At 46.9% G+C, this 144,179-nt stretch overlaps 1 protein-coding gene across 1 annotated transcript; it reads right to left on the minus strand.

Annotated features, from left to right (window-relative positions):
- Nucleotides 1-5,421: 5,421 nt before the first annotated feature.
- LOC119395743 (dedicator of cytokinesis protein 3-like) lies at nt 5,422-99,798 on the minus strand. Its single transcript, XM_037662745.2, has 30 exons — nt 99,648-99,798; nt 95,723-95,809; nt 94,052-94,092; nt 93,322-93,377; nt 87,026-87,122; nt 85,072-85,466; nt 82,204-82,276; nt 80,538-80,595; nt 79,232-79,364; nt 76,300-76,385; nt 71,477-71,682; nt 69,885-70,239; nt 67,912-68,009; nt 64,000-64,092; nt 62,056-62,156; nt 61,069-61,318; nt 38,684-38,879; nt 28,116-28,330; nt 25,112-25,293; nt 22,755-22,962; nt 21,009-21,173; nt 19,708-19,793; nt 18,889-18,990; nt 18,678-18,738; nt 15,377-15,586; nt 13,262-13,351; nt 12,568-12,672; nt 11,507-11,648; nt 7,144-7,306; nt 5,422-5,668 (listed from the first exon to the last, which is right to left on the minus strand). Exons 1-29 carry the CDS (start codon nt 99,718-99,720, stop codon nt 7,218-7,220), a joined length of 4,053 nt encoding a protein of 1,350 aa, XP_037518673.2. The 5' UTR covers nt 99,721-99,798; the 3' UTR covers nt 5,422-5,668; nt 7,144-7,217.
- Between the last annotated feature and the right edge of the window lie 44,381 nt (nt 99,799-144,179).

Genomic DNA, 144,179 nt, shown 5'->3' on the forward strand with positions numbered 1-144,179 from the left:
CGCGGCAATTTTCTGCCTGTCAATGCCGAACTCGTCCAGATTAAGGCAAGGGAGCTTGCACGTGAGGCCGGCGTGCCCCGTGACACCTTTAAGGCCAGTCGCTCATGGGTGCAGAAGTTCATGCGTCGTGCGGGATTCTCGCTTTGCCAAAGGACTTCGATTTGCCAGAAGCTTCCGGCCGAGTACGAAGAGAAGCTAATTGAGTTTCAGCGGTATGTAATTAAGATGAGGAGGGAGAAGCAGTACCCCGTAGGCCAGATCGGAAACGCGGATGAGACGCCAATCTTTTTGGACATTCCGGCTGGCTACGTGATCGACGAACTCGGCACCAAGGAGGTACGTGTCCGCACAACCGGCAATGAGAAGACTCGGGTGACGGTGATGCTGGCGTGCATGGCGGACGGGCGCAAGCTGCCGCCTTTCTCATATTAAAAGAAAGACCTTCTCCAAAGAACGAGACATTCCCGCACCGGATGTACGTCAGGTGCAACGAGAAGGCTGGATGGACAGTACCATGATGAAAGAGTGGATCCGTGTTTGTGTGGGGAAGACGTCCGGGTGCGCTCCTCAACACTCCAGCTATGCTTGCGCTAGACGCATTTAGAGGCCACTTGACCGATGAGGAGTGGAGGAGTCCTAATGGCGAAACTAAAAATGAAATAGACTTCATAATGTGCGACCACCCGGCATTATACAGGATGTGGAAGTAGTTAACAAGATCGATGCAGTGACCATAGAATGGTAAGATCTAGAATTCAACTAGACGTGAGGAAGGAACGGCAGAAACTGATACGCAAGAAGCCGATTAATGAACTAGCACTGCGAGGGAAAGTACAGGATTCAGAGTTTCACTTCAGAATAGGTACGCGGCTTTAACCGAGGAAACCGACCTTAGCGTTGACGGCAATGAATGATAATCTGACTAGTATCATTAAGGGAGTGTGCAGTGGAAGTCGGGGGTACAGTCGTTAGACAGGACACTGGTAAGCTATCCCAAGAGACGAAAAACCTCATTAAGAAACGTCAAGCTATGAAAGCCTCAAATGCAACAGACAAAATAGAGCTGGCGGAGCTTTCGAAGTTGATCAATAGGTGTAAGGTAGCCGACATAAGAAAGTATAATATGGAGAGAATTGAGCATGCTCTAAAGAACGGAAGAAGCCTCAAAGCTACGAAGACAAAACTGTGCATAGGCAAAAATCAGATGTATGCGTTAAGGGACAAGGATGGCAAGGTCACAACCAATATGGATAGAATAGTTGAGATAGCGGAAGAGTTCTACAGAGATCTGTACAGCAGCCGAGACAGTCAGGATGATAACGTAGAAGCAGTAATATCCCAGAGGAATCTGACATCCCACCAGTATTAACAGGAGAAGTAAAGAAAGCCCTAAAGGGAATGCAAGAGGCAAAGCCGCTGGTGAGGATCAGGTACATCAGACCTGTGAAAGACGGTGGAGAGATTATGTTAGAGAAACTGGCCACCTGTATACGAAGTGTCTCTCGACAGGAGGGATACCAGAATCTTGGAAGAATGCAACATCATCTTGATCCATAAGAAAGGGGACGTCAAGGACCTGAAAAATTACAGGCCCATCAGCTTACTGTCCGTTGTCTACAAGCTATTCACAAAAGTAATTGCTAACAGAATTAATACGACATTGGAGTTCAATCAACCAAGGGACCAGGCAGGATTTCGTACAGGATTCTCAACAATAGACCATATTCATACTATCAATCAGGTGATAGAGAAATGCGCGGAATACAACCAACCCCTATACATAGCCTTCATAGATTACGAGAAGGCGTTTGATTCGGTGGAGACATCAGCAGTCATGCAAGCACTGCGGAATCAGGGCATCGACGAAGCCTATATAAACATAATGGAAGACATCTACAGCGCATCCACAGCCACTATAGTCCTTCATAAAGAAAGCGACAGAATCTCAATAAAGAAGGGCGTACGACAGGGAGACACGATCTCTCCAATGCTATTCACCGCGTGTTTACAGGAGGTTTTCAGAAGCCTAGAATGGGAACAGTTAGGGATAAGAGTTAATGGAGAATATCTCAGTAACCTGCGCTTCGCTGATGACATTGCATTGATGAGTAACGCGGGAGACGAATACAGCTCATGATTACTGAACTGGATACGGAAAGTAGAAGAGTAGGTCTGAAAATTAATATGCATAAAACTAAAGTAATGTGGAACAATCTTGGCAGAGAACAGCGCTTCGCGATAGGTGGCGAGACGCTGGAAGTTGTAAAGGAGTACGTCTACTTAGGACAGGTAGTAACCGCGGAGCCGAACCATGAGAGTGAAATAACTAGAAGAATAAGGATGGGATGGGGCTCATTCGGCAAGCATTATCAAATCATGAATGGTAGTCTACCACTATCCCTCAAGAGGAAGGTATATAACAGCTGCATCTTATTGGTACTTACCTACGGAGCAGAAACCTGGAGACTTACAAAGAGGGTTCAACTTAAATTGAGGACAACGCAGCGAGCGATGGAAAGGAAAATGATAGGTGTAACCTTAAGAGACAGGAAGAGAGCAGAGTGGGTCAGGGAACAAACGGGGGTTAAGGATATCATAGTTGAAATTAAGAAGAAGAAATGGATATGGGCCGGCCACGTAGCACGTCGGCAGGATAACCGGTGGTCATTAAGGGTAACTGACTGGATTCCAAGAGAGGGCAAACGCGTGGAGGGGAAGACAGAAATTAGGTGGGTAGATGAGATTAAGAAGTTTGCAGGTATAACGTGGCAACAGAAAGCACAGGACCGGGTTGATTGCGGAACATGGGAGAGGCCTTTGCCCTGCAGTGGGCGTAGACAGGCTGATGATGATGATGATGATGATGATGACCGATGAGGTCAAAGAAGCGCTCCGCAAGTCTAACACCGACCTTGTTGTCATTCCCGGAGGAATGACTTCGCAGCTCCAGCCACTGGATGTCTGCATAAACAAGCCCTTCAAGGATCTCGTACGATGGGATACGAGCAGTGGCTGGAGGCTAGCAATCACCCAACTGACTCCATCGAGTCGCATGAAGCGAGCGTCAGTGAGCGAGGTCGCTCGATGGATTCATATGCTTGGGAGGGCCCTGCCGTCGGCAATAGTGTCACGGGCATTCCTGAAGTGCTGCCTCTCGAACAGCCTGGACGGCACAGACGACGACGCGGTTTTTGCCGACAGCGACAAGGACTCGAGCAGCGAGGAAGAGTAATCAGGCGAGCTTGTGGTTCTAGCATTTCCGACGGATGTAAATGTAAATAAAGCCTTCACGTCGAAGCGAAATTACAGAAAAAGAAAGTTGAACAGTATTCCTAAGCATATTCTAAATTACATTCTAAAACATTATAGCTCCGCAATGGCGCAACCAGGCACCGCCATTTCGGCTTGTCGGAAACCACTTTTTGACTGCTGTTTACAGTTGCATCACTTCGCGTTATAATCGTAATAAACTTTTTTTTTTTTTTTCGTCCAGGCCGATAGTACCCCCTCGCGTTATATTCGCGGTCGCTTTATTTACGTGCAAATACGGTAACTTGCCGCCGGTCCTTGCCAGCGGCAAGTTATCTTTCCGTCCACTTCACTTTCTTCACATTTACGTAATAATTACTACAAATAACATCCCCTATACTTTCCTTGGCATTATTGTGTGTTACTTCTCATTAATATTGTGTATAACAAAGAAACACAAGCCCTTAAAAGTAGAGCTGTACGAATAGCAAAATTTCGAGTGCGAAGCGAACTCGAATCATAAGGTTTGAGTGCGAATCGAATCGAATAATTTTAGAATATTTTTAGAATATTTTTCTAACACGTCGAAGCGAAATTACAGAAAAAGAAAGTTGAACAGTATTCCTAAGCATATTCTAAATTACATTCTAAAAACATTATAGCTCCGCAATGGCCCAACCAGGCACCGCCATTTCGGGCTTGTTGGAAAGAGCATTTCTCAGTCTTCAAATTTCCTGCCTCAGCTAGGTCCTCCATTCAGAAACAAACGCACAAAAAGCAAATATTAAAGTTCGTTTGGAGGTCCCAAATTCGCTGTGTCCGCGATGTTGCACCAGCATGCCTCGCCATTGGTCCGGTGCTCGCTCCGGGAGAGCGACGTCTGTTGCTTGCGCGTCGCGACGTCACGGTTGTCGACAATCGCGCTACTTAGTACGCGTTCGCTCGTTCTGTGTTCACGAGTCGACAATCACTTAGAATATTAGTTTGGCAGCTGGCAAACGGAATGTCAATCATAAGATTACAATAGTGCACAGCACTCATCGCGAACATCGCAGACGCCTGTCTCGGGCTGACTCGTGGGGCTCGCGGTCAGAGGTTCTGCTTGTCAGCACTTCGGACCTAGTGACGAAGACCATCGCTGGACGACTCTTTGTACTCGCAATCGAGCATGACGCACTTTGAAACATCGGACACCGCGGCCACATGCACCGCGGACCGAGCTCACTGCTCAAAGTCGTGGCTAGGCCTAACTCGCGCTAGTTGCGGCTTTTTTCGCAAAAAGACTTCTTCATAGCGCACGTGTTGTGTCCTCCCTTCTCGTGCTTCTGTCATTTTGCGCTGAATTTTTTCCTAATGTCTTACCAACAAGGCCGAATTCTCCCTTGTTCAGTTTTCTGCGAAAGCGAAGAAGCTGCAATGTGCTTCGTCGCAAGCGACGATCGCATCGCCCACTGGCTTCTTGGAATCGTGGATGGCACTTGACGCCATCGACAGTGGACCCCCGGCCAAGCTGGTTGCGCAGCGACCGCTCAGAGCACTGGCGGAAGCGGCTAGCAGCTTCGCACATTGGCGCCACAAAACGCAAGACAAGCACGCTGCATGCCGATTTATCGCCGTTATATTTATTCTCCATTATTACAAACCGTTATATTTATTTTCTGGAGGTTCCGATAGTTCGAATAGTAATTCCGGTGCGAATCGAATCGATACCAAACACCATCCAAAAAATATCGAAAGTTCAAATATCACACACCCCTACTTAAAGTAATCTTTCTTCAACTTTCTTTAAATGGTTACGAATACAGTCACCAAGTAATTTTTCCAAGATCAAACAAGGCCAAAGAAATGGCCAAGTGCTCAAAAATTGCAAATAAGCAAAGTTCCATTTTGCTGTTTTTCCCAATTGCAAAGGCACTGCAAAACATTTGTTTATGGAGTTTACAAGTGTTATATGGGGTTTATATGGGCTGAGTATTGCAGAATTTAAAACTTAACATGTTTTACTGCTTATGGCTTGAACCCTACTACGACTCAAATCCTGCTACTATTCAAAAGTAAACTCCAGGCTAATTACCATTTACTTCAACTATGCCTCAAACCAAAAAAAAAGAAGTTATAATCGTGCAAGCTTAGCAAAGACCCACGAAGGACATGCCTGATGGTACTTTGCCAGGCCTCCGTTGACGGCTGCTTCAATGGCACCGGACAGGCGCATGCTCAGGGGTGCCAGGGGTCGATGGGGCTCGCGAGAGTGCAGCGCCACGAGACGGCGCAGCTCATTGCTCATGGCCTCGACCGCTTCGCATGCATTCACCAGCGGAGGCACCCAGTCCGCTTGCTGGCCCACTACCTCGGCCCAAGGCAGCAGCCCGGGCAGAGTAGACGCCGTCTCGAGAGTTGTCCGCTCTAGCCACAGGCCCTGCGTGAAGCACACATCTACATTGCAGATGTACCACAGCTGACTGTAGGGTGAGGAGATTGCGCTCACGCTTGTTTGGCAGATACTGCTTGGCTAAGCAGAAGACACATAATAATGGGTAATTGTTGGAGTTTTATGTCCCAAAACCACAATATGATCATGAGAGACGCCATAGCGGAGGGCTCTGGTAATTTTGACCATCTGGTGTTCTTTTAACGTGCACCTAAATCTAAGCACACGGGCCTCTAGCATATCACCTCCATCAAAATGCAGCCACCACAGCCGCAATTTAATCCACACCTTCGGGCAGGCAGTCAAGCACCATAACCACTGGACCACCGGGGCGTGTAACAAAGGACACAAGATAGATGAGATGTACCTTAACAACATTTTCTTATGAACTTTTAGTTGACAGAGTGAGACTTTTGTTTCAGTGAACACCTGCTTGTTAATAAGACTGGCTTGTGGTACATAGTGGACTTCTGCAGCGCACGCCACCTCAAGCACCTTCAGCACTCCCAAGCAAGCATATACACATGGTGTGCACCAGATGCCGAAAAGCCTTAACGAGTGGATTGAGCCTAAACCACACGAACAAGTTTCTGAAAATACTATACAGAATCAGCCAATGTTGTCAAAAACAATGCGACGCATGTTCGAAGCTGAAGCCTGCCCATGCCAGATCATGGCTGTGGTGCCCGGAATGTTAGCCATGCATGAAAAAACATGAAATCGGGCTGATGCAACATGTTGCCCGGCTGGTGCCAAAGCCAAAAACCACTGGAATCTTGTTCCATGTGTTTAGGCATCCGATGGGCGGCACTGTATGCTTTTTCACTTTGCTCAGTCTGTATGCATGTAAAAGAACTGTATGAATACTTTGGACATCTGTACAGCGCTTCCTGCACATTATTTATAGCAGTTTATGGCTCACATTACTTGCATGATACAATTGCAGCAACGTGTTAGCTAAATAAAAAAGCTTCAGCTTTAGCTTTCAATTTTGCTTTAAAAAGTGACTTAGCTGAAGAGTTGAGGCCAAGTCGCATCCATGTAGCATAAGTCCAGTTCTAAGTGCATGTTTCTAGAATTACATCCTCAAAAATGAGTGCTGAAAGTCGTAATCATTCTATTATTTACTAGAGAGAGAAAATGAGGGATTATAGCAGCATCAGTAAGCTGACACATTGTCCAAAGTTCAGTATAGCCCTGGTACGCAGAACTTGTCCATGTCTGATAGGCCTCTAGGTTCACCTTGATCCTTATAAACACTGTCTTTTGTTTCGTTTTTTCCTCAGTACAGAAGTACAGCTTTTGTGTAGTTTTGCAGTTTTTTGTGGTTTGCGTATTCTTAGCTCCTGCATGAAGAAAGACTTCTAGCATTCACAACTACAGTATGCTGCATGAAAAGAAAAAAAAAAAGAGCTTGCGCTTAACACACCACACGAGAAAAGAGAAGGCAGAGGGGAGTATACCTTGAACTCATTGTCCCTGTCCGGTGGCCCATCTCTGTAGACGGGACGGTCAAACTGGAACGAGTGGACCCGGTTCACCGGAAGTAGGCCCGCACGCACTCGGGACGTCCTTCCAGATCCGGACGTGGCTCTGCCAGGGGACGCACTCCACACACCTGTATGTCTGTACAATTGAGAAAAATCTATCAAAAGAGCAGCTTTCGAGCATAGCAGCCAAATTATATTTAGCAAACGAAATAAATGTAAAGTATAACCCATTCATTACAATATTCAAGTGCCATGAAAATTCCATTGTCATAACCATGTTCCATTGAAGATAAAAACAATCATGTGGGGGGGAGGGGGGGGGGAAAGATAAGCAGAGCTTCTAGAGCTTCTGTTATTACATATATTAGCAGGAGACAGGGGCACTAACTTGGGAATGCACAGCAGGCCAGAAAAGTGATCATTAAGTGATGAGGATGCAGTGAGAGTGCACATTTTTTTTTTTTATCCTGGCGGTCTGGACATTCCTGAGCAGACACAAAAGAGCCAGACTTAATCGCTGCAACCAAAAATGTGTCACGGGAACGTGACACTAAGCGGTTTCATTCATGACAGAAGAAATACAAAAGTTAGGCTTGCCCGAATATATCTTTTTCTGTTCAAAGCGAAGTTAAACCAAATTCGAATAGTAGTATGATGCAAGTTATAAGTGGTAAAATATGTCGCATCTTAAAGTTTGCCATACTCTGCTCATATAAAATTGTATAACCTGCTTTTAGACTTTAAAGAAACAATTTATCATTGTGCAGGCAATATGTTCACTAAACCATAAACTGTGGCTTTGCGGTAGAGCGATTTCCCCTGGATAGACTGTTTCACGGCATGGCGGCCCCATGCTGCAGTGAAACCAACTTTTCAAGTGGGTTACACGAGGTAAAATATATTTCGTCAAATGGGCGTCGATGCGAATCCGAGAATATTATGTGTTTGAATACTCGCACAGCCCTAACAAAAGTTCATGGTGCAGCAAATGTTAATTCTTATATCTGATATATTGTACAGTAAACTGGGATATTTCTCAGTAAATTCAGTAAACTGGCAAACTACAATTGTATGATACATTTCCCAGCCACTGTTCACATAAACAAGAAAATGCACAGGGCACATGTGATCGAACACAGTAGCTGTCTTCCACAGTAGCTGCCCTGCAGAACCTCGTTCATACATTTTCGAAAAAAAAAACATACAGAAATAGATGTAATATCCGGAAAAACGTACAATCCGAATCCAGTAAAAAATGAAGGCTGACAAGCCCATATTGAGGTGCAAGGGCAAAAAACATTTATTTCCTACAAAACTAGGCTTGTGCGAATATTCGAGCACTTCGAATATTCGAACGAATAATACAGTATTCGAATTCGCTTCAAGTCGAATTTAAATTATTGAAGATTTCGAAGTATTCGAAATGAACGAATAGGTGTCCGTTTGTAACCTCCTGTAAAGATAGTTTCACTGCAGTGGAGGGGTGCTGTACAGTGAATACACCTTTCCAGAAAAAATCCGCACTGCCGCGAAGCCCCACTTTAAGGTTAAATGAACATATTCCCTCACATCGATTCATCATTTTCTGAGTTTAAAAACTTGTTATACCGGCTTATATGCTCCAAGTAAAGTAAATTTTAAAACGTAATACATTATCATTTGCATTCTACCGAAAGCCAAATCCTGCTACTATTAAAAGTTGCTTCCACTTCCTTTGAACCAAAAAGAATGACATGTGCACATGCCTTGTTACAATTTTAAAAAAATGTGCAGGTTGGTTGGGTCATGATAAATATGCGCACTTTTCTTTATAATATGTGATATATACTATTCGAATTCGATTCGAAATTATTCGACCAAAATCACTATTCGCTTTGAATTCGCTTCGACCTAAAATTTACTATTCGCACAAGCCTATACAAAACACAATTATTTTCTGCTGGTGTGTCTCACTCTTCGCAGAAACAGCTCCTTCGCACACGTTGAAGATCCTTGTCCACATTTTGATTGTTTAGTCTCATGAAGTGAGCTTTCCAAATCTTTCAGTCCAGCAAGGGCTTTGGCGACGGTAGCCAGTCAGTGTAAGTCCTTGTTCTCACCACCGCCTTCAGATTCCTCAGTCGCCATTACCACCGCTACAATCTCTGCGACACTTTGTGGCTCGCAAAGTTAAGACACTGTTGTCTTTCGCAACGAGCTTGGCGAAAAGCATGTTGCCGCTGGTGGACAGGAATTCCTCGTCCATTTTTTCGTCGCAGTTTTATCGCTTTCCTTCAAAGAGGCTTTTTTTGTTAAAGCTGTTTGAAGATTTGTGACGTCCACCGTGGCCGGTTTACCTCCGGGTCGATGCGTGGTTGACAGACCTGAGGCGATGGCTGAGGGGGGCAATCGAGCAATTCGGAGAGGACACGGAGGGGACAATTGAGCAGAACAGAGAAGCCACAGAGTAGGAAATTAGGCACTACGAAGAAGCCGCAGTCGCTGCATGACGGTTGTCTGCTCCTTAGCACTACACAAGCACATGAAAGCGGCCTTTTCGCACCCCTGAAAGAGAACTTTTGCCTGCAAAACGTATCATACGACTGCAGTTTGCCACAATGCTGAACGCTGATGAATAATTGTATTTCAGGGAACCTATGAACCGGAACGTATAACACATTGCTCTATTGGGTTATTTTTAGTTTTGTGATATCGGCATGGGAGCTATGAAATCGTATTGAGCGGGAATGTATCAACCAGGTTCTCACGCCTACAGATGTGTAAAAACACTAGTGTGCACTTGCTTTTCCATTGCTAGATGTCACATTCAAACTCTCGCTGCAAATTTGAGCATGCGTGTTCACCAGGCTGTCCAACAGTGCATGAGGCATTTGGAAACGTGCTGCGTGCTTCTTAGTAAGTGGTAATCTAAACACACTGCTGTCTCCAGATGAGTATGCATTGCTTGCAGAAACAAGAGCAGCTGACAGTCACCACGCATTGGATTCGTAAGCAGCCGACATTCACTACACCTTGGATTGGTGAGCTATGAGCCTTTGAGCACTAGTACAGTTAAACCTGGATATAACGAAATCGACAGGTTCACGAAAAAATTGGTTACAAACAGGTTTTCGTCATATGCAGTTTCAGCAAGAAAACTCGGAAATGAAACGCACAAATTAAACGAAAGGGGTTTGAAAGGAGTGGGGAAGGCACGCCGACACATGCACCCGTGGCGGCAAAAACGCAGACTCGAGGGGCGCAGGCTGCCTGCCCGCCTCGTGCACACCCACGCGCACAAACGAGTGCTCGTTCTCGCCTCGCAGTCGCCGGGGCTTCAAGTGTGCAATCGAGGTGCTTAGGCACATAGATTTTTTTTTCTTGAAATCTGCCCAATTTTGGTGACGCACCATAGTTTAAATGCAGCAAGGCACAGAACATTTGCTCTGGAGAACTCATTTGTACTCACAACAGTGTAGATGGCAAGTGTTCAAAATCATATTGTGAACTCTGTGTTGTCTCCAGGTGTGCAACAGTGCTCTTTAGTCAGTAAGGAAACGTTTACCGCAAGTTACACCACCCACACGAGCCTTATTTAGTGCCATATATGACTACTTCAATGCTTAACTGTGACATTTTTTGAGTGCTTTCAAGAGCAAGTTTTTCTGGATAGCAAGTCTTTTGCTTAATTTTCTTTTTAATCATAGAAGCATGATTCTACAGCATTTACAAGTTCCAGAAGCGAGCATTCAAGGCATTGCATGCTCAGCTGCAACATGCTAAACTTGCCGATTATGCACAATAAAAAAACTCACAGGGACCCTTAAGCATCTGCCTCAGCCGACTCGAAAGTGAAAGCCATCTTCCTCTTGTTTTCCTTCTAAGTCAATGTAACGAAACTCCTACGTCCCCCTCCAAAAGCTTTCTGCAACTAACGTGGTTTTGCAATGCCGCTAGGATCGGAGGCATTGTAAACTTTCTGCACCTCACTTTGTTTTGCACTGCCTCTGGGATCGGCCCACCTTTGGCCAAGCTATGATATCATGTGATAACATCACCATGGGACGTCACGTACCCCGTGACATCGCATGGTGACTGTGTAAGGAAATATTTACTGCACGTCACACCACCCGTACGAGCCTCACAGTCACCATGTGACGCGTCGTCACATGGTGACTGTGATGTCACATTACGTGACGTCATAATGTGATGATGACTTCTTGCATGTTGATGCTACCGACACAGGATACCGATGCAGGATGCTGGTCAATTTTCATGTTTGATGAGGCACCTAAGGCTTTTGCCTTAATGTCAGCCAGAAGCTAAGAGCTCTGCACAACATGCACATGCCACATACACTGGTCAGTGGAAGCAAGCAGAGCAGCATCCAGGGGAGCATTGTGTGTCAGCAGCTGGGCCTCGGGAAACTGTCCCTGCAGTCGCTGGCCGAAGGCGCCCACTTTCTCATAGGCCAGGCCTCGGTACACAAACACCTTGTTCTGAAAGCAAGATCATATCGTTTGCCTGAACAGTGCACTTGGTAGCAGCAACAGCATTGCAATGGGGGCAATGAAAATGCACACTTTATGGCACCAAACAACAGATGGCGCTGCGGGCACATTCTTACCAGAGTTACTGTAAAGCATCTCTTTATGAGAGCTGCCCACATGCAAAAGGATGTTTCAACTGTGCAGAAAAGACTGCGGCCCCTTTCCTGTTCAGTATGTTTTCTCCCACACCACTTCTGTGCTCCTCTTTGGAGGGTACCAAGTGGCATGCTTCTGTTCATTCAGAAGAAATTGAGGTCATCGTCATCGTCATATTATTTTAAGTCCACTAGAGGACGAAGAGTCGCCCGATGATCAGTCTACCCTTTTTTTGCGCACCCCGATTCCATTTTATGACTGCATGTTTTCTAATTTCATCATCCCACCTAATGTTCCCATCCCTTGGTACCCACTCAGTCACTGTACGTATAACTGACCACCAGTTATCTTTCCTATGCTATCACAGCTTGCATGCAGGATTTTACAGTCAAGTGGTCCTCAATTTTTCTCATAAAGCAGCAAAACACAGAGCATCTCTAAGGTCAAATCGCAGTTGTTCGAGTGAAGACGAACTGCTTCCTGCAAGCATGGCGTGTGGCTTTCCCTCAAAACCCTGACTGGTTTTGTGTAAAAGATGGTTGACCCTTGCACACAACTCTGCTCCTATAGGAAGCATGTACACTTACAGTCATATATACAGCTTCTCTGCGTGTTTGCAGATGACATAGATTGTACAGTCGGTCACACACTTGTATGCAGCTGTTGAAGGAACTGAACTCTGCACTTTGTTCAATCGCTCACATACCACAAGAAGCTGCTTTGCATTTGGCAAAGGCCCCTAGAGAGCATCATTTTCAAGGGGAACACTTACTCGCAAGAAGGAGGGAAAGCCAAGGCCAAAGAACCCAACCCGGAAGTACTCAGGCTCGGGTCTCAGCTCCCTGAGAATGTGCTCCAGAAACTGGGCGTGCGTCCTCTGCATCAAGAGTATTTCCGCAACCCTCTGTATTTGATCAATTGTGTATGTATGTGCCACACCCTATGCTCACAGGTGCTACTATGTGATCACTGACAGAGAGAAACAAATAGAATGGCTTGAGGTAAGCACAACAAATGCACTTTACAAAATAAAGCCTTGCAGCTAAACTGCAAGGCTTTGATGAATGTAGCACATGTGATGCCACTATTCTATGACAGCAAAAATATAAAATTTACTCTTAGAAGCCTCGCTGTTCATATGAAGTGGAAGCTCACTGTGCAAGTGATAAAAAGATGATAACAGGTAAGTCGAACACTTCAGCTTAATGAAACAGTTTCTATCTTTATGACATAACTGATGCATGCGATGGCATTACAATTAAATACGACACACAGTTCATTTGCCCTTACCCCACATATACACTTCAATTAAAAACTAAAAATAATGCCCCTATGCTTTTCTTGGCTTCATTAGCTGTTGACTCAATACAATAGACATGTACGGCAAACAAAATCTTTTCAAGCAATGTGCTATTTTTTCTCTTGAAAACTATTTTCGGACTCTTCCAACCGACTTATCAGCTCACCAGGATGGTGCTCAGCTTCTCATAGTCGAACAGCACACCCTCGTAGACATTGGCAAGCTCCTTGCACAGCGGTAGGCCCTCCTCCCAGCACTGCAGCAGAATAGAGCTACATCATCGCATGCACATATCCCACATAATGAGCATAATATACATTAGCATAATATCATATATGCAATGTGCAATGAATATTATGCATTTGCACAATATTCATTGCCAAAGAGCAAACAGACTATTTTTGATAAGAATGCTTGTCTAGTAGTTGTCTCTAATTAAACTGAAATACCCTGTACTTGCATAAAATATGTGCCTTGCATTTCACTTTCCTTCTGAAGCTGCTAAAAAGCATTACTAGTAACCAAACTTAATAAATAAATGATAATACCAAAGCTACCCACATAGTAATCGCACCCCTGCATTCGGTCCCCAAAATTTGGTTTCGTTTTACCCCGCTTCATGACCACACCCCAAACTTATATCATCATGGCAAGAGCAGCGACAATGTGCACATGTTCACCATTCTGGAAAGTAGCCACCGTGCCTCGTTCTTAGACCTGGCTTTGTGCCATCTTGGCAGGAATGACATCTGCCAAGGCTACTAAGTATATGCACCAGCAAAGGGGTAACGTGGTTGCCTTGCACTCTCCCGCATCACTTCTATAATGGCAACACGAGATGCAACATGTCACAAACAAGGCATAGTCAGCAAGAACCCTTGGCTGCATGGAAAGCTATGCAAACGAGTGCCAGTGTATCATCTGTGCTCTCCTAGTTAAAATGACACCTGTGCAACATTCACGCAGTCACACGTAACACACAACTACACGACTTTGGACTCTACTGCCACTAGTTGTCGACACGGTATGGGAATGCACAATGCTTTCTACTTTCTTGGTCCAATAGATCACCGGCTCATTTGAGCCTTGCAAGAAATGCCTTCTCTCTATCGCATATGGTTATATAAAGGTTGCCCTCTGTTCACAGTTTTGATTTTGAGCAATTTAAAAGGAGCATCAATTCACCACTGTCCACAGTCATTACGTTATTCAACAATCAAAGAAAGTGCAGATCAAAGCACCCTACAGGTGAGCTGGTAGTGTTGTTGCGCAAATCACCACAGCAACACACACTCAGAGGTATACGTGCATCATAAATTTCATCAGGCATTTATGATTACTTTTTTCATTTTCCTAAATAGCCACTGTATGCAAGGAGGGTCGGAATGGAAAGGCGCAGCAAAGTTTCTGAATAATGTGAAGACAACGGCACTTGGAAGTAGGAAAGACGGGAGATGACCCTGTGCAGTTCAGTGTTATCGTGCAATTTTGGGCTCCTTTCTCGTTGACTGCGCTGACTACATTACTTTTTCAGGCGCAGTGCATTTTCAGCTAGATCATTTTGACACAGCATGGGTTAGGCATTGGAGATGTTGAAACAAGCGGTTTCCAGTAACTTTTTAAAGCAATTTTTGCGATTTAACGTTTAAGCACAGGGATTCATGTGGCACAATTCATACAGAGAATAATGAACAAGCGCATTTATTACAGAGGAAGGCTTTTTTTTTTTCAAACTGATCGCTCACTTATGGTCACCGCAGCCATCATAAGTAGGGGTGTTTGAATACTTGAGCTTTCGAATATGTTTCGAAAAGTGTTGATAAGAATATTACTATTCAAAGTATTCGAACTTCCAGAAAATAAATATAACTGTTTCATTCGCTTAAAATCAAATCACAGTGCTTCTAAATGATGTGCGCAATGTTTTATAAGAATTCCAACATGCAACATGTTTGAATTTTTGGTACTACAAAATTCTTCTCTTGAAAACTTCGCCCATGTAATGATCACACTCCCAAGTATGGATCCATCTTTTGAAAATATAAAAGTGGTATCATTATGCGAGTAAATGTGGAAATAATAAGAACAAGAAGAAGGATTTCCTTCTACTTTGACTTCTATGCCTTGCCTTACTAGACCAGATAGGTAATGCGTGCAAAAATGCAAGAGTTGAGCTTGAGACGACAACAGCACGGACTCCACGTGAGGCATGCAGACCACGTCCACATGAAACAGCATCTGTGCAGACTCCCGTACATGACAGCTATGCTGAAAAACTCACCTTCCCACGGTCGAAGTAGTGAAGCATGTTGAGGTAGAGCTGCTCCTTGAGCCGCCCCTGTTCCCCTTCCTCCCAGGGCAGCAAGTCGGCGTGCAGGCGCAGCGCGATTGCTGCTTCGGCAAAGTGCTCGGCCGGAACGTGCAGCTCGCACAGCTTGTGCACGTAACGCACAAACATCTCCTGGCGACCCACTTCCTCCCGGTAGAAACGCTGCAATTAGGCACATGCCCACCTCCATGTCACTGCCAAAGGATTCTACGCGGTGCCCTCTAGAGCTTAGAAGGACTGACAACTTGGCGAGTTGGTACGAATTCATACTACTGAAACGGCGCCACAAGGGAAGACGAATGCACACGAGAAAGAGGACACAAAACACAAGCGCTGACTCTCAACTGAACTTTTATCCACATGCCATTCCATTCCCTTGTAGCGCCGTTTTAGTCGTATGCCCTCTAGAGCAGTACTTAAAATCTGGTTCTATCAAAGGGATTCAAGAAAAGCAGATCAGGGCTGGACTGAGTCATGGCATCAAGGCATGGGTTCACCGTTTTCTTCAAACCTTTGTGTACAGCTACCGAATTTTTATTTTGCTTCGTCCCTGGTTTCAGATAACACAGCAATGATTCTTACTAAAAGACACAGTGAAAATTTTAAAACGTTGTAAAAAATAATGTTCCGAATAGTTCTACATGCAGTAGTGAGCAATAGTTCAATTATTTGTTTTATTCTTGAGTGTATGCATGAAATTCCCTATGTTTAAAAAAACCTTCGCTTGCTCGTTTGTCGATATGACCTTATACACACATTTCCCACAAAGGGTAAAATAATAGTAACTTGCATTTCATTTCTGTTATAAAGAATCTTGAATAGCTTCTTAGTGCCAACATACAGTAAAACCTCATTAATTCGAACTCGGTTATTTCGAAATCCCGCTTAATTCGAAGGGTTTCTGCAGTCCCGTATTTTGCAATGTAAATCTGAGTGGATAATTTGAAGCGGCGGTCAGCGCCAGCCCGGTTAATTCGAAAACTTTGGGTGCCATGTGCCAATTCCCGATCCCGATTTCGCCGCAAGTCCGCGGAAGCGACGGCCCTTAGGAGCCACAGGGCAATGCAGTGTAGCATTGAGTGACAGTTGAGTGACAGTTGAAGCGACCCAGCCTCGCTGCTGCTAGCGCAAAAAAAAAAAAGAAAAAGAAAACACGGTCTCGTGGTCAGCTAAAACGTGCGCCTGCGGAAAAGAAGACGTGCTTCACTGCAACACAGTGGTGACACGCGGGCAGCATGTCGCATGCTTCTGGCAACGTCAGCGCGTCATGATTTACCCATTCTTTTGGGGAAAAGAAAAGATAATAAAGGACGGTCTGACGGAATTCGTGATGTATGCGAACCTCCGATTATTGGTTGCTCCGGCAATTTGCGCACTTGCACTGTTGGCGGAGTTCTTGCCTGTAACGCCTACTTCGAAAACTCAGTTTGAAAACTTCAATGATCATGTTTTCCAGCCAGAACACATTGCCGATTCCGCCACACTGGCCATTATCATATCCTTTATTTTACCAGAAAGAATGGGCGAATGGTCGCATCATGACGCACTGAGGCTGCGAGGAGCAGGTGACATGCTGCCCGCGTGTCACCACTGTGCTGCAGTGAAGCACGCCTTCTTTTCCGCAGGCACGCACTTCAGCTGACCACCAGACTTTTTTATTTTTTTCGCTGACAGGAGCGAGGCCTGCCGTTTTCCTGGGTTTGCGGCAAAAATGGGACGGGGTATTGCTAGAAAACAACCCTTGGAGCCGCAAACTAGAAGGCCAAACGACCACTTCTGATTACTTTCAGTAATTCAATGTTCCTTGTATCCCGCTTTTTGTATGTTTCGTTAATTCGAAAACCCGCTTAATTCGAAAGTTTTTCACAGTCCCAGTGACTTTGAATTAACGAGGTTTTACTGTACAAGAACTGGTGAAGCAGCATAGCTCGATTCAAGAGCTGCACATAACACTGGTTAGAAGCGAGGCAACCAACAAGCTCTGGTCTCACGGTGTAACCATGTGGTAATTTTATGGAGCTGATGCAATGACATTAATTTTACATCCATGCTTCAATAATTTCATATGCTTTCCATAAACTATCACATTTACTTTTTGTAGCACAGGTACAGATTTCATGGAAGGGCCAAACGAATCGTACAGAAAATATATATAACTTGTTGGACTACATCAGAAGCAGCTCAGTAGGGCTGCATCTTAAAGGGACACTAAAGGCAAATATTAAGTCGACGTTGATTGTTGAAATAGCGGTCCAGAAATCTCGTAGCGCTGCTTTTGTGCCAAGGAAGTGCTTATTTTGAAATAAAATCACGTTTTTAGTGGTCCGCATCGCGTTAGCGCGCTTCAAATCTCCCGCTTGAAAATACGACTCTAATACGTCACTGCTGCCGTGCCCAACGTTGCCCGCTTTTACTGCGCGGCCGCCGACACTAGTAGCAGCCGAGCGGAAGTAGTGGGACCCACAGTAGCAACAACGGGCGCTGCGGCAAAGACTTGCTCGGATGGGCACATTCAAAGCCGTCACCAAGTTGCGGTTGGTCTCGTAATCCTCAGTACGAAGGTGCAGCGAGCACACACGCAGAGGTTTTGTCTGTTTAGCACACTGGCGCAATGGCATGACACTAAGCCACTTCGAGCGTAAGGGTTCATTCCGCGGCACCCAGTGAAAAGACACACCAGTTTCCTTGCTGCAGCACTGGCGTTGTGCACCATTCGGGCATCCGGCAATATCACACGCATGCGGCATTTTGTCGAACTTTCTGTCAGAGCGACTTTCACGAGCGCGCAAAACACGCACGGCAGTACGTGATCCCGAAACTACCACTGAGACGGGCGAGGCACAGTTCGGCGAAAACGGAACCTTTGAACCACGCGCGCCGTTCCCCATGGCAACGCCACGGAGGTTTTGTTTTCCATGAATCAAGCGGAAACGAACAAACAGCATTTTATTACGTCTTTTGATGCTCGGAATGTTCTTTTTTTACTGCTGCTAGTTTGATTACTAGTGATTTACTGTAGGCCGACTTCCCTACGTCATCGGGATCACTTCGAAAATGTCCCACTCGTGGCGCTCATCATGTGATACATTTAGCTTAATTTCTCGGTAAGTAGGGCACTGCTGTTGATAATATTGCCGTTTTAGAAGTTGTCATACATTGGGCTTTCACTCTGACATAAATTGTTATTTGCCTTTAGTGTCCCTTTAATGAGATGAACGTCATGTGAAAACAGTGCAGCATCGGGAAAACTCACCAGCAAATTGACCGTGCAGCTCATGCGTTTGTCCCGGTTTTCGGCTCCTTCCATGACACTCCTGCACAAAGTGTTAATGATTGAATAACTGCAAGTGTTTGATGGTGAAGTTCAACAGCTGTGCACCGACAAATCACTCAATGCTAGTTTGTTCAATCGACTGTTCTTCCATTACGATGTGGTGCTAGAACAAGACTAATTAAACACCCACCTGTAGTCGAGCAGTCGGTCAAGCTGGTGACCGACAGCCTCAATGAAGCGAAAGCCATTTTCATGCCAACAAGGGTTGCGCTTTCGCACCTCCTCCAGAAGGCTGAAAGAAACAATGTAGCCACTATGAACACAAACAAATCAGTCATCCAAGATACACCTCTTCATGCACCCCCCCTCTCTAACATCTTTCAAACTTCAGCACACAGAGCTACTGTACCACAAACACCGGGCATCCACCACATGACTATAGTTCAACCTCAAAATAGCAACTTTAAATATAACTAAATGTTCAATGTAATAAGGTATTTCTGTTTTTATAACTTCGTGTCCATAGAACACCATGTACTCTTGCTAAACGGAACATATTTCCTTGGTCCCTTCAAGTTCCGTTTAATGAAAGTCTACTGTATTTTTCATCTCAATGTAACGAAGCATGCTTATCTGTGATTTAAAATCCCAACTGCTACCACAGAAGAGGGCCAAGGCAATAAATTGAAACGTCCAGTGTGCCAGTTGTCATACAATTAACATGTATGCAGTTTTGTGAATGCATCTTCCAAATTGCATACCGCGCGACAGAGAGTTGCTGCCAAAGCGGAGCAGCTTGCATTCCCCAGCAGCGAATGCAGGGACAGGATGCATCTCAATGCTCTCCTCACCTTGCGGAGAGAAAGAGCAGAGAGGAGGATCATGCGACTGATGGTGGTATGCGGGGACCCTAGCTCATAGTTCAATAATGCGCACTACATTATTGAACATTTTCCATAAAGTACACTGCTGCAGTGGCAGTTCAAAATTGTTGTGCTTACACACTCACATGGAAGTAAATAGCTGCTGGTACTGCTCGTCACCACTGCCGGCAGTCACCAATTCGTCTAGCTGCTCCATGAGTTCAGACTCCACCTGGGCATCAAGACAATAATAGTTACACCTACACAAGAATGTCATCATCATCATTATTCTATTTTATGCCCTTTGCAGGAGAAAGGCTTCTCCCAGTGATGCAGTTAATTCAACTCAATTCACTTTCAGTTTATTTCGCCTTGCCTGAAGGAGACAGAGGCTTCATTCGCATGACGGTGGCCTCTGGCCCCCTTAGTTCACAACAAATGCAATACAAAAATGAAATCACAATAATAATGTTTGGAGCTATACATAATCATAAAATTATGCAAATTAATACGATAATCAGAATGATAAAAAATATGTACATTTCTTCAAAGGAAAAGGTTACTGAAAGAAAACTGCTTATTTTATCAGTAACAAAGAAGAGATATAATACACTTGATATTTCAGAAAAACAGTTTTAACAATAGCCCATAACAGTATCACCTAATGTATCACATTCAAGTAGCAGGAGTAATCATATGTGCAACTGATTCACAGTAACAAATTCAAAGTGTAACAGTAGTAATCCATACATTTTTCTAACTTAACAATAAGTACCCTGTTTTGCACGACTTCACTCGATCCCTAAAAATTTCTCAATTTCACCACCACCACACAGGACATTCACGGCTGCATTTCCCATCTCTTGGAATCCATTCCTGTTGCTCTTAGTGACCATTGCTTATTGTCCTATGCGTTACGTGGCTTGCACAGCTCCGTTTTTTTTTTTTTTTTCTCTCTCTCTCTCAGTGTCAACTAGAATAGCTCCTGCCCTTGTATGTCCTGTTGATCCATTCTGCTGTCTTCCAACATCTTAATGTTACGCCTATCATTTGCCATCCCATCGCATGCTGCATAGTGCTTAACTTATTCCTGAGTTTCTTACAGGCTTCTGCGGCATATGTTAATACTGGTACACTGCAATGGTCATTCACTTTTCACTTTTGGGACAGTGGTAAGTTGCTGGTCATGATTTGGGAATACCAGGCCATTCTTAATTCTCTGTTGAATTTCCTTTGCGTGTTTGGGCTCCTATGTTAGCAACTACACTGGGTATACATACTCTTGCACAGACTCGAGAATCTGGTTCTCTACCGTAAGCCCTGGCTTTCTTGCCAAACTACTAGTGATAACGGGCCTTGCCAATATAAGCAGTGCAATCCTAAACCTACCTCTCACGGAGTAATAAAGGACAGGTAATTTCCAACGTTAAGTGGACATGCGACGTACCTTGGGTAGGTCCTTGTCCATCAGGTCGTAGAAGAGGGGCAACATGGCCCTCCGAAGTTCGGCTTCCCGCACCAGTGTCATGCGCACCAGGGGCCCCACCAGGGACGAAACTAGCTCGCACCTGCCCCCTTCCTCCTCCCACAGGCGCCCCCACAAGGCCAGCACCTGCAGTGGTCAGGTGGGCTTGTGATCCATATGGCTACCATATGTGTGTCTACCTGGTTACTCTGATGAACATCAGCCATAAGAATTGTATGGTGCCCATGGATCGAAACGCAACAATTTAAAGCCAAGTAATGCATGCATTTTCGTTTCCACTATCTCCAGTTTGTGTTATATCGGCATAATTTCGACTAGAACACATACACCAGAGCCAACCCTACCTCAAGCAGCCAGATTCACAGCGACGTGAGGCGGTTATGTCGGGCAGTTGCGCATACCAGTCGTTATACTAAAGCTTCAATGCAGCGTTTCAATTACATGAGCACTGTCCTGTCAACTAATTGGCTATTGTTGGGATCCCAAGCATGCACAAAAGATAGGAACGTGCACATTACAATATCTACACAAGACTGTCTTTACAAAAGTATATTTAGACAGGTCTAGAAATGGGTTTAGACAGTACATAGACTGTCTAAATTGATTTTTGTAAGGGCGGTGTGAAATCAGGGCTGACATCTTGCATAACATTCACTTCTTTTTGCCTTTGCACAGCAAGGTGTTGCTGCATTGACAGTACGCTCTTGCAGAGGTGCCGCATAACACTATTTCAGAAATCAACACCAGATAGTACACCAGCACAGCCTTGTACAATCGGTGCTCATTACCACCAACCACTATAATACAGGAGGAAAGGTTCATTTATACCTAAATTCTTGTCTGCATCGCTGGGGCCACAAGGACCGCAACTGCTAACTTCGATCAAAATGGGCACAGTTGCATGCGCTATCTTGACGGACATCAGTAGATGGCTCTTGCTGTGCTCCAACTGCTTACTTCGCATTGAGGCAACAGACAGCACGAAAACCGCTTCACTCTCTGGAGTGGCCGTATTCCCTTACACCAGCATTTTGCAGACCTACACAACACTACATCCTAAAGGAGTTAGCTGCTAGCCTTACTATTGCCGCGAGTCTTATATTTCATGAGTGAAAGCTTCACCCACAAAGACTGTGGGCAATGCGCTGCGCAGGCCTTGCCGTGATGTGTAGGAAGCTTCGCGATTGTTTTGGAACAATCTGTTAAGTTTGCGCGCCGCACGAGAATGTTCCAGCTTTGTCGAGAGATAACGCCGCCACCAGCGATATCGCTGGAAAGTTCGATAGCACCTGTATAAAAACCGACGCACTTGACCGCCTGTCAGTTGATCGACGGACGACGCCCTGTTCGCCGCTATCATTGTACAGCGTGTATTGCTGTAGTTCTAGTTCTCATTTTCCCGGCCACAAGTTCGGCCAAATAAACAGTTTCATTCTGCAAACGCCGACTGCTGTCTTCGTCGACGTCACGACCACGTGACACTATGTATAACATTCTAATTCACTGCTATCACATTCAATGCTGCACCCTTGTGGCAAAAGTGCCACTCAACTTTTATCTTTAAACATATGGGCATATTTGATCTCGCCCCCACCAAAATGTAGCCACAATAGCTGGAAATCTAACCCAAGCCCCAGTAATTAGCAGTGTAACATCTTAACCTACCACCGCAAGTTGCCAGACGAGAAAACTATGACAGCGACACACCTGGAATCCTGCCAGGAGCCGCATGTCACCATAGCGCTCAGTGAGGCGTGCCCTCTGTGTGGGCGAGAGGTGCTCCAGCTGGAGAGATGGCTGAGCCAGGAAGTCCGAGGCAAGCCGCAAGTACTGCAGCCACAGAGGAACGTCCAGTGGTCGCAAGAAGCGTGATGCCAGCAGCTGTGCCAGCTCCTGCAGGGCCCCAAGGGCCACACTGTGACAAAAGGGAAATGGATCAATGGATGGGTTTCACACGCATGGCCTCTGAAGTGAGGTGATGAACACTGCCACCAACTCTCTATTTTAAATTATTCCGCAGCTTCAGTTCTTAGCCTCTAAATGTAGCTGCTACAGCACCCTTTAAAACGGTTATGAACCACCCCATGGGCTTGGTAAGAAAACACATCCTGCGGATAGCAGACACTGCTATGGACATCTCGACCAAATCTTGCAGTCGTCCATGGCAAGGTGAGTTTAAAAGCAGAGCGTGCAGTTGCTATTTTACCAGGCAGGCTCTTTTCATACAGAGGCCTGTGCTCACACTCTTCGGAGTTGCCAGCACCTGCTGTTTGACGTCAAACAGCAGATAGCATGCTATCTGATGTTGTTTATTTCAACCTAGCAGATAGATTGCCAATAGCTGGCGTAAATCAAGAGCGGTGCTTCGATCCGACGCAATTTTTGCCATGGGGTACCGCCACGTGCCAGCGCTGCGTTACATAGCCTGCTAACATTACACAGTGAGCCACACTTGTGCGCAGGAATCACAACAGGAGACAGCAACTGCGTTTCGTCACGCACGCTCAAGGTCATTATGCACGCTGATGTAATTTCTTTCCCCTGCGCCATCCCTCCCTGTGTAGCGTCCACCGCGCTCATCGTGATGAGAGAAGAGAGAAAGTGCTTAAAGCACGCGACAAGCCCCTGTAACTCCGCTTGTTCTTGAAGGATTTCAGAAATTTTCGCATCGATCGATTCATGAGGCACTAAACCCTGATACTTAGGTCATTCAATGATTACCTGAAAAAGTGTTTCAAGACCCCTTCAAGAGCGTGAAATCTGTCTCACAAATATCCTTTGCAGTCATGAGCCTTTTGCACTTCTCGGTCATTCAGATCAAGATCTGCTTTATGTTCTTCTGATGCCACACGGAGGAACAAGTCTGGAAACATGTGGCAATGATTTATCTCCTTTATTCCTAAGGCTCATTGACAGTGTCCAGCTGTAGCAATGTAAGTGACATGTCATTACTTTCCTTTTCAGCGTTTTTAATTTCATAAGCATTTCTACGATGACTCAACGAGAAAACGGTCCGTCCATCCATCTGTCTGCCACATAAGACAATCTCCGCTACAAAGAAATAGGTGAGTAAAATAAAACAAGTTTTCAATCCGGTGCTTGGGTTTGAAACTGGGCCCTCACGCTCCAAAGGCGAGTGTCTTAACCACTACACTATGCATCCATGCTTGCAAAGTATGAAGTTACGCAACCCTACAAGAATGTGTGTCTATGAAAGCTTCACTGAATTTCGTGGAAGTGAAATAAAAGCACTATGCAGGACAAGATGTAAAGCCGACAGGAAGAACTGTACATATCAGGAAAATTCAAAATTTGCAACATTTTGATGCCAAACATGCATTTCAGTGGGTGCAGGATGCCCGTGTCATGGGACAGCATTTGATATGCTGACGAATGCTAGAGAGAAGATGAAAGACGCCATGCCAATGCTGCTCGGAAATGGTGTTCCGGAGACGGCCGCTACCTACAATAAAATGCAATGCTTATGCATCACTTAGACGCAAACTCTGACAGCTAGGCAATGAAAGCTTTGAAGTAGTTCAAGAAACCTACCTACTTGTAATTATAATAGTACAGCACTGCAATGTTAAAACACACAACTTCAGTAAAACTGTTCTTGGGCCTAGTTGGTACATAGCATTTAAGAAGAGAAGTTCAGCGCAAATCAAGACGGACCTCAAAGAACAGAAGAGACCAGCACTGGCGCTTACTAACAACTGCTTTATTCTTCTCTCAGCATCGCATATATATGCCACAACCACAATCCTTGCGTGCGCACGCGTAGTCACGTATTACATACGTAAAAGCATAGTTATCTAACCAAGATCCGCTACAACCGCAATCCTATTCTTTGTCGTCCATCTTGATTTGCACTGAACTTCTCTTCTTAAATAAAACACACGAGAACCTGAAACAGGCACAAACTTGTAAGTGCTCATTTCAAGATTATGGTTTTGTTTTAGCTTCATAGCAATGCGTAATAATTACAAATGTATTACAATTCAAACTAGTCTAAACACAAGCCTTCAACCTTGAAGCACAATAATTATGGCACGTTCACTTACTGGTTGGCGAGAGCACGCATGACGGCCCAGTCGGCGGGGAATGTGGGGCCCAGCAGCAGCCGCCGAAGCACCGACAGAGCACAGGCCACACCCTCGCGGCCACCTTCACCGCCCCACAGCTGAGCGTAGTGGGACTCACCGAGAGCCCGCACCACACCCAACAGGCTCGCAGACAGGGGCCCCTACACAAGGTTGTAGGCACGTCTGGTTAATTGGTCGGCGTCCAAGGCATTCCAAAGCAATCAAGGTGCAATGAGAGACACTGCGACATTAACTACAAAGTTTGACATGACAAAATTACGACAATTATGAGGCATGCCACAGAGTCTCATATGCATATTACATTATTTCTGACTACCTGGGATTTTTAGACAGCCACATAAATCTAAGTAAGCATGTGCTGAACCTCATCAAAATATGGCCACCATGGCTGGAATGGAAGCCGCTTCCTCAAGCTAAGCTCTTAGTCAATAAGCTACCATGGTGAGTCAGGCATGCCACAGTCAAAAGCTACGATTACTACATTTACTAAATTAAAACGAATTGTACATTTGCCTTGAAAAAAAAATTCATATTTAAAAACCCTTCCATTTTCATGACGATAGCCCATACAGGATTAAATCTCAAATATTTATGCCAGCAGAAATATGAGTAGTACATTGCATGCCTTTCGAGTTTTGGGGACTAACATGCATGGTTGACTAATAATGGAATCAGTAGCTTGAGGCATGGGCCACGATCCTGTTTCATAATTATTGTAACACCTTGAGGAAATGCATCATTTCAAACACAGTGAACTGCATGAGTGACTGCACGTTGTGCCACTGCTATTACAAACTTTGCTTATCCGTGCCTTGGTGGCCGCTTCTCCCCACTGCATGGCTACGTTTGGAAGCATGTGGCCCCAAAACAGATGTGCAACTCCGGCTCCCCAAAAGAGGTGCCTATACAGTAACAATACAAAAACAGTGCCCGATACAGCAGCTGCACAGAGCTCACAAAAGCGTTATAGGAAACCGAGAATGAAGAAATGAAAGCAAGGTACATCGGAAGAGCACTTCGCACACAAAAAAACTGTATGTTGTAGAAAGAGTAGACTGCATGAGGTTAGCACACTGAAGGCAAATGGGTACACTTACATTTATTGACAGAGAAAAAAGATGAAGAGGCTGAGGGTCAGTCTTGAGCCCAAGCCGAGAGAGGGAAGGAGGAAGGCACCCAAAAAGGAAAGAAGAAAGAGGATTAGGAAAGGAAAGTCACAGAGAGATTACACAGATGCCCGACAAATCAGGTACAACAACAAACAAATGGTAAGGATACGAAGGCACCCATCAACATATACTGTTTTCGAGGACGTAGGTACATACATTTATGCTGCCAGGAAGCAGTACTACAATGATACCATCTAACAGTATAACATAATCAGCACACATGCAAAAAAACTTGAAATATGCTGTTGCAACAATGGTTAAATTGTCACAAGTGAAAGATATGGAAGTGTCCTTTTCATTATCCACAGATATTTCAGAGGCTCACATATATATTAACACACTCATTTTATGCCTCTTTTTGTAATATTCCCAGTACAAAGGTTTCTCAAACAACTAAGCGTTAATGTGCTTCTTTAGTCTTTCAAACTTGGGCATTATTTGCTGTTTTATATTATTTTCAATTGACATTCCAGATTTCTCAATTCTCTTAGGTTGGCTTGACTTGTGCCTTGTAATATTACCATGCTACCTGTTTAATAATGCTGAGGAGCACAAACACTGCCAAGCCTGAAAGATGAACTTAGATTTGAAAGATGTACTTGTACTTAGATTTGGGTGCACATTAAATAACCCCATGTGGTTGAAATTCCCGGAGCCCTCCACTACAGCATTCCTCATAACCATATTGTGGTTTTGCTGACCTTTCTGCCTTCCAATAAATTATCTCTCTCTCTCTTGGGACGTAAAACCCCAACAATTATTAAAGTGACACTTCCATACATCACAACTTTCTCATGATTCAGTGCACACTACACCATGTTCGTGTATGCTGAAGTCATCACAAGTTCTTTTTTGTTATACGCTTCCAAAGTGGGTCTGCCTATAATGCTGTAAAGAAAGGCTTGACCATGATTGCATTCAACTCAGCACCCCATTAGTCTAACCATTAAGCCATGACTGCATGTATCCTTCTCTTGTACCTAAGTCACTTCTTATTGTGCACTAACAGACAATAATGCCAAGGAAAGTATAGGGGACGTTATTAGTAGTAAATGCAATGTAATGTGAAGAAAGAAAAGTGGACGAAAAAGATAGCTTGCCGCGGGCAGGGACCGAACCTGCAACCTTGGAATAATGCGTCCGATGCTCTACCAACTGAGCTACCGCGGCTGCCATCGCCCCATCCACTTTATGGGGTATATATGTGTATTTAACGTGGGAGCGTCAGTCAGGGTCGCCAGTAGCCATGAGGGCGAGTGTGGAATACTCTTTTTCCGCCTGTTGGCGTCACATTGCACGTGAACTTATTACGAGCTGGTCAGCTCGTAATATTCGAAATTTCAAATATTCGCACACCCCTAATTATCGGCCTTCGAATCTTCAACTTGCCCGCTAAGAATCCCTACAACTTGCTACAATAGAGTATTTATAATTTCCCATTCTTGCCATCACTGACACCGTAAGCTGTAAACATGAACAGCTGCACGTCACGTGACACCCCATCCCCCCTTTCTTTACACTGTCTCTTCAGCACGTGTCTTTGCCCCCAGTGTGTGAATTACTTGTGAGTACTACTGTGCAGTTATATAGTAGTGTAATTTACAAAGCGCTTCATTTTGTTCAGTGTCGTAAAGCTTTCTGAGGAAAACATTAAACCTGACAAATGTTCCCCAGAGGAAACATCTCTTCCCTTTGTGTCTGAGTTTGTTGTACCCCATGCCTGCTTACGGCCTTCACCAAGGCAAATCAGTATTGTGAACAAATAAATGACAGGCACGTGGGGAACTCCTCACCAACAGGGGATCCCCATCTTCCAAGGCTTGCAGGGACTCCAGCAGTGGCGGAACCAGTGCCAGCAGTGCTGGAGCAGCGCCAACGTCAGCAGCGGTCACCAGCTGACCCAGCACCTTGGCACACAGGGCGGCCTCCTCTGGCCGACCCTGAGACAGCTGGGACCCAACTGCCGCTCCACACGCACATACGAGACGGAGCCGCCATTCGTCTGTCACTGCGATTGAAGAACACAGACACCAAGCAGTGCATTATGCCCTTGAGGAGGTTAACCCCTTAACTGAAGTGCTGGGCACTCAATAACGACCATGCCATGATGAGGTTCTTTTTCACCCAAATTTCACATTCCGCAAGAAAAATGTTATCTTTTAGAATACAAGACAAGGAACAAATAATTACAGCTACTTAAAATTTAAGTAGCTGTAAAATACATGAAATTTAAAATACATGAAAATTTTAAGTTGTATTGCATCCAATGAAAGGCCAAATTCTCAAGAGCCTAAAAAATGTACTTGTAAGGGTAAGCATGCCCTGAAAAATTATTTACATGTTTTTCAAATTTTTAAAAGTTAATTTCAGTTTCTACTGTATCCTGACATCACAATACGGTATGAGCTTCTTGTCATGTGCTCGCACAAAATATCATGACATTTTCACGACTGCTCCACTACCTCGCTGCTATGGCAACACACAATTTGCTATTTTGTAAGTTTTGGCATGTGATGTCACCACAACTAGCCACACTGGTGCATGAGGTTACCAGAATTGATACTGTAGCTTGACATCATGCTAGTGTTGATATGTAGGTGCAGAATGCGCAAATTGACTTTAATGTTAAAATATCTTATTGGCAATTCCTGAGCTTCAAACTAGCTCAGAGCCATCTCTGTATACAGATTTGTATGACAGAGTAAAGTCAGCATTGAATATTGGCATCGGTACCTTTAAAAATTCTGTTGTGATGTTTTTCACTTGAGACGTTCATTTTACAATAAAATATCTTGAAACACGGCACACACACACACACACCAAAATCACACTCATTCAGGGGAGTCAGTTACGGGGAGGCAAAGGGTTCGCTCCACCCTCCCCCCCTCCCGAACATGTAAATTAGGAGAGAGGAGGTGTCTGGACAGCACATCTTACCAGCCGAATTATCAGCTGCATTTTGTTTTAAATGCGCTGTATGCAGCCCAAATGAACCTAGAGTAAACATCAAAATTTTGATCACAATGATAGATTCAGGGAAATGGGCAACCTATGCCTCTGCACTTATGCCAGCAAAAAAATGGCGTTTATGTGTAGCGACTGGTGTAGTTCTGAACCCTGCACTAAATGCAGCTCCATTACTGTGAAACCTGAGGAAGTGCGTAGCACAAGCACCCAGCAATTCCCGTTCGTGGTGTTCCCACTGCTCCGTTTACGAAATTGCCATTGGCATCAATGTTTGAGGTAAGCATGTAGGGTTTCCCCGGCACGAGTGTAGTCTTGTTAGGCATATTCGCAAACATTATGTGCGAGATGTGCGCTACTTTTTGATGTACTTTATCAACTTTCTGCTTTTTACGACAGTTGAGATACTTGTCGTCTGCCGCGAGTTCCATCAGGTTGCTTCCCCCTTCAGATGTAACGCCATAGAAGAGCCAGTGGGAGGAACAATCGCTTGCTTAGCGAGGCAGTGGCACCCTCTCTTGCACGGTGCCGGCACCAGCTGCGTGTTTCCGAAACGTTTTTAGCGATTTTAAGTTAATTATTGCAATTACTTCTTGGTTATTTCTGTTAATTATATCATTTTAGACCTCGTTTGTTAATTTTAACCCAGTTTTGAGCATTGCCAGCGAGCTTTGTTTTAGGCCTGTATTTAGTGCTTGATTGCGAGCGTGATCACGCCATATGAGATTTATGGATGGACAAGCCAGGCCCCTAAAGTACTACACACTTAAAATTGTTCCTTTTTGTTCAATGTGTGATGTAAAACGATTTCGCTGCATGTCATACTTCTTTTCACCCCTTCTTGAATCCATGCTCCCAAGTTTGGCATAAATCTCACCAAACTGAAGAGGTCCGGCACCCAGACAATCATGCCTGTGTCAACATGCTCCTTGTCACATCCTCTTCACTTCGTTTTTCTACAACATTATCCAGTGCTAGCCTATGGTAGCCACTACAAGCAAAAATTAGCAGGCACAAACGAACACTAGCCAGCAGCTAGCCAACACTAGCAAATAGTCCACCGCCATTAGCCAACATTAGCAAGCTATAGTCAGCATTAGTAAGCACAAGCCACCATATAACCAACATTAGGCAGTAATAATCAACACAAGCAAGCATTAGTTAACACTAGCCAACAGCTAACCAACATCAGCCAGTGCTTGCCAAGATGACCGAGCAGTAGCAAACACTAATTGACACTTGGTGAATATTATCCAGTGTTCCTAACAGATAGTGAACACTAGCCGACAGTTAGCACACATTAGCTAGTACTCGCCAACAGTAGCCACCACAAGCAAAAGTTAGCAGGCACAAGCTAACGCTAGCCAACATTAGCAAATAGCCCACCACCATTAGCCAACATTAGCAAGCTACAGTCAGCATTAGCGAGCACAAGCCACGATTTAACCAACATTAGGAAGTAATAATCAACACAACCGCTTTAGCTAATACTAGCCAACAGCTGACCAACCCAAATGCTGACCCAAACAACCACAGATTAGAATAACCCCCTTACCAGCATCACTTACAAGCATAACCAACACCAAAAACTTCAAGATTGCACCTCAGAGTTTCATTGCAAATCAACGTGATTTGCAGTTTTTTGTACAACACCTGTCTTATTGCCTTAGTTTCAAGTTATGACTTCACTTATCCTTTCTTATCCTTTCTTTTTCCTTTTATTTATATAGCAAGCCTCATAAGTTATGTCATGTATATTTCTCTTATGCTTATCATGCTGTGGTTTTACAATTTGTTACTTTGCTTGCGTATTATGTTTGTCATATATCTCTGTTTGCAGTGTATTCAAGGAGCTATTTCTCTAACACTTCCAGAGCAATTAACTATATTTTATTGCTTTTATTATTCACTTAGCATGTTTTTGGCTTTGCCATTGACTGAAATTTGTTAAATGTGTTATTGTATTATTCTGTATTTGTTCATTTCGTATCTATAAGAAAGTTTTTTATATATATGTTATAACTTGTGCCCCTCTCCTCTTCAACGTACATTTGTACCATGAGGGTATGCTGAATAAATAAACATCAGCCAGTGTTTGCCACCATAACCCCATAGTAGCCAATACTAACTGACAGTTGGCAAACGTTATGCAGCGTTGCTAACAGTTAGTGAACACTAGCAAATGCTAACCAATTATAAACATTAGCCAGTTCTAACCAACACAAGCCACCACTAACCGACAGTTAGCCAACAATCAGCTAACAAGGAGTACTCAGAATTATTCCAGCATAAGCCAACCCTTAACCAACATTAGCCAGTGGTAATCAGCACCAGCCAACATTAGCGAGCCCTAGCCCACACCAACCAACATTTAGCCAACTAATGCAGTGCTTGCCAACATTAGTAACTAGTTAGCCACAACTACGTACTAGCTGAGATTAGCCATCACTTAAGTAATGTGGTTTAGTGTGCGAACTGGTATGGATTCATGGCGAGGCTTAGCGCGTAGAAAACTGGACGCAGAGAGGAAGACACAGGACAGAAGGTATGCCTGTCCCGTGTCTAATTTCGGTATAAGTTCAAAATAGTTTCGGTATGCAATATCTCGGTATTTTCGTATGCCGTATAATTTCGGTATGTGGCATCGGTGATATTAGCTTTGGTGACGACAACTTCCAATCCTGTTTTTTTATGGAAGTTAAAATTGTTTGTTTGATTTTGTTTCGTTCATGGATGCACACGTCATGTCATATCATAGATGATTTGTTGTGACGTTCTTACCAACTATAAGGAGCGGATTTCCTTTTCAATAAAACTTATTCAGTTATCAGTCAGCGCCTGTCTCATGTCTTCTTCTCTGTGTCCTGTTTTTCATGTGCTAAGCCTCCCCATGGATTAGCACTCACTAGCCAACAGTAAGTCACCACCAGCCAATATTAGCAAACACTCGCCAAGGAGCAATCAGGCAACATCGGCCACTGCTAGTGAACAGTTTGCCAACACTGGGCACAACAACACAACACTAGCCAAAATCAGACTACCAGTGGTGGTTTTGTATGAGTGAATACAAATCATGTCATGAAATGTGAATGCATATTATGTCACGTAATAGTATTTGTTGTGTCATGCATGTTGAGATATCATAACTAATTAAATTAATTACTGCAATGATACCTTGTAATTTATGCAATTCATGGTTGCCATTCATTACTGCATGTTTTTCATGCATGAATGCACATGCACATTCTGGTATATGCCATGTTAATGAAACAACCCGCGACAGGGGCGTAGCCAGAAATTTTTTTCGGGGGAGGTTTAACCATACTTTATGTATGTTAGTGCGTGTGTTTGTATGTGTGCATCAGGGGCGTAGCCAGGGGGGGGGGGCTTATGGGGCTTCAGCCCCCCCCGAAATTTTTCGTGCTCTCATACACCACCAACCAGCGGCGTCACCCGGGTGGTGGAATTTATTGGGCTTCAGCCTGATTATCATTTATTTAATTATTTATCGTTTTATGACCCTCAAAATGTTAGCAGAAGCAAGTTTGATATAGGGCTCTACACAGATGGCTCAAAAGTGGATGATGACACAAAACATCAACTGCTAACTTCTCCTTGGATTCCTCCGCCATGCTATATGTTTAAGTCTATGAACGATTTTAAGCAGAAACGAATGTTTACGTGGCTTGGCTGGACAGGTACCGATGGCTTAGCTTCTCAGTGCTTCAAGAGGGTGCGTTTTGCCGAGTGTGTGTCCTTTTTAGCAGAAGTGAGATTGGCAAGGGCCAACATGCGCGCACTAAGGCCCTCGTATCCAATCCATTTCAAAAGTGGAAGCACGCCCTCAAAGTCTTCGGTGCACATGAAGTCGCTAGATATCACACTGACGCTCATCTGGTAGCCGATAGTTTTCTTCAAACCTTCTCAGGATGTGTGCCCAGTGTTGTTGATCAGCTGGACCATGGCAGGCAAATTCAAATAAGAGAGATCCGAAGGAAGTTACAGCCTATTGTTGAGACAGTTCTCTTTTGCGGGTGGCAAGGTGTGGCTCTCCGTGGCCATAGAGACAGTGGTCCCATGGATTCAAGCACAGCCTCCTCTACAAATGCAGGCAACTTCAAAGAGCTGCTTCGCATGCGCGCGGATTGTGGCGACACAGATAAAAAAAAGCATTTGGAAAGTTGCCCAAATAAGGCCTCATATTTTAGTTTATATGTACAAAACCACATTATGGAAATCTCTGCTGCAATCATCAAGGAAAGCCTAGTCGCAAAAGTAAACGCTGCAGGCTGCTTCTCCGTACTTGCTGATGAAACGACGGATGTTGCGGGTATCGAGCAGCTTACTGTTTGTGCAAGGTACCTTAATAAGGATGCGAACGGAATCGAAGAAGTGTTCTTAGGCTTTGTGCCAATTCACGACCAAATGGCCGGGCCCTGGCCGACACCATCATAAGGCTCCTTATAGAAATGGGAATTAACATGCAGCATCTCCGTGGTCAAGGCTACGGTGGTGCAAGTTCGATGGCCGGCAAAACGAATGGTGTTCAAGCTGCTGTCCGTGAGAAATATCCAGCCGCACTCTATGTATTCACTGCGCGTGTCACTCCCTTTATCTAGTTGTGTGTGCAGCATGCTCCATCACAGACATTAGAAACTGTTTTGGGACTCTGAAGGCGACGTCAGCCTTTTTCCGTAAATCTTCTAGCCGCTCACACGTTTTGCGAAAAGTGATAAGTTTGAGCTGTCCTGAGCCTACAAGGCAGCGCCTTTTGGGACTATGCGAAACGCGCTGGGCCGAGAAGCACGATGCAGTGCTTTCATTTGTGAGCCTCTTCCAGCCGTTGATCGCAGCACTAGAGGAGACTAAGTTTAACGGAAATGGCGAAAGTCCAGTGCAGGCAAACAGTCTAATGTTGGCACTCTTTTCACCAGCGTTCCTTGTAAGCCTGCATGTGACGGAACACGTGTTAGCACTGACTTTGCCACTGTCAAAGAAGCTGCAGACGAGGAGTATCGACATGAGCGCTGCCATTGACAACATAGAAGTGATACAGCAGACAATTGAAAGTGACCGCAAGAACACGAATGTTTCTTTCTCAAAAACATTTGCACAAATGCAGGCATTGGCAGAAAAACTGAATGCGGAGATCACCAGCCGTCGAGCCGGTGTCCGGAAGCAAAACCTTGGGAGCAATGCATTCGAAAGTGCGGAAGAATATTTTCGCAGAACCCTGTTCATTCCGTTCATGAACCACGTACTAGCCCAGTTAAACCAACGGTTCGAACAGCACAGGACACTTCTAAAGGACTTTTCATTAATTGTATCATCCGCAATACCACCAATGCAAGATGATCGGGAGAAAGGAGCAGAAAATCTCCTGACCGTTTTTGCGCATGACGTCGAAACGAGGGCTGGTTTTGGAGAACTGCGACTATGGTGGACAAAGTGGGCGAACAAAGCAGCAAACCAGAGCCCCGGTACAGGAACCGATGCCCTCTCTCATTGCGACAGCAGGTTCTGTGCGAATGTGTACAAGCTACTCCGGATACTAGTCACCCTTCCAGTGACCACTGCCAGCGCAGAGGGAACGTTTTCAAGCATGAGGTTACTTAACAACTACTTACGCTCCACGATGTCTGAGGAACGCATGGTTGGCCAGGCACTTCTGTACGCCCACAGAAATGTCGACATCAGCGTGTCGGAAGTCATTGACCGCTTCGCTAAGCTTCCTCGCCGTGTCAACGTTTTCCTTTGATACCGAGCAGGACAAAAATCAGCGCAAACGAAAGGAAAAGACACTACTGTTCCAGAGTTCAGGTCAATGAGCCCGTAATTCTGACGCAATATTATTGTTCACCACCTTTTAAAGCCGTGAGGATTTTGTACCTTTTAGCAGTTAACACTGTGACCTAATATAAACATAAGAATACGGGCATCAGGTGGACATTACCAGCCAATCGATAGCTTCACCTTGTTCACTGAGAGGTCGGCATACGCGGCGTTACCAAGCAAATTCAACTATTGGGAAGCCGTACTAACAGCATTGTTTGTTACTTTCATTTGTCGTTATTGTTCTTCATTGCTTTTTGAACTAGAAGCGGCAACCTTCCTTTAAGTTGAGTGCACAATAGTGGTTCGCACTTTTAAAACAGTTTTGAAGTAGTTTCTTTCGTTATTTCTGCGCTCTTCCTTTATAGTTCTGTTTACATGGTGCGTCCGAGACAGCAGCTTGGCCCAAGGACATATCAGTTGGCCATTATGTATAGTGTTCATTGCTTAGTTCCGTTTATTGATTGCATATTTAAATGTACATTTGTGAAGTTTTGCGTAAGCATACTGCGCACTGTTGCCGGTGACTTATATTTTGCCCGTATTCGAGGTGTACTTTCCCATTCTTGCTTTTCCCTGGCCGCATCATTTGTGCAAAAAGATTAGCATTTTGCGTAAGCAATCTGCATTAAAATCCTGGTTATTTCGTGGACTTCATTTTTTTGTTATCAGGCACCTCTTCAGTTCAAAGCTGTGCAGTTCCGAAGTTTACGTGATATTTGCTGTACCTGTTACACACACACACAAACACAAATATTGAAAAGATTGAAGACAGTTATTCCTGGAAAGATTTTGCGGGCATGCCAACATAATATTTTTACGAAAAAACACATTTCTTACTCGTTCTTAACAGAGGGCAGCATTCAAGAAGTGATTTGCAGCATCTAATACAAATTGTCACTGGTAATACATATTAATGGTAATACCAGTGACAATGTATGTACATGGTAATACATGTACATACCCACGCCGCTTTTGGAAAATTATGAAACCGGACGACAAAGCCACAGTCTCTCTTTGTGACACTTCTGGATCCCCCGTTGCCGACTGCGACGTTCCATCCGTCAACTCTGCATTTTGTTCAGTCTTTACTAACGAACCTAACAACGAACTTCCTGATTTTCCGCATTTTGCTTTTCTGCCAATGCCAAAGATTACATTCAATTCAGAGGGAATTGTAAAAGTTATTAACCAATTAAAGAACTCTTCGTCATGCGGTATAGATGGCATAAACGCCAAAATTCTGAAAAATACTAAACATGTATGTAGTTCCATATTGTCAGTCATTTTTCAGCAGTCACCCGACACAGGTGAAGTCCCATTAGACTGGAGAGTTGGGAAGGTCTTTCCGTTCTTCAAGAAAGGTGACCGCTCATTTGCAGGTTACTACCGACCAATCTCGCTCACTAGTGTTTGTTCAAAGATCATGGAACACGTCATCTTTTCTCATGTTGCTACATTTTATCATCCGTAAACTTCTTTCACCCAAACCAACATGGCTTTCGTAAAGATCACTCATGCGAGACCCAACTAACATTATTCCTGCACGACATTCACCTTCATATGGACCGTAACATCCCAATTGACACACTGTTCTTAGATTTTGAAAAAGCCTTCGATAAGGTACCCCACACCCGTCTCCTTCAAAAAACCTCGCGTCTAAACCTTCATCGGCATGTTTTTAACTGGATTAAAGCATTCCTAACAAACCGTAAACAATTCGTGCATGTTAATGATCACTCCTCCGACCTCTCGCATGTCTTGTCCAGCGTGCCCCAGGGTATCGTCCTAGGGCCTCTTTTATTCCTAATATACATTAACGATATTCCGCTTTCCGTTGAATCTAACATCCGTCTTTTTGCTGATGATTGTGTCCTCTACCACCCTATAAATAACCCCACCGATGTCTCCTCTCTACAGCATGACCTCTCACGCATTCAGCAGTGGTGTACCACCTGGTTGATGTCCCTTAATGCGAAAAAAACATTACTAATTTCTTTCCATCGTCGCCGAAACCACACGCCGGCTACTTACACAATCAACAACTGTCATATAGCTGCTACTGACTCGATTAAATACCTGCGTGTCCATCTTTCGAGTAACCTATCTTGGGGCGACCATATAAATCACATAATTCACTCCGATAACCGCGCTCTCGGGTACACACGCCGTAACATTTCCATGACACCACCTTCCGTTAAACTACTCGCTTATAACACCATTGTCAGACCAAAACTTGAGTATGCAGCTGCTGTCTTTGACCCCCACCAAACTAATCATATCGAAATACTTGAGTCAGTACAGAACCGAGCAACCAGATTCATTGTTTCAGATTATTCCCGCTACTCGAGCGTCTCCGCCCTCAAATCCCAGTTAAATCTTTCTACCCTCGCTCTTCGTCGTCGTATTGCACGTCTCTGCCTTTTTCACAGATTCTTTTATTCAACCCCGCGTGACAACCACCTCATCCAGCCGGTCCATCGAGGTCATCGCACAAGTCATCCAAATGCTGTGATTCCGCCATGTGCCCACACCACCTCATTTCAGCAGCCCTTCTTTTTGCGCACCACCCGAGACTGGAATGACCTTCCGAACGAAGCAGCAGTCATCCGCGATTTTGCGCGCTTCAAAAATGCCATCCAAGAAGCAGACTCAACCACATCCTAACATACACCTTCATCGATACCGCCATTTTATGACGCCCACCCCTCATGTAAAGTCCCATATGGGACCTTTGAGGATATAATAAATAAATAAATAAATAAACAAATAAATAAATAAATAAATAAATAAATAAATGTTATTCATATACTTAGTCGTTCTAAAAATTCAATGAGGAGGTCGCGCTGCAACGTGAGCCCCCCCCGAACAAAATTCCTGGCTACGCCACTGGTGTGCATGTATATATACGCAAGCAAAACTGAAAAATTTCGGGGGGGGGGGTTGAACCCCCACCCCCCTAGCTACGCCCCTGGACCGCGATGTCTTTACGGTATATGCAATCATGATATTTGTGTCTTCTATGATGATACAAATGCCCTGCATGTCATGAACATTCAGGTTGTGATTTTTCATTCAAGTCTGCCACACATACGTGTCATGTGATAGATTTTCATATATAGCAAGTCGACCACCATGAAATTACAATGGCACCTTGCCATGTATTTAATGACCTACATATGACATGCATGTCATGTGGGTCATGACAAACATGATAGTCATTTCATTCACGTTTGTTGTACACTCATATCGTGCCACGCCAATCTTTGTGCACACAAAGTAATTGAAGTGACCCGGCACCAAGACATAGGCAGACAGACAGACCAACACACAGATATGCATGGTCAAAGGGCCTTTGGTTCACCAGGAAGTACTTTGCACTTTAAAAAAAATCTCTTTCATTGAGCTACGCACAACACCAACTAAGTAGAAGCCTCAAGGAACACGAGGCACACAATGGCCTGCCTATCTCAATTCGCATGGGCAGCCATCACTGATAAGCTGACTTGAGTGTTATTTCGTGCTGCACTGCAGATACAGTAGATAGGAGCCAGTCGGTGCTCACCAGCATGGTCGGTGGGATCACACAGGAGTGAACTGATGGTCTGCTCTATTGCATGTAGGCGAGCTTGGGCCAACAGAGGGTTCGGTCGGGCAGGCAGCCATGCAAGGCACCGCTCAGCCACTCGCACCACGGCAGACAAGGGAAGCACTTCTCGCAGGCGTGCCAGCAACCCTCCCAAGCTGTGCACCAAGGACACCTGCCAAAGAAAAAACAAAAGAAGAACCGTTATCTTATCAGTAACTCTCCAATAATATGACTCTAGGCTTTTCAGCATCCAGAACCTGACTTGCATATGGAAGACCTGTTCCAACACAGCTTCAGCGAAATTTATTTTGTTCCTCTCAAAAATATTGAAAAATCGGATCTGCTTTTCAAAGACACTGTTCCAGTGATTCTGCCAGCTTATTACCAAATCCTCAATGCCGTTCAAACATTGGCAATGCCCACATGTGGTTCAATGGTATGATACGACGGTTACGTTTAATCGCGTGAATCAACATAAAATGGGATCCCTGGAGCAGCATCAGTGAATATGAGTCCTTTTATATTCAAAAGTTGGTCTACCGACTCATGCACGTGGGCCGTGCGCCTCGAGATACCGGTTATGTCCAAAAAAAAAAAAAACCGGGGTGGCGCCACCGGAAGAGGGGGGGGGGGGGTCGCGTCGCCCCCTCCCCCTAAACCAATAAAAATAGTTTAAGCTCTATTTCCCTTTTATTTTTTAAACGCCATAAGGCTGACCTTACATAACCAGTTCCTTTTAAAGGGCACCCCTGTCCTGGACCTCTGCCATCGCAGGGGCCGATAGCGCCACCCCTAAAGGCCGCGGCGCCTTAATTTGCGTTTTGCCACGATTTTACGCGGGGGTACAGCCTTACAGGTCTTTTGTTAATACGCATCTAGCTAGGGCGAATACGAATCTCCGAACAGCGATCGCTTGACGTACGTTTACAGCTGTGCGCAGACCGCGCGTGCGTTGATCCCGTACATTGCGCTGGGTAGAAGCCAAGTGCGCCGCCACGACTCGCACAGTGGTTGCCGTCACGCCCCGCTGAAAAGCATTTCTCGCCTTTCGAGAAAGTGCCGAGATCGTAGAATCAATTACGCCGGTTGTTTCGGAACGCGGGCGGCGTTCGGGCGATGCTCCCGGCATGGCGCCGAATGCGCCGGTAGCCACGTGAGGATTTCGCACGAGCGCATTTACTTTTCAACTGACACGGCTATCGCCGCGGTTCTTGGCTACTGCGATTAACGTTGTTGTACGATTGTATCAACATCACGGCACGGTAGTCTTGAAGATGTACTGCACACTTTTAACCGGCGATAAAGAGATAAATCCGTGGCGCACGCTGTTCTGATAAGACCATGGTCGAACTCGGTCGGCAGTATACTTACGAACGAAACAACGAAAGCAACCTTGCAAGAGGGTCTGTCGAATTAGTTTCGGCAAAGTAGATGTCGCATTCATCCATTACACAAGAAGGGGCAATTTTCGGGCGTTTTACGTCCCAAAACCAGAATATGATAATGAGGGACGCCGTAGCAGAGGGCTCCCAATTTAGATCACCTGGGATTGTTTAACGTGCACTTAAATTTAAGTCAACGGGGCCTCTAGCTCGCCTCCATGCGAGGTATTTGTTGGCACAGAGGCAAGCACGCACGTTCACAGCGATATCATATCAAAGGTGGCCCCATGAAACTGATGGCGCGCGCTGACAACCCTTTGTCATCAACGCTCTGCTCCTCGCAGCCATCTCGGACTGTTATCGCGGCTATTCTGTTCTCACCAAACGACTAAATACATGGCATTGCAGCCGATTCGTGCAGATGTGCTTCATAACGTTTTCGCGAACGTGTTCAGTGTGTATTGACGGTTTTTTAAGTTAATATCACTGCGAATGCACCAAATGGAATTTAAAATTGCTAGTATATAACCTTTCGTGATGCAGCTCAATATCCCTTGAAATGATTACCTCCCAACTAACTGAGACCAGTTCAAGTGGTTTACGGTCAAATTCCCAGTGGGTATACGTGGGACCCAGCTACTGGTCCCCGCTGGGAACTTGACCATAAACCACTTGAACTGGTCTCAGTTGTTTGCAGTTGCAATATTTTCACCTGGGTATTTTCGGTAAAACACCCCCTCAATCAAAATTTCGACACGACCCCCCCCCCCCCCCCGACTAAGGGCGTGGCCAAAGGCTACATATATCGTGCTGCGCGCGCAAAACGATACACCTAATTTCCGCTTATCTTTCAGTCTCTTTATAATTCACCCCCCCCCCCCTCCCAAGAATTCGTCGCGCTCGCTTAGGGGTTGCAGAAATACTAAGCATCTTTCATTATCACCCCGTCATCCACTGTCATCATTCTTGATAGTGGTTCCAGGCAAGGAAAGACTTATTTCTCCAACCCATAAGGGAGCACAGTTGAAGGTGAGTAGAACAGGCTATTTCTGCAGTTCAAAAGCACAGACTGATGGGATAGTTGGTACAGGGGCGTAGCCAGCAATTTTTTTCGGGGGGGGGGGGGGGGTTAAATCATACTTTGTGTATGTTCGTGCGTGCGTTTGTATGTGCGCGTGTATATATACGCAAGCAAAACTGAAAAATTTCGGGGGGGGGGGTTGAACCCCCCCACCCCCTCCCCCCTGGCTATGCCCCTGAGTTGGCAGTGCATAATCAGAACAGTAGAGCAAAGAATCGCACCTCGTTTCGTCTTTACCTGTCGCCGTACGTGTGATTCTTTGAGCTACTGTTCTGAACTATTTCTGCAGTCCTATCTGGTACAACTTGTTGTTAAGCTAGTTGATATGCTTACTGAAATACAAAAAAAGACGCGTACCATCGAGGAAGAATTTAGCGAATACCGGCGGGAGCACGGCTTAGCGTGCTGCACGCGCCCCAGAGAAACCTTGCATCATTCTGCTGCGTCACGCAACCGACGCAACGACACGTGTCGATGTTCTCTGGCGCCACTACGGAGACGCCCGCGCACAAACGTGACGTCACAAATCACATCACGCACAAGTTTCCGGGTTAGCACGCGGTTTGATCTTTGATTTGACTTTTACGCCTCCCGTCAGAAGCCGCGCTTGAGTGGCAATTGTGCTTTTTCGTTGCCGTTGCTAGTGCTCCGGTCCACAGGCCTGGTTTCTGCTCCGTGACTGCAAGCCTTGAGCAACTGCTTTGCAGCGCTATTTTATATATATTTACGAGCGTAGTTATATCCGTCCAAGTACGTATTTTCTGCATATATCGCCTGATTTTGGTGGACTTGTTCACGACCGCTTTGTTCATCCGTACAAACGTTCTTCGCATTTGTGGCGTGCACAATCAGTTTGTGGCTGGCAAGTAGCAAATGCGCCTATCTCGACACCGCGGGCGTGCCGATATCCGAGTATCGCGAGGGCTCGAAAACCTTTTTTGATGACTGAAATGGTGTGACCCGACGAGAGAGAGAGAGAGAGAGATAACACTCTGCCCACCAGTCTTGCGAGTTTGGGTAGGAGAGGAATGCCCGGCCGGCGGACGCAGACATACGATGAAAAGGCACAATTAAATTGCTATGGGAGTAGAGACGATCGAATCCGCACGGAGGAAAATGAGCGTAGTTTGTAGCTTTCCCAAGGGACTTGAACGCTTTTATCTCCTGCAGGGTGAAGTTCGAAGAGTAGACGAGGTAGTTGACGATGAATTGACACACGCGTGCGTCAATGCAGAGCACTGACGTCCGTCGAAGTGTCGGCGTCCGGTCGCAGCGTGTGAGGGAAACAACGTCGCGCATTCGACCCGATTAAATGAGCGTTATAGCGGGCGCGGCATTGGGCCCAGAAAGTCACGAAAACAAAGAAGAGAACGAATGTGCGAAAGGCGCTGCACAGAACAAAGCAAAACGTGGCAACAGGTGGTCCCCTAATATGGCCGCCGCTTCGATGGAGGGATGGTCGTGTCATCAGATGCAAGCCATAACAGCTGTGTTTATAACTTATACCCGCGATTAGATCAATTCGTAGCTTGTAATTCTTTTTCAGCGTTGTAATGTTGGCAACATGACGCACGTTTTTGTCACTGCCGATTCGGTGTGAAATATGTGGGCCAGTATCAATTTTTCCCAGGGCGTCGTGGCGCCGCGAACCGATTGCTGACAAGCTGTTTTGATGTCCTTGTGCATCGTACGCACAAACAGCGCAGCTGACATTGTCGGCGTCATTGCCTTTTCCTGCCATTCTTCTTTGGGGGCAGAATCAATACCGCCCCGGCCTAACCTAGTTCTGTGGCCTAAAAGTGTTTGGAAGCGAGCTTGTTGGTGTGAATCCGTCTAAAACACAGCGCTAATTTACACACGGACAGGGGACAGCGCCCATCCTCGTGTGTTCTTCCTCTGCCTGTATGTAAATTAGCGCTGTTTTTTTTTTTAATAGTTATGTGGTCTGTGCCATTCGAATGATAACTACAGGAAGATTGATCTTGTCCTGATGCAGTTTTGCCACAAGATTGGCTTCACCTCCCTAGATGGCTTGGTAGACAACTGATCCAGATGCCCAAGAAGCGATAGTATCCACCCCAGCCACTTCGCCAACAGGGTGCTGGTAGATTTCCTGCCTCAAGAGGCCTCCACCCCATCCATTTATCGAGAGGAGACGCATCCAGCAGTCCTACAGGCAGTCCCAAGCACTAACATGGTGTGGGTGACTGAGCTCAGCAGGAGAGCGTACCCACCACCTCGGAGGCCAATTTTCCTGCACTGGGTTTGCATACTGTTCTTTCTTCTCAAGTAGCAAATGGACATTCCACTGCAACAGTTCCTGTCTGGAAAACCAGCACTTCAACCTTCCATGCAGACCCACTACACCAACCAACTTGCCAAAACCCTTTATACTCGTGTGCTTCAAGGGAAGCGGAGCTTAGTGGACCTAGGACAGCCTGCCTTCCCCAATTTTTCCATGGCACAAGAGTACAAAGTAGGGCGAAACACCAAGAAGAGGCCTGCCTGTTGAGCCGATGATCCCTGGTCGAGGTGCAAGAACCACTTTTGACAGGAGAATATGGACGGTCTCACAGGAGCATGAGGATGCTCTCATTGCGTGCTCTTTTGTGGGGGAAAGAGAGGCAAACATTGAGGAAGCGTGCCACGGGCTGTCCGTCAGCGTGAATACAGTGATCGTGTGCAATCAAGGAAGAGGCAACTGAAGGCTGCGGCACTGCGTCACCAATAGTGAAGCTGTGAACTGGGTGCAGAGAAGGAAGGCAAAGTCCTTGCGATTCACTTCACCCCTGACGGCAACTGTAAGGCAGAAACAAAGTCTTCTTCTTCTACTGTTTGCGGTAGAAAGCTTCAAGGACAAGCCGGTGCCTCTCATAATGTCGCTTATGACAGTTTTGGAAAGCTCCAGCATGGGGCTAGCAAGAAGCAGTTGAAAGACTGCTTGGCAGGTGCCACAGCTGACTGCATGAAGCTGTCAGGAATGACAATGTGAATTAGGTTTCTGTCTGCAAAAGCCTTCGACCTGAAACAACTCAAGATGGCAGGTGGATCAAGGGTGATCCTGGCAAAGAGGCTTGTGGCCCTTAAAAAGAAAGGTGCACTGCATCTGTACAGCACAGGTGCTGTAAGCTGCTCTAACATCCAGCTTCAGGCCTACCAGCCCTGATGCCCAGTATTTTTGTATAGAAGCTGGTGCCAACCCAACTATGCTTACTAACAATGGAAATGTACTGCATGGCAGTGCAACAAAGTTTATTTCAATGCTTCATTTGATAATATTCCTCCTTTAACCAAAGCTTTGATGAATGGTGCAGGAAGAGTAAGTGAGTAGTTGCAATGAATAAGCCTAACAGAAGTTCATTTAGACCACAGTCTTAAGACTGAGTATATTATGATTACACGCAGTTGCATTCATGGCCGTACCATAAAATCGAGGCAACGGAGAGTGAACGAAGTGAGGATACAATGATAGGGGCTGTGAAATGGCATATCAGTACGTCTGTACCAAATGCATACCCTGCACAACAAAATAACCAAGCCACAAACTAAGTATCCTAATCACCGAACAGAATATTACGACTTGTATCCTCAACAGAGGCTCCTGAACAACATGGACAAGGCAGACTTCTTTGATTTTGCCAAACGTAATGGTATCGGCCCAAAGGATTTTAAAAGCTTGGTTGAACAGAAAACAGGCAAGAGGTAAACTACAAAGGATATTAGCAATTACAAGCAAAGATTTTCTATTCCTATTTGCAATGGGCAGGCTCATTGGCAAATGGTTTAAGATAGATAGATACCTTGTTAGAAAATAATTCAAATGGGGTTATTCACTGTGAAGAGAATGAAATAATAAATTGCAATTCATACTACTTCAGACAACACACATGCATGAGATACTGGTAAATTGTCCGGAGATTGCTTATTGACAGAACATACGAAGTAAACGTTGAATACTATATTCTTTACAATATTTTAGTTCAAGATGGTCATGAGATACTTTTGTGTTATGCCTTCTTACGAAATGAGACAAATGAAATCGTGTATGCTATACTCAAAAAGTTTGCACATTTTAACAGATTTGTTGTATCAGCTTCCAGAGCAGTAATAATTAAAGATTAGAATGAGCTGCACATTTTAATCTGCATACTTCCAAATTCTTACATATTGTTGAGTATATGCTATGTATTACACTGTTTCCAGAAGAAAGTGAATGAGAAAGCTAGATTGAAATGTAATCAGTTACTACCTCTCAAAAAAGCTTAGTTCATTCCTACACTGTGCAAGACTACATCGACAGACCTGTTAACCTCAAAGCAATGGCTTCTGCAGATTTCGGTTATCACATGCAAAACTAATGCTCGCATAAAGAAATGTGGGTACATGCATGTAGGCGAAATCTTCCTATGTTTAGTAATAACATGATTGATGAATAATCACACTGAGCATCACGATCAAAAGCTTAAAAATCATCTCATTTCAAGCATGCTTTGGGTTCAACCCATGTAAGCATTGGTAAAGTAAGCTGATAATGAAGACTTATCTCTAAAATTCTCTAAACTGGAGGAAGAGAACGTGAACCTAAACAAAAATGACGTCAATGAGCCATTTCAGCTAGACATGTTCTGTAAATGTACGTCTGAAGCCACAAGTTATGTACATTAACCATATGAGAAGTTTAATGTCAATAAATTCAATTGAAATTGAAAAGTTCATAGTATGTTATCAGGTCACTTTTGCTAATTCTTATGCAGTGGCTTCAACAAATTCCAAGCATAGTATTCCATTATGCTTTACATGTTGCACAGGTGCTTTTTGTAACCGGCACACACTACTTTGAGCATATATTTTAGCAGCTCGCGACTTAAGTGAGACCGTTTTCACAACACATGCGTACCGCACAGGTGGTGCAAGGTCATTTTCTGAGCTACAGCTACTAGTAGTGCCACACCAGCGGCAACAAGTAGCGTTCAGCCACCACCCTCTATGAAGCTCGACACTACACATAAGTGCCCTTACACATGGTGACAAGAGTCACCATGAAATGTCCAAGACTGTGGCTGGCTGACGTATTATCGAACTGTGATGTGAAGAAGCTAATAGAAAAACTTGTTCATAATAAAAAGGTTGATGCGTGCAAACATGGACAAAAGAGTTGTAAGTTGTGTTGTCTTGTTTGTTTTTTTTTCTTTTGTGTCTGTGCGCGCCTTACCTTCTTTTATGATGAACAATTACCAACTAGCACAGCTTCCTGTCGTTCTGAAAAAAGACTTGCATCTTGTGAGGTATTCTTCAGAAACTTAACCACATTTCCTAGTAATCAAACTACAGTAGGCCTACGCACAGTTACAAGCATTCTGACAGAACAGAGGTTGTGGTGCCTTTGGTTTAATCGCAGCAAGAAGGCAAGGCGGCAGAAAGTCATAACCATAAAGTGCAAGTTTTTACCATATTAAATAAACAAGGTAAGCCTCATGACGGTCAAAGCAGACATGCTGAATGTCTACAAGTGGAACTCTCTTTCAAATGCCAATTTAAATGTTCTCGTATAAGGGCGCCTCCATATTAGACAGTGTTATCAACATAGAAAAATATTTAATTAATAAGCGATATCCTACTAGGGACGACTTTCAAGACTTGCTGCTTGGCCAACATTAGCAGGTCTCTCAAATAAAACGCTCTTTCAATCAAATTTTTCATGTTCGAAACCCTGATCATTGGCTTAGAGTAATGAATGTTGAAGCTGATGAAAGCAGAGTCTTCATATACGATTCAATTGACTAATGCCCCTTCTGATGATGTGTGACATGCTAAAAGCTATAGTTGCTGGCACTAACTACATGCACTAAGAAGGCACAAGACCTGTGCAACACGCTTGACTGTGGCTTATTTGAAATGTCAAACCTGTATTACGTAGCATCAGGCAGGAGACCAGCAACTTTGAACCTTATGCACAGTACACTCCACAGACTTTTGTTGCTACGCATACAAAAAAGTACCATGGAAGATTTTCTATACTTGTAAGCTCCCTCAGCAATTGCATGCAGCTGAGAGATAATATTTACAGGTTTCATTGTGTCTGCAGGCAATGGCTATTTGGTAGAGTAGCGAGGACATTTCTTGTGCAGGTTGGTGCAAGAGGCTTCAGAGAGCATGTCCTGGCTGTTTGGCAAGCAACTTCGTAGATGAGAAAGTATTTGTGTTCTGAATGGTGGCTGCCAGGGAAAAGATTCCCTCTCTTGGTGCATAGCATTTCATCCTTGCGCATTTTTGCAGAACATATACCAATACTAAACCACTCTTTGCCTCTCCTCCTTCGACATTTCCTTTCCCTGCAGAGTTTTCCTCTTTTTTAAATGCGAAGTGTTTCTTAGTGAACTTCTGCGACTTTGACCGTATCTATCTATCTAGCCACCTACAACTTTGTGCTCTCCTGGTCATTTCATTAGTAGGATGTATACCAAACTTGGCATGGCATGACATGACTATATGACGAGCATAAAAGAGAGGTCATAACATGAAAATTATGACATGCATGTCATGAACGGCATGATTTACATGCCACCATTTTGGTGCTCTCGCAGTCACTTCGTTAACTTGGTATATACCACCATTGGCATGGCATGACAAGAGTGCATGGCGAACATAAGTGACAGGTTCTAACATGCAAATCATCACACGCATGTCATGTACAGCATGATTTACATGACATGGTCTTGGGGCGCTTGCCGCCATTTAATTTATCAATATGTACCAAAATAGGTATGACGAGCCATTTCTGTATCACAAACATGAATAAGAGGTGGTAGCATGAAAATCTTGACATGCATGTCATGTACAACATGACATACTTGCCATGCTCATGGTGCATTCGCGGCCTGTTTGCTAGCTTGATATACACCAAGATTGATATTGCGTGACGCATCTATATTGGCATCTGTATTGTCACGTGGTTGTGACAAAGGCAGCAGTCGGCGTGTTAGACTAAACTTTTTATTTGGGCGAACTTGTGCCTGGAAAACGAAAAGTCGCACTACAAGCAATACACTCTGTAAACTGATAGCAGTGAACAGAGCGTGGGCCATCGATAAACTAATCATCGCTGGGATGCACAGTCTTTTATACATCATGTATCGAACTTTCCAGCCTTATCACTGGTGGTCGTTCAAGCTCTGGAATAATCTTGACTATTCACGTCCAATGCACAATCTTAACTATCTACTACAATCATGAAGCTTCTCAAACACTGTCACGGTCTGCATCGAACGTTGCTAACTGTCTATGCGGGTCAAACCCAAATACATCAAAAATAGACACTTGTGGCAATATGACAAACATAAACGACAGGTGGTAACATGAAAATCATGACAGCACATCATGTTCGACATGACTTACTTATTGTGCTCATGGTAGGTTCGCGGCCATTTCGCTAGCTTTATAAAGAAAAACATTGATATTACACGACATGACTGAATGACGAACATATATGACAGGTGCTAACATGAAAATCTTGACATGCATGTCATACATGGCATGACTTGCATGTCACGCTCGTGGTGCGCTCGCAGCCGGTTGGCTAGGTTGATGCACACCAAAATTGGTATTGCGAGACGTGACTGCATGACGAACATAAATGACAAGTCCTAACACGAAAATCGTGACATGCATGTCATGTATGGCATGATTTACATTACACTGCCTTTCTGCCCTTCTGGCCAATTTGTTACCTGGATATGTACCAAGGTTGATCTGGCAGACATGAGTGTTTGTCGAACATAAATGACAGGTTATGAATTGTGTATACCAGAATATATGTTTCATGGTAATGCTAAAGGGAGAGTTGGGCTAGTTGGTTTGCGTTCATATTGAAACAGTGCAAAAGATGTAGGACACAGAAAAACTTGACAATACGACAACTTGACAAACTTGACAGCGCTCGTGTTGTCAAGTTTTTCTGTGTCCTACATCTTTGGACTGTTTCAATATGAACGCAAACCAACTAGTTCAACTCTCTCTTTTGCTGAAGACGATGTATGCAGCTCTTTGCTGGCTGCTTTGCATTACATCGATTCCCACAGTGTGTGGGATCTGCTGGATCTTTTTGCTTTTTTTTCTCTAAGGACTCTGACTTGAGTTTCCCTTCGCTGTGCGCCAGCTTATTCTCCATATTCCCCATTGATGGTGCACATAAAAATACTGCCAAGGGCAGCAGATGCTGTGCTGAATAAAAGTTTGATAGCATATTTCCTCCAGCAACACTCTTTGTTCGATAAAGCCTTATTGTTTCAAGCCTCAGTATCCCTCTTCTACTTTCTATGAATGGCCTTGTTTAAAAAAAGGAAAACTGTCCCCACAGGCTAAATTATACTGCAAAAACAATCGCTGAAGTATGTTATGCTAGGTGAGTTTAGGTTTAACGAATTTATTGATGTACTGAAATATGTTTAGTGCATACGCCTATCTGTTATAACTAGATAGGTTTGACTGTATTTACGAGAAGCTGTAAAAACCAGCGCAACCTAGTGATGCGGCACTTTTTCCTGGTGATGAGACTTTTTCTCTAGTTTTTTTAAATATTTATGGCTATAGTATTTGCTAACGTGTTTATTTATTGCCATCTGATGTCGTTTGCTCAGAAGATTGAGGATGCTTTGCTAAAATTGTCTGAACTTTTATACAGCTACTACTACTATTTACTGTGCTGCTTTCATTTTGTGTTTTTTGTAATATTGCTGGTTCAGATTGTCATTTTTGAATACAGCTGTACAGTAAAAGCTCGTTAATTCGACTCTCGTTAATTCGGAAAATCGGTTAATTCGGACACGTCATCTGGTCCCTGTAAATATACGCATCACTCTATGAGACTGGGCGCTCGTTATTTCGGACAGATTTGACCGCAAATCGGATAATTCGGCGACTTTCGGGCCGCTGGCGAGGCTCGAAAACGAAAAAAGAAAAATTCGGAACAAAAGTGAAGCTCAAACGCAGCATCGCCATGGACATCAATTAACGACTTGGCTTGGATTGAGACTGGTTGAACGCCTTTTTTTCGCGTGTAGGTTTTGTTGCTTTGTTCCCGTTGGTGTGCTGCATCGTTGATCGCCGATTTATCGAGGAAAGTTTCAGTACGGCTCCTTTAGCTTGATCGTTGCTGGTGCTTTTGTGCCGACTTCTCGTGCGACCGCACTCTCCGCCGATGGCAACGCCGGCGAAGCGGCCCAAGTACGAGGCCAAGGACTTCACCACCAAAGTAGAAATTTTGCGTGCTCTGAATAACGGGCTCTCCCGACAAGAAGTGATGAAGAGTGATGAAAGGGGATCCTTCAATCGGCGGCAAGAAGCAAGGAACGAGTAACCGTACTTTTATCCCCCAACGTGACAGGAACAGAGCGCTTGCCACTTCTCGTTATCGGAAAGGTTCAAAAGCCACGCTGCTTTAAGAACAACAATCTTGCCGTGGATTACCGTGCCAACCGAAAAGCGTGGATGACGGGTGAAACTTTTGCGGTATGCAGACATCATGCGAGCTGCTGAGCACCTTGAAGGGCTCAGAAAAATTGTGTCCGCGCGAATTTCTGCTCGAAAACACAAGCATCCCCGATTACTTTGTTAAGTAAAGGTATGTTGAAAAAACTCGTGCATTTATTGTGTTTATTTCGACCATTCGATAATTCGGACATTCGGTTAATTCGGACATTTTTTCCGGTCCCTAGAAATCCGAATTAACGAGCTTTTACTGTATTATATATTGGCTTCTTTTGTGCTCTCAGATATTTCCTTTTTTGTATTACTTTTTATTCTTGCACGTTTTCTCTTGTATTGATCATTCATGGTTTATTCTTGTGTAGATTTTTATGTATACATGATCGATTAATGTTCCTCTCCCCGCCTACCTTGTCTTCAGCCACCAAAGTATTTTATGAATCAATAAAAAAACTGAGCAATGCACTAAAACAGTTTAATTCATACTTAGGGAAGTCCTTCTTGGTTGCCTACAACACTCAGAATGGTACTGTGAGCGAAAAATTCTTGCATCACTTTCATGTCGATGATGACAAACTCTATACTGTCATCATCATTGTCGCTCACTATGTAGCAGGTCGAACTTTCCTGAAGTAGCTGAAAATCTCTGCCAAGGTAGACTTCTTGTTCTATAGATGTTCCTTACATTCTACACATGCCTCCTCCACGTAAAACACATCGTCAATGTGCTCCATACACAAACTTGCCCCAGCTCCATCAAGCTCCAGCAAACCAGCTTGCAATGGCACCAAACTTGATGTTGTCACGCACAGCCCAGCCACACCAACCACTGAAGAAACAGCCAGGAGTGCCACCAAAGTCAGGATTTTCAGCGACATAGTGTTCTGGTTCCAAGTGTGTCGCTTTTTCGCTGCGCACTCCATGTGCTTACAGTAATACCTCTAGCTCAAACTCGTATATCTCTAAATTTTCTGCGGTACCGAACAATTTCCCATAGGTGCAACGTATTTATTGCCCTTTATCTCGAAGTATTTCCGTGCCCACTTTCAGTTATCTCGAAATCTCAACTGAGAGTGGAACAAAAACTTCGCCGCCGAACCATTTCACAAAATACTAGTGGCAAAATGTCATACGTTTCACAAGGCTGCCGTGGTTACAACGAAGTGGACACAATGAAATTCACTATGATGAATCACAGATGGGCATCGACAGCAGTGAAGAGCCCCTCACGCACGGGTGAGCACTGCAAACGCTGTGGTTGTACCCCTGATTTTCAACGTACACAGTTCCTCAAGAAAGCGAAAGATAAAACTGAGTGCGAACTCATGGAAGCCTTTTTCATAAATAAGGCAGGTGACAACTGCGTTAGCAGGCCTTCAATCGTTTTGTCCGACGCTGAGATTGATTATCTCAAAGGTTTTATTTAAGCGTGGTTCTCACTTGCGCTTCCCTTTTGTTGTCATGTAATCTTTCATCGTTTTATGCTTTTACACGTGAAGCGTCCGCCAGTTGTTATTTTACTCTGTTGTTGTTTTTGTTTTTTTCTTCCACGCATGCGCCATGTGGAATTCCTCTGATATAGCGAGACAAATTGTTAAGATTGCTGTTTATCGCTGCTTGTTAGTTCTGGGAAAACGTGGCTGTCACAACGAGCGACTATGGCACATATAAATGCACTGGAAAAGGCAATGAAGTTCAGTTGTAAGTCAGCGCCCGTGGCGTCTACTATATGTCTTCGTCCGTGTGTTCCTTAGCGCTGCCCCAAACAAGTTCGAAGTGGACACTGTTCCCCAAAAGTGAAGTCGAAACCTAGCGGCATAATAACTTTGTCAAGCAACCCTGTGTCACGTCATGTGACACAACAGACGTGCAGAGGCAGGCCTTGCAAAATAGCTCGTGTTGTACACGTCGTTTTGTTTACAGTCAGAGACAGAGTAACATAGCAAGCGTTCAGAGATGCAATTTCAGCATTTTATTTACACAAGGCACGTCGCGCGGATTTTTTTTGTCGGCCGTGCAATGTGGTGAGAATAACGCTGCCAAAGCAAAGCAAGTCACTAATGCTGCAAAGAAAGGTAGCCCTAATCGAAGAAGCGAATTCGAGGCTCGACGTTTTCGGACGTCAAAACGGCGCTGATTGTGTGGTTGCATCGTGCGTAAGGAGCCCCTTCTAGTCACAACATTGACAGAGAAGGCCAATTTTCTGGACTTAGCGGTGGACTACACTGATCTCGCCTGCAACATCGGCTGGTTTGACCATTTTCTTAAGTGAAACAACGTGGCGTAACGCACGGTGATCGTGGCAGTGCCGACGCAGCTACTCAAGGGCTAACAACATCAGCCGAAACAAGCAACATGCTTCGCTTGATGCGAAATAAAGTTGAGTGCAGCGGCGCGGATGATCGGCACATATGATGTGTTAAGCAATTCGAGAAAGCTTTTCTAGGTGCTAGTGTCACTGAGAGGCAGACCAGCCTTAGTCGGCCTTTCTGCACTAAATAAAAAGGCAGTGCAGAAAAACACAGCTGGTTGACAGCTCTGGTATGTCATTATTTTTCTTTAAAACCTTTACAAAGAGCCAGTTAGGTGCTCCTGTTGAGAAAATGGTCAGTAGTGATAACGTTTCTAGATAGAATTGGACTTCTCAATGGAATGTGCGAAAATTTCCTTATCTCGAAAATCTGCTTATCTCGAACTTTTTTCTGGTTTTTACTACTTCGAGTTAACTAGGTATTACTGTACTTCCAAACAGGCATTGCAAGCCATCGAAACATGTGAAACAATGTAAATTCTGCAACACAGGTTGACTGAACAATAATTAATGCAAGTAAACTCGCGGCATTACTTGCAACAACGAGTAAAAGGTCGAGATGACAAAGGAAGCAAAACTGCACGCCTAGGACAGCAGGGAGCGTGCACGTCTAGGACAGAGGGGAGAGAAATAGCAAATGCCACAAACCATGAGGCTTGGCAACACCAGGGAGACCAGGAGAGGAGGTGTGCATCATGGCCAATCAGAGGGCTGTACATTGCTGCAGTGCAGCGAAGCACACGCTATGCCCAATTAGTGCCCTCCTCGCGACCTGTCAAAAGGCACTGATTGCGTTGCCTGCATCAGGCATACAATGGTTTGAAACACATCAAATTCAAATGCAGGCAAGCAGCTTTGTAACAAGACCAAGACGGAGCCGATCGGTTGTCTTTGCTTAGAGTTACAGGGGCTTAAAATCAGTGTTGTATGCGTTACCGAAAATTAACTAAATACCATTACTCATTACACTAAAGAAAAAAGTCAGTTTCACCACAAAAAAGGCAAAGCAATGAATGCGATAGCAACAAAGTGGAATGCAACGCGAAGAATGGAAAGCAGCTCGAAATTTCCGGCACGTCGCTCAAGCGCAAAGGATGCACGAAAAGAACACACACAGGACGAGTGCGAACTATTACGTGTCACAGCTAGACACTTAAAGCACGCTGCTCAAACATAAAGGACGCATGAAACGAACGCACAGGTATACACAGGACGAGCGCAAACTAACAACTGCCACAGTTGTTACTTATTTCTGTTGGAACAATGCGATCGCTTCACAAACGCGGCCACTGCAGCGAGCAAAGGGACCTTCGTACGCTCTGTAACTTCAGCGCGAACATCACGGTGAAAGCATGAGACATACAAACAGACCCTCCCCCCCCCCACGCTCACTCCACGAGAAAAGCGCGCGTGCAGGCGGCCATTCCCTGTAGGGCCAAGTGCACAGAGGCGTGAGCGCATCACTACGAGCGGGGCGACAACTTTTACAGCCCGCCCCTCGCACACTTCGCGCCATCTCGCTGGTGAGCGAGAAAGCACGCTGAAGTAAATGGTATATATGAATAGCTCGCCGTAAGCATGCTGAAAGACTGTACTCTTCGTGGCCTAGCCGTCTAACGTCGCGCACTGCGGAGCGAGAGGTCGCGTGTTCGATTCTTCGCATCGGAACGTATTTCTGAATTATTTTTCTTTGTAGCTTTTGTATATATATATATATATATATATATATATACACACACATACATACATATACGGGCCCGGATGGCGACGCCGACGGCAAAAACGAGCTGAGAGTGTCCATATTACTGCTATTGCAATAAAAGGAACACATTACCGCGCTACATTACCCATTAAAAAAGTTAACGTGTTACTGTTACCGAAATAAAAGTAACGGACAATACTTGTTCCGTTACTTCACGGTCAGAAATCTTAATCAGTGGATCTTTGCAGTGGGAACCTACAATAGCAACTTTATAAAGCTCATATTTATATTTCACATGAAAGCTCTAGCCCAAACAACAATTTTACCCGAAGTACAGACTTAACGAGAATAATTTACACAAATGCACTGTACCTTGGCAGTACTGTAGCGGCCTAAAGTTGCCTGTATAATTACATATGATGACTTCTGAATCTGTGGCACATGGGGAAGCCATTTACCGCAGTGGGACATAAAAGAAAACGTGATCGATTTCATCATCAACACTCTCCACAAAGAAAACATCGCTGAATAAATATGCACTGATTATGACTGCGTGCTTTTACTTACAAAATAAATGCGCAAATTTTGTAGCAATAAAGAAATAGCTAAATTGTATAAATCTGGGGAAAAGGTATTTGCACACATGAACAATTTTTTTTTTTCAATTTAACCTGTATAACTACCGCAAATATTGCGACTGTGTAAAACTAATTTTGAATACTAAGTTTATAAACAGTGCTAAAGTATTGGACGGACAACTTCCTATTGTAACTACAAATTGCTGAATGTAAGCAACAGCTGCATTTCAAAGCTTTCATCAGACAGTTTGACTCTCTTCTTAGCGAATACGTCTGCACCTACGCTAAATAGGAGCTCGAGGGATGTGCTATGTGGTACTCGTGTATTCCCTTTCAGGAAGAGCTGGTGAATGCGTGTAATGTTTTCATTGAGCCTGCTCATCGCAATGTCATGCGGTACCAAAAGTACCGAGACAGTCACTCATCTTCGGTAGGCGATGATGTCGAGAAGGCATTTCCAAAGAAGTCATCCTCCGTTGTGCTAGAGCTACGGTGTGGTTGGAGCTCACACCGAGTCTCGGTGTCCACAAGCAATGCCTCCTCTAGAAAGATGCCTGCCGCGTGAGCCAAAAACCTCCTGCCCTACCCTTTCCCTCCTTCACAGTTTCTAATGAGGGCAGTAGCTGGCGATCCTTGCGGTCGCTAAAGTCCCTGAAACTTCGTAAAGTAGCGACATACGTGCATAAAAGCGCGCCTCCTCTCTTTTCTCCCTCCCCTGCCCTCTCCGAGGCTGACGCCGTGTCGGCATTGGCCAAGTGCCGTCACGTGGGACCGCTCGGAGCGTTCGTTTGTTTACAGTCGCTCGTGATTGCCATCTTTGCTCTCGAAGTGCGGGCTCGCTGGTTCTCAGCGCATGTGCTTTATGGATACGCACTTTCTATTCCGCGTGCGTTGTGCTTTGAGATACCTTGCACACAAGACTGACGTCACGGTTGGTTGCCATGGGCTTCTGCTGCGCTTTTGGATGCCGAAACAAATCAAGTGAAGGCAAATAGCCGCCCGGGAAGCACACAGAGTTTAGAAGGAAGGCTTGGTTACACCGAATCGGAAGATAGAACTTTCAGCCGACGTTTTCGACGCGACTATGCGAGGTAACTTGCTGTACTCCCACTATAAGTACTCGTCGAGGTTCGCGCAAATCGCTGTGTGCTATAACGCCGTAGACACATCTCAGTTAATTGTGCAGTACGTCCCTATTCCTCACACGTTTTATTGCTGCTTCTGCGGGGTTTGTACTAAGTGTTTTTTTTTTTTTTTTTTCAGGAATATGTGGTTATGTTTTCTGCTTGACGTGATGCGCCTATTGGTTTGAGTTTGCGGTATTGGTTTGTGCGCCTAGCATGGCACGCCGACTGACGATCGATTATGTGATTGCAAAACTTCAGAGATTCGGCGCAATTCTTTTGAAGAAACAAAGCTGTAGTGCGAAAGCTCACATTATGAGTGGTACTCACTGTTTGCTTTTGTTGCGTGCTGGGTTTTTTTCCTGGAGCAAATAGCTTTCTCTAACTCTTTTACGTCGACAGATCCGCCGGTGGACTTGCGATAGAAGGTAGGTAGGCAAAGCGTGCGTGCCCAACCGAGTCGCAGGATGCATTCATCACTTAGGAACCTCACGTACACGTGTTATTTAGCGCGAAGGTTTACGTGCCATTTAGTGTGGAGGTTCATATCCGCGAGTGGCTTTCCACCGCGGTGGAGCGGAGGTTATGGTGCTTGGCTGCTGACGCGAAGGTCGCGACCGACCGCGGCAGTCACATTTCGATGGAGGCGAATAGCTTGAGGCCAGTGCGCCGTGCGATGTCAATGCTCGTTAAATAACATCTGATGGTCAAAATTTCCAGAGCCCTCCACTACGGCGTCTCTCATACTCATATCGTGGTATTGGGACGTTAAAAAAACACCAGATGATATTATTATCCGCGAGTGGAGCTCTCGCGAAGGAAACGTTTACGGTGGCAGGCTAGTTTATTCGTTCGGTTGCTCGTTCATTGAGCAGCGAGTATAGTTCGTATGTCAAGTACGTCTACGAGGTGCACTTTCACACTATGGTTGGTTCGTCTAATCTCTTAACGAATCAACCAACGCTGTCTGAATGTATCGACTGGAAATGATGTACGCCTTCTGGCGCATTCTTCTTTCAATGAAGCTCCGAGCTGCTGCTTGCACTGACAGTCATTTTCTAAATAAACAATACAGTCGATCCCGCATATATCGAACTCGGATATATCGAATTATTGGCTATATCGAACAGTTGAGAAATCCCCTTGAATTTCCCATTCAAAAGTATGGGGTTGGTGTGCATGTATATCGAACTCCCGCACAGCGAAACATCCACTATATCGAACGCTGCCCCGCGCCGAAGCCCAGAAAGTGCATTTTTTCTAACAACTATTGATCATTTTTCGGCCGCGTTCTTGTAAGTTCCAATCCCTCGTCGCGCGCAGGTGACGAAATTGCGTTGCTCTAGTTCGGTGCGCAGCGCCTGTCAATTCACCGGTATATTTGACGCGCGGTCCGCAGGTTTTAACGCATGGGCTAGTGTTTTCCAAATTGGCTGATTGCCGAGGGCACCAAAATGAGAATTCGAAGTGACTTGGCAGCCTTGTTGTAACGTTTGCATTCCCTTCCTTGTCTCTTCGCGCACAATGGCATGCAGGCCCGCAAAGCATGGCCTTCGAGATCCGCAACCTCGTGACGTATTTTTAGTGTTTTCGGTTTTAAAATGCTGATCTCAGAGGCTACGTTTTTTTTTTCGCATTTCTCGCCAAAGTAGCCGTTGCCGTCTGCAAAGCCACAAGTGCCACCGGTATCGCCAACACGTCGACGGTGGAGAAATGTTTCTTCGTGCAGCGTTGTTGGCGTTGTCTCTTGCAGAATGTGTACTTCGCGCTTTGTTCTTGATAAATCGTAATTCGGGAGTCAAACTAAGCATTGTCCCGCTCGTAGCGATAAAAACGATGACCGGTGCTTGGAACGACGTCAAGTAAAGCACCATCGCGCACTGTTTCCTTACGGGCCTTGGTGCCAGGTGACGACTTCGGGCGCGTCATGATCGCCGACTACGGCGTACGGTGCGTCAGTGAATTTTGCGACTTAGCGTTTCCGGGCGGCATATTGGACGGGAGCACAGCGAGTGACTTCATCGGTGCAGATAACGACGTAGCTGTTTCTTACTGCATCGATGCCGAGATCATAGCTGACGTTGCCGGTGCTGCGGAAATGGACCCTTGCGGTTTGAAGATGCCAGCCGCCGTTGCCACCGCTAAACCCTTTACCGCGCTACAGAGCTCGCATCAGCGTTCGCATCACCGCTGTTGTGGCGCATCACCGCTGTTGTGGTGGAAGGGGCTGAATTTACTTATTTGGAAAGCTTCAATAATATTGACGATGACTTGATGAATTCACGGCGCGCAAGAAGCAAGACAAGTTGACGGACTTTTTTCATGCGAAATAAAGTGCGCTAACTTGCAAAAGAAGTTCTCGCCTTGTTCTTTAGCATATGTGAGCGAATCGTCATGTTCGCGCTTTTTACGATTTCAGAAAAGTGTGTCGATGCCTGCAGTGCTTTAATTAAAGCCTTACATACGCGTATTTCGAATTATCGATATATCGAACTATTTTGCGGTCCCCTTCGAGTTCGATATATCCGGGATCGACTGTAGTCGCCACTCTTTAACTAGCATAATACCGCCAACACCCATTGTCCATGTGTGCACTCTAAAAACTGTCCGCACCCTTTGTGGAGTCTTCTTGCCCCTCAACATTAACCGTCCTCTGGCTAGTTTGCGCTTCCTTTCTTGAAAACTCGGCGCTCGCCACTTTCCTATCAAGGATGCTTTTTAATAATACGCACACCATTCGGGACCTGGAAGTACTGCGCGCCCGGCGATAATGCAGGGAAAGACACGCGAGATTGATGGTTATTGTTTCGGGACAGAAATACACCCCATAGCACGCCCTTTTTGTGAGGTTGCTAAACAGTTAACAGGAAATAGCGAGCGCAGAGATTTGGTGAAAAAGAAAACAAGTGAGCTAGATGCTGGATATTGTTTTGCGGGAAAGAGATGCCTCAAATACACCCTTTTGTATTGCAGTGTACAGTGCTACATAATACAGGCACGTATAGCGGCGTTAACTATATTTACCCAACCGATACTTCGGAACGGCTACCTCTAGTGCGTACTGGCAGCCTCAGTGTGTTATTGGCATGCGCGGCAAATTCGCCTCGCGAGGACGACGTGTACAATGTGTAGGTTTCAGAAGGCTTCATGTAGAGCGGGACATTAACATTCAACATCACACATGTCCTTTACAAACGTGTCCTAAGATCTCGTAAACAACATATAATTTTAAAAAATGATACCAAGAGCTAGACATCTAGTGCGAATGCTTAAAGCGCGCGCTCTCTTTGCGAAGCGTCGTCTGCTACGCAAGAGCAAGGTAGGTGGCGCCATGCTCGAAAAGAGAGTGCGAAGGAGAGGATAACGAGGAGGAACGCGAGCGGAGGAGGAAAGTGTCGCTACTTTACGAAGTTTCAGGGGCTTTAGCGGTGGCCGCTTGCAACACACATTTCCGCATGCGCACATTACCCCCCTCGACATCACACCACGCCAGCCCCATTGAAAACAATAGGGCAGTACGTGGCGACATCTCTCGACAAGTGACCACAACTCAAGACAGGACTGCTACAATGGGATAGCCAGCAACGCCGCAGGCATGTTTCTAGAGGAGGCGTTGCCACAAGCCAAGCAAACCTCGACAGCTTGCTTTTGACGGTTACGAGGACTGCATGTCACTTCATTTCATCGACAATCAATGACAACTTGAACCTCGATAGCAAGGTAGCCGAAAATATAGCAGATCCATTCCAGAAATTTCAGGAATTTGCTCCCCATTGCAATTTCCCCCGCACAACAAAGGACCCCGTGCAGGGCCACTCTGTCAACGTTTAGTGGGCAAACAGCAGTCCACTGCTGTGACATGTACAATAATGTCAGGGTGAGCTTTGGAAAAGTGGCTCCTACAAGGTGAATTAGTTTAGTGTAAAACTCCCAGGATAACTGGAGTAAAAAGTAAGGAGTAACGCGACACCTCACGTTACCGAAAAATGGTAACGTAAGTATGTTACCCGTTACAGTTCCAAAATAGTAACGAGTGTGTTACTAAGTTACTCAAGAAAGTAACACGTTACCGGTATTGCCATTACTTGTAATGTGTTACTACCAACACTGCTTAAAATCAAGCCAAATTTCAGAATTTGGGCATTAATTCTCTTATATCCACACTATTAGATTACTATTCATTAGCACTTGACACAATTAGGTGATAATATTTTGTCAGACCATATTTTGGGCAATAAAGACATCAAAATCCTGATTCGTGAAAAAAATTTTTTAAGGATTTTCGCTGTATTGAGACCACAGTCCCCCCTTCAGCACCAACACATGCATCTGCTGCAGAGGTACATAATTTCCACTGTTACAATAACATTACAGACACAAAAATAAGGATTTTTCAGTACCACAATATTTCAAATTAGTGAATTAAATCTGGCAGTCCCGTCAAGTTCATTGTAACAAGACTCTACTGTACTGAGATCACAAATGCATGGTGTGCTATTAAAAAGTTAAGTACTTTGTTACATCAAGTTTCCACTGTACCTCCAGATGACTGTCGATACAGTGGACTGTCTATGCAAAAGACCTTCGTGTCATTTATGAAGGCAAATGGTGCAAGCCAGACACCAGACATCGACTTCTCAGAAGCGAATGCTTCGACCCTGGGTCACAACTCAGTGTGCTATCAAGCAGTGGGCACTCACCTGTGCCAGGGTGGGAGGGCCCGAGGCCCCCACGGTCAGCATGCGCTCGCACGCTGCCAGCATGGGCTGCAGGTCGGCCCAGAAGCCTTCACTTGGGTCGGTACCCGTCGCACGGCTGAGGAGGAGGCGCGATTGCACCACAAACTGCATGACTGCCTCGAGCGACGCAAAGCAGTGCTCCACCGAGGGAGCCTCGTCTCCAGCATCGCCGGCCAGCTCCGCACAATGCGCCACACATCGCAGCAGGCCCCTGCAAAGCACATTGCACGTTGTGAAGCAAGACACACAGGTGCACCAACTACACAACATGCTTGTGTGTAATAAGGTGTGTGGGAGGGAAATCTGATGCGATCAGGGCTTGCATTGTCGATCATCAGGGTTTTCCCCACAGTGGGCGGTGGTGGAAAGGCCACCCACTGCTCCGATTGACCCCTTCAAAATGCACACCTGAGGAATCAGTAAAAAGCAACCGTACGCATGCAATGCCAGCGAACCATGACTCTCGCCACCTGGCTATGTAAAAACGAGTCTGAAGAGGTGGCGTTCCAGTTTCAAAGATAGCCAACTCCAGTGCCAGCGCTAGAACACAAGTTCCCTTGCTCCCGTTTTCTATGTGTGTCATAGATGTCGAAAGTGCGTGACCAGATATGGACTGTGTGTGTGTCGAAAACAGGAAGTTTGAAAACTTGAAATTCATAAACTTAATATCCCGCACCCCCCCTCCCCCCCTTGCTCTCAAAATGTCCAATGTTCCACCCTGAAAAATTGATTAACTCTTGGAACCACTGCATTAGATGTATTCTTTCTAAATGGCCGTATCCTACCTGCAACTAAAGATATTGGTGTGATTGCAAACTGTGCCTCACTGTCAAAATCCTCATCATGCAGTATCACCCTTTGCAGCATTGTGCTATGTAGATGGGCGACTGAACAGCGAAGACTGAATGATTGTAAGCAAAACCAAAAAGTGCAGGTAGGCAGGCTCACTTGTAGACGAGGGCTGCTGCAAAGTGTCCCTTGATGTAAGCATCCAAGACCGGCTTGAAGTGCTCAAACTTGGGACTCTCTAGCAGACTGAGTATGTACACCTGCACAAAAGAAACAGGAACACTCAGCATGCACATGCATTCTTTGTGTACGTGTGTGCGTACAGCTGGCGGAGTACACTTGCACTCAAACACACACGGCTAATCTTCACTTTGTTCGAAATGCAATGATTTGAAAACCCCAGTTTCTATCTGTATAAGGGATGAACAGTTGACATAATGAACAGTTGACATAATGGCCTAGAAGGTAAAAGCCATCGTCTATTCCTTCTCATTCAATTGCATTTATAACCCCACCCCCAAAAGCATTCTGCACCTAGCGTGGCTTCGCCCTACCTCCGAGATTGGAGGCATCACAAGCTTTCTCTACATCACGTGCTTCTAGGATCAGCCCGCCTATGACCAAGCGATATGTCATGCGATGACGTCACCATGTGACGGCACGTTATACATTGTGACAGTAATGTCACTATGGCGTCACAAATTTTGATGATATGTGATGTCGTAATGACATTGTAATGTGACTTCGTCACATGATAACTTTTAGCATCACTCGTGTTCATGTCAATGCTGACGGTCACTTTTCAAGTTTGATGAGACATCTAAGGCTTTCACCTTAAAAAAACAATTTTGTTGAACACGAGCTCCGGCGATGCTGCACTGGCAAAGTCTTCTCCACAGTGCCCATATGTCATGCATAAAGCAGCAGGAAATACAAATCCAATGCACTGTGGTAATATGGCTTAAGTTAAACTATCGTGCCTATTCTGCCTCTGTAACATGTCACCAAAACCTCAGGTTTTGCCTAAAGTGGTGCAGTGCCAATGCTATAATGTTCACCAAACCAAACCACTAGCACCCCACTCAGTCCGATGAATGCCAACATTGAAAACCGTCGCATGACGCAAAAACAAAAGAGCTGTTGTCTAAAATCGCAACAAAGCAAGGCAACAACCTGAATAATGGCATCTCCGTGCCACATTTTCTGTTTCGCAACATTGCAAGCTAAATTAAAATTGAGCAAGACCCATCACAGCATAGCTAGTTTCTGTCGCTGCTATGCAATGGGGTTAAAAAAAATTGCCTTGGAAGTTGGTTTTATCACAGAACATCCACATAATTTTATAGAGCTGATAGCAGTGAGGCTCATAACTAATAATAATAACTGTCGAAGTTTTACGTCCCCAAACCATGATACGATTATGGGGGATGCTGTAGAGAAGGGTTCTGGAAATTTGGACCACCTGGAGTTCTTTGACATGCACCTAAATCTAAGGACACAGGTCTCTAGCCTTTCGCCTTCATCGAAATGCAGCTGCTGTGGCTGGGATTCGATCCCACGACCTTCGGGTTGGCAGCTGAGCACCATAACTGCAAGACCATGAAGCTGTAAAAAGTGCAATACTTCATTATAGTGACAATTTAATTATATTGAAGTTCGTTATATTGAGGTTTAGCTGTATTATAGACTGTTTATCACTCGGCTCCTGTCTTTTAGGAACATTCATAATGAACAGTTGTTTTCTTCACGCTTGTCCGCAACGCAGCTCACTATGTCAGCAGCCAAGCTCCACGCACACAAATTACCAGCATCCTTCTACGTTGGTGATGCAAAATGCTAAAAGCGCAGGCATGATTAAGGTTCATGCAAAACGAGGGTTAGGGTAAAAGTTGCTTGACAACTTCTCCAAAGTACTTCCCACTGCCAACTCCTCCTATGCCTGACCTTTGCATGTATGGTCATGAGCCTGTGTTATGCAGACTGACTATAACAGGACAGACAGCCTCATAGATCTCTAAGTGCATTGAAATACAGGCGAGTTGTCACTAACATCCACCTTATGTTCAGTGTCAGCATTACATAACAAACAAGCGTGGGCCTCACCAATGTCTTGAAGACCAGGCCTGAGTAGGGTGTTGAGTTGCCGTCAGCTGTTGAGAACATGGAGAACAGTGCATCCAGGATGTCTTGCAGGAACTGCACAAGACAAGAAGACATCAAGGTAACCCTCCATATAACAAAGTGAGTAAAATTGGCAGTTTACTTTGTTAAGCAGAAACTTTGTTATAATGAAATTCGGCCTTCTGTATGCAAAGTATTGTTGCCGACTGGTTCTCTTTTTTACATGGAGGGTGTGGCAAGAAACATCCAAGTAATCGGGCAGCAGAAAATACAAATTTCATTAACAATAAAAATTCTGCTATGGTGAATATGAGAGCCACAGGCGTAGTTACAGTTTGATGCTGTGTTGACAAAGTTCTCATTATGCATACTCATGGATCGTGCAAAACCAAAGAAAATGTGGGTCCAACATAGTGGTAATCAGTAGGGATGAGCGAATATTCGGGCGTTTCGAATATTCAAACGAATATATGTATACATTTGACCGCACATAACCCCCTGTACAGGTGGTTTCACTGCAGCGTCTAGTTGCTGTGTTGTGAAGCGACCCATCCAGGAAAAATCTGCACTGCCGCGAAGCCACACTTCAAGGCTAAATGTACGTATCTTTTTTTAAGTTTAAAATCATGTTATAGGGCTTATATGCGCAAAGTATAGTAATTTTTAAACTGTAACGTCCACTTATGACCTATGCCCTATTCAAATCTTGATACTATTCAAGGCTGCTTACACTACATTTCAAACCAAAAAAGTGACATTCACTCATACCTAGTTCCAATCCTTAAAAATATTGTGCAAGGGTCATGACAGAAATGCTCATTTTTCGTAATAATATGCGGTAATTACTATTAAAACTATTCGATTCGAAATTATTCGACCAGATCACTATTCACTTCGGATTCGCTTCGAACCTCAAATTCACTATTCGCCCATCTCTAGTAATCAGTGTGAAAGAACTATTGCACACATTCTGCCACTGTAGTAAAGTGTGGGATTGGGCTAGTTGGTATTCCATTATTAAACTGCTCAGCGCAGAAAATTTTACACGGTACACATACAAACGGCGAGGACGAGCGCAGACTCATCAACTGCATCATAATCGCAATCAAACAGAATCAAGTAATCATCGACAAAGCGGAAGCACTTACTAACGTTCATCCCAGCCAACCGTTCATGAAGCTTTCTATCCAAATGAGCTAGATACAAATCGCTTAACACCGGGGCGATGCACAAGCCTATGCACACTCCTGCCACTGTAGTTTGCCATCAAAGCTTTAGGTATTGTTTAGGATGGTAAGCCACTGCTCCCCATTCAGTTTGATACAGTCAAATACCGCTACAATAAAATTTCCGCCACAACGAATAATTTTCAATTCCCCGTCAGTCGCCCCTAGAAAACAATGCGAAAAATGTCTCATCACATCGAATACTTTTTCTGGGTATGTATTTCCGCTTGAAAGAAGTTTTCGCGAGTGCCACCACATAAGGAAAAGGAGCTTGCCTAGGAATGCCGCGAAATTCCACTAGAAACTCGACCATTTCTCGTTGCCAGAGCCGTGCGGCCGCATCACAAGACCCGTGTCTTCATCAGAGACATGCTTTGTGCCACCACACGCACCTTCCGGTAAATTTTTCGCCGTTGAGATGCTCGGCGACAGATCGTCCATCTGCAATGAAGCTGCTGGCGGGTTTGATGCGTGTGCGGGCCGCGGAAGAATCGTTCTTCAAGAACTCCCGCCACTGTTTTGACGTAGCACTCAAAACAAAACTACTGCTCGTCGTCACAATCCTGCGATTGTGAATGACATCCACGGCGTTTTGAAGGCACACGCACGGCCAGCGCGCACCTAGTCCAAGCGTAACTACATTCTGCCGCAACCGCTGCGAACACAAATGCGGTCGTGTCGACCCGATGATGGACGACCATTAAAGTATGCGCACATCCAACGTACGCGCATTGGCTCAAAGCAATGCTGCGGTCAAAACCGCAGTAGACACGATGACAGATAGAAACGACGTAGTTCTGAAGGCACGCACACGGCCAGCGCGCACAGACTGAAAACGGAACTACCGTTTGCCGCAACCGCTGTGCAGAAAACCACGGTCGCTATCTTCGCGATCATCGAAAGGGAATACGCTCAAGTACGCAGCTAACACATCAGAAGAAAGATTAAGGGCAAGGAAGTCGTAAAACGGCATGAAGCGTTTCGGCTTTCATTTTGCTTGCTTATGACTGTGGTAGTGCGGAGCTTCCGCACTTCGTTTTCAGTTAGCCTCCAGCGAACTTTGGCACGCTCCTTTGTGGCGCTACGTGCTCGGCATGCTTCGAGGGTAGCCTGCATATTGTATTTGCTTGTGTATAACCCATGTGCATAACTCGCGTACTGACGTAAAGCCGCCTTCCTTGCATTGCCGTGAAGCAAATTTGCGCACCAAAATTCGCGTATAACCCGCATTCCGAGTTTAGTGCTAAATTTTTTGTATATTCTGTGTGTGTTATACGCGAGAACATACATTCACGCGGTGTGCGGCCAAGTACGTCCGAGTTGGCAAGAATTCAATGCAAAAGACAGTGCATGTGCTTGCCGGGACCAAAGAACAAGTTGTAATAATCAGATCTTCCTAACGTTTGTGGTCTATAGATGAAATTTCGCTGCAACGAAATTCCGCGAGAACAAACTTTTCGCGTGTCCCGTCAATTTCGTTGTAGCGGAATTTGACTGTAAAGGCATCACGTCGAAACCCGTTGCAAGCCTGACACAAAAGCAAAAGAGCTTCGGTTCGAAATGTCATGAAAGCAAGGTGACAACCTGAATTATCACACCCTTGTTTGCAGCGACTGCGTCTTGTACTTTTGCGACATTGCTCGTGCACATTGTGTCTGAAAAATTACACAAAAACCAGTACGGTGTTACAAATTTCTATCACCGATATGCACTGGTTGGACAAAATGTTTTAAGCCCATCCTCTTACCGAACACCCACCTAATTTTTATGGAGTTGGTAGTGGTGTTGTGAATAACTGCAAGCAAAATCAAAAATTGGTTGCCTACATAAAAACTAGTGGTCACAGTGCACTCACCAAAAGAAACAGAGTGGGAGAGGCATTGACCCTATTTACTCGCATAATGATCACACTTGCGTAATGATCGCACCCTCGAATTTTTTGTCGTCAAAAATTCCACTTTTTTTCTTTTTCCTGTGTAATGATCGCACCCCGAACTTGACACGCATGACATTTTCACATTCTCGTGATTGGAAGCATGGCCTCCGAGATCTGTATTTCCAATCCAGAATGGTACCTATGACGTAGCTTAAAAATTTATTTTGGCGCACGGAGTAAGGAAAGTAAATCCTTTGAGATCTGTGTTTCTTGTCCAGAGCTGTCGCATTGGCTTAGGCTCATCATCATTGGAGGAGAGGTGCTTACTTGCGGCTCCCCACAGACTGCTGCTGATCACGCTGCCTTTGTGTTTCTTGTGTTTGCGAGTCATTGAGCAAATGTGCAGTGAATGTTTAGTACTGTTGGTGCAGTCTTATCTGTCAGCAGTTTTGTCAGCCGACGAGATCTTGGCCGAATGCGCCGCTGTGTGCAGTTTAGAAGGAGGTGAAGTAAAAGCCGCATTTTCTGGCGACCACTTTGGGAATTTACTTTTGTGAGGCATTCGGCTATCTATGTACCACGGCAGTCTCGCACTGTGCCCCCATAGGAACATTATCACTCGGCAACGCCAACATGTCCGGCCACAATCTTGTGAAAATACTTACAAAAGTGATTGCATGCCGTGTGTGGGAGGCAACATGCTCATCTACCAGAGCCACTACATCCTTCTATGCAAAAAGACCCCATGGTAAAAAAAGGCTCGAAAACCCAAAAGCACCGAACACTGCCCACCTTGACTATTTCCTCGCCATCTAGCTTGGTCAGGCCGAGAAGTGCTTGTGGCACATCGTCGGGCTGCTCTTTCCAGCGTAGCAATGCCAGCAGGTCCCCTGCAAAGGCACACACACACACGTTGTTATTGCCACATCCAGCAAAATCTCGATAATTCCAGATCTCTTCATTCTGAATTAACTAATAACTGCTTGATTCTTCAGACACAATATGTTAGCTGTTGCATAACAGAAATGCCATAATTCAGATTGTTGCCCTGCTTTCATGCGATTTTAGAATGAAGCTCTTTGCATTGTTTGCTGCAACTTTTTATGTTGTGCATTCATGGGAAGGGGGAGCAAATGGTAATGATGTTGCACCAGTCTAGGCAACACTCCCAAGGTTTTGATGGCCAGCCGCAGCAGCAGAATAGGCACGATAACTTTGCTTTTTACTAGGGATGGGCGAATATTCGGACGTTTCGAATATTCGAACCAATATTAAAGTATTCGAATTCGCTTCGATACGAATTTATATTATTCGAAATTTCGAAGTATTCAAAATGAACGAATATATATATGTTTGACCGCACATAACGCCCTGTAAAGGTGGTTTCACTGCAGCGTTGGGTTGCTGTACGGTGAAACCATCCTTCCAGGGGAAATCTGCACTGCCGTGAAGCGACACTTCAAAGTTAAGAGTACATATTTTTTAAAATTTAACAGCGTGTTATATGGGCTTATATGCGCTAAGTATAGTAATTTTTTTACTTGTAACATATTGTACCACTACTCACACCCTACTGCTACTCAAATTTTGATACCATTCAAGGTTTCTTCCACTTCATTTCAAACCAAAGAAGTGACATTTACTCATACCTAGTTCCAATTCTTAAAAATACTGTGCAAGGGTCATGAAGAAAATGCTCAATTTTTTTTAATAATATGTGGTGAGTACTATTCGAACTATTCGATTCGAAATTAATCGACCAAATCACTATTTGCTTCGGATTCGCTTCGAACCTCAAATTTACTATTCGCCCATCCCTACTTTTTACCACAGTTTGTAACATGTGACGTACGGCTACTGTGAGGCATCAAGTTGTGGTGACCAAAACCCATACTCATCAAAACTGACATTTTAAGTGCTACTGAAATTAGTTTTTTTACATACTGCCCTGCTATTCGAACTTTCTTGCAGCACTCCCACGCAAAAAAAAAAGAATCGGTCAGCGACAATTTACTTATCATAAGAGGTTCAATTTCAACACAGCAAAGTTTCCACTGAAGTACTAAATTGGCAATTTGACGCACTTGATTATACTGACATTTAATAGTGCTCAAAATGGCTGCAAAAAATAACCCCTGTTTTTTGTTGTTGCCATTTTATCAAGAGGCACTGGGCATGGGATGCCGAATCGGCGATGCCTGCACTGTGTGGTATGTCTCCTTTAAAAGATGCTGAAACTGCTAAGTCAGGGGTCTCAGGCTCACCAAAGCTAGCAGTCCGCAGCCAAGAAATTCAGTCCCACAAGGGCCGGGACAGTGAAGAATGTTGAAGAAGAGGGGGGGGAGGCATTTAAAAAAGACCTTTTCCATATCTCATTTCTGAAAGAAGTTTGGCGTCAGTATTCAAGAAACATATCGATACCGAGTTTCACGACTCCAATCTGGATACTGACCGCCGTCACCAGGTAGAGTCCCTTCTCGCAGTGAGCGACATGGCCTTCGGCAACCATGGGTCTCTAAGAAGTCACCTCTTGAGCCAAAAACATTCGAAGAGAAACCTCTCAAGTCCCTGTCCTGTGCGGACAGCTGTCCATTGCGGGCTGAAGGCTCACGAACATACTTATTAACAAAATGAAAAAAAATATGGGACAGTCATGTGCAGATGGGCCTACTAGTAAAAGGTCTACAGGTCGTGTGTTTGAGACCCGTGTGCTAAGTGGACTAGAATGCTAGAATATGTTTTTTAACTTTTTTCTTCCACTCAACTGTTTTGGGTGAGCTTGGTGGAAATGAGCAGGGTGGTGAGGTGCAGGGCCTCGTGGCGTGCCTGGGCTCCTCCCGGCGGGTCAGCTCGCAGGACAGGCAGCTCGTGGGGGCCATTGGGCAGCACGGTGCCTCGCTGCAGCAGAGGCAGCAGGGCACAAGCGAGTAGCCGGGGCTCACGTCCGCTGCGCGCCGAACAGTGGCGCAGCTCCACGCGCACGTGCGCCCCTTCCAGAGGCTCCAGGGGCAGCCGCACGTGCACGGCCTCCCCCCACCGAGGGGTGCACGTGCGGCACAACACCAGAGAGCGCCACTCGCATGACGGTTCCAGCTGGCCCACCCCACCACTCAGGCAGTCCTGCAAATGTGGAGGAAAGGGCTTCAGTCAGGGTGCCCACTTGTCAAAATGGAAAGCTGGGCAAGTTGGTATGGAATGAAAATATTGAACAGCGCAAATGACGAGGGACAGGTTGACGTGTCCCGTTTTCTTTTCAACCTGTCCCTTGTCATTTGCGCTGTTCAAAATTGTCAATCTCCACTTGTCTGTGACTTCCAACCAACATTCGGGATTTCTATTGTGCATGTAATCTTCAAAACGTAGCACCCTTCGCTAAAACCTGACCCAAAAGCTTTGTACTAGCGAACATGTCACCACAGACTGAAGCGATGGATTGTGCATCTCAATTTTTTAACAGGGCTTGTTGCTAAGCTAGTTGGTTCATTACTTGAGATAAATAGGTATGGTGCAAAAAGGACGGGGACAAAGTGAAGACATGAACTGACAACAGACACGAAATGGTGCCCTTGTTTGTCAGTTCGTAACCTCACTTTGTCGCCGTCCTTTTTGCGCCGCACCTATTCATCTCAAATAATTTTCTAGTGACTCGTAGCATCCTAAGCAATGACATACAGTGTTGGCAGTCACTTTTTTTTTGCAACTTGGGTAAATCACAAAAAATAAACGATAAACTACACCTGTGTCTGAGGTGCATTAAAGTTGCAAGAAACAGCTCATTTTTTTAGTACTCGTATTGATATATTATGCAACGTTTTCATGCATTTGTGAGAAATAAGGAGGACAGCAGGACTTGTCCAGAATTGGGACTCAATTTCTTGCACCAGACTCCCTTCATCTGAATCGCAACACTCGTGTGTTCCCCAACGATATCACCATAGATTCAACATATCCAACCCCAACTGACACGTTTCGGTTGTGCACAATGATTGTGCTGCCCACTGCCAACATCAATCATATGCTTCTCTGAACACTGCTGTCACTCTATGCAGAGATTACTGCAGCAGCTTTTCTGACGTCTATGATTTCTGTCTCAGTGCTCCAGTTTCAAATGTCATAGTTTTGGAGCTGACTCTTTTGATATTTATATACTGATATTTCTGTACAGCTTTAGATGTTCAGCTGAAACAAGTGAACAAATAAATACAGAAGATAAACAAATCAAACACACAGAAGTGCCTGCCTGTGCACCCTATGTACACGCCAACCATCTCTCACACTCTGAAGTCGTGTCACACGAGCAAGGATGAGCATCGGCTTTAGTTCCAAACTTCAGAATGTTCAATGGCTGATCACCAACCTGAAGGATGCGTCCATCTGCGGCTACCAGCATAAGGCGAGCTTCTATGTTCTTGGCGGGACCAGCAAGGTCAGCCCGGTCAAGGGTCAGGTAGAGGTCGTTGCGCACATCCCCCGGCATGATGACCTCGGGAAAACCCCGCATGCGCACCACGGGCAGACCCTCTTCCTCCGGATCAGACACTGGCCGCAGGCACACGCTCAGTCCTGAGTGCAAGCAGACGGGTGGGACTTCCATAACCCAGTCCGTTATGCGTCAAACACTTTGTTCTAAGGAACTATTATGCAATCATGCCTCTCAACCTGTTGATAAAAAATAAAACTACAAGTGTGGTGTATGGCCTTGCAGCTAACAATTACCTATTTCACTGTTAATCTTTCACGCCTTACAAGTTTTCAACACAAGGATACAATCACTTCTTTCAGTCACCCGTACAAAATGCGTTTGGCAACAGGCAGCTGTCTCGTGTTGGTTGCCCTTTGTGGAACACTCTTCCTGTTTAGGTACATTAGACAAAGTACAAAAGCCTTTCTTGCTAAGTTGAGACATGGTTAGACAAGCCTTAATTGAACACTAGATGAACAGCTCAGGACACTGTGAGCACGCATCAGTAAAACTCATTATAAAGCTCACTGCTCCTTTCTACAGCATATTCATGACCTGTATTCACAAATTAACCCTACCCTTATCGCTCAATTTCCTTGCTGTTGTGCCATTAAAATGCTTCATAAACAAACTGGGTTAGGTAGTATTCACAAACCAACCATATACAGTTGAACCCCTATTATAACGATCCCAGATATAATGATCTATCGGTTATAACGACCACATTTCAGTGCATTTACAATTTTCCTATGCTACCCATTGAAACTGTGTCCACATATAGCGAACATTTTTCAAAGCCTCCTACTTTTACAACAAACATTTCAGACACGGACGCGGTAAAAATATGGCACATATGATATGAAAAAAAAAATGTTAGAACAGGCCTTCTAAAGTATGACAGGCGCGTGCTCACGCATGGCCCGCTCCAATTTTCTCGCGACTAAGACATCCTAGATCGGCGAGCACCACACGCAGATTTCGGACGCTGCGATCAAGGTCGCTCACTTTTCAGATGTTTTTTCAGTGGTGGAATGGCAGCAAAGAAAAAAGAAAGAAAAGGCAGCATCAAGCCTTGCAATCAAACTTTCACGTGGCAACCTTTTCATTAGGCGGTTTTCTAATAGCGTACGCAAAGCTTTGCGCTAGCGTTTGTCGCCACTGCACATGTGTCATACGTTAACTTCTTGTGGGCCTCCTTTAAGTGATGGAAATAGCGGGCGACCGCTACAGTAAAAGCTCGTTAATTCGACACCCGTTAATTCAGAAATTCGGATAATTCGGACGGCTCTATTGGTCCCGGCCAAAGTGCATGTTAATCTATGCGACCAAACCTTCGTTAATTCGTCAGAATTGGGCTCCGCACTGCTTAATTCGGACAAATGCTGACGGCTGCCGCTACACAAAAGTGTGGTAAAGCATCGCTGGCACCACTGGAGCGAAACCGAAACCTGAGTGACATCGCCATCGTCATCAACTAGTGGGGGCGATTGCAGCGTCACCGAACGTCGGCGTCTTCTTGCGTCTCCGACGCCATTTTCCCTTGTGTTGTGTAGTTATGCTAGGGTAGGGTGGCTAGCTAGGGTAGTTATGCTCTTCTCGCGGAGTTCTCCTATTACAGCGAAAGCTGTTATGAGATCATTTCACTGGCCGTTTTTGGCGCCGTAGTTGTCCGCCGCCGCCGCCGGTGTCCGTAACCAGTATCGCTTGAAATAAGAAAAAAAAACGAAATAAGAAAAAAATTCCAGGATGGAACGAGGTTCGAACCTGGGCCCTCTGCGTGGGAGCCCAGTATTCAACCTCTGAGCCATGCCGGTGCTTGAAACTGCTTTGCAAAAAGGTCCTATACAGGCTTCATGTCGGGAAGGAACCACATTAGCATACGCAATATAGCGTGGTAGAAGAGTAAAATAAGCACCGAGCGTCGCACAACGCGAATTCTGTAACCAGGCGTCACACAATACGAATTGCGCAACGAGTAGGTTGTTGAATGCTTCCAACCCATTACAAAGGACTCTGCCATAATTCTTCATCGTCATCAGGCACAGCATCAACAAAGTGTGCATAATGCCTTACATGGCTTTAGCAGGTACCAACGCTCTCCGTAGAATGACGAAAAATGGCACAGTGCCTGCTGCCCTACTTCTCAAAAATTACAATTATTTATAGCGTAGTGGGTTCCTCACAAGTGCACTTGTATTGGTTGCCAAGGAAGACCATAAGCGCATGATCCATTTCCTCGGGGTCTCAGTAAAGTTCTCATGTGAGGCCCGAGCATGCGGCAGTAGCTGACGACGGCATCGACGACTTATCAGCCGAGTCCACCGACGATGACTGTCCGACCTTCGATGCTGTCCTTCCCACATATATGACCCTTCAGGACTACATCGCGATTGACGATTGTGTCGCCACGACTGGTCTCCTGCCCGATCAAGAAATTATTAATGATGTCGTGACCTCATCGTCGCACCTCACGGGAAGTCTCGGAGGCGCTTTCGATATTAGAGGACGTTTGCCTGAGCACTTGCAACAGTTTGCGTGCTGTTGGCCATTTGGAAGAGTTAAGAAAAATTGTAATGTGCTGTTGGCCGTTTGGAAGAGTTAAGAAAAATTGTAATGTCAGCCGGAATCAGCGCGAAAACGCAGACGACCATTACAAAATACTTCAGCAAATAAAGGTATGCCTCTGCAACTTGATTTTAATGTTGTTTTTCCTGTTTATTCGTTAATTCGGCATTCGGTTAATTCGGACATTTTTTCCGGTCCCGTGAAATCCGAATTAACGAGCTTTTACTGTATTTCCCAGCTAGCGACAGTCCGTGAGGTGGCACAAGGAGTTCAAGGAGGGCCAGCAGGAGGTCGCCAATGAACCCCGTTCTGGATGTTCAATAACGGCCAGAACAGATGAAGACATGTATTGTGTGTGAGAAATGTTATGTCCCAATCGTCGACTGAGCATCCAGCAAATTTCTGACACCCTACACAGGTCCAGGTTTGTGGTACATGGGATAGTGACAGAGATCTGCAAATGCGCAAGGTCTGCGCGAAGCTTGTGTCGAAACTGTTGACTGAAGATCAAAAGGAACTTCGGGTTTTGTGCTCTTAAGAATTGTTGGATTTGATTCAAAATGAGCTGAACTTTCTTAACTCTCTCGTAACCGGAGACAATGTTCAAGTACGACTCAGAATTAAAAAGGCAGAGCAGCGAGTGGCACACAATATCATGCCCTGCCCCAAGAAAGCGCGAATGAGCAAGTCTTGCATCAAAAAGATGCTCATTGTCTTCTTTGACAGCCCAGGAATCGTCTATCTTGAGTTTGTACTGCAGGGAGAAGCTGTCAACTCAACCTTTTATCTAGAGGTGCTTAAGAGATTGAAACGCCAGGTTGCGCGCGTGAGGGCCAACATCAAAGACACGATCAAGCTCCACCATGACAATGCCCTCAGCTACACGTCCTGCATTGTTACCAACTTCCAGGCCCGGAGCAACACCCCGGTAGCCCCCCATCCCCCTTACAGTCCTGACTTGGCTCCGTGCGACTTTTATTTTGTTTCCCTGACTGAAGAGAGAGCTGGAAGGAAAGCATTAAGAGACTGTGGAAAACATCCAAAAGCATGTTACAATGTTCCTGAAAGACATTCCTGTCGAGAACATTCAGGGTGCCTTCAAGGCGTGGCACACACCTCTCCGCAAGTGTAATGATGCAGGGGTAGAGTATTTCGAAGAATTTCAACCATTTGTACAGGTCTGATCAATAAATCTATTTTTTTTCCAGAAAATGTGCATTACTTTTATAATAGACCCTGTATAACAAACGACAATTATAACAAATTGATTTCTGCTCTCCCTTCCACTTCATTACAATAAGGTTAGTTATCTCTTGTCCTGCTTACCACCTGCATGCTCTTAATGTGCATTAAAGGCACAAAAGTTATCAGGAAAACAAGACATGAGACTAAGGTTGGTTTGTGCATACAGGGCTCGGTCTGCACGCACTCATTTAAAGAGCCCCAGTAGAAGGCTTTGAAGCATTTCAAGATTGGCTTTCTGAGGTTTTTGTGGCACACCATTAAGAATGGGCGAATATTCAGGCGTTTCGAATATTCGAATGAATATTACAGTATTCGAATTCGCTTCGATACGAATTCAGATTATTTGAAATTTCGAAGTATTCGAAATGAACGAATATATGTATACATTTGACTGCACATAACCACCTGTAAAGGTGGTTTCACTGCAGCGTCTGGTTGCTGTGCCGTAAAACAACCCATCCAGGGGGGAATCTGCACTGCCGCGAAGCCACACTTCAAGGTTAAATGTACATATTTTTTTTAAGTTTAAAAGCATGTTATATGGGCGTATATGTGCTAAGTATAGTAATTTTTAAATTGTATTGCACCACTTATAACTTGCACCCTACTGCTATTCAAATCTTGATAATATTCAAGGCTGCTTCTACTTCATTTCAAACCAAAAAAGTGACATTCACTCATACCTAGTTCCAATCCTTAAAAACATTGTGCAAGGGTCTTGACAAAAATGCTAATTTTTCTTTATAATATGCGGTAAATGCTATTCGAACTATTCTATTCGAAATTATTCGACCAAATCACTATTCGCTTCGGATTCGCTTCGAACCTCAAAACCACTATTCGCCCATCCCTACACACCATTTAAAGCTACTCCTGGCATCACAACACAAATTCTCCCGTGCACTCACCCAGACTGGGCTGCAGGGGCGCCATCTTGTGGCCCATCTTGCGGACAATCAATTCGTGCAGCTGGTGGAAGTCTGCCTCATTGCATCTGCACACAACATACAGGGCTGTGCTGTAGCAACGGCAGTTGTTTCAGTTCCCCGGCAGTATCGGTATTCTTGCCTGCACGGTACTGTAGCAGCTTCTTATTTACAAACTCCATTCTGTCATGATGTCAGACATATATCTAATATCATCTACCGATTCCCTCGTGCAAAGCCCTAACCACAAAAAATTGTGCATCAGCACTGCCTACGAACTTGTCACGTATAGCGCCCTATAACAAAAAAATATGACCATGACCAGAAAGGCCAAAGCATAGCACAAGGCTGCACTTAAAAAACCTGCAGCCGGAAGAAAATGACACCATTCTTCAGTGATACAGATACAGACGCGCAGTCAGAATTTTCCTGTGCAGAGTGAGAACAGTCATGGCCATGGCGCCAGGCGGATTAGCACTCTTCCAGAAAAGGAAAAGCTCCAGTGCAACTGCATCGCACGCCATTACGGATTCCCATTTAAGGTGCAGCAATGGATCCAAGCTGACACTTTTCACCTCATGTAGGACAGCCCAGGGCTCTTGAGAAAGTGATAATAAAGCATTCGGAAGCATCCCACGTTGCCACTTCCAGCAAATTTCCAGCAATGAATAAGGCCGAACTGCTAGCCAGAAGACAGAAAAAGCGTCTTGGGCTCTTCTGGACTGCTGAAAAGAGGTAGAGCTGCTGACCTACATTTTAATAACACAACCTCCATAGAACCCCGTATGCCCCGGGATGGTTACATCAGTCTACCCATGTCAACGAAACTAAACATTTTTACCACCGCTATTACCACCACCATCAGCCTAATTTGAATCCATTGTAGAATGAAGGCCTCTTCAAAGGATATCCAGTTACAGCTCAGACCACTTATAACGTAACCGCTTACAGTGCAGTACCGGCTATAATGCGGTTTTTTCTGACTCCCGTTTACTCTCCCATAGAACTCCATGTATACGCATACCACTTATTGTGCAGACCCCCGAGATGAAAGACCGGTTATAATGCGGCTGCCGGAACATTCTCAGAGATGCGAGGGTGCGAGCGTGCTTCTCAGCGGAGATGCGCCGGCGGGGGAGAGAGCGGCGACGGCATTACAAAGGAGGAGGGGACGCGGAACAAACGAACAAGGAGCGGGGGGAGAAAAAAAAGGGTTGGCTGTGGGGAACAGCAGCCCGGCGCAGGTGCGTGGTGTGAGGAGGGGGAGCGGTTGCGCGGCCGACGGAGAAGCCTTTGCCCCCTTCGGCCGCTTGACATGCGCGCTTCGTCGTTGCATCGTCGTAGAGCGCAGATATCGCGCGTGCAACCTCGATTCCCCCGCAAGTAACAATGCTTTGAGACACGATTGAGCTTTCGCCTTTGCCACCAACAGGCGGACTTACAAGCTTGAAAGACTTTTTCAGGACAAGCTTGAAAGACTTTTTCAGGATAGTTGCTGCGGCTGTTTTCCCGATCGCGAACCGAAACTTCGTTTCACGCGTGATGCCCTCGGTTTAGCTCGCGAGTGCGATCTCTTCTACTCCCGATCTCCGTGTTGCCTAGGGCAAGCTTCTCGCGGTTGCATGCCAAGTTGCAACGCGCACGCTAGGCCTAACGAGCGCTAGCTGCCATGTCGGCGGCCGCGGACTACAGAAGTTGCGGTTTGGTGCCGAGTCAATGAAACATTTTGCAATTGTTGCATTTAGAAGGGGTGACTTAATCTTTTACGAAAACGCGGGCGTGCGTGTGAAACACGCGAGTGGTGGTTTGTGGTCGCCACCGTTTTCGACATCGCGGACGCGCAGTGTGTTACCGCGGCGACTTCCCGTGACGGCGCATTTTTTCCGCGTTCATTATGTCGGCACCGCAGGTCCGCGTACGCTAACAGTTCAACATTTTCAAATGTGAGCAGATGCAAACTTACGCCCCAGTCGCATGCCGCGATAGTCGGAATCGCACGCCTGCCTGTTGGTCATGTTTTGTACACGTGCAACCTTTCAAAAATGTTGTTTTGGTTATAGTGCGGTATCGCTTATAGTGCGGATATTCGCGACTCCGGCAACTTACGTTATAAGCGGTCTGATTTAAACAAGGGGACCTCAGCCTAAAGCTTGAAATTTCTTCATTTCATCACATTACATGGTTGAATGTCTACCAAGGTTGCAGGAGGGCATGGGTTCAGATCAATGCTGCCGATTGATTATCTACTGGCTACTTCAGTGGGTGCAGCCACCAGGCCCAACAGTAGGCTTTCTTTAGGCATGAAATGTCCAGGAAAATGAGCCTGCATCATTCAAATTCCATCAGACCTTGTGAACACAACAGAACCCTGAAAAATGGGATCCAGGCTGCTAACATGGCAGCAATTTCACATCTGACATCATAAGGCACGTGTTTAGGTGAGAACATCCCCAGAATGGGCACACACACCCCTATTGAAGCAGTTGCGTCTTATAATGGTTGGACATATGAACAGAGCATGCCAGTGCCTACTCTACCAATAGGTATCTAGCAGCACCTTTAGCCTAGCTCTTAAAGCCACTGCCAATTCTGTACAATGAGGCAGTCTATGGATAGACAAGGGGTGCTCAGAGACCAGACCTAGAAATCTGTAGGGCACATCAGGCACACAAAGACAACTTCGTACATTGTCGATCATAAGTAAAAGTCAAGGCAGAAGGTTCTTCTTGCACCAGAATGGCCATGCCATCAGGTGGTGCCAGTTCGGGAACACTGCTGCCACCTCTCACCAAAGTGCACAACTACACTGTCCATGATCACACGCACACGTCCCTGTTAGGCGTTTATGCACACAAACCATTCACCTCAGGACAAACTTCCTGAGAACTAGCTTCATTTGAAAGAAGGCTCTCACGTGACTAGTCGAACGGCGTGCTCTGTCTCGCCACCCACATCCCATGGCAAGGTTGTCAGATCAATGACACCGCAGGCTAATGGCCGCCGGTAGCTCTCGTGGTCGCCAGATCCCTTGTCACCCAGCAGTCGACCTGCAACATCAGATGCTCAGATTCAATGTTTTCCGAATAATGTAGCTATTTAACCAACAAAACTTCTTGTAAGTTACAGTGTAGGGAGCCTACCAGTGAAAGAAAAATAACCAAAACAAAAGGGGCTACATCGTATGGCTTAATGAACTGTTGGTTGAGCAACCTTTAACAAGAAACTTACAAGCTACACGAGAACCTCAGTGATATGACTTTTGTAGGGCCATATAGTGTCCGTATCACCTTAAATTCATATAATCAAAACTTAGGAAACAAAGAAACAGTGACCTTATTTGTGGGTGAAAAAATTTCAAAGTGTTTGCAGACTACGTATACTGGCTACTCCAGGCACAAGGCAACATGAAGTCGCGAATGAGCTTGACCAACCATACCTGACCATACCTGACGTACCTCCAAATGTTCCAATAAAGCAACCTCCAACACTAGGCGCATGGGAAGAATGTACAAAGCATGCAACCAGCCATCTTGCCCAGCCTTTGACCCTGCTACAGATTACGTCCAAGACGGGGGTGCATGGGTGGCCTACGTGCACAGTTGTGCAGAGAGCCAGTTCAGATGAAAAAGCTGGGTGCCCGGCCTGAGAACATTGCATCGGTTGTGTGGCAACCTGTCTTTTGGCATCACATGATTCTAGTTGCTTCATGAACCACTTTGCCATGGCAGTGGAGAAAGGTGTATTTGAGGAAAGGCACTCTCGGTTTCTCTAAGGTGGCTATGTATGGCATGTGCATTTAGGCACCTCAGGGGAAGCTGTCAGGTTGCGACAGAACGTGCGGGCAAAGCAACAGCATCATGGCTGGGCAAGAGGAAAATGCAGGTTTCATTGCAGCACGACAGATGGCGCGTCTGACATTTTCCCACCAATCACACGCTCTTCTACAAACACTATGCACGATATATATTGCAAGTTTTCCCAGGTATCACTCGGTTAACGTCAAAAAACAGAAGTAACATTACGGTGGTTGGGGAACAGTACGAATTCATATTGTCGAACGTTTTGTACCAGCAATGAGGTTTTACTGTAAATCAATAAGTAAATAAATTATTTCTGTCCCATTAACAATTGCAGTCCTTTTCACTGAGTTTATACGAACACATGAAACAACAAAAATGCAAGAAACTGTAAAAAAAAGAAGGGAGCAAAGAGTAAACAACCTGTCCGGATGACACGCACGACCAGATGGAGTTGCTGCCCTTCTGGCCGGTAGACATCCTGTGCAAGAACAGTGAAAACATCGTGTCTTCAATTAATACACCTAGCACAGAGTGATGCACCTAGAGTGACCAGCAATATTCAACATTTTTTTTTATTATTGTACAGGGCTCATGGACTAAAACGCTACAATTAAGGCGAAGTAATGCATGTACCATCATTTCCAGTCTTCACTTCGTGCCATATCGGCGTAATTTTAGACCAAAAAGGCCTGTCCAAATTTTCAATGATTAACTATATTTGCCTTCATACTACTAGAAGTGGCTAGTGTTAGCTTACTAGTGGCTACGTTGGCTATCCACTGTCATAACATCGTCTTAATTCAATCTCACTTTATTAAACTAATTATTAAACTGTCTACAATATCTTATTTTCTTCTATCTTTCTTCTTTACCAACACATTTCAGTTATTAAGGTTTTTCGTTATGTGGATGATTACCAGATTTTTTGTAGTGGTGAGCACTTTGAAACCGTGGTAACCTCAGTGAGCGAAAAATTTGAATTAAATGGAGGAGGGCTGAACTTTACTAAAGAGGTGCCTCAGATTAATGGAATACATTTTCTAGACATTTCCTTAACGTTTCAGAAGAACCACGTGTGCTGGCAATATTCTCCTAGATCTTCAAAACCGCTGTTAAATTTTTCATCATAGCACTCGAAGGTTGTAAGACACTATATCACCATGTCTTGCTTTAAGCCAGCCCTCACCAAGTCGTGTGAGCACAAAATGAGAGCTAGCTTTAACGCACAGGTTACGCATCTTTTAGATGTAGGGTATCCTCGTGATGCAGTGGCCACGGTCGCTGAACGTTTTTAAGTCCGGGCATGGTTGCAGAAAGCGATAGGAAGAAACATGTCGTAGGTATACCGTACATTCGTTGCATCTCACAGGCTAAAGAAAGTAGGAAGTAGATACGGCGTTAATGTTGTTTTCACGGCTGCCAATAAGCTAGATAAGATTTGTGCCGCTGTGCAGAGGAAGAATGAGCGAGTAAAAGACAAGAAGCGGACCGATAATTGTTTCGTAAAACACACCAACAAATTCACTGATTGCCGTACGAGTGTGGTGTACAAGGTCCCTTTCAGCTGCGGCCGCTTCTACGTAGGACAGACGGGCAGATGCATTAACCAGAGATTGTTGGAACATAAGAGATCGCTAACAGGAGGCTCACCTTCTAATTTATCTTTACATTGTCGAGATTGTAAGTGCACGCCAAAATTCGATGAATGCGCAGTGTTGTACCGGCATAGAAATGAAGAAACGCGCCTGATGATTGAAGCATGGCATATCGAGAATAGTGGTAGCGCATGCGTGAGCCAACCGTCGATTAACTTGCATAAAGATGAAATCAAATGCCTTAACAGTTATCTTCCACGCAGACCCCCACGCGTGCCGGATTGATAGGTTCGCCTATTGCATGGGCATGCGCAGATAAGTTTCCGTGCCTTCTTTCTTTTCCGCCGTTGTGCGTCTCTTCAGTTGTTAGTCGGCGTTTGTGGTGTCCCGACTTCTTTCTTGTGTCCGTGTTTGCACGCCCTGTCGTTTTAGAATGAATACTAACCAACTAGCTCAGCTCTCTGTTTTTCTAAAGATCAAGGTTGGCTTACCATGAATACAGCTGCATGGCTGGCCAGGAAGCTCGACTGGCCACACTTGGTACTCTTCACCAGAAAGTTTTCACTGTGAGAGAGGAGAAAACCTGCACTGCTGTGGCGTCCTTCACATCGCAGGCCCAGCATTTCTGAATATACTGTTAAAGGTATCCTCCAAACCATCAAACATAACTGTATCTAAGTGAAACTTATGTTTGACTGTCTCCCCACCTCTCCCCACAGTCAAGCCTGCCTAATGCCTAAACCAGCTTCACATGTCAAGTTGCTCTTCACAGACCGATGGGCCACTTTCCATTTGAACTTATCTCTGAGTGCAGCACCAAACATTAATACAGTAGAACCCCGCTGTTACGTTCCTCACTGCTGCGTTTTCCCGGCTGTTACGTCGTTTTCCGCCGGTCCCGGCATAGCTCCCATAGGATACAATGTATTGGGAACCCCGCTGTTACGTCGTAACTGTCGGACCGTTCCCGTATGATACGTCGCGAAGTGCGCTCGGAGCCGACCGAGTGACTACCAAAGAGAGCGGCCATGGTGCATTTTCACGCAGTTTGGCCTCGTTTGACCGTAATATTAGCCGCATGAGAGGCGCAAGCAACAGAATCTTTCAATTGATGCAAACAAAAGCATGGCCTTCGAGATTCAAATTGCAAAGATGGCGTCTATGACGTAACTGCTCGCGAAAGCAAGGCCTTCGAGATTGGCATTTACTATTGACAAAAGCATAGCCTCTGAGATTTGTATTGCACAAACATGGCGTGTATGACGTAATTGCTTGCGAAAGCAAGGCCTTCGAGATTGGCATTCACTTCTGCCATCGCGTTGGCGTAGACTCATCATCATCGTTATTTGTCGGAGAACGGGAGGAGTTCGAGCTGGTTGGAGCTCGCGTGGTCGTGCGTGCGGTTCGCGGTCGGACTCGCCGCGCCGGTCGTGATTGCGTGTGCTTAGTTCTTTCATGCCTACAGCTGTTGGTGTTAAAAAAATCACATACGTTGATTACATTTCTGTGGATGAGGCCGTCCTAAGCTCCGCGTTTCTATCCATCGACTAGATCGCGGCTGAGCGCGCCAATTTTCGTGCTGCTCGTAAGAATTGAAATAAAATTCTGTACCACTAAATATTTTGCCGTTTTTCCTGTTTTTCGGCTCTTACGTTTCCCGTCTCTTACGTTTATTTCCTACGGTCCCTTCAAAAACGTATCAGCGGGGTTCTACTGTACTATTAACGTAACGACCACTCTTGAAGCAAGTCCCTTCTGCCGTGACCAGTGTGTGTGCAATTTTGCTCATCACTGCCAGAAACATTCTTGCAAGGAAAGGTATATGGAATGAAGGAACTACGTACCAGCGCGATCTTGCTTCTTTCACTTTATTGCAGTGCTTTTGTGGACATATGCAATGCATGAGTATGTTAATAAAGCAGCACAACAACAAAGAGCTTGTGCATGTTGCAGGAAATGAAACGTTATCAAGAGCTACTGCAACAGGTAAATAAAAAATTGCTGCATTGTATCACTGAAGTTAAACGGTGCTCACACACCACAGAAAAAAAATGTGCACAGCTTGCACTAGTGGCGCAATGCTGGAACCAATAGCGGTGGAGCTAGTGTTCAACCTAGCTGCTAAGTTTTTGCTAGAAGTACTGAGTATGGCTAGGCTTGGCTATTCTCTGGTTTCGGTCAGTTCCCCACACTACGCACATGTTATGAGGCTCTGGTGGTAACATGCCACATTATACTAGCTGTTACGTGGTTTTGACGCGAACATATCACGTGACTAGGTGCTACGTGATGTTATGTGCTTTTAGTCACGTGACTAGTAGTTGTGTGATTTTATTCAAATGACTAGATGTAACATGCTGTTTCGTGATTTTAGTCACGTGACACTGTTACATGGTTTTTGGAGGGAACATGTCACGTGACCACCTGTTATGTGATGTTACGTGATTTTAGTCATGTGACTAGTTCCGTGGTACGTGACTTTTAGTAATGTGACTAGTTACATGTTACAGTAATTTTAGTCCCGTGACTAGTTGTTATATGATGTTACGTGATTTTTACTCACATGACTAGATCTTATGTGATGTTATGTGATTTTTAGTCGCGTGACTAGTTGTTACGTGATTTAGTCCCGTGACTAGTTGCTAGGTGATGTTACATAATGTTTAGTCATGTAACAGACTGTCAGAAGTTAACGATATTGGGCCAGTTGGTGTTAGATACAAAAGGGAAAAACAGTGCTTATGCGATGAGGACAGGGAAGGAACGACACACGATGCACTGTGTACACAGCATTGTTTGTCGTTCCTTCCCTGTTTTCGTCGTGTAAGTGCTGTTTTATCCTTTCCCTAACAGACTCGCCCCCCATCAGGGTTATTGCATTCCACGGTGGACAAATGGATGCATGTGTTGTAGGAGCGAAGCAGAAGATGAAAAAGAGGACAAAGCGAGCGTTTTCTGGTTCATCATGATGATAATTTGATGATGATAATTTCGTTGCACTACCTGGCACAACGAAAAGCTTAAACAGTTCCACTGTTAAAACTATAACCAGAAAAATAAGGATTTCAATGATTGAATGATCGATTCATTAATTTAATTTATTTAATGCTTCAATGTGATTCAGTGCCTTTGAGAAGTCCCATAATATGAGGTCTATGCATTAATTTGGATGATTTCGAGTTTATGACAACAAATACCTTGGACCATTCTTGCAATCTGCCCCAGTCAAAATAAAGCCACAGCAGCTTGGAACCAAATCTGTGGCCTGGTGCTTAGCCAGAGAACATGACAGTCACTGAGTCAAAGGGACACGTCGATTGCGGCAGTTTACAACGACATATGAACCATGATCTGCCTACCTGAAGAACTGTCCTGCTTGGGCATCGTACAGAGCGAAATGGAGTTCCAGGCTGCTAGCGCTCGCGTGGCGCAAAGACAGTCGCAGGTGTGGACCCGCGTGAGTCGGCTGCTGTTGCAGTGGTCGCAACTCCGCTTCCGCCGCGGCGCTCGACACGTGCACCCGATACAGCTCGACGGGCCCCAGCCGATCGGGATCGGCCACGGCACCTCCCTCGGTTCGGGGCACCAGGGACAGGCCCAGGAGTCGGTTGCCCCAGTCAATGCGTGCTGCCGCCCTTAGGCACAAGGACCGCTCCTGGTCCTGGGTCAGCGCAGCCGACAGCAGCTGCCTCCGCCACTCGACCAGGTCGGACATGGCCTGTCGCAGAGCCGTGAACCGTTCCACGTCCCGCTCCTGCGTTATGCACAGCACCACAATAGTAAACAGCCCTGCTGTTCGCAAAGACATTCACGAAGACTCACGACGATCACTGAGATGACCAACTTCTCGGACGTCGGTAGAGTGGCACGCAGGCTACGAGCAATAGGCAACAGTAACTGGAGGTACTCGAAAAGTGCCACTTCTGAAAACAAAGTTACGCAAAACTAAATGGCTTTGATCTATATAGATGCAGTTAACCTACACTGTCAAAAGACATGCTGATCAGAAAAATCGTAACTAATGAGTGTCAGAGGCCCAAACATATGACTAAATTCCCACAAACACTGCTACACTACAGCTATAGTTAACCAGAAGTGCTGATAATCTATTTGACCTCACGTACACAACGGAAACAGGTGCCTTCAATGGAGACACAGAAAAGGAAGTATGCTGGCTTCATTTCGCAAGGATCCTTGAAGGGCTCTTTCTTGGGAGAATTTTTTGTTCTTTGAACTGTTCATTAAATGACACTATCAGTAGAAACTTGCAATTGCACGTCTCAACTTGACGATATTTTAGGTAGCTCTTTTCACAGTGTACAGTGAAAAACTGTCAGGGTACATCACCAGTGACCTACATGATGACAGCAATGAAGTATCCTAAAAGACACAAGAAAATCTTTTAAAAATACAATGGATACCAAAGAAAAAAGAACTAATTATGGCAAGCAAACTACATACCATACAGTACTTGCAATCCTAAATAAGATAGATCATTTTGATTGCAATACAACTAGAAATGCATTCAAAATCTGTTTGTAGAGCAGCTTGTGTAAGTATGCCCAGTTCACACATACCACCATACAGCTGATCATTCGCATTTAGTCTGCTGTGAGCTTATTAACCTTGGGTGAGGAGTTTCAGTACCGAGGAACTTCTTCAGCAAGCTAGTGCTTCCCACAGCTGCAGTGAATACTGCATGAATTGCACCAAAAGCCCTAGTTAATATGCTTGTGACACAGCACCCAAGTTAACTTGTGACCACATGCAAGTTTGCCATCGAGTTTGTGCACTAATAAGTCTCACATGTTGGTACGGTTTGAGCTGGTGCAGTGCAACAGCACAGATACATTATGTGCAAGAAAAACACAATGAACAACTGACTCTGTACTGAAGGTTCTCTTTGATGGGAAAAGTATGTGTAAAAGTGTTTCATAAGAGCAACAACATAGCGAACAAAAAGTCAGGATTCGAAAAGAACAGATGCTTAGAAGTGGATGGTACGTGTGCTCAACCAATAACGAAATTTGATTCCCATAAATACGACAGATGACATACCGACGCACCTGCCTTCCATTCTTTAAGTGTGGAAGGATTTAAGCTGGGTGTTCCAATGTCTTGTGATCTTTGCCAAGAGGCTGTTTTGTCATCGCATTCTCATGAGGAACGCTAAACATACCGCTTTTCGTTTTTTCAGACAAATCCTTTTTAGTGAGTGCGGCGCTGTGTTTCGATGCATAGGGTCGTATGTCTCAGCCATTTTGGAGAGCCCAACAGTTAGGAGTAAGCATATTTGTTTTTTCTATCTCTCACCAAGTAAAGCTTCTTCCAGAGTGGGTGCCATTCACGCAGCACACTGGCCACTTCACGTGCTGTGGCTCCTTCCGCTGGCTCCACCGTCTCGTATGGACTGCAAGTGGCATCCAGTAACACATTATGGACTTCCAAAAATTTGTCACATATAGCACCTTACTAGTATATACTCAAACCTCGTTATAACGAAAACAGATATAACGAAGTAAATGAAGAACACCCTTGTTAATAGTTACAGTGGTTCGATTGTACGCTTATAATGAATTTCCAGATATAGTGAAGTTATTTTCGCGTCAAATGTGACTGTTATAACGAGCTTTCAGTGTAACCGCAAACTTTTGTTCATGACAATCACCAACACCGCACTGTTTATCCACCCAGGGTCATGGCCCTTTTACATTATTATTTATGTCTAAGCATAAGGAGGGGCAAATTAATGCAAAATCCCGTGAGAGTTTGTGCGAAGCCATACATGTTTGCTCATGGAATACCAACACTGTTTGGTAATACTGGCTAACTGTTGGCTATCACAGTTACCAAAGGTAATTAGAAGCAATTAAAGGCAGTGCAAATGAAGCTATCCCACGTTTTTCGCTAGATCACAACTGACTCTTTATAACGCAATAGCATTAAAGAGCCCGTTTCGCAGAAATTTCGGTGTCGGTGGTGGCGTCGTTGTGAGTTGTGAGAGAAAAATCAGCGTTGTCTGTAAGCGAAAATTCGAGGTAGATGCAAAGAAATAAATAATAAAAAATCGTTCTTCAGCAACCATAGCGCAACAAAGAACACGGGACAAGGAAGTGACGAGGACGAGCGCTCACTATCAACAAATGTTTTTATTGCAGAAACAGAGCAAACGGAGCATCAGACAGTTGTTCTGTATCGGCACCGTGACAAAACGACCAGAGAAATCGTAGAGGCCTCAGAGATAGCCAGGGCAGGTAACAGATGTGTCAGTATTCCGTCTGTCCTTTTATCTGTGAAAAAGCATGAATTCTTGGCATAGACACGTGTCTATCCCCTTCTTTCATTTCATTATTGCAGCTTCAAAAGGTGCTTCATATATGCTCTGTTTCTGCAATAAAACCTTTTGTTGATAGTGAGCGCTTGTCCTGGTCTCTTTCTTGTCCCATGTTCTTTACTGCGCTATGGTTGCTGAAGAACGATGAACAACCAACACGCCCAAACCCGTTCTCCCTTCTGAAATAAAAAATCTTCGGTCCGAGTGAGATTCGAACCCAGGCCTTCTGTGTGACAAGCAGGTGTTCCACCACAGAGCCACGCCAGTGCTTCTAACTGCCTCATACAAAAACACTATAAGAATGTGAAGTAGTGGGAGGAGCCTCCTTAACGCTTGTAACATTGCATGGCAGAATAGGTGGATAGCAAAATGACGTCTTCCGGTTCGATGCCCAGCTCTTCGCTGTTTCAAGGTGTGTGCCGTTGTGGGGTTGCACACGCAACTCAGTGTCTTCAACGCGGCGGCACCTCGGCTTCGCGCTACGTTTGTACGCGCAGTGGCGAGAGGGGTTGCGTGGGAGAGGGCATTGTGCCGCTCCCGCAGCCTTTCGCGCCCTGCTCCCTGACGAAGTCGAGATGCCCCGTTTTCCCTCCTTGCCCTTTTCTGGAGAGACTCCTCTCCAGACCCCGGGAAAGCGCGCCGCTTTCTTGGGGGCCCCGTGTCTTCGGTCTTGGGCGGTGTGACTGACCACATCGGACCCAAGCCGTGAGCACCACCGCCGCCATCAACCCCTGCAGCGCTCCGGCCATGGAGTGCGAACTACCGCCCCGGACCGGAGTGCAAAAGCAGCCACGCGAGGTGAGATGAGCCTTTATCATTCCCTCGACGTGTGCTTGCTATTTTGTTGTTGTTTCCCCCAGTAGTGCGGAACACTCCGCCTCTGAGGCGTTAAATTGATGTGCTATATTCTATTGTTGCAATTGGCATCTGAGGTGAATAAACACCTTCAGTTGAAAGACTTGTCTCTGTCCCCACTGGCCTGAAACCCGCCGTGGTCGCAACTCAATGCGAACCGCGGGATAGGGGGTCACAGCTCTGACTGTTAGGGCTGCTGCGTAGCACTAGTAGCGAGTAACTACACTCCTCTAGTGCGCGGTGTGATCCAAACGAGGGACAGGTTCGCACGCACGGCTTGCTGTGTTCATGCTTGTTGCACAAAGCAAAAGGAGAACCCCTATATTTGGCGCCCAACGTGGGGCCAGTGGTACGACAAAGCGAGTCAGTTTGTGTGAGTGACTGCCACTACACGAACAACCATGGCAGCAGACAGGGCTGACTTACAGCCGTTGCAATTGCTGTCACGGATGCTGCCAATAAGCAACAGTTCGAAGATGCGGTAACGGCTACTGCACCCTTCGATTCCTGCGGCGAACTTTAGCCAAAGGAAGCAGAAGTAGCACAGAGCAGGGGTATGAGCGGCTGGCTGGCGCGATGGGCACCCCTCCTGCAGCGATACGACTTACTGTTCGCTGCAGAGGGAGAACGAACAGCGTGTAGCGGACGCACTTACGCGTACGCTCGTTGTCTGTGAAAAGAGTAACATTACTACTCAACTCACCTTGCCCGACGCCGAGCCTGAGAGCGACGTAACTGCTGCGACGCTCAATGTTATCAGGAGGGGTAACATTACTACTCATTCTGATAATTTGAAACTCAGCCTGAGAGCAGAGTAACTGCTACAATGCTCGACGGCGACGGTCCGAAACGAAGGGCGGACGACCCACCTTCGCAGGACGAGAACGCTAACCACTATGACTGCGTCAGTTTAGTGGGAAGCTTGCTTAGCCGAAGGGAGTTGTCAGAGGCACAGTGGCAGGATATCTTTTGTAAATACTTTTGTAAGTCTTTGATGGGCTCCGGGAGCCCGGCGGCGCGGCCGCGGCGCACGTTGACGCAGCTGGTATTGCTGTTAGTGCGCGGCGCTCTGAAGCAGCTAGTAACGCTGCGAGCGCGTTTCCTCCTACTTTCGATCCCTGCCCGCTGAGAACTGACCACTCCTTGCTAAGATAAATCCCCGCGGAGAAGGATACACATGAGTCCTTCAAAGCGGTGATTTCCCGCACGTTGGCACGCACACTCGTGCCTAAGCTCATCGAGGTGTTCACGTGATTCGAATATCCAAAGCAGTTGATAACGGACAATTCGTCCTGATTATCTGTCGAAATCGTCGTGCACTCCTGCGTAGCCTTCGGCATTGACCACGTAATGTGCCCAGGCAAATCTCATTGAATGTGGCAACCGCAACATCAAGCACATGCTCGTTGAAATTGCGGGGACGCACAATTGCTCTCAGGGCTACTGTGAACACGCTCGACTGGCTTTACCGCCGCCACCCTCAATCTTTGAAGGGAGCTGCCTAATGCCGTAGAACATACTCTACAGGAATGCAGCATGGCACTGGTTGCTTACTCGGCACGCGCTGATTATGCAGCTGGGCTGCGCGCGAAGGTGACGAAGGCTTTGTGCAAAGCGCGATGGAACCTGAGCACTGCTCGTGCGGAGCAGAAAGCGCAGTATGACCGCTCTCATCAGGACGTCAGTAAAAAGTGGGCGACCTGGTGTTGAAGCGCAATCATGTCCTAAGCGATGCCAGCAAGAAATTCTCAGCTTCTCTGGCACCGCAGTGGATAGGACCGTATACTGGGTAGGAGAGACTGTCTCTTCTCTCGTGTACAAGCTGGCGGACTTAACGCTAAGACCGATCGGCGGACCGGTGCATGTCTGTGATCTCAAACCCTACTATCACAGAGGGAACGAGTGGCCCGAGGGAAACGCTTCCCCGCGCCCGCAGGCAGTGGCATCCGAAGGCACGGCTCGACATACGAGCTCAGTGCGACGTTAGAACTTGCGATCTCGGCAGAACTAACTCTGTCCGGTTCGTAGGGGCTTTATTGTGCGTGATATCGGACGGAACGCTCCTCTGATATCTAGCATGCATCCTTCGAGAGCGAGCACGCGCTTGCTTTTTCGGAGAGTAAGAGAGGGGCTAACTTATTGTTCGAGTCGCAGATCACCCATCGGCAGCATTTCAACAACAGCCAAGCCGAAACGACCGTTTTCGCCAGCAGATGCCCCATATCCTGGCACTTCATCAAGCCGTCAACGCAAGCGTCTTACAGCAGAGAGCGGCGACACCAAAGCCTGCAGCAACAGCCAAGTTCCAGGCGAAAGAAAAACAGCAAAACAGCTTCCGGTCCCGAATGGCCTCGGTGGACCCAGAGAAGAATTCGCGGAACCACTGCACAGCCCGGCGAAGAGCTGCAGACCCGGCGACCGAACTACGGAGTGCACCCGCGGTACGAGCGTGGTATCCCGCTGCGCAGAACGGGGGTTGCAGCCGGCCAGACGCAAGCGTCGGGAGAATTTCGACTCCAAACGAGGACGAGGCCGCAGGAGCAGAGCGGACCCCTGCTGAGCAACAAGTGGCGAGCAGTTGAGGATGGGTCGGCGCCTTCTTTGCTGCTTTGCGTGCCGATAGTCCCATAGCAGCGGAGGCGCGCGACACGGAGAAATCATCTTCAAAAAGGAAAAGAAAGAACCATTCCACCACAAGCGAAGATCTAACATCGGGACGGCCACCAGAATCGAGCCCAAAGCCAGGTGCCCCCCCTTTCAAAGGAACGGCCCGCGAAGTCCGAGCCAGCGATCGACGCCAGAGGCAAGCAAAAGCGTGCACGGTCCGAGCTGCCTCGTTTCCTGTCGCGCCCCCATCGGCTGTCATGTCTCCCCAGTGCCATCACTCAGCGATAATGGTGCTGTGATCTGCGTCTCCGTGCGGCTCCCTCATCGACACGGACGTCGCCGTGTTTCTGGTGGAGTCGCTAGCCCCCCTCTTAGAAAGCCCCTGGTGATGGCGGTCCTCTCTTTTTGGCTAAAGGGTTTAATTAAGGAGGGGGGGATGTGGGGTTGCACACGCAACTCAGTGTCTTCAACGCGGCGGCACCTCGGCTTCGCGCTACGTTTGTACGCGCAGTGGCGAGAGGGGTTGCGTGGGAGAGGGCATTGTGCCACTCCCGCAGCCTTTCGCGCCCTGCTCCCTGGCCGAAGTCGAGATGCCCCGTTTTCCCTCCTTGCCCTTTTCTGGAGAGATTCCTCTCCAGACCCCGGGAAAGCGCGCCGCTTTCTTGGGGGCCCCGTGTCTTCGGTCTTGGGCGGTGTGACTGACCACATCGGACCCAAGCCGTGAGCACCACCGCCGCCATCAACCCCTGCAGCGCTCCGGCCATGGAGTGCGAACTACCGCCCCGGACCGGAGTGCAAAAGCAGCCACGCGAGGTGAGATGAGCCTTTATCATTCCCTCGACGTGTGCTTGCTATTTTGTTGTTGTTTCCCCCAGTAGTGCGGAACACTCCGCCTCTGAGGCGTTAAATTGATGTGCTATATTCTATTGTTGCAATTGGCATCTGAGGTGAATAAACACCTTCAGTTGAAAGACTTGTCTCTGTCCCCACTGGCCTGAAACCCGCCGTGGTCGCAACTCAATGCGAACCGCGGGATAGGGGGTCACAGCTCTGACTGTTAGGGCTGCTGCGTAGCACTAGTAGCGAGTAACTACACTCCTCTAGTGCGCGGTGTGATCCAAACGAGGGACAGGTTCGCACGCGCGGCTTGTTGTGTTCATGCTTGTTGCACAAAGCAAAAGGAGAACCCCTATACCGTTCAGTGTAATCGGGGAGAAAACACGTACTTTCTGCGACGCAATTGTTACCAGTTATCTTGCCTCCTCTCCGATTACACTGAACCGCACACAACTTGAAGCAGCAAAGAGCTGAGCCTTGAAGGTTCCGTGAACCGGAAGTGCTGCAGCAGACGACACGCCGTTTTGCTATCCACCTATTGTAGAATCGCACCAGGCGTCAAAACATGTGAAGTGCGCAACGAGTGGGTGGTTTCAAGCAGCCCAACCATTACAAAGCATTCAGCTGTGCCAATTTGCAAAAGGAAGAAAAGGAAGAATTATGGCATAGTGGGCACTTCGCATCTGTTCTTACAGTAGGCATTCGAGGACAGTTTGAAATGGCCAATGTTATGCACACAAACATTCCTTTCCTTGCCGCACGGTTGAAGGCAATGCATGCGGGGCCCAATTACGCTCTCGCATTCTACTCTTCAAGGCGAAGCTCAAGCGTCCTCAGAGTATTTATGTGTCACATTCTGAAACATTACACATCGACAGTTGTTTTCATGTAATGCCTGTAGGCCTTCAAGGATAAAATAAAAACAGCTACATGGTTGTCGCAGAAACCTTACAAATAAAGTTTGCCAAACACTCACCCTTGGTTAGTGACATGGCAGGCTTTGAGGGCTATGTGGGATGCCGGGAAGATTCCCTGCAGAGAAGAACAATTGAAGAGCTTGCTATTCGAATACAGAAGAAAGATGTGTAACGTAATGTGCCCATCTTGTTTGAAAACAAATGGCAGTATCAGACTGCAGTGAGAGATGGACCATGAGACTTGAATGCAGCTTTCAAGTTTGTATGCAATGCAATTTCTCTCATGTTTCCGTGTCATTATTGATGACATCTTTCACTATAAGCTATACTAATATGAAAGAATGTTTTACTGCTCAAATAAAGAACGCTTTAGAGAATGAACTTTCTGTGATCCAAGGCAGAAGGTCTTACCTAAGTGCAGAGTACTATTCCATGAACAGCAGACAGCTGAATTGTTTTTTCTTGCCTCGTGTGGTCACCTTTAACTTGCCCTTCTGTCCTGACAATATTTAAATACCACGCACACAGGTCGACACAAGCCACTTGTTTTTGTTGAGGATTTCATGCATATTTTCTTCGCTAAACAAACAACACACAAGGGCTCCCCCATGTACGTCCCACCTGTAGGAAAGCTTCTAAATGTAAAGCAAAATACCATTGAGGATGCTTCTTTTTCAAAACAAGGCCACACAAAGGGAAATTACAAGCATGCTCATCCGAAGGCACTGCAAATGAGACAGCAAAGCTGGCATAAACCAAAGGGCCAATGGGTGCTGTTGATAAACTTACCTTCTGTACCTTGTCACCAATGCGGTGGCCCCTGTACCAGCCTGCAAGAGGAATTACTCCAATTACATTTGCATGACAAGAGGAAGAAATGATGATGGACCTTCAGTACCTCATCCTTCCCAACTAGAGGCATTTACTGGGCCTACAGTGTTACTTTTGTGTTGAGAGTTTCTAGTATTTCCTTTCTATGCTTGATGTTTTTTGCATCATGAGCTACTACACAATATTTTTTCTTCTTCAACTATAGTGCCTCTACTTGTTACTTTCCAGCTGTTTTGCTAGTTATGCACTCCCTTTTGGACTGCATCATCTTTGTATCTCAGCACATTTCTCTGTATCTTGAGTTCTCCACCCCTACCCTACTGTAATGCATTGGGGCAAATGTAGGTAATGAAATAAGTAAGTTAATAAAAAGCATACATAGTTTCACTTCACATAAGAGAAAGTAAAACAGATAAAAAAAACTAATGTAACATGCAAAATGAATGCGTTCAGCATAAACATATTGCACTGAATGATTTCAATACTAATAAGTTGAACTCAAAAAAAGAGGAAAAACATTATGTGCTGAACTGATGTTATGAGGCCTAACAATCAGGTTTGGAACACACCTTAGAAAATATGTCATAAACCTTAATGACAAATACTTCTGTAATTCACTTCAATGTAATGTCTTGGGAAGCCAGCATAATACATGCCAACCAACACATATGTGTTGGTTGTCATCGACACTGGCGTTACAAAAACTATTTAGTTCTTGTAACGCTGGCGTGATGTACTACAACACAAGCCAATGTAAGCTAAGACATCGCCTTGTGTCTCTGTTCTTTGGGATAACACAGGCTGCAACATTAGGTATGTGGAGACACAGAATACTTGCAAGGTATGGTGTACAGCCAACAGCAAAAGTTTACAAGACGATGGCGCCACAATAAGTGTGAATTCCTGCTTTATTCATGCATATCACTTCTGACCTAACTTGTGACTGCATAGGCTGCAATAGCAACTACGGCTCCAACATTTATTCTGATGTTACGTTCTCAGACAAAGCGAGAATACTATACCTTTCTTGAGCATTTCACGTCCCGCAAACTTTTGCTGTTAGGTGCACATGTCACCCTTCACGACGACTTCCGTGCAGCGCAAGAGCTTACCCACTCTCGGCCATGTTGACTAGAGGAGGATATTCACACCTCACCTTCTACCTGCCCTCCCCTACCTGCTTGGGCATGCCCACTGTCTCCCTCAACCAGTGTAGCACACTCTACTTCTTCTAGACAATTCCAGATGTGTTCCATTACACAAACTTGATTGCACAGCTGTCAACTTAGAGTAGCCTAAAGGCCAGCCACAATTTGAGCACACCCTTATATCCATTTAACATGGAGAGACAGCATTTCATAATGTACTGCAGGTTGCAGTAATAACCACAGGTGGCCACGGATACACTTTGCTGAAACATTATTATGAGGAATCCACATTGGTTCCAAGGCACAGCTTCTGCGAGAGTAGCAAATGCCAATCTCGGAAGTCAATGCTTTCCTGTACTCGAGCCTCCAGAAGCTATGTCAGGGCCAGAAACATGTCAGAAACATGCCAGGGCCATTGTGTTTTGAACACTACTTATAAAGGCCTGAAAAGCATTATCCAATGCTTAGGCGCAACACTCACCGCCACATTGCTCCCAGATGTGCACTGGCTGACCGAGTGAGAGTGGCAGGCCATGCTTTGTGGTGTCACCAGCAAACGGAACTACCACTGCGTATACAAGAAAAAGGCAGTCCAGTTTCACGGACTAGTACCAAGCTAGCCACACAGTTATGCATACAGAGTGGCTCAGTTTGATGCAGCACAAGATTAATCCAGAAGACACCAAGAAAAAATGGGCAAAGTAGTGGCACACTGTTCCCAAGTGTAGTCACCTAAGCGACATGCACCCAAGAAATGCCGATTGATAGAGCTCAAACCTAGCCCTGTGTTTAAACAACAAACATGTGTCTCCAGCTTCATTCTCAAGCACTGAAACCAGCAACTGGCCTCTACAAGAAAACCTAGGGGGTCTTTTGGCCTTGCATTAACAGTTTGAACAGCGGTGTCTACCTTTTGAACACCTCTTTGCCCTATGCACCGGCAGCACATGAGCCAGGAATGGAGCAAGCCAAGAAGTGTGTTGTTTCTGTGATTTTGCAGCATACTAAATCCAAACGTGACACTCAGCAGAGGTAAATCCTAATTGACACTTCATGTACAGTCATTTGGCAATTAACTGTCAGTGTGTTACCATTTCAGAGTTGAGGAAATAACGTTTTGTGCATAGTTTTGCCAAGGAGTGTGAACACTTCAAAAAACTCGCACAGCTATAACCATTCACATAAATTGAAATCATCTCAGCGTTACAGAATGCTTCGCAGACTGTCATAAAATGAGATGCTGGTTCACCTACCAGAGCTTGTTTAGTGCAAAAACATGCAATCGTAAATAGAGTGTTTATTACATAAATACAGCCCCATTTCATTTTTTTTTTTCAATCTAGTCTACAAATCTCACCAGCGGTAGCGAAATGGCGTGAGTGATTTTCAATGCTGTTGCTTACACAGAAGCATTTCTAACTGAAGTTTGAGTGTCTTTCTCTAGACAAAAAGTTCACACTGTAAGAGGTTAATTACTGTCAGACAGGCACAAAGAATTGACAGAACAAAAGAAAAGCGATGGACAAGAGACAAGCGTTTACATCCTCCTATATTTTTTTTTTATGTTGCGTCTATAGTTTCGTGTTGACTAAGTCAAGTATTCAATTAGGCCCTACAGCAAGTCATTTTAAGTCATTTGATAGTGATCCATGTGCTATTAAATGACAAACCTTCTGCAATAATGTGAAGGCCAGATGTAATAAAGCCAAAGAAAGCATTGTTTTTTCAATTGAGATGTTTTACAATAGTGTGCCTGTTGTAAACCACTCCTTTTTTGTTCTGAACTTCATGTAACTCCTGTAAAATAAGATGCTATGTCAGTACTGCTTAGGTGTCCACTCCTGTATGAGCCTTTAATGGCTTGCTATGTTCATAAGTACTAACTCAAATGAATGAAAAATTACAGGGTGAAAGGATATGAAAGCAAGCAAGGAATGACTGTGCTAAGGTGGGAGCTGAATCTACATGGCTTGCCTGCAATAATCGATCAATGAGCTGCCGAGCTGGCTGTACTACAGTATTTACATATGGGGGCTACATTTAGCACTCAAAGTGATAGCCAATGTTGTCATGCAAGAATCCTATCAACTGATCGTATCACATATAGAAGCCTTCAGTGTTTACAAACACACTGCTGCATTCTCGCCTATTGGTTGACCATAGGAAACTGCCGGCTACAGCAACATCCGCACTCTGGCATGCTGCATTTTCAGCACATACTGTGGGAGTCCCAGCCATAGCAATTGCATTTTTGACATGTTTTTATTATATTCTCTATAATTTTCTTTCTTGCTTCCTAGATGCATGGAAAAATGTTCAGCAAATGTTTTAAGTGTTCAATGTCAAGACATGGCGGTGATGTGGTCAGAAAGTCTTGTTTAAATGCTCAGAGCTGCCCTACGCGCTTGACATTGAGGTGCAGCGTTTCAGTTTTTCATCTGCTTGAAGGAACATCTCACCAGTAGCAAGCAGGTATTCTGCCGATATTCTTGTTTGCCTCCTCATGGGAGCTTAATTTACACTTGGAATTATGAGAATATTTTTTTTTTTTGTCACTTTACCTGGTTTGCGCTGCCATATGGCATAAGAGAAAGAAAGTGGGGGAAGAGATATTGACACAGGTGCAGAAATTAAATGAATCACTGGACAAGGCCTGAAGAAGGAAACACAGGAGGAGAGCCACCACAAATTGCCAATACATGTGTCTCCCTCGGTTCATGATGCAATTTCAAGTGGTCAAAGTCCCGAATTGCAGTGGTCAGGCACAAATTCGCAACAGCAGCAAGCTTACAACCATTTCATAGTGTAAACTTTATCGCGCTGACAGTAGACGAAAGCTACGTAGAAGGAAGGACACAGGACAAGACAAGCGCGGACTATCAACTGTTTATTTTTACAGAATCATGACAAAATGTATACACACAAGGAAAGGGGCGGAGACAACAGAACAAAAAAATTAAACACTCACACATGCGCAAGATACACATCAAGAGAGGAGCTATCCTCAATCCGGTGCCCATGTGTCTCGCGGTCTATCTGTTTCCTTGCCCTGAAGGAAGAGAGGCTAGCTCAAGAGAGCACAGCTCCTCTCTTGATGTGTATCTTGCGCATGTGTGAGTGTAATTTTTTGTTCTGTTGTCTCCGCCCCTTTCCTTGTGTGTATATATATTTTGTCATGATTCTGTGAAAATAAACAGTTGATAGTCCGTGCTTGTGCTGTCCTGTGTCCTTCCTTCTACATAGCTTTCGTCTACTGTAAGCGCAATAAAGTTTACACTATGAACAACAAACTGGCCCTAACCCTGGTTCTTCTAACCATTTCATGCATACGTGCCCAGTGCACTTCACGTATCAAGTCCTAACCATGAAAGTCAGATACCCTTCCACAGCATACATACTAGTCTACGAGACTATTCAAACCAAAGTTGATCAGCTGTACTGCATGCTTCAGCATTCCCGTTCCTTCTATTGGAATGTGTGTGTGTGTGTGTGTCAATACTGATAAGTAGGAAGCTACAAACGGGGTCGTTTTTATCTTTCCTTGCCTTTATCGATGTGCTTGCTGTGTTGCGCGTCGCATACGCCAGTTTTAATTACAATTTATTAATGTTCAATGGAAAGTATAAGCGTCACACAGCTCAGGCTTCGCACGCATTTTGAGCAGTAAACACGAGACTCTGGAAGCAAGCATTACGGTTAAACGAGTGACAACAAAAATGAACGCTCAAAACGCAGCAAATAAATAATGATTCATAAAGCAGCGATTGCGTAAGTAATGCCTGAAGGTGTTGATGACAACATACAGGGCAGACGGAAGCTCAGCTTCAAAATAGACCCGCGGCAATCACGTGTCATTTCTGGTCTTTGTTGATTATCTTTTTTGGAACTTTTGGGCCGACATCGTAGCTCCAGTGCACAGCTACTTTTCCCACAACTTTCGTCCCCAGCACGTGCCGCACAACGCAGTAAACGTAGACCACTAGAGACTATCGTTTATAGCTGTGTGCAGCGTCCGTTAAGGAAGAATCGAGCACCCGACACGGATGAACAGGCCTACCGTGTTGTCAATGGGTATCCGCGACCCCACTTCGCGTTGCGTGCGGACACACACACGCACACAACCGCGTAGAAACGGACTAAAAGACCGGTGACAGGGCCCGAAAGGTGCTGCAGATTCTCTGGTCCGAGCTTTCAACATGTCTGCGGGTGCTAAGTGCACGCACTGAAGCTCACAAGAGGCACTGCCACCTGTTCCCGAACACGGGTCGCATCAAGTTACGCCAACCGAAACTTCATGCGTCAACAGGTGGCCTCCTCGCCAAGCCAAACACGGCAGTCTTCGGCGTCACCTATCGCGCTCCCTGCTAGCTGGCATCGGTCAGCGTGAGCTTCGCAGTTGCACTCACCGACGCCGTATTTGCTGCTGCTCTTCGTCGGTTCCCACTGTTCGGGCATCGAGGTTGCTGGCGGCAGCTTCATGCGCTGCTTCGTGTGGCCGCTGCGGCAAGAAACGCCTCCGCCATGTCAGTCGCCATGGCAACGAACGAGCGGTCACGCGCTCCCGTGCGCTAAAGCAGCGGCGCTGCGCTCACTAACATGAAATGGCTAAATTAAAAATGAAAAAATATACCCTTTCGCATTTACTTTATTTTTTTGCTAGCTTTACTGCTCGAGGTTGCGCCGACGTTCACATCATTTTCTTATAAAGCTTCTCACTTCTTTTTTTTTTAGTGCTTCAGTTTCGGTTTCGCTTGTGCGTTTGACAAATCCGCGATTTCTTTTGCGAGAATTCTAATTACGATCACATCGCAAATGCCTACAACATGAAATTATCCTGAATTATGAAAAGATAAAAATTTACACATGAAAAGCATAATATTTGCAGCGTATTCTTCATAGTTTTCATTTTCAACATGACTTTCTGCTTAGCTGAAACTGGAAAAAAAAAAAAAAGGTGCAATATGTGCATTTAAATTTCAATAAAGTTGTTGTCTCAAAGTGGCATTAAAATGAGACCAAACGAAGCTGCAATACACAAACTTAAAGTACGACTTTGTGTTCGATCCTGAAAGGCATTGAGTTGGTACAGGCCAAAATAATCCGAGGGATTTATAATTACATTGTTTGGATAAACAGCTATGGCTTAGTGAAAGTGTAGGCATAAATTGTTCTCTTTTGTGTTTTTTCAAACACCATTTCTCGCGCATTTCTGCATTTGCATAGAGGTGGATTCAGGTTTTTTCTGAGGAGGGGGGGTCAGCTTTTATGATTCATGATATATATGATGAAAGAAGCTTTTAGTTACCGAAATTCTTGCATAACCAACTGCTATCAATGCTCGTAAGTTTATTTGCTTACTACGTATGAAGCAATAACACTTAAATATATATGGACATATAGACGAAATATGACAATGTATGCCAAATAAGTATGGAAGCAAAAAACAAACGGCTAAATAACTACATCAGTCTAAAACTAACAAAGGACTGCATGCAGCGGATATTGCATACGTGAAAACAGTGGCGTAGCCAGGTGGAGCACACCGGGCCCATGTGCCCCCCCCCCCCCCGAAAAATTTTTCCCCGTGGGATACAGAGCACAAAATGACACTCGACCCCCCTTATCTGCCCAGACCCAATGTCGGATCAAGGAGTCCCCCCCCCCCTCCCGGAAAACACGAAATGAACAACTTGGGGATGGATATTTCAATGAGGCTTTGTGAACTATTTCTTCAATTTTTACTCGTCTTCGACGGCTAGGAACGCTGCTATCTTTTATGCCAATATATTGCGAAGGAGCAGCTTCTCACCAGTCGCGTACTGAGAACAATTGGCACAGAATATATATAGGCTTGTGGAGGGATACAATTGAAATGTCAAGAAGTGATGAGAATATATGTCGATAAATGCAAGAAAAAGCCACTGGCAATTAACTGGCAACAAAGTATACACGTATACACATATTTCCTCGCAATAAGATGCCTATGAAAAGCTGCAGGCAACCTATATACGAGTACCTAAGCAACTGTCACTACACATAATGCGTAAAACAAGGCAAGAAAGAAAAAAAATTGGCTGCCATCCAACCCTGCGAAAGTGAATGTTGAGCGAGGCTGTATCAAAGACCAGACATGCTGAAGAGATTGGGGGGGGGGGGGGGGGGGGGGGTATGTTTTATTGTTACTTTAGAGTAATATGCAGTGATAATCGCTTTGTGGTCGCTTTGGTAGACAGTCGTAGGCTCCGCGACCATTTTAGCAAGACGAATTTGTTCTTTTCCGCACAGCATTGTATTCACGCTGTTTTTACATGTCTTTAATTTCCGTAGTCTACCCATGGTAGACTTAGAATGAACTGAATGGGTTGCTAGACGGGTCTTCCTTTTATATATGAAAGTAGGAAACACACGCGTTGGAAGAAAGGGCCGCCGTTTCACGTCATTCGAAGCCCTCGTGTGGAGCGAAAAGCAGCTGCAACCTAATCTTTACCAAGTACACGTGGGAGGGTGTTCCCATTGCTCACAGGTGCCTTACCATCGATCATGCGGTTTTGATGTTTGTTTTGTGGTTTTCTTTATTGAAACGAACACTGTGAGCTCTATGCCGTATGCCTGATTGCAAAAAAAAAAAAAAGATATGCCGTTCGCATTCAGCTGTTAAAGGGTCCCTAAACCACCCAGAGGTTGAAATTTAGTTGTGGCGTTGCAGTTGTGCACGATTCTACAGCGAACGCGTTCGTCGGCTTATCTGTCCACCTCTCCGAATGCCCATTCCTCGGCGTCCGAGGTGAGAATGCAACGAGGGCGTGCATCTGCTAGCAGAGGAGCCCGTGAGCGCGAGCGTCTGTTGGTGGTTTAGAGGCCTGGCCTTTTGTTTTTAGTCCACGGAGACGGAACCGTTGCAGGGTAGAGGTATCCAGCTTTGCTGTGAAGACTCTTCAGCTTTGCCGTAACGCGATAGCCTAATCGGGCCTCATTCGTGTTGCTGCGTACTGTGTTGTTGACAGCGATCAGCACACGGCTCATGCCTATACGTACTGTGTCCTCATCAGGGCCGTACCCAGGAATTTTTTTCGGGGGTGTTTATGTGTAGAACGGCTAAGTTTAGCAACTGGTGGTATTTTACACCCGAATAGTTAAAGCATGAAAAAATTTTGGGGGGTGTCAGAACCCCCATCAACCCCCCCCCCCCCCCACTTAGTTACGGCCCTGGTCCTCACCACTCAGTTCACGTTGAAACGATAGACAGCACGCAGGTCGTTTCGTTCGCTGTGGCGGCTGCGTTTTCTTACACCAGCGTTCTGTTACGCCAATCCAGCTAGCGCAAAAGCGATATAAAACTTCTACAGTGGGGATTGGCCAAGACGAAACGAACATCTTCTAGCAGCTTTTTCAAATCCAACTGCATCGGTCGTATATCTCTGCTAATGTCCGGCCAGTATGCCACTTTAAGAAGTTCTACAATCCGTTCCTGAAATCTGTTCTTTAAAGGGGATATTCAAAGACCACCGCGAGCCTTGAAAAGTAGGCATAGAATCTGTCTGCAATCCAGATTGTAATGTCCATTTCCTTTTTTTTATGATCCTCTCCTTTACCCACCTTGTTTCCCTTTCCCATGCTCCTACTCGTTCCCCTACTCTGAATATGTGCCCTCTTTTTGGTACATATTCGGGGGAGGAGAATTAACGAGCGGCTGCCGACGGGTTATTCGCACCTAAAAGATTCGAGAGGCACAAGTACAGCGACCACATTTTTACTGCGATAGCAATTATATGGACACTCTAGGCGGATTTTTGCCGTCGTCGTTGCCGTCATGTCCGGATATATATATATATTGAAATAGGGGTGTTGTACGTCAAGAAAGGGTCAGACGTTGCTTTGCGGAAGGCTCTTTATCAGGCAGGTCTGGCTACTGGCGAGCGCGTGCGCGAGCGACAACCACGGGGCCACCGATCGTCGTCGTCGTCTTCCGTAACAGCGGAGCGTCTGTCATTTACATTCAGTACAATTATTCCCCGCGAAATAAGGAGCCATCCTGGCGACCTAGGGACCAGTAAACACGGGAGGGTCGTAGCACTGCTTGAGTCTGGACACGTGGACAATTTCCTGGCCACTGCGACGATGGTCAGATGGTTCCATTGGCTCGATGAGGTAGTTCACCGGTGATGTTTTTTGGAGTATACGATATGGGCCGTGGTACTTGGGGACCAACTTGGTGGAAAGGCCAGGAGTAGCAGAAGGGACACGCAGCCAGACGAGCGCGCCTGGATCGTAGGAAGGAGCGTTAGTGGATGCGTCGTGGTGGTGCTTCTGGCGCCCTTGGTCTTGTGAAGTGAATGACCGTGCCAGTTGGCGGCATTCTTCGGCGTATGTAGCGGCTTGGGACAGAGTCGTGGACTCGGAGGCGTCAGGTCTGTACAAAAGAATAGTGTCCATAGTGCAGGAAGGTTCACGTCCGTAAAGGAGAAAAAAAGGGGAGAACCCAGTAGTGCTTTGAATGGCGGTGTTATAGGCGAACGTAATAAACGGTAGTACTCGGTCCCAATTTGAGTGGTCTGACGAGATGTACATAGACAGCATGTCACCAAGGGTGCGGTTGAAGCGTTCTGTCATTCCATTGGTTTGAGGATGATAGGCGCTTGTGGTACGGTGGACGACGCGGCACTCACGCAGCAATGCTGTGATGACGTCGGAGAGGAACACGCGACCACGATCACTTAGCAACTCTCGAGGTGCTCCATGACGAAGGACGAGATTGTGCAGAATGAAACTGGCAACGTCTTTTGCTGTAGATGAAGGAAGAGGTGAAGTTTCGGCGTACCGCGTGAGGTGGTCGACGGCAACGATGATCCAACGGTTACCGTCTGCAGTGCTCGGAAGGGGACCGTAGATGTCGAGGCCGACGCGGTCGAACGGCCGGGAGGGGCACGGCAAAGGTATTAAGGTACCGCCGGCGTTTTGAGGGGGAGTCTTACGTCTCTGGCATGTGGAACAAGCCCGAACGTACTGTTGAATAAAACGGTACATACCACGCCAGTAATATCGGAGCCTGATCCGAGAATACGTCTTTAGGAAACCTGCGTGGCCACATTGGGGGTCGTCATGGAACGTGGAACAAATTTCAGACCGCAGGTGACGTGGAATTACGAGTAGCCACTGACGGCCACCGGGTGTGTAGTTTCGTCGGTAAAGCACGTCATCGCGAGTGGTGAAGTGCTCGACTTGACGACGCAACGTGCGAGTAGAGGGAGAAGCGGTCCGACCAGCCAGGATGTCCAGAATGGATGCAAGCCACGGGTCCTTGCGCTGCTCGGATGGCATGTCGGCGATGGTGAGGGCAGTGGTATCACAGAGAGGACTTGTGCAGCAGGCAGGGTCAGAAGAAAGGGGCGAACGGGAGAGGGCATCTGCATCCGAATGTTTGCGGCCGGAGCGATACACCACGCGGATATCGTACTCTTGTAGGCGTAACGTCCATCGGGCGAGCCGACCACTTGGATCCTTTAGTGACGACAACCAGCAAAGGGCGTGTTGATCAGTTACGATGTCAAAAGGGCGTCCATACACATAAGGCCGAAATTTGTCTATCGCCCAAATAATGGCAAGGCACTCCTTTTCGGTGACCGAATAGTTGCTTTCGGCTTTACTAAGAGTTCGGCTTGCGTAGGCAACGACGTACTCTTGGAAGCCGTCTTTCCGCTGCGCAAGAATAGCGCCCAGCCCGACACCGCTAGCGTCTGTGTGGATCTCCGTGGGTGCAAATGGGTCATAGTGTCGCAGAATGGGCGGCGACGTCAGGAGGCGGCGCAGTTCGTTGAAAGCATCGTCACAAGGGGGAGACCATGCCGAAAGATCACTAGAGCCGGCGAGGAGCTTGGTCAAAGGAGCGATGATGGTCGCGAAATTGCGAACGAAGCGCCGGAAATAAGAACAAAGACCAATGAAGCTTCGGAGCTGTTTCATGGTAGTCGGTTTGGGAAACGCTGAAACGGCTGTAAGTTTGGCTGGGTCAGGGAGGATGCCGTCCTTCGAAACCACGTGGCCTAGGATCGTAAGCTTTCGAGCGGCGAAGTGGCACTTCTTCAAGTTCAGTTGCAGTCCAGCGGCGGAGAGGCAAGCGAGAACTTGCTCGAGGCGGGTTAAATGGGTCGAAAAATCGGTTGAAAAGACAATGTCGTCTAAGTAACAAAGGCAAATATTCCACTTGAGGCCTCGAAGGATCGTGTCCATCATTCGCTCGAATGTAGCTGGCGCGTTGCACAGGCCAAAAGGCATGACCGTGAATTCGTAGAGCCCGTCGGGCGTGACGAAAGCTGTTTTTTCGCGATCGGCCTCCGCCATGGGTACCTGCCAGTATCCAGAGCGCAGATCTAAGGAAGAGAAGAATTCTGCTCCCTGTAGGCAGTCTAAGGCATCGTCGATGCGCGGCAGAGGATAGACATCCTTGCGGGTGATTCGGTTGAGACGCCGGTAATCCACGCAGAATCTGATGGATCCGTCCTTCTTCACCAGCACAACTGGAGAGGCCCAGGGACTGCTGGATGGTTGGACGATGCCACGTTTGAGCATGTCATTGACCTGGTCACTGATGACACGGCGTTCGGCAGTTGACACACGGTATGGACGCTGTCGCAATGGTGCCTGTTGACCGGTATCAATACGGTGAACAACAGCTGACGCTCGACCTAAGGAAGGCTGGTCGTGGTCGAAGGAGGCTCGAAAACGCTGGAGGAGCTTGACCAGCTGTTCCTGCTGCCCAGGCGTGAGGTGGGAGTCGATAGATTTGCGAAACACGTCCATAGGAACTTCGGTGTCAGTTGCAGGTGTAATGGCACAAGTCGGTAGCGATGGCTTGTCTGGAAGCATTGGGTCTTCGAAAATGCAATCCAAGGTCTCGAGGGTCCCCAGACACTCGCCACGTAGTAAGATATACGGGCAAGCAGAGACGTTGCACGCGTAAAGGGCCGCGGAACCATTGGAAAAGTCGACGACGGCAAATGGGAGGAGGAAGGTTCGACGGCACGCACTAGCTATAGATGGTTGAAACAGTAGGGTCGAATTAGTGGCAGCAGGCGAAAACACAGGCACTAGAACGGCGGACAAAGGCGCGATGTGGACGTCGGCTGCGGCAAATACTTTAGGCGCACTGTGGTCGTCGAGGTCGGGGCACGGAGTCGTCAATGTCAGTTCAGCACGAGCGCAGTCGACGAGGGCCTGATGGGCAGAAAGGAAATCCCATCCTAGTATGACGTCGTAGGATGAGCGAGGAAGAACGACAAACTTGACGGGCATACCAAACATCTTGAATAACAACGCGAGCTGTGCACTGAGCCGTCGGTGATATGCAATGCGAGGTAGCCGTACGCAGGGCAAGATTGGTAAGAGGCGTTGTGACTTTTCTCAAATTGCGGCACAGTTTTTCACTAATTACAGAAACGACAGCGCCTGTGTCGACAAGTGCACGTACGGCTACACCTTCTACTTCTATATCGATTTCGTTGGGCGGATAAAGAGGAGGTCTTGAAAAGTTCGACGACAACGCAGTTCTTGCCTCCGGAACTGCGGCTGTCAGTTTTCCTCTCGTGCGGGGCTAGGGCGGCGATGCATCGGGGAAACGGATCGGCGACGGGGCGATGATGTCCGGCGGGGGTCGAAAGGGCGTCGTGGGGAAAACGAGTCGGCGAGAGGAGAAGAAGGTCGTGGGGGAAACTGAGCAGCTCGATTTGTGGAATTCCCACCGTCCTGAGGCTGCAGGTTGCGACGGCGACAGTAGCGTGCTATATGCCCCACAAAACCGCACGCAAAACATATCGGCCGATTGTCGAAGGTACGCCATGGGCTAACGGCAGAAGGTCCGGTGGGCGAGGTAGGATGGGGTGCCAAGCGTGTGGGCTGCGTCGTAGTGCAGAAGTACCCGGTGTCCCGGTAGGTGCCAGAAACAGGTGGGGCTGGTGGTCTGGAAACGACGGCAGCGTACGTCAGCGGTGTAGTGGTAGGCGGCGATGGTGGTAGTGCCTGCGCTACTTGTGTCTCAATGACCTGGCGTAGACGTGGGTCTAATGATGTTACTGGCTCAGGTGTTCGGGTGACGAGGGAAAGTTGACGCGCAACTTCCTCACGGATGAACTGCTTTATATGCGGCAGTAAAACGGCATGGTCAGCGGCGACGTCGTTGACAAGGGCGGAAACCTCAGCTGTATCTTCGGCTGCACGGCGCGTCGAGACGCGCTGCTTTCGCAACTCGTCGTATGACTGACAGAGCTGGACCACGTCGGCGACAGTCTGAGGATTCCGAGCGACGAGCATCTGGAACGTATCGTCGTCCACTCCTTTCATGATGTGTTTGATTTTGTCGATTTCGGCGAGAGATGGAGATAATTTCCTTTCCCTACTATCCTCTGCTAGCTTCAACACTAGCTAAGGAGGGAAGGTGTTTGAGGTTCGAATCGGCGCCCCTCGATGACTCGAGTGCACGGTGGCAGCGCGAAGGAAGAGCCGTTGTCCAGTGAAGAGACGCTTTATTGCCACGCTCAGGCGTCTGCCCGGGTCCAAGCCCGAACCTCCGCTCTCCTCTCACATCCAAAACAGCCTCTTTTCAACGTTCAGTTAGACAAAGAGTCCCTCAACAAACCAATCACACTTGGGGGTTGGCATCACCACAACCAATGGCACAAACACTTTCATGACAGACACGGCATTGGTCTAACGTACGACACAATCTACAACACGCGAGGGGATAGGTTCACTGCGCAACACGTGTCATCTCACTCTCTCCTACGTTATAGTCCGAGCATGCCCCTGACGTCCGCCAGCGCCGAAAGCTCGGCTCGGGCTCAACCGGCCCGCGTACCAACGTCTCTTTCAAGAAGCCGCCACAAAGAAGCGCGAATCTTCCCAGGTCCTGGCCACTGGCGAAATGTGTACGCGATAGTGCGTTGCACACCAGTCTAATGACACTCGGTCATTACATGCAGCTGGGGGCCGGTTCACCTGAACGCTCCGAGTTCCGTAATTACGACCAGACAGCGATTGTACACAAAGACATCCCCCGGTCGCATCCGGCCAAGCGGTCGCAAGACCAATTCCTCGCGTTCCCTTTTGCGGCGCCGACACGTGTTTCTTGTTAGCAGCAGGTTCTCGGAACGGCGGCGCAGGTAAACGCTCAAAGGGGTGCATGCGGATGCTAAACAATAACTGAAACCAGTCTCGCGTCGTCCCACCGTCGTGACGGGTCTTCCCGTTCAGCTTGTATCTCCTCCCTTTTGTTACAAGCAAGGAGGCGGCTTTGGCGGCCCTGCGCTTTGACGGCGTCACCACAGAGTCGCCTTTCTTTCCCAGAGCGGGGCCTTCCGTGTCTGCTCTTTGCGGCGCCGACACGCGGGGATCTCTCTGCGCTGCGCAGAGTTTGTACACTGAACCAAACAACAACACGCCGACTCTGCATGCCTCAGACTGACTGCATGCCTGCATGCCTCAGACTGACTCCTCCCCCCTCAAGAGTGTTACTGGACACTCGATGTCCACGTAACACGATAAAAAAAACAAAAAAAAAAAAACACCGCACAAAATAAATAGGAAACTCTTCACGCACGCAAGTGCTGGATCAATTTCCATTTCACACTCAAAATAACAACTTTCTCGACATACTGCGGAGAAGAAACAAACAAAATCCGTGCGACGAACAACAATTATGACACACTCTGAATGAAATCAACAGTATTAATAAGCTCATGGTGGCTTGACACAAGGCACGCAAACTTTTCGGAGTCCTGTTGCATAGTGTCTCTCACATTTACCGCACCATCATTGTCCCAACACATGAGACCCACTCTGTGCGCCCCTCAGGCCCCGCAGAACACACTCAAAGGAGGCGACGGACTCCGCGTCAGCTATATCTTATGCTCAAAGGATCGCACCCGGTTCGAAAAAGAATCAACACATTCCCCAAAACACTGCTTCATTACATAGCAACACTGGCCCTACAAAACAAATCAGATACACCTATACACACAGTCCTATGGGTAAGTCTACACTGCAATAACAGAAGGAATGCCTACAATAAAGAAGACATTTGCATCTAGACACAAAATATTTGTCTGAGCTATGTTACACAACACTTGACACTTAAGCCGAAATGCGAGAAAAAAAACTTGCTCATTCATTCGATCCAACGTAACTAGTTCAATAGCTAGCGATAAAGTAATAAACAGTCTGCGTCAAACATAACAGGCAACTTACATAACATTTATAACAGTCTACTGACATAACGGTTATATGAACACAACATAAATGATCATCCGAGACGCGAAAGAGCATCAGCAGCCTTGTTCAGCGCGCCTTTGATATGAACAATTTCTATGTCATAATTTTTGGATCGCCAATGCCCACCGCATTAGCGTAGCACTTGAGGGAGCCGCGCGAGTCAGGAAAGTCAGCGGGTCATGGTCAGTCTTTATTTTGACCTTTGTGCCAAATAGCCACGTACCCAAAGACTCTAGCGCCCACACAATTGCAAACGCCTCCCGTTCAATTGTGGACCACTTTTGTTGCAACGGGCTCAATTTCTTACTAAGGAATGCAACTGGCCGTTCATTTACCATGCCGTGCGACCCGTCTTTTGCCTGGCGCCAAGCATCGGCCAGTGACTCATCTCGTTTTTGCTCCTCTACGAAAGAACTCGCAGTGACCGGCCCAAGCCGCTCGCTGTCCTCAATAATATCTTCTCCTACAGAATTCTGACTTTCCAACTGCGTGAAATTAGACACCTGCGGTTCCAACGCCTGTGCGTCCTGCTCCTCCTCTCCTTTATCTTCTAACGAGGTGTTTGCCTCACCCTCGGTGTTAGGTACCTGTTGCTCACAGCTTGGTGGTTCCTCTAATGTGCGCTGCACGGCGTTAGCACTAGGGTTAGAGCCTTGAGATACCTGCTCTTGGTCTCTCAATGGTAAATGCTGCTCCGGTGCCATCTCCTGTGTAGTGCAGCTGATTCCCATATCATACTCCTTCAGGTCACTCACTAACTCTTGACGGCAGAGACGAAGGCATTCGTAATCTTTCGGAGTAAGTAGTACGGACGCACTGGTACTCAACTCATCAGTTACGGCGCAAAGTAAAGTCACACGCTGAGTAGCGCTCCCTGACGAGTGTGGAAGGCCGAGAGGCACATACATTAGGCGCGCTGTAACGCCCTGACCGAAAGCACCAGTTAGCTTTATTATGCCACTACTCTGACCCAAAATCTCGGCGGTTACCTCCTTCGCTCGTATCACTGTGATATCCGCACCTGAGTCAATGCGCGCGAAACAGGGCTTGTCTCCGACGAAAATTTCAATCCTCGGATCTCCCATCAGTGAATTGTTCATAAAGGCAGGGTACCGCGACGGTGTGGCTGGGCTCTCAAATGACCTTTCCTTCTGGGGAGCTACGCACGCGACCTCTGCTTTCTTAGCGGCAGTGTCTCGTGAAGACTCGCAATCCCTTTGAAAGTGGCCCCTTTGTCCGCATCCAAAACATACTCCTGAGTTAGGGCTGAAGTTTCGACCAGTGGATTGTTTGGGGTGCGGCCTATAATTCTGATTTCTTACTGCAGTGCCGCGGTAATTGCTCTGCCTGCTGCCGTCGAGGCTTTCTTCAAAATTTGCGGCTAACTCCGCTATATCCTTGGGCTTCAACCAGCCCTTTACTTCCTGCTGAGTGACCAGTGAGCGGAGATCATTTGACATTAACTGCTTCAGCCTATCAGCTATCAGCAATTCCTGAAGGCTCTCAAATGACTGCACCTCTCTACTTCTGAGGTAGTATGTGAACATTATCTCCAGGCGTGCTGTCACTTGGCTCCAAGACTCATCTGCCTCTCTTTTAATTTCTAGAAACATTCGGCGGTACTCACTTGGAGTCATCCGCAGTTCCTTTAAAACTTTAGATTTTAGATCTGGGTACGCCATTACCCCAGCCTCCGATTGATTGGCAACGAATGTCCGCATCTTGTCACTTAAGAATGGCAATATAACAGTGCCCTGCACTTCCTCAGGTATGCTCAACGCCGCAAAAAGAGCGTCCACATTCTTGAACCAGGCGGGGATCATTGGCTCATTAGTGGGCATGGGCGCAAGGACTGCTTTCAACTCTTTCGCGTACCATGCAATACCGCTATGCCGGTTACGGATTTCCGGCTCCTCTGAAGAGGCACGCGACGACCTCATCTTCTCCAGCTCAAGCTTGAGCTTTAATGCTTCTATCTCAAGCATCAACTCGCGCGTGCGATCCGATCCATTTACACTGTAACCTTCCATAACATTTCCCTCTGAATCCGACATCTCCCAGAGTGTGCCTGAACGCAAGTGCATTCAGTAAAAAGGGCCCCGAGAGAGCACAAAGCGAGCCTCACCTTGCCGTGATGCGTCGCCCGCCGTCGTTGTCAGTTGCAGCTGCGTCAGTCCCGTCTCCGACGCTTGTCGTTAGGAGTCACTGGATGCTCACGATGCTCCACCGGACCACCCTCGCCGTTGCGTCAGTCCCGCACGTCGACGTCTCTTGCCGCTCTCCTCCCGATGCAGGACACAGCAGCGCCTCGTCAGTCGCTCAACGAAGTCGTTCGTCTTCGCCCTTGTTTGCTGACACCCAGCGCTCACGTGTCGCTCGACTCCTGGCTCCAAAGTTGACCGGCAGGCTTGGAATGTCAGTACTGCTTCAGGCAGCTCACCAGCAGTTCCCAATAGCAGCGAGCGTCTTGACAGCTTCGCCAGGCTTCAGCACCTTCCTCGCTGCGGGCTCTCCGATCCTAGGGTCGACTGCGCCAGTTAATTTCCTTTCCCTACTATCCTCTGCTAGCTTCAACACTAGCTAAGGAGGGAAGGTGTTTGAGGTTCGAATCGGCGCCCCTCGATGACTCGAGTGCACGGTGGCAGCGCGAAGGAAGAGCCGTTGTCCAGTGAAGAGACGCTTTATTGCCACGCTCAGGCGTCTGCCCGGGTCCAAGCCCGAACCTCCGCTCTCCTCTCACATCCAAAACAGCCTCTTTTCAACGTTCAGTTAGACAAAGAGTCCCTCAACAAACCAATCACACTTGGGGGTTGGCATCACCACAACCAATGGCACAAACACTTTCATGACAGACACGGCATTGGTCTAACGTACGACACAATCTACAACACGCGAGGGGATAGGTTCACTGCGCAACACGTGTCATCTCACTCTCTCCTACGTTATAGTCCGAGCATGCCCCTGACGTCCGCCAGCGCCGAAAGCTCGGCTCGGGCTCAACCGGCCCGCGTACCAACGTCTCTTTCAAGAAGCCGCCACAAAGAAGCGCGAATCTTCCCAGGTCCTGGCCACTGGCGAAATGTGTACGCGATAGTGCGTTGCACACCAGTCTAATGACACTCGGTCATTACATGCAGCTGGGGGCCGGTTCACCTGAACGCTCCGAGTTCCGTAATTACGACCAGACAGCGATTGTACACAAAGACATCCCCCGGTCGCATCCGGCCAAGCGGTCGCAAGACCAATTCCTCGCGTTCCCTTTTGCGGCGCCGACACGTGTTTCTTGTTAGCAGCAGGTTCTCGGAACGGCGGCGCAGGTAAACGCTCAAAGGGGTGCATGCGGATGCTAAACAATAACTGAAACCAGTCTCGCGTCGTCCCACCGTCGTGACGGGTCTTCCCGTTCAGCTTGTATCTCCTCCCTTTTGTTACAAGCAAGGAGGCGGCTTTGGCGGCCCTGCGCTTTGACGGCGTCACCACAGAGTCGCCTTTCTTTCCCAGAGCGGGGCCTTCCGTGTCTGCTCTTTGCGGCGCCGACACGCGGGGATCTCTCTGCGCTGCGCAGAGTTTGTACACTGAACCAAACAACAACACGCCGACTCTGCATGCCTCAGACTGACTGCATGCCTGCATGCCTCAGACTGACTGATGGGTCGACGCGCTTGCAAAGAGACAAGACATCCTCGATGTAGCTTGTAAAGGTCTCGTCCCTGCGCTGGACTCGACTACGCAGACGCTGTTCCGCGCGAAGCCGGCGCACGGCGGGACGACCGAAGACCGCCGCGATGGTTGTCTTAAACGTCGACCAGTTGGTGATTTCACCCTCATGGTTTTTAAACCAGAGGCTGGCCACATCAGCGAGGTAAAAGCGCACGTTCGTGAGCTTGTCGCAGTCGTCCCATTTGTTGGAAGCGCTTACTATTTCATACTCGACGATCCAATCCTCCACGTCGTGCTCGTCGTTTCCGCGAAAGATGGGTGGGTCGCGTTGCCGAGGCACACCCGTACAGAAGACTGTCGTGGTTGCGGCAGCTTCCGAAGGGCCAGGAGCAGTCATGGTGAAAGGCGATGGTAGCGTCCGATTGCGAAGTTCCAGGTTGACGGGAACCCCGGCTCCTCCACCACTTGAAATAGGGGTGTTGTACGTCAAGAAAGGGTCAGACGTTGCTTTGCGAAAGGCTCTTTATCAGGCAGGTCTGGCTACTGGCGAGCGCGTGCGCGAGCGACAACCACGGGGCCACCGATCGTCGTCGTCGTCTTCCGTAACAGCGGAGCGCCTGTCATTTACATTCAGTACAATATGTATATATAAATGAAAGCCATGAATAAAAATATTTCACATGAAAAAAATTCCGCAGCGCTCGACCGGGGTTTCGAACCTGCGACCCCTCGCTCCGCAGTTCGCTGCCTTAGACAATTATACCATGCCTTTCTTCTTCTTAAAAAAAAGGAATTACGCGATGCCTCATTCGTTCTCCAGGGATACTAACAGCTAAATAGAAACGCACGCGGCGTTGGGTGAAACGCACGGGACGCCACACGTGGCGAAATTAAAATTATGCGAGACGCGGGTCATGCTGCATCATTGCCCGCGCTGCGTTTGCGTCGTATTGCTGATGATGATGATGAAATGAACTTTATTTGGTCCTGGAGAACCCCGATCAGACAACCCCCGAAGGGGGGTCCGCCGCAGTTGCTGGCCGCGCCCACGCCGGTACTGGAAGACCGTGGCCCTCCGCCCGTTCGCAGACCTCCTGGACTGCCGACAACTGGACTGAGAGCTCGCGGCAACGTACACTAGTTTTCCATTTTGGGGTTGTTGTGCCACGCCACTTGTGGCCAGTCGGCCAGGGAAAAGGAAGAGCGTGCCGTGGCTCGTGGTGGCGCGAGCTAGTGGGAACGCTTTCGATCTTGTAGACTTATGCCACAGGAGGGAAGAAACGAGACGGCTGAACCAGAATCTTACACCGCTACCAGAATCCCGAGTCTAAAAAACAGCGCAAACGCACAAGAAATCCACGAAGAAAAGAAACGCACGACACAAGCACTGACTAACAACTGCTTTATTCTTTCATACGCCAATGCATATACGAGGGGCGTTCAATAAAGATTTCCCCTGACCCACTTCCTGTGGACGGAGAGCAACGAAACTTTGCAGATTTATTAGTCCTTCTCTACATAGGTGACACCCCGGGACACACACTTCTCCCATATTTTTATGCAACTATAAAGACCTCACTTGTAGAAGTCGACAGGTTGCTCCAAAAGCCATGCTGTAACTTCAGAAATCAGAGTCTCATCATCTGGAAAATGCTTGCCCTTCAAATATGACTTTAATGTTGGAACGAGGTGGAAGTCCGTTGGTGCGAGGTCGGGTGAATAAGGGGAATGCGGTAGAATTTCAAAGCCGCAGGAGCGTGCTTCCATCTGGGCAACATGTGAGTTTTGAACTGGGGTATTGTCTCGCAGAAGGCGGACGCCTTTGGTGAGCATGCCACGTCTCTTGTTTTTGATGGTCTCTCGCAATTTCCGCAGCAGTGAAGCATAGTATGCCCCAGTAATCGTGGCACCCTTTTCTAGGAAATCCATCAAGACTACTCCGTGCTGGTCCCAAAAGACTGTGAGCATGACCTTGCCCATCGAGGGCTGGGTGCGTGCTTTCTTTGGAGGCGGTGAGTCCAAGTGCTTCCATTGCATCGACTGGACTTTAGTCTCCGGATCATAGTGATGGACCCAGCATTCATCCTGTGTAATCAGTCTGTTGAAAAAGTCTTGCTGGTTTCCATGGCACATGGTCAAAAGAGCCTGGGAGTATTCGACTCGTACCTGCTTTTGGAAAGGTGTGAGCAGCCGGCGAACCCAGCGATCGGATACCTTACGCATATGAAGATGGTCCTGAATGATTTTTTCCATGGACCCCACACTAATCTTGACATGTTGGGCTAGGTCTCGAGCGCTAATGCGGCGATTTTCCAAAATGGCGGCCTTCACTTGCTGGATGGTGTGTTCATTGACAGCGTAGTGGGGTCGCCCTGCAATCGGAGGCGCTTCCACGGAAATCAGACCATATTTGAATTGGTGATACTAGTTATTCACTACATCATATGATGGGGAATCCTCCTCATAAACCTATTTTATCTCATCGAACGTCTCCCTTGGAGTGCGGCCTTTCAAGTACGGGAACTTGACTGCTGCTCTGTATTCCACTGCGTCCATTATCACACCTCACACCACTTCACCTCTAAAAGAAATACCATTATTAGTTTAGAGTTGCCAATTGGCATGCGACCTACAGGGGCTTATGTCATTACACATGCGCAGTTTCAGCATCCTGCAATAAATGGAAGTTAGTCAGGCGAAATCTTTATTGAACGCCCCTCGTATAAGCCCCAGGCAAACTTACCCCACATGCGCACACAACAATAGCTCTAAGCCAAAACGTGTAACAAGGAAGACAGTGTAGTGTATTAGATACGCGAATACGTGAAATTAGAACCATATGTGTGCTGGGTTGTCCCTGCACCCATCTGAACCTAATAGAAGTAAAGAAGTAAGTAGGACAAAGAAGTGCGTTTGCGCTGTAATTTTAGCATCAGGAATATGTACCAACTAGAGCTAAAGGAAGTTTTATCTTAGTGACCAGAATCGATGCCAGCAGGAAACGCGAGCCGTGTGTGCACGTGCCACTGCCAAGCGCCGTCTTTATTTTCTTTTCTTAAGGTCGCGCGCTCTGCGGTTTTGTTTGCCGCCCAAAGGAAGGCGCAGCAGGGTCTTGGGACAACGCGAGCGCAAGAGTCCGAGAGTGGCTTGCGTTCTGCGCATGCGTCCTGGCGGCTCGCAAATTTCTTGGATCCCCAATTCTAAAATTGTCTAGTATTTCGCCGGAGTTGGGATGTGCGCCTTCGACTTGTACGTACTTTGACATACAGGGCGTGGTCGACCGTGCTCGCGCAATTATCTCTTGAGGGGGAGTTTTGTGCGTCTTGTGCTTTCACCGCAAAGTTTGCGTTGAAGCTATAGACCACACGAAGGTCACTTTGCTCGCTGCAGCGGCCGCGTTCGCGAAAGGAGTGATCTGCTAGCTAGAAGAGCCAAAGTAGTTGAAGTAACAAGTGTGACAGTTCGCGCTCGTCCTGTGCATACCTGTGCGTTCTTTCCGTGCGTCCTTCTTTGCGTTTGAGCAGCGCGCCACAAGTGTCGAGTTGTGGCAGTTGTTAGTTCGCACTTGCCTTGTCAGCGCCTCCTCTAGAAAGATGCCTGCCGCGTGAGCCAAAAACCTCCTGCCCTACCCTTTCCCTCCTTCACCGTTTCTAATGAGGGCAGTAGCTGGCGATCCTGGCGGTGGCCGCTTGCAACACACATTTGCGCATGCGCACATTACACCCCTCGACGTCACACAACGTCAGCCCCATTGAAAACAATAGGGGAGAACGTGGCGCCATCTCTCGACAAGCGACTACAACTCACGGCAGGACGGCTACAATGGGATAGCCAGAGACGCCGCAGACATGTTTCTAGAGGAGGCGTTGGCCTTGTGTGTTGTCTTTTCCTGCGTCCTTTGCGCTTGAATTGAGCAGCGCGCAAGTTTCTAGCTGCTCGCCGTTCTTCCTGTGACATTTCGATTTCTTGCTATCGCATTCATTGCTTCGCCCTTGAGGCGAAACTGTGACATTTTGTTATATCACAAGTGAATTAGAAGCACGGCCATGAAAAACACGCAGGTCTCGTTGGACCACTGTTCAGAGCAGGAAAAGCATGTGTGGAGAGCAGAGCTGCCTGCGTAAATTTATGCATATTGTAACAAGCATGTGTGCAGAATAATGATACGACTCGAGTACAAAGGGAGCATGAACTTGAATTTAAGCTCACTGGCTAGAAATTTATTTCAAATGTTCGTGCACAGCTGTTTGTTAACCATCAATGCGCAAAAGTGACAATCAGCAATAAATCAGTTGCGCAAACGGTGCTGCCACAATATATTCCAATTTGATAGAACATTATCACAGAACTGAGTAATATGAAACAAAATACGAAGCATATATAGCAATTGTGATGCGGGTATCAGTTCCCTAAGAAATAACTTAAATATAGTGGCAGTGGTAACCTACGTTAAAACATTGCACAAAACAATGAGAAAGGTTAAAATTATGTGCTTATTTAAAGGGGCACTGATACCTTTTTTCGAAGGCGAGTTTACTCTGCCCAGCGCCTCCTCTATTTTTCTGTGCCTGGGCGAAGGAGCAGAGCGCAATGGAGAACCGGCCGTCGGCGTTAGTGCGGCTTTTAGCCGCTAGGCGCCACCACCGTAGTAGACTCGCCGTCGCGTCGTCGGTCGTGGAAACGAATGCCGTGGCTGCATTCGAAGCTGCTATATGGTTCAGTTTTCGGCTGTATTCGCACTGTTTAAAGTATAATGAAAACTTGTAAACGGGAATCATGAAGCGCTTGTCGTTCTGTGCACCCAGCCCATTTCAAAGACATGTGTCGTTCGCGGCTATTTGATGGAGACGCTCGCGCGTCGTCTGTTAGGCGCATACCAGAGAGCGCATGCCAGTGATGCGCGGAAGATTGCTTTGTCACCGTTACGTTCGCTTGAGTGATAGTCGGTTTTTGACTGTCTGAACGCGGATTTTTGAAAGCAGGCATTTGCCAGGAGCTAATACTGAAAGCTTGGAAGCTTAAAGTTCCCCGATGCGTGCTACCGCCTGCTGGTGTAGCACACATACTATAGGCAAGCCTGGAGTTCATGCACTAGATAGCACGAAATGTCACTAGACTGCTTCCAGGGATATACGTGATCACCCGTTCTCTTCCTAAAGCTTTTGAGAATTACATTTGTTGCCACCGAGAGAAAGCAACAGTTGGTGCCAGAAAATGAAGAACTTATATGCCAAGTGATTCCACCATTTTAGAGCTTAAACCAGTTAAATCGTGGTGGTACGAAAAACAAACAAAATTCAGCTGCATATGCCGCGCGCTTCCTGCAATGCTGGTCGATATGTGTGAGCAGACGTTGTTGCTCAAGTCTAAAGTCGTAGTGCCGATTCTCAATTTGAGCCATTGTGATACGTGTGAAAAATGTGGCCTGCTGCCAGTTGCTTGAGTTCGTCTTTGTTTTCGTCGACGGATTGTTGTAGCCTCAGTATCTGGCTCCTCAGCTCTCTTCCTTTTCTCTTCCATTTGGCCTTTTCGGTAGTGAGCAATGTAGAGGCCGAATGGCTGTCTACCTGGACGCTTTTGTCGCATGGGGCAGCCTGCCCAGCCTTGTGCACGCATTCATTGTGACACTGTACATGATGACTGTCGGTTGTTTCGCCGGTGGCGCATGTGGTGTCCATGGGCTCCGATTCTTCAGCTTCGGGACCTAATGTCAGCGCTGCACATGGTGGCGATCGCCAGGCAGCGTTGCTACTGGTATATGCATTCGTTGATTGTTCGGACGCAGCACGGTCACGTTTAGTGATACTTGCCATGCTTGGTTCAGTTGTTACCTTGGGCTGCAAACGTGAAGGGTAGTCTGCAAAGACTGACGCTACGGCATCCTTCTTAAACCGCCGCTTTCTTATATTCTATGAAACCTTCGGATCGTAAATGACGGCTACGTATTCTAGCGTAGTTTAAATATGTATTAGGAGACCAATTATCCCACCTAATTACTGCAAGCCACCTCTCACTGAACACAAGCGGCAGCTGGAATTTCGTGGAGGGCCAGACGAACGGTGCATTTGGCGAAAGCCTTAGATGCCAACGCGATAATTGACCGTCGGCGGCGTCAACACGAGTGATGCAAGAAACCATCACGTGATGACGTCTCAGATAATAAAGCTTTTTGACATCATAGTGACGTCGTCATATTACATCTTCGCTTGGTCAAAATGGGCCGATCACGGAGGCAGTGCATAACTATCTGAGGAGCAGAAAGCTTGCAGTGCCTCCGGTCCTTGAGGCTGTAAAAAAACCACGTCAGGTGCACAAAAATCTGATAGTTTATTACATTGACTGGGAAGAAAAACGCCAGGCCTGCGCGGAAAGCGCAGTACAGTCACAGCGAAAGCTGGATGGAAGAGCGGAATTTCTAGAGCCCGTTGTAAACTCTCTCGGGGCTACTAATACAAGTACACTAGCAAGGTACCCACTACGCCATAAATCACAATATTTGTGAAGTTGGGAAGCACCTACGACGCCATTATTCATCATTGTGCGCAGAAGCGAGGTTCCAGCTACAATATGTAAGGCATTATGTGCACTTTGTTTACGTGACGACTGATTACGATGAAGAATTGTGGCTCAGACCTTGGAATGGATTGGAAGCTTTAAAGGCCAACTCCGGCGATTTTTCGAGGTCGATGGATCTCAATGGAATTCGCTGCGTACGTCCCTTTGCACGTTTCCGTCATTTATGCCAAATTACAGGCTTGAGACATGCGCAGATTGTTTGCAAATGAATTTTAAAGATTGTCTGCAAACGCCCTCCTGGCTTCCCACAATTATTGGCAACATTGCGTCTGTGACGTCAGTATTGGGAAGGCGGCGGAAGTGACGCAGCCGAGGGCACCGGAAACTTCGGCGCTTCGGCCGCTACAGCGAGCGTCTGTTGTGCACAAGGCGACAGACAGCGTTGGTTTGGCCGGCGCTTCGCTGGTCGTCCCGGCTGTCACAGTTTTCATACTCCGCGCCGGCGTGACCGGCATGCCTTGCACGACGGAAGTCGTGCAAGGCATGCCGTCTACGTCATATGTAGACAGTACACTTGGTTGGGTTTCGGTTTCGGTGTTGCGGTTTTTATCTTATTTAAAATTATTCTCCACTTTGCCGAGTATTTCTGCTATCGGGCCGTAACAGAAGCGTCTCAGGAATATAAAAGCACCATTACTTTGACATGGCCAAAAAATCGCCGGAGTTGGCCTTTAAACGGCTCACCAGTTACGTAATTCGCATTATGTGACGCCCGGTCGCTATTTCACTCTCCCACCATGCAATATAACATACGTTGACGTGAGAAAAAGAGACAGAGAGAGGAGGGAAGAACTTTATTGAGACCTTGAGAAAATGGTTGATGGACTTATGGGCTTCCTTGGCAACCAATGCAGGTGCACTTGCGAGGAACCCACTACGCTATAACTCATCATAATTTCTGTGAAGTAGGGAAACAGCCACTATGCCATTTTTCGTCATTCAACGGAGAGCCGGGTACCCGCTAAAAACATGTAAGGCACTATGCGCATTTTCTGGTGTTGTGCCTGATGACGATGAAGAATTATTGCAGAGCCCCTTGTAATGGTTGGAAGCATCCAACAGCCCACTCGTTGCACAATTCACATTGTGTGACCCCTGGTTACAGAATTCGCGTTGTGTGGTGCGTGGTTGTTATTTCACTCTTCTACCACATTAAATTACATATGTTAATGTGGTTCCTTCTGGACATGAAGCCTGTATAGCGTCTTCTTGCAAGGCAGTTCCAAGCACCGGCATGGCTCTGACGTACAACACTGGGCTCCCACGCAGAGGGCCCAGGTTCGAACCCCGTTCCATCCTGGAAATTATTTCTTGTTTCGTTTTTTTTTCTTATTTCGAGCGATAGCTGTTACGGACACCGGCGGCGGCGGCGGCGGACAACTATGGCGCCAAAAATGGCCGTTGAAATGATCTCATAACAGCTTTCGCTGTAAAAAAAAAGAAAAAACTTCCTTGTTTCATGTTGGCCTAATACCTTATCTGCATTGAATAAATCTATGTTATTATACCAAAAAAATATAAATTCACGGTCCATCTCTCTGCCTCTTAAGGCAGAATGACCTTATTTGTCCCCATTACTTATTTTTGTACTTTATCTCTACTTTTCTGCCACCGTCTCTTACTTATTTCTATCGCGGACGTGTTCAGCTTTCCATTGTTGTCCCTAAAACCCAATGCTTCATGTAGACTCGTGCCCACACGTATACCTGGGTGAATATCGCCACATTCAATGAGTACATGTTCCATCGTTTCCTTAGTTCCGTAGTCTACTCGCACAGCGCCACCACGCGGCAGCGGCGAACGGAGGTGGAGCACCTCACCGACGGCCCGAGGAGAGCGTTCGCTTTTTCTAGGCCCTTGAGGGCTTGCCTTTCATTTGACACAAGAAAACAACTGAAAATTTTCGCGTCCCCTTTAAATGAGAAATGCCTAAATGAGAAATGTAGGTCCAAGCTACACAAATAATGGCAGTAAGGCGCATGCTCAAACCTTTAAGAGAAGAAATATTGCAAAGCTTAAAATCAAGCAGATATTTAAGCGAGCACGGATGTGGCGACCACTTCGCTAGCACCCCTTGCGAATGACGTCACGTGAACACCTCGTAATGAATTACACAGATCATCTTCGAAACGGTTGGCTGATAGCCTTACTTCCTGTAACATACCAGTTTGTTGCCATTGTAATCATTGTTTCGCCCTTGCAGTGAAACTGACACTTAACATTTACGATCACTAGTGCGCTTCTTAGCCGCTTGCTGCAGTCAGGACAGCGCCAGCACCAGGGTGTCGGAAGGAAATGTTTTTCGTTTCGGTTTTAGTTTCGTTCCACCGCAAAAAGTTCCGTTCCGTTTCTGTTCCGAAACGAAAAAAAAAAGTTAGAAATGTTCCGTAACGGTTCGTAACGGTTATTTATGCAAAAATTTGAAGTTAAGGTAATCATAAAAACATTGGATTTGTGATATAGTTACTTGCCCTCCTATTAATTAAGAAAGTGGGCCAGGGGTAAAGCACGTTCTTTCCACGTTCTTCAGAGGAGTGGAAGAAACTGTACCACGAATTCGTACCAACTAGCACAAATCAGTACTACACCCTTCAAAGTCATAGTATTTATTTTCTCAAAAGTCAATTATACGACTTTTTTTAGCGGGCTCAATGCTTTGTGTCAAGGGAGTGAGCACGATCTCAAAAGCAGCACGTCATTGAGTGCACTGTCTATGCGAGACCGCTGATCTGATAGAAAAAAATTCGCCAGGTCTGCGCGGAACACGCAGCACAGTCACAGCGTAAGCTGGAACAGCAGCCTTTCTAGAGCCCGTTATATACTCTCTTGGGGAAACTAATACAAGTACACAAGCAAGGTACCCACTACGCCATAAATAATCATAATTTTTCTGTAGTAGCGGAGCACTCGCTATGCCATTTTTCCTGATTATTCGGAGAATCGTGGCACCTGCTACACATCTATGAGGCATTATGTGCACTTTGAGCTGTGGCTAATGACGATGAAGAATTAGGGCTGAGCCCTTTGTAACGGGTTGAAAGCATTCAACGGCTGACTCCTTGATCAATTCGATTTGTGTGACGCCAGGTTGCTATTTTACTCTTCTGCCACGCTATATAACATATGCTAACACGATTCCTTGGCCGACATGACGCCTGTATAGAGTATTTTTGCGAAGAAGTTACAAGCACCAGCGTGACACTGTGGTGGAATACTCGACTGCCACGCACAGGGCGCGGGTTAAAATCCCATCCGATCCTAGAAATTTGTTTCTCGTTTCCTTTTGTCTTATCTCACGCGATAGCGGTTACGGACACCGGCGGCGGCGGACAACTATGGCGCCAAGATCGGCTGCTGTGATCTCATAACAGCTTTCGCTGTAACAAACTTCGGTGCCGACCATGCCCTCTCCACGCTGGCCTGTGTGACAGGCGCGCAAAAGTCCCCTTGAGTTAATATAAACACCTCTGGTTGCCACTGTTTTCGTTTTCCGCACAATTTCAACATATCTTTACTTTGCAATTCCTGCCTGAGGTACGCGCTAATACTGTACTCTAAGATGTGCATAAGTGCTCACGTTGCATGACCTCAGTTGTTCCGGATTGCTAAGTTTTCTCGTGAACCGGAAAACGATTTTAAAAATTTCGGTTTCACTCCGGAACGAAATAATAGATAAAGTTTCGGTTACGTTTTCGTTCCGATCAAAAATATTGTTTTTTTCGTTTTTCGTTTTTGGTTTTCGTTCCGTTCCGACACCCTGGCCAGCACACTCGGTATTGTGCCATTTGGTCCAGTAGCTTTCACGGCGCGCCGTGCCTGCTGAATTACAAACGACTTTCAATTTGTATAAACAACTGCAAAACCAAACATAGGCACCCACCCTCGTAGTCGAGCGTTCAATTTCTCATGACGAAGCTGGTAGCAGTCGCGAGTACTGCAACTGGTCGGACATTGTATCTCCCAGGTTGGCAGCGATCAGCGGAGCTGTCAAATTAAAGCCAGCAACACTTCAGACTGAAAGGTCCACATTTCTCAGAAATGTCTTTCGGATGCTGAGCTATCGTGGCCGCGCAAGACGTAATGTCAAGAAGAATTTTAATATAAACTTGCAGACAGCCAGAGCAGCTTTAGGGATTTCCAACATAGACATCGAGCGATACCGACGCACCCTATTGCTGATCATAACTCTGAAGATCACTTCTCTGACGACGAAGTATTACTTTTCGCCTGTGACGTCCCTGCGTGTTCCATGTCAGGGGCGTCCATCAGTTAAGAGTCATGGCGCCCGTCGTGTCTTGGACGCCTTCGAAGGCACTCGTCTTCGACGTTGTTGTCCCTACGGGGACTAGTCTCGAGACCGTCGTTGATGCGGCGGCCTCAATAGTTGGCCTCTCAGAGGTATACTGCGTCCAGCATCAGGGAGCTCAAAACTTCCAGGTCACCGTTATGAGCATGGCTTCCATGTTTCTCATCGTCAGTGCTGGCTGCCTGGTGATCGGCGGCGAGCGTGTTCAAGTCGTCCCCGTTGGCCCACAAGTGACCAACGTCGCCTGCCTGTTCCTGCCATCGTTCGTCTCAAACGAAGCTCTTGTCCAGGCGTTGTCGCCATACGGCAAGGTGCTCACTGTCACCAGTGGTTTGATGAGTGCGCGGCGAGGCGTACTCATTGGAACGCGCTTCATCCGAATGGAGATGAACGCCGTTAATCCTGTGCAAAACTACCTGCGCATCTCCGGTCAGCGTGCCACGTTCGACTACCGTGGCCTCCAGCGTGTATGTCGAAGATGTGGCTCAAGTGACCATCTACGAGCCCAGTGCACAGCGCCGTATTGTGGTCGCTGCGGTGTGCATGGTCACGTAGGCGACGGATGTGACCGCCCGTGCCAGCGCTGCTGGGACGGCCACCCCACTGTCGTTTGCCCTGTCCGCCGCTCTTACTCAGACGTTGCCGCTGGTGCATTCCCACCGCCGAAACCGGCTTCAGCACCGACTACCGACTCCGGAGACGTGGAAGAGACCACGGACGCTGTCCTGGAATCAGCTCTTCAACTTCCCTCGAACGAAGCGCAAGATGAAGGCTCAATTGACGATGCGACGCCATGTGCGTCGGCCTTCCCACCGATGCAGGAAGCCTGCGCTTCGAAAGACGCAGCGCGCGGCCCTGCTCACGACGTCGGCGTTCCTCCTCCTACGCCTTCTGATGCTATGTGTACAAATGAGCCCAGTTCCCGGGCTGCTGCTGTTGGCGTTACCCCTGCGATACCTCTTTTACAGAACGACAGTGCACGTTCATCGGGTGCTCAGGAGAATATCGCAGCCTCTTCCGTTGCAGCAACTCCGATCACTTCAACGCCGCGTCGTACACGTAAGAAATCGCCCGCACGAAAGTTACTTACACCGGCCCGCCGAGACGTGGACAGAGCTGCTACCATTGAGGACGTGGATCCAAGCTTACCGACGGCTCAGCCTTTACCTCCACAGGACACGTCTTCGGAGGACAGCTTCAGCCTGGGACTGGATGATAGCATCAGACTGTCTAGCGTTGGTGAAATCGACGTCGAAATGGATGCTCCGCGTGAAATCAAGCGAGGGCACACTTCCACCTCCTGCTCAGATGAAGTCAGCGGCAGCCATGCTGAAGCCCAACGGCCCAAAAAACCTCGACCCTCTTCCGGAGGGTCGAACTGTGAGTCGTGACGTGGTTAAGAAAGTGTCCCCTGGACATTTCCGGGACGCCGTCTCGAACTATGCGTCCAGGTCAGTCTTTACTTTTCATTATGGCTACTTTACTTAATATTATTTCATTGAACGTTCAGGGTTTTCGCAGTGCGACAAGGCAGGCCGAAGTGATTAGCATAGCCCGTGATGCGAATTGTGATGTTTTGTGCCTGCAGGAAACCAATTTCTGCTCGCTATCCGACGTGCTGGCTTTTAAACGAAAGTTCAACATTGATTGTTACTTCTCTGTCACTACATCTCGTTTTACAGGAGTTGGAATTATCATATTTAATCGGGCGTTATTGAGGGATCACCATGTTCTTTATGACGGCGTGGGGAGGGTCTTGGCTTTAGACTGCGTCTACTTTTCGTTTAGATTGCGGATACTGTGCGTGTATGGGCCAGCACAAGCCGGGCAGTCTAACGATTTCTTTAGAGACCTGGATGGTTTTTTTTCTCGATGGTCGTCAGGTTATTCTAATAGGGGACTTTAATTGTGTGTTAAATACGCAAGCCGATGTACAAGGTCCTGGCTGGGGTCGGCTTGCTTGGAATTCACGTGAGCTGCGTCGCCTTGCCCAGCACTTTTCATTACTGGATGCGCACAATGTCGTGCACGGAAATACCTTTGTTTGGACATGGCGACGCGGACCGTCCTCCAGCAGGCTCGACCGCGCTTATGTTCCCCGTGCCTTAGCGGCGTTTGTCTCCGACTTACGTGTTACGCCCTTCCCATCTTCTCCTGTGTATATCTCTGACCATCGCCCCATTGTTCTAGAGCTTGAAATTCCATTTTCGTTTTCGGACAAACCGTGGCGCCTTGATGTTCGTGTCCTCCAGGACGCGCGATCACAGTCGGTTTTGTCACGTGCAATACGTGTGTCGCTCGCTACATCTGGTACAAATGACTGGGATGCGCTTAAAACGCAGTGGCGTATGCACTGTTCAATTGAAGGGCGTTCGCTGCGTCGTCGCGTTTCTGATGAGCTGGCTGATACTGCAACGAAGTTGCGCATCGCCCTGCGCGCCGAAATGCCGTCTCCCCTAATGCGAGCTTGGCCGAGCTTGGCAGCATGAGCTGCGTGAACGCTTCCAGCGCTTGACTGCTGCCTCGTCTCTGGCGGCGGCAGCGTGGCGTTGTAGGTACAACCCCTGTGCACATCCTGAGGTACTGCGCTATGCGAGGCATTCATATTTTGAGCAGCCACAGTCCTCTGTCTCTATGCCCACACAGATACCACCTGCGCAGCCGCTTCCTCCGCGTGATCGATCCCTTTTCTTGGTGCATTTTGAAGCGATGTCATGTTCGGCCATGCAAACTTTGATATATTACCACCGATGCTTAGAGGGTTGCCCCGTGTTCCTCAACAAGTCGCTGATTCGCTGCACGTCCCTCCGTCCCCCGAAGAGGTAAAGGCCGCACTGCAATCCATGAAACGTGGAACGGCCCCTGGGCCAGACGGTTTTCCAGTTGAGTTTTACCTGACATTCTGGAATGATATTGGTGCCGCCTTTACTGCGGTTATCCGGCGGATTTTGAGGACGGCGCCTTTCCATCCAGTTTTCGAGATGGCCGCATTGTACTAATCCCAAAAGGTCTTCATCTCTTAGTCCTGAAAAATGGAGGCCTATCACCCTCCTTAACGTTGATTATAAGATCTTCGCGACGGTTATGGTTCGACGTCTGAGGGCTGTGTTGAACACCTTGGTGGGTCATCACCAGGCTTCTTCAGTGCCTGGACGAGAGATACACAGCTTGTCATTTACCATACGCGATGTCATAGCCTATACGCTGTCACGGTCTGCGCGTGGTCTCCTTGTGTCTCTGGACCAGGAGAAAGCATTTGACCGACTGGAGTACGCGTATATCTTCACCGTGCTCACAGCCTTCGGCTTTCCGCGCTCGTTTGTGGAATTAATCAGAAACACCTACGCTGGTATAAAAAGCACACTGGTTCTGGATGGCTGGGAAAGTGCCGCTTTTCCCATTACACGCGGGGTCCGTCAAGGATGTCCATTATCCCCTTTACTATTTGTCCTCAGCATTGAGCCATTTTTGTGCGCTTTAGAGGCTGATCCGCGCGTCCGGGGTCTTGCGCTCCCTGGCAGCAGTGTTGTGAAAGTCACAGCTTTGCTGACGACATAACCCTGTACCTTTCAGATGAAGATAGTCTTTCACACAGCCTGTGTGTGTTCTTCGAGTACGGTGACATTTCAGGTGCAGCACTGAACTTCTCCAAATCCCGGTATTTGTTCATTGGCTCTCCGAACTCTCGGCTTAGCTCCGTTTCCCCTATTCAACCGGCAACATCCCTTTGTATTTTAGGTATTTTATACAACCACTATGGCATTTGTGACTCCGTTTGGTTAACCGCTCTCGAAGAAGTCAGACAAAAAATTCAGGACGCACAGGATTTCGACTTTCCGCTTCTCGAGCGACGATACCTTGCGCAGACTGTATTTTGCGGTCGTGCTTGGTACCTCTGTCACGTGGTGCAGCCGCCATTACGTATCGTGCGTTCACTGCAGTCGGCTTTGTGTTCCTTCTTTTGGCAAGGTGGCACTGAGTTGGTCTCTCGGTCTGTGCTAGGACAAGAGCGTTCCCAGGGAGGCTTTGCTTTCCCTTCGGTGTCCATACGCTGCCGGCTACTGGCACTGCGCTTCCTGTTGCGCCTTTTACAAGGTGAAGAAACCCCCGCGCGAACTCTTGCGTATTACTTTCTGGGCACTCACCTCCAGCATTTGATGCCTAATGTATGGTGGCTAGATGGGGAGGTGTGCGAAACGGGGCGCCGTGGAGAGAGCGGACCTTCAGGACGCTGCGGCGGCGCTGCTGTCGGCACGGAGATCTGCGAAAGACGCGCGACCGGTCGCCTCCGCTGCGAACTACCGGACTGACTTCGGACGCTCTGTAATCGAGCTATCTGCCAGAAATTTGTAAGATCAATGGCAGCGCGCATGTCGTACAGTTCATCTTCCACTAAATACACTTTCACGTCGACATCATGCGAGGTAAAAAAACATACGGTCGCCTTCTTCTCCGTGTGTTAGACAACGGTGAAACCAGGGTACCCTGCCGTAACTTTCAATTTCGCATGAGTATATATACACGCACGGACCAGTGGTGTAGCAGGGGGTGGCACACCGGGCCCGTGCCCCCCCCCCCCCCCAATTTTTTTCTGCCATGGGATACGGAGCACAGAATGACGCTCGACCACATCTGCCTGCCCGGTACGCACATCATTCAAGGAGGTGCTTCCCCTCCTGGCACGGACAAGGATGCTTGAACACCCCTACCCACCCCGGAAAAGATTTCTGGCTACGCCACTGGTGTTAGACAAGCTGGTTCTGTACACTAGGGCTGTTTCTTGAAAATACTATAACAGGGCGAGAACGCCTTTTAGCCATTAAAGTGGTGAGTGCATGCAATTCTCATAAAATTAAGTTCTGGCAAGGATTGGCTGCCTTACCTTTCAAAGTACACAACGAGCAACATGTTCACTTGGAAGAACTCAGGACAGGGCCATGCTTAAAATGAACATTTATTCAAAAATCTATAGATCTTTAGCAAAGTACAAGTACATAACACGCAAAAAAATATTGACAAATTCACATAACGCGCAAAATTTTAACTGGTACAACTGGAATAATATAGCAAAACATCACATTTATGAGGTAAGACTTCACATTCGCAGTAAGGAATGTTGAATGCTTCTGGGCAGCAGAACTTCTTAATTATCAACTCTTCCAGTTCACGTAAAATAAGGCAAAATGGAACTTCATACTAAAAAGACGGGGCGTGCAAACACGGACACAAGAAAGAAGTCGGACAGCGTTTGTGGTGTCCTGACTTCTTTCTTGTGTCCGTGTTTGCACGCCCCGTCTTTTTAGAATGAATACTTACCAACTAGCTCAGCTCTCTGTTATTCTATGGAACTTCATATTTATACAAACACTGAAATGTTCACAAGATAAATGCATTCCATCATGTTGTTCGCCTCATCTTAAGGTGCTTCATCTTGTCTCTTTTAGCCTGTCTTGATGCGTTCTCGTCTGCCACTAGAAAATGAAGCCTAGTTATCACATAAAATCTGATCACTTCATTTGTGACCTATACATTGTGCTGTGCGTAGCCAACCGTGTTAAGCTTGTTAATAGAGAGCCAGGAGATGGGATCTCTTGTGCTGTTGCTCTTCAGCTTGTTAAAGCTAAAGGAGTGCGTAAAGGCATCTTCCATTTTCAAGACCAGCTCACGTGCTTGTGAAGGGTACATCAGTCCTCCTCTATCCATGTGATTTGTTCAACATGACTATCTTCGACGCAGGCCCTGGCTGTCCCCTTGTAGCAACAACTCTGCACAGTCACCACATTTGGTTTTCTTTAGCATTCTTCGAGCTACATACCCACAAACATAGTATGTTACACGCGAGTCACTTTTTTCCCCAACCAAATCACGGTGGTCTGGAAGGGCATCACATGCATTTAACATCTCATGGACCTCATTGAGCTGCCATACATCTAAAAGATCATCAAGCTTGTTTTGCACAAATTTTAGGTCGCAACTGTTGCTCGGACCCAAAAGGCTATTTAACAGGCCCTCTGAAACATTGCCACGCGAGGGAGACCGTGCCAAGGCCTGAAAACTGAGGCAACCATTCGTCGCTGCTGTTTTCCTTTTCGGTGGGAGCTTCTTCGTAAGGTACGACGGAACATTCGGGAAAACAGTCCGTATGGCGTCGGGAGTCAGGCAGGGACGGTCTCGGCGAATTTGTACGGTTTCACCATTGATCACATGTTTTTACGTCCGAACGATAAATCGCTAATCTAAATGCGCTTCGCAGACGACACAGTTTTTCTCCAGTGACTTGTCTGCACGCGGGATCAAGCGCTCCCAAGCCTTGCTTCGTTCGTCGTCTTCAGGAGCGGTGAAAAGGGACGCCTTGTTACCTTGCTTTCTGGCGGAAACATACCCAGCACTGCATCCTGGAGCAAAGCAGTGCCTCTGTCTCTTTTCAATCACCATAGCTGTAACGAGCACGGCCACATTGCAAAAAGAAATCACTGAAAGCAGCGGCAGCACGGCAGCATTACGCTAAAACATACGTGTTCCCCGATGCACCACGAGCATTAAGGCATCTCCGTGGCGACAAGCGCGCCACCTAGTAGCGTCATGGAGCACTGGTGCGCCTCCTCTCGCAGCGCAGGCTGCCCGATGCTGACACCTCCCCATCTAGCCACCATACCTAATGTACATCTTAACAGAGGCTCACAGTCAATAACACTGCCTGCATTTTATGCAACTGCTGTTGCATTTTTCCGGCATGTCCAGTCGACCTGTCCTGGAGTAGATGTGCTGAATAATCCTATTGTTAACACAACAGCTGCTTTATTACTCCCGTTAGTTCCTCCGGCTCGCCGCACACGCTCTAGTCGTGTGACTTGGAGCGCGCTAACGGCGTCTTTTCTTCCTGGCCACCTCCGGGACTTCATGTGGCGTCTGGGATGGGGTGTGCTTCCCACTCTCCACCGCCTCGAGCGGTGGAGAATGGTACAGTCAGCAGCATGCCCGAACTGCACCATTCAGGAAACGAATGAGCATGTTCTGAGGCGATGTGTCATTGCGCGTATTTTCTGGAGGGCCGTGCATGCCGGATTTCGCGGCCTCGGAGTAAACCGCTTCGTTTGTTCTGGGCCTTGTTCTCGAGGTCGCTTCGCGTGCCTTCTGATTGTTGCCGGCGCTTTCTGTCTTTGGCGCAACCGCTGCGAGGCGGTTGCAGCAGGCCGTCGCCGTCGCGCTCTCTTCCCAATCCTAGGGCGACTGTACACGGAGCTTCTATCTGTTCTGTCGGAGGAGCTCTTCTTCCTCGGTGAGGAGGAATTCCTTCGGCACTGGTCTTGCCCCTTTGTGTTGGTCTGTGACAGACGCGTGAAGCTTGTTTTTCGGCCTGCCTGGTTTTCGTAAGCTGTTGTCTCGGTTGGTATCGGCAGAAGCGCCATGTAAATACGCAAGATGTACATATTGACGTTTTATTTGTGCTCTCTGTTTTACCATGTAATGTGCATATATGTACCTAGCTTTTTGTGACATTATTTGTATGTGTGTGTAAATGTGCTAAACATCAATTGTACTTGTTACCTCCGCGTCATTTCATGTGTTTATTTATGTCCATGTTACCGTATTATGTTTTGTCCTTGTGAACGCATTTCTAGCAAGAAAACGTCATGTTAAATTGCTTTGTTGTTAACCGTCCGTGATACAATAAATTTTTCTAAACCAAACTTGTTCTAAACACATACATTGTGGGATAAGTTTATATATGGCAATAATAATATAATAATAATATCTCGGGTTTAACGTCCCAAAACCACGATATGATTATGAGAGACGCCGTAGTGGAGGACTCCGGAAATTTCGACCACCTGGGGTTCTTTAACGTGCACCTAAATCTAAGTACACGGGCCTCAAACATTTTCGCCTCCATCGAAAATGCAGCCGCCGCGGCCGGGATTCGATCCCGCGACCTCCGGGTCAGCAGTCGAGTGCCATAACCACTAGACCACCGTGGCGGGGCGAGAGATGGCAAGGGATCTAAATATTATGGAGCCCTTTCCCAACCGTTGAAATCGGGGCAAACGAATCCTCGCGTGATTTTTAGGGGCAAAGCTTCTTATGCCGTAGGTCTGTCCATCCTCCGTTTGTAGCGTTGTAGTAGCCACCTCTAGCTCGTGAGAAGCGCGCGTTCTGGTATGCAGTAGAAGAGGAAGACGACGTTGACGAGTGAGACTCTCGTGCGTGTTCACCTGTGTGGCATTCTTTCTTCTTTACTGCGCGCGTTCTGGTATGCAGTAGAAGAAGAAGACGACGTTTCAGAAGTAACGCACCATGAGGCTCCCTCTTGGCATGCTTTCTCTTTAGCTCGGAGTCGCCAGATGGAAGGCAAGGCTGTGGAACAGAGGGCACGGAAGGCGGCGGCAGCGCGCGCTCGCAGACAGAATTCTGAGGTGAGAGCCCGCGAGCCGAAGCTGCACGTCGACGCCGCGAAGCAGATCCCACCGTTCGAGCCCGCGAAGCCGAAGCTGCTCGACAAGCTGCACGGCTGCGGCGAGAAGACCCCGCCGTTCGAGCCCGCGAGGCCGAAGCTGCTCGACAAGCTGCACGGCTGCGGCGCGAAGACCCTCCCGTTCGAGGATTCTAACCAGGCCATCGGCGGATGCAGATCGGGTCACATTCGGCTCCGCTAATCCATCTTCAAGCGCCCGGATTTTCCGACCATCGGCACGAAATCGCACAACCAACGCAACGGGCAAGTCACCATCTTTCATCCGGCACCAATATTTCCGAGCTGGGCTCTTTTTTCAGCCTGAAACGGACGTTTGAAAACCGTAAGCGGCGGTCATAGCGTTAAGCCTAGACGCGCCCCCCGCGGCGGCGGCGGCCACTGATCTCCACTAGGAGGAGCTGGATGGCGCATCGAGCACGCGGGCGTGAAGCCACCGGAAGCCGCCGTTTTTGTCCCGGAAAAGAGCTTTTCTCTTCTTTTTTAAAGGAAATACCTGCTTGTAGCGCAGTAACCTGTACGAATCGACCGGAAAAGTCGTCAGGGAAAACATTTCACGCGCAAGTACCTCAAAGTTGCATTACTTTTTACGCATTTTGTACGTTGCAGCACTCCGCCGTATTCGGACGGTGTCGGCACGGCGTCTGTCATCTTTTGTGTAGCGTTCGTCGGCGTCTAAAGTGAGGCGTAATCGCAGAGTTTGAAAAAATAAAAAATAAAAACGATCATAACAACAGCTGCCACCCGAGAATATTTGAATTGCGCGACTGAGACGCACAGAAGACGCCGGCTTCCGGGACAAACAGGGCACCTTCCGGTGGCTTCACAAGCGCCCGCCTCGCAGAGCGAGGATGCGCCGTCCAGCCTTTTTAATGGAGGTCAGTGGCGGCGGCACGGCAGACGCGCCAGCCGCGTCGGTGCCCAACGCGCTCTGCGGCGCCCCCCGCAACGCAGCCAACTGGGCAGGGGCCCGATTCGCGGGTACGACCGCCATCGATTCTGACCCACCAGATCAACTGGACTGCATGGATGCTGACGATGTGGAGACCGAGGACGGCGTCGGGCCCAGCGGCTACAGCCCCGGTCCAAGCGGTGTTGCCGAAGCGTCCAACAATGCACACCTGCGGTCGCCCATACCTCACACTCCATGGTATCGGGTGGTCAACGCTCGCCGACGGAAGGTTGTCGCCGAGGAGGCCTCCGCGACGCAGGGCTGGGCAGAGATACTCAGAAAAGTATTCCGGAATACAGATATCGAAATACATGAACTGGAAGCCTAAAATACAGATACTGAGATACATTTGCCTTTAACGTAACGGGATATTTCGGAGATACTTTTGCAATAAGACGAAAAAAGTATTCCGGAATACAGTTACAGCGATACAGATACTGGAATACTTTTTTTAACTCAAGGATGCTCATACAACGCAAAGACATTTATTAGTGCAGCATAATGTTGTAATTAAGGTTACAGCGCATCGAAACGTTCAGTTCATTTATTTATTTATTACAGTACCCTCAGCGCCATTAAGACATTGCAGGGGAGGGGTTGCGGACAAAGTACATAATTAGTAATAATCACATAATTACAAGTATCAATTGCAATAAAAATACACTATTTCACAGCAACAGTAACAAGGATTGGACACCGAAATCGACATACTTGGCGAAGAAACTAAGCTACGCTAGAAATAGCACACTTGAAGCAAATCACTCGAATCACTAATGAACACCAGTGAATTGAGAAAAAGCACGCACTGTTTATTTTGAAGATCTGCTTTGCTGAGAAGGTTGCTGTGTAGGCTTCTCAAATAGGCTGTCTTCTAGCAGCGTCGGTTCAGCCTCAGCACAAGACTCACGAAAGAAAAAAAGTCTGCCTACCGCTGAGGGCGAGCACACATTCGTGTTATAGTGAATAAATATCGCCTTCATAGCCGGATTGCCCTGCAGCGTGGCGATATCTCTTCTCCGGTCATCTAGATACCGAAACACTTCCGCCCTCACTTGGGTTGTTCTGACTGTTCAGAATCCGAAGTCTGTCCCCATCTTCGGAAACCTAAGCCGTCTGACCTTGTCGGCTTCAATGAAGCTGTCACCACCACCGACGCTACCAGCACCCATTTCAGAAAGCCGCAACAGGCGAAGTCGGCTCCGGCGGTGGGGGAGCCTGCTACCACAAAGACCGTTTCACGCACGTAATCAATTAGGAACGCACCCTGACATTGGAGAGGTGGCTGAAAGCGCGTCAAAGATAGCCATCTTCTAGTCACTTCCGCCGCGACTACGGGAACTGCTTTTGGAAGTGCCGCCGCTTTGAGAACTGAACGGACGCGAAGCATTGCAAAGCCTGTTCCAAGGCGGTATCCGCGTGGGGGGTCGCGAAGTAATGGCTTGCCACCCGAAAAAAATTAGGCGTGCTGCACTGACCTTGAGAGACAGCGACTTTCGTCGGCAGAGGCCGACAACACTGCCCCCGCGATTCTGCCGTCTGCGGCGTCGCGCGCTTTACCACATGGACCATTCTGTGCTTGAGGGGAAGCCATCGCCGCCCTATCTGTCGGCGACCGGCGGTGCGCCTTTGCTTGTCTTGGCACAAAAAAGAAAAAAAATCGTCATTCCCCCATTGGAAACACGCCTCAACTCATTTCCGACACAAAAAAACAATGTAACGAGATACCCGTGTCCTGCATAGTATCGCGATACAGGCGATACATCGTAAATTTATTTCACTACTGAGATACAAATACATTTTTCAAATGTATCTCGATACCGAAATACAGATACTCAAAAGTATCTCTGAAATACTATCGCGATACTCTTGTATCGCGATACTGCCCAGCCCTGCCGCGACGCCACCCGCCCCAGCGCGAGCGTACACATGGAACAGGTCGGCCTCGCCTGCCACGCCTTCCCGCAGAGTACCACAAAGTGGTTTTCCGTATAAGAGGAGGCATATCTCTACAACAAGAAGCGGTCTGACCCTTACGCGCTGCTATACAAACCGCACTCCGAGCCCCCTTGCCCCTGGAGGCGCGGATACGAGTACGCAAGGAGCAGAACATTGCCCTGATCAGCACCTCAGATCCAGACCTCGCTGCAGACGCTCGAGCTCGGCAGCAGATCGTATGAAGTCTCCGCGTACGTGGCTTCTCCAGATAATTCCTGCAAGGGAGTAATCACAGGAGCCCTACCTATACCCACAGAGGATGCTCTCATGAACGACACCGTCACCTATGCGCAAGGTATCAACATTATCCAAGCCCGAGCATTCGGAACGAACGGAGCGTATGCCTATACACCTTCGAGGGCAGGCGTGTTCCCCGATACGTTTACTTTCAAGGTGTGGAATTTCGATGCAGACCTTTCCGACCAGTCACCCAAGTGTGCCACTGCTGCCTCAGAACCGGCCACCGACACGACATCTGCCCATATCCGCAGGAACGGTGGTGTGGAAATTGCGGCGTGCTTAACCCAGATGAGCACCACGATGGTTGCGTTCCACGCTGTCTAACCTGTGGATCAGACGAACATGCCACCATCGACCTAGGGTGCCCGGCCCGTCAGAGGAGGCCCGGGCCTCGGACGTTGAGAGATGGACGCCAGCTCCCGGAAAAACCCAACACCCCTCCACTGAGGAAAAATACTGAAGAATTGCCACCACACAACCAACCTCGCGGCAGTTCTCAGAATGCCGACAGCCAAGGCCCTACGAGGACTGCCCGATCGAAGCGCCCAAAAATACCAAACCAAGGACAGCAAACCTCACAACCTATTCAACCCCAAGCACCTCCACCCATCCAGACACCGGCGCATCCATCAAGGAACCACCCGACACCTTCTTCGCAGTGCGGCGCGAAAAGCAACGCCACGTGGCCCGCGCTCCCGCAACGACAGTCCACCCACGCACCTGGCCTGGCGGCCAGAGCAGCGGCGCCGAGTGCATCTGGCTCGGCTACCGGAGGTCACCTAAATCAAGTCTCACAGTCGCAGCTACAGCGACGGCAGGATCCCCTGGCCGACTCTGGTAAGTCGCCCGTTGAGCAGGCCTCCCAAATGTCTTCCCAATCAACCCCACCCCATTCTCCAGCCCTCGTTCAGCAGACATGTGCCCAATATTTCCAAACCCCAGAATTCACACAAGGCCTCACGCAACTAGTTCTCAAGTTTGTAAGTGATAGCCTCGAGGCTGTTAAAACACAACTGAGTAGGGAACAAGAACAGGCCCTCCAGAGGATGGAGACCACGTTTAGTCACCGCATGGAGAAAATTGAGTCTGCAATTAATGACCTGTACGATATGCATGCTCAATCATCACCAACCCGTAAGCATAAACAACGCAAATCCGCCGCCGCTTGTTCTCCTCAGCCCACGGAGCAGGCGAACAGCCCACATTCGGGAGTTTCGACTCCCACAACGCCTCAACATGGCGAACTCTAGTAATCGACAGAATTCCGGAAGAGCAGGTTTGCCTTCTCTATCCGGAAATCAAAATTCATCTGATATCAACATATGGCAATGGAATTGTAGAAGCATCAAAAAGAAACACTCTCAATTGGCCGCCTACATTCAACACTCCACGGAACCACCGCATATCGTGGCTCTGCAGGAAACGGGGTCTGCACCTTTCTCTCTGCAGGGATATCATGTGGCATCCGTAACATCGCGCACCGCTATTCTTATACATAAAACCCTTCCATTTATAGACCGGACCCCTACGGGGGGCTCTGCCGAGAAAGGCGCCGAGTACACCGCCCTTGAGCTAATCCCATCGAATTACACATCGGGAAAAGGACTCTTGGTAATCAACATATACAGCACCCATAAAGATAAGGGCACAGGAATACCCGAAATTTTTACTCAAACGCGGTCCACACATGGCATCATAGTGGGCGACTTTAATGCACGCCATACCGCATGGGCTTATGTAAGTAACTCACCGAAGGGTAACCTGGTACATAACGCCATGATGCATCACGCACTTACCTTAATTACTGACCCTACTGTGCCAACGCGAGTAGGCACTAGCACCGCCAGGGATACAACGCCAGACCTCACGATGGTGAGCGCACATGTGATAGTGAAAACACATGAGGTTCTACCGGATACATTAGGTAGCGACCACCATGTGATCCGAACTGTCTTAACGCAAAATTCCAAAATTTTCCGACCTCAAATTCAGACCCTCGTTGACTGGGATAAACTTTGCACATGCATCGCTGCGGAGGATACCACTCCGCAATCTATAGAGTCTTGGACTCAAAAAATACAAGATGCCATTGAGAGAGCCGGTAAAAGATTAAGAACACGAAGACTGCGCCCCAAGTTGACCCCCATCTCCTCCATATGTGGGAGGCTCGACGAAGCCTTTCTAAACGATGGAAGCGTCAGAGACTAAACCGGAAACTTCGCCTACGTATCGCTGCAGTTACGGAGGAAGCTGCACAGTATGCCACCCAGCTAGCTAGAGCGAATTGGGAAAGCTTTTGTAGCAGCCTAAAAGGAACACTTGGCACGAAACGCACGTGGAACATCCTCAGGGCCCTTCTAGATCCGACGACTACCAAAAACCACATTAACACCACTACCCAGAGGCTCATTTACCTGGAAAAGCAAAAAGGTACGGACATTATGGCACATATAAAACACCTTTACATTCCTCAACCCCTACCGGTAGATCCGAACGCACTCCCTTTAACACCCCCCGATCCGGACGAAAACTTGGATGCAGATGTCACACTTGCGGAGGTAAAACCGGCTCTTGCTTATATTACCCGGGAGACTGCGCCAGGGCCGGATCGTATAACATACAAGGTCCTCCGAAACTTGGATGACGTATCTCTACAGGAGATCACGGATCTCTTTAACGAACACTGGAGTAAGGGCACATTACCGTGCGATTGAAAACATGCCCAAATTAATCTGATTCCCAAACCGGGCAAATCGCTACTTCTCCAGAATTTACGACCCATCTCTCTCACGAGTTGTGCAGGCAAACTTTTTGAGCACGTCGTTCTCCGGCGACTGCAACCACAATTAGAAGCTCTGAATTTCTTTCCCAACACGCAGTTTGGCTTTCGCCCCAACCTATCGGCGCAGGATGTTCTCCTGCATGTTAAAGAGACCCTATTTCATCCCAAACGACAGACGGCCCGAACCAGAGCCATTCTCGCATTAGACATACAAAAGGCTTTTGACAATGTCGGGCACGAACACATCCTCAGGACACTGGCCACCACTGGCTGCGGCCGTAGGACCTGGCATTATGTCAAAGCCTTCTTGGAAAATCGCACCACCGAGGTTAGATTAGGTTCACTCACATCCACAACTTTTACCCGCCCAAACAGGGGTACACCCCAGGGAGCTGTCCTATCGTCACTCTTATTCAATGTAGCCATGGCCCCATTGGCCAAAGAACTCGCAAATATTCCTAAATTACAGCACGCATTTTATGCTGATGATATGACTCTCTGAGTGTGCAATGGCTCCATCGGGGAGGCACAAGATATCCTACAAACCGCTATCAACGTCATCGAGCGGCATATTAGCACAATGGGTCTCCACTGTTCGCCAGAAAAGTCGGAGTTACTTACAATTAAACCCCAAGCGTGCGACCCAAGCATTTACCTGTTCGTAAATGGTCAACCTGTGCCAAGAATACATAAAATCAGGATCTTGGGTCTACACATCCAATCAAACTTAAATGCCAACTTCACCTTAAACCTTCTGTATAAGCAGATAAAGCAAATTTCAGGATTGATTCGCCGGATTGCGTCGCGCAATCACGGTCTATCTGAGAAGGACACAATGCAAATTGTTGAAGCTTTGGTGGTAAGTCGCCTCGCTTATCATCTTCCCTATCACCACCTCACTCAAAAGCAAACAGAACAGGCGAACAGTCTAATCAGGCGGGCGGTTAAGACCACACTGAGGCTACCGATGCGCACTAGCAATACTCACCTCCTACGGACTGGTCTGTATAATACAGTCCAGGAAATTATAGAGGCACAGAGGAGCAACCAACTATTGCGCCTCTCTCGGACACCTACAGGGCGGAACCTGCTCCGAACCCTGAGGTTAGAGCCAAGCGGCACGATGCGTAACGAAGAAGCATGGTCCCCTATTCCGATAAAGGTCGCGGCACACATGCAACTCAAACCACTGCCACGAAACATGAATCGCCAACGCCACCCGGGACGACGCAAGGCACGCGCTGATTATTACATACGGTGGTACAGAAATCGTGATGACGTCCTTTATGTCGACGCTGCGGTAGGCCCGCTTGAAGGAACGGCCACAGCAGCTGCTGCGATGACGGAGGACGGACGCATTAACACCTCCGCGTCGATTAAAACGGCTCGCCCCGACGTGGCTGAGGGAGTCGCACTAGCCCTAGCAGTGGCGCATGCGGTCGCAGATTCTACCATTACAGAAATCTGTGCTGATTCCCAAAGCGCATATCGATACTTCCGTCAAGGCATAGCACCAAACACGGTTTCACGCATTTTGCGAAACATTCCTTCGCTTCCCCATCCGGTGACTATCACGTGGGTGCCTGGGCATGAGTGTATCCCCGGGAATGAGCGCGTTAATGCGCATGTCCGAGGTCTTTCCATCCGGACCCTGGAGGACCACTCACCCAAACCCGTGACAAAACCAGAAGAGGGAATCTGCACCTACCATCAGATTACGTCCTATTACAGGAACGGCAGACGAGATTTACCTGCCCCTCACTACTCCCTTACCCCTAATCAGAGCTCGGTCTGGCGCCAGCTCCAGACGAAAACATTTATTTCCCCCTATCTGGCACATCTATTTTACCCAGATCTCCATCACCCACATTGCACCACCTGTGGGGCTCCCCGGGCTGATCTTTTCCACTGTTTGTGGAGCTGCCCAAAGCCCCTGGTGGTAGACCCTATTCCCAATCCTTCCCTTTCCTCGTGGGAGGCCGCTCTTCGGGCCACTGGCTCGGACGACCAGCTGAGGCTGGTGAACCGGGCCTGCCTAGAGATGTCGGCCAGGGGGCTCCCGGACGTCTAGGAGCCCAACCACACTCACTTTGATTATTTCAAATAAAGTTGTATCCATCCATCCATCCATCCCCCGTTCGAGCCCGCGAGGCCGAAGCTGCACGGCTGCGGCGCGAATCGGATCTTCAAAATGTGAAGGACCGTGAAGCGGCGAGAAAGCGCGCGTACCGGCAGGCAGAGCCCGAGGCTGTGCGAGCACGTGAAGTGGCTGCAAAACGCATCAGGCGGGCTCTACCCGAAGGCGCCGACGCGCGCTTCCAGCGGGACTTCCTTGATAACAGTTTCGGCCATAGTTGCGGTGTGTGCAACAGATTGTGGTTCTCAAACATTCTAGTCACAATATCTTCCATCAAGAAAGACCACGCTCGCGCAATGCCATCGCCGTGCTGCAGCGCAAGTTCGCTTCGCCCAACTCATCATCATTCACCACGTGAATATGCTGTGATTTTTTCTTTACGTGTAGCGGCCGTCCCCGGAATGCTGTTTTCGGGCGGCGCAATCGGCACGGCGTCTTTGATAATCTTTCCAGCGTTCTTCAGCCTGTAGACCGGCCCAACGAAAGGAGCAACCAGCGGTCATAGAAACGGGGTTTACGAATTAAATTTTCTCAATGACGGAATTTTTCTGAAATGAGCAATTTCTTATATCGACCTCTCGCTTTGTCCAGCAGATCGCTTTTAGTCTACCAACACGAAATATTGCAACGAAATGCCCACAGCAAGTGTACTGTTTCTCAATTGTTTTTTGCATCTTCGGTTGAACGCATTCGTATGCTTCAGTTCAATTCACATCGGGCAAGCATGGTTGTTGTTGTTGTTGTTGTTCCTCAGACACTTGGCGCAACCCACCTAGGGGGATAGGACATGAATCGGACGGTGCCTTTCTCAAAGATTGGATTCACTTTTTGAAGGAAACGGTTTTAAAAATTAATATTTTATGCGTTACACATAACCAGTACAACTTCATAAAGCTTAAAGGGGAAAAACGAAACGAAAGAAAAACGGCCAAAAATACCTATATATACAACTGTGATTAGAGAAAGAAACGCTCTAAAAATAAACTGAGCTATGTTACACTTAGCATTCAAATATTTTAGTCTCTCGTAGGAAATTGCATACAGCGTCGAAAACACTCCTGTGGCTAAAACCAAGTACGGTAGCACCAAGCATGGGCGTGTGACCTAGTGTTCAGTGCTCTTTCTTTCTTCCTCTCTTTTATTTTTATTGCGATAGCAATTATATGGACACTCTCGGCTGGTTTTTACCGTCGCTGTCTGTCGACGCCGTAATGTCCCGGATATTTATATGTATGTATATACAGATAAAAGCCACAAAGAAAAATAAATCAGAAGGAAAAAGTTTCCGAAGCGCGCCACCTTTATTCGAACCTTCGACCCCTCTGGCTCCGCAGCGCGCTGCTTTAAACAACTCGGCCACGCGCCACCGGCTGTTCAGCGTAACAGCGGCGAGCTGTTTATGTATGTATACCATTTAACACTAACGGCATGCAGAGCTCGGAGGTGCTTCAGTATGTGTATCCCCCGCGAAATTGCCCGAAGGGCGCGCTTTAAAGCAACGCTCCTACATTTTACTTCAGACGCGCACTAAAAAGTAGCCCATTTCTGTACCCACTGACGATGTGGAACGCCGAGTAAGCGTAAAGTCACTGGAACGGGAAAAGTACCGCGACCGTCGTGTGCGCCGCCATATTTGGTCCAGCGCGGCCGAAGCTGCGGCGGTGCGGTGTTGATTTCACGTGGAGTAACGCATGTTTTACGCATTGCGTGCACTTTTTCAGCCCCGAATTAAGCATACTGTTGTTCTCTGACTGATTAGGAAAGAAATAGCGGCAATTTTCACTTGCCTACATGCGCACGCACGCGTACTAACGCGATAAAGAAATGCGAACTGCGCGGCATTTACGCGCTCGGCTGTCTGCATTTATTAAATGCAAAGCATTTCTTAGCGAATTTCTGTGACTTTGTATCTATCTATCTATCTATCTATCTATCTATCTATCTATCTATCTATCTATCTATCTATCTATCTATCTATCTATCTATCTATCTATCTATCTATCTATCTATCTATCTATCTATCTATTTATCTATCTATCTATCTGCCCCGGACTTGGTGCTGTCCTGGCCGCTTCGTTAATGGGAAGTACACCAAATTTGGTATGGCGTAACATGACTGTATGACGAATTTAAATTAAGGTGATAACATGAAAATAATGACATGAATGCCATGTACGGCATGATTTACATGCCACGCTCAGGGTGCGATCGCGGCCGCTTCGATAGCTTGATACACAACAAAATTGGTACGGCGTGACAAGAGTGTATGACGAACATAAGTGACTGGTTATAACGTGCAAATCATGACAGACATGCCATGTAAAATGTGATTTACATGACATGGTTTCGGGGCGCTCGTGGTGGTTTAATGAAATGCATAAATACCAAAACTTTTATGACGAGCTATTTCTGTATGACGAACGTTAGTGATAGGTGGTAACTTGAAAATCACGACTTCCATGTCATGTACGGCATGACTTACTTGCCACGCTCATGCTGCGATGGCGGGTGGTTCGCTAGCTTGAAATGCACCCAAATTGGTATAGCGTGAGGTGACTGTATGACGAGCACGAATGACAAGTGGTAACGAGAAAATCATGACGGTATTTATGTTGGTCATACAGTCACGTCACGCAATACGATTTTGGTGCATATCAAACAAGCGAACTGGCAGCGAGAGCATCATGAGCATGGCATGTAAATCATGCGTTACATGACATGCGTGCCATTATTTTCATGTTACCACCTGTTATTTACGTTCGCATTACAGTCACGTCACGCAAACCGATTTTGGTGCATATCAAGCAAGCTAACCGGCCGCGAGAGCATCATGAGCATGGCATGTAAATCATGACTTACATGACATGCATACCATTAATTTCATGTTACCGCAGGGTATTTATGTTCGTCATACAGTCACGTCACGGAATACCGATTTTGGTGCATATCAAGCAAGCGAACCGGCCGCGAGAGCATCAGTCATTATTTCATGCTACCACCTGTTATTTGTGTTCGTCATACAGTCACGTCAGGCAGTACCAATGTGTAGCAATCAGTTTTCATAGCGTGCTGATCATTATATGTGAACCCAAAGGCGTAAATTTTACGCCAAACATTATAAAATGTTATTGTGCATGAACCTCCTGCGACAACTACGCGAAACAAGCTGCACTAGTGCAGGGTAGGCGCAAACATTCCCCGAAACATTCGCAAATTCTCAATGAAGCGCTTACCTGACAATGCGAGTACCAGTCGTGGGAACAAATTTTTCCCGCGTAATTCTGTGCAGCCACACAGCCCGTCGTTTGGCATCCTTTTTCCCGCCGGGAATAGCAAAGAGGGCCTTACCCGGGCATTCTTCGATGCCTCGATCAGGGGCGTAGCCAGAAATTTTTTTCGGGGGGGGGGGGGGTTCAACCACACCTTTATGTATGTTCGTGCGTGCGTTTGTATGTGTGCGTGCCTATATACGCAAGCAAAACAGAAAAATTTCGGGGGGGGGGGGTTGAACCCCCAACCCCCCCCCCTTGGCTACGCCCCTGGCCTCGATAGTCTTTCGAT

Source organism: Rhipicephalus sanguineus, chromosome 6 (genome assembly GCF_013339695.2).
Source record: "Rhipicephalus sanguineus isolate Rsan-2018 chromosome 6, BIME_Rsan_1.4, whole genome shotgun sequence".
Taxonomy (NCBI): Eukaryota; Metazoa; Arthropoda; class Arachnida; order Ixodida; family Ixodidae; genus Rhipicephalus; species Rhipicephalus sanguineus.

Excerpts from the sequence above, each read along its gene's own strand:
- LOC119395743 (XM_037662745.2), bottom strand. The coding sequence starts at position 99,720 with ATGAAGCTGCCGCCAGCAACCTCGATGCCCGAACAGTGGGAACCGACG. Across the intron at positions 61,319-62,055 it reads GCAGCAGCCCTCGTCTACAA|GGGCCTGCTGCGATGTGTGG; the intron begins GTGAGCCTGCCT and ends TGTGCTTTGCAG. Across the intron at positions 12,673-13,261 it reads AGAAGCTGAGCACCATCCTG|AGGACGCACGCCCAGTTTCT; the intron begins GTGAGCTGATAA and ends CTCTTGATGCAG.